Here is a 144,179-nt window from a genome sequence, read left to right on the forward strand (position 1 = left end):
TTCCAACAACCAGTGAAAAATCCCAAAAAAGCTAAAATAGTTGAAGAAAGCCAAAATCATTCCAGCTAAGTCCAAAGTCAAAAATTCAAAAAAATAAAGAAAAATAAAGCGTCCACTGGTGAAAACTTGGCAATTCAAGCACCTTGGACAAGTACCATGATGAAAACTTAGCAAACAAGCATCATGTGTAATCTCGCCATCCCTAGCTTAGCCTATCACCCTCATGCTTTTGGTCATCTCTTGACATCCAACTCCATCTTCCAATCTATCCACCTATCCTCCACCCTCCATCTTCCATCTCACACCATCCACTTATCTCCTGCAGCTTTAGCCAACCATCCCAGCTATCATCCATCTCCCTAGCCCCTTCAGCTTTTTCCATCCTAGCTTCAATCCTATCACATCCATCATAAGACCTCCTTTCTCATGTTATCTTCTGATTGGGGGCAATATATTCCTTGGAGATCTTGTCTTGTCCATCCTCCCTTGTCATTGGTATCTAGCTCTAGGCTATCCTCATGCAAACCCAATGTCATCTCTTTATATCCATCATAATCCTAGCTATCTACCATCTTATCCAGCCATCTCATCCTACTCCTCTAGCTATCCTTGGTCAAAAAATCTCTCATCATCATTGGATGCATCCTGCCAAATCCATATCTTTCGCTATCACCCCACCCTTAGATTTCACATCTTGCACAACATCGAACCATCCTGCCATCCTATCATCCTGAGCTTTTGCCTACTTGTAACTATCTTGGTCATCTTTAGCTTGTAAATATCTTAGTCCATCAGCTTGTACATCCTCTTTAGCTTAGTACCATATTATCTATCTAGCTTTTGTTTCAGTTCCTCCTTGATCTCCTGTCACCAAAGTGTTATCCTTCTTAGTTTAGCTTGCCAGATGCATCACTCATCCAGATCCACCAGCGTAGGTGCTCTCCAATAGATCCTTGTAGGATATAGCTTTCCTCATGTCTGATCTTGGTCTATTAATACCTCATCCTACCCATCTCGTTGGCAAACTATTCTCTTTTGGATTTTAACTTTCTTTTGATTTGGAATCTTCCCTTTTGGGTCTTGAAGTATCTTTTCCAAACAATCTTTTTGTTCCCTCCTCAAAGTTTCCATGATCTTCCATATCATGGTATACTGCGAATGGGGCAATTTGGGCATAAGGTCTTGATCAAGTCTTTTGTTTGTTTTTCTTTTTTTCTTGTGGGTTACCCAGTGTCAGTTCCACTCTGATTCTTTCGAGATTCATGTGTGATGTTGGGGCAATCCTTGTGTGTTTGTTTTGAGTCAGTTCATCAGTCCTCTGGACAGTTGGTGAAAAGGCCTTGATTTTCTCGGTAACCTTGGCAATTAACCAACAGTCCTATAGAAAATCTAGTGCTCAACTACATGGTGGTACTTCTCTTTGAAGTATCCCCCCGCTCAAAAAGCTTCAATGGTTTTCCTTCATCTCCATTATCCTCCATCCATATCCCACATCCGTCTCTCCTACCCTAGCTTATGCATCAGTATCTCTTTGAATCACTCCTCACCTTTAGCTTTAGGGATCCACAATCCTAGTCTTAGGGATCCACCAATCCAAATCAATCCACCAAGCCTCATCTTTCGAGATCCACAATCCTAGTCTTAGGGATCTTCGAAACCCATCTTTTGCCAATCTAACTCTTTGAAATCCTATTGCATCAGCTTTATAATCCTATCATCCATCTCCCTATCCTAGATTCCTTTTTATAGTGCTTCGCTCCTTCATCCTTTGCAATCCCTGAGAACTTAAGCTTGCTTCCTCTTGTGCTTCTAATTCTCCCTTTATCATTCTCCCGTAGTGAGAGTTTGAGCTAACTAAACCTCTTCTCTTAAGCCAATCTGAGTCTTCTTGCTCATCTCGGATTCTTGTACTTTTCAAGAAGTCATCGAGCCTTGCTTTCTCTCCCCGCTGCCTTCTTGAGGGGGCATCTTGCAGTCCATTCTCTCCTCTTCTGCTCTAGCCTTGGGCATCTTATTTTCTTATCTTTGATGCCATGCCACTTGCAGCATCACATCAAAGAGGGGCAAAATGTAGACACCTAAAAACCTTTAAAAAATAAAGTATTTTTATTTTTTGAAAAAATCTTGATGACATCATCATTTATTAATTAATTATTTAATTAATTAATTAATTAATTTTTAAGCCATTAAATACATTTATCTTAATTAAAAATATTTAATTAAGGAATCCCTCCCAAAAATGTTTAAATCTTATTTAAACATTATTTTCTTATTTATTAATTATTTAATTAATAAATTGACCAAAAAATCCAAAATAAATAAAAAATTTATTTTTTGCCCAAAACTTGGCCAATTTCCTTAAGACCACTAACCTCTTCCAAAATCTTCTAATCCTTCTTTAATTTTGATTAAAGGCTAATCCTATCATTTCCTACCCCTAATCCCGACTCAATATATTTAATTAAGATTAAATATTAATCCTCATGTTTATTAAAAAAGTTTTAATAAATATCTCCTCAACCCAAACCCTTGAAATAAATAAAACTTTATTTATTTCCTAAAAATCTAATTTATCCTCATCCTAAGAAGTTCTAGACTCTTCTAGAAAGTCTTCATCCTCATCCTAGGAAATTCTAGACTATTTTAGAAAGTCTTTATCCTCATCCAAAGTCTAGACTCTTCTAGAAGATGTATTTAAACCTAATCCTAATCCCCTCCTAACCTTGTCACATTCCCTAAACATGGGTTAAGACTTACTAACCCAAGCCAAAGTTAACAAATATCTCCTCCTTCACCGACCCTCATTAAATGCCATCCACTTGCATATCCCTAAGCTAACCCTAAACCATCCTAATCCATCCTCTAATCATTTGTACAATCCTAAGCAAGCTTAAAACCTTCCTAATCAAGCCCAAGTTGAAATTCCTCTCATCTCCTTCAAATATCCCAACCATAAAACTTTATGAAGCCCACTAGGCCACAAATGACTCTTCTAAAGCCCTTTTATTGCTCTTACAAGCCATTATGAGGGTCGTTATGAAGATTTTATCCCTTGAGCCTCCTTTGTTGACACATCCTTCCCCTTTCCTCCATCCTCTCACCCTGTGACATGTGTCACTCCCTGATTGGTTGTAAGAAAGCACAATCCATGTGCTCTCCTCTCATGCAATCTGAGCCCTCCATGAGCTTTTTCCCATCCTTGCATCTTAGCCCTCAATCCCTCAATCCTCTTGCCTATAAATTGGATCCTTCCCCTTTTAAAAACAACACAATCCATGAAGTAAAGTCATAATGCTATTTTAAGAAGCCATTTTACATCAAAACCATACACTCACACCCAAATTCCAATTCCATTTGAAGCCCTTTTTGAAGCATAAGCTTGAGCATACATCCTATCTATTTAGACAAAGCCACTCAACAAGAGAGCTTCTCATTGAGAGAGTCCGTTAATGGCTCATATTCTCAATTGAGAGTTCATCTTAGTCTATCTTGAAGTTTATGAATTTTGTTTAGTTTGTAGAAGCTTTATTTAAATTTGGTTTCTATTAGCATACTAACATTGTACAATCTTGCAGTCCATTCTCTCCTCTTCTGCTCTAGCCTTGGGCATCTTATTTTCATATCTTTGATGCCATGCCACTTGCAGCATCACATCAAAGAGGGGCAAAATGTAGACACCTAAAAACCTTTAGAAAATAAAGTATTTTTATTTTCTGAAAAAATTCTGATGACATCATCATTTATTAATTAATTAATTATTTAATTAATTTATTTATTTTTATGCCATTAAATCCCTTTATCTTAATTAAAAATATTTAATTAAGGAATCCCTCCTAAAAATGTTTAAATCTTATTTAAACATTATTTTCTTATTTATTAATTATTTAATTAATAAATTGACCAAAAAACCCAAAATAAATAAAAAATTTATTTTTTGCCCAAAACTTGGCCAATTTCCTTAAGACCACTAACCTCTTCCAAAATCTTCTAATCCTTCTTTAATTTTGATTAAAGGCTAATCTCGTCATTTCCTACCCCTAATCCCAACTCAAAATATTTAATTAAGATTAAATATTAATCCTCATGTTTATTAAAAAAGTTTTAATAAATATCTCCTCAACCCAAACTCTTGAAATAAATAAAACTTTACTGATTTCCTAAAAATCTAATCTATCCTCATCCTAAGAAGTTCTAGACTCTTCTAGAAAGTCTTCATCCTCATCCTAGGAAATTCTAGACTATTCTAGAAAGTCTTTATCCTCATCCAAAGTCTAGACTCTTCTAGAAGATGTCTTTAAACCTAATCCTAATCCCCTCCTAACCTTGTCACATTCTCTAAACATGGGTTAAGACTTACTAACCCAAGCCAAAGTTAACAAATATCTCCTCCTTCACCCACCCTCATTAAATGCCATCCACTTGCATATCCCTAAGCTAATCCTAAACCATCCTAATCCATCCTCTAATAATTTGCCAAATTCTAAGCAAGCTTAAAACCTTCCTAATCAAGCCCAAGTCGAAATTCCTCTCATCTCCTTCAAAATATCCCAACCATAAAACTTTATGAAGCCCACTAGGCCATAAATGACTCTTCCAAAGCCCTTTTATTGCTCTTACAAGCCATTATGAGGGTCTTTATGAAGATTTTATCTCTTGAGCCTCCTTTGTTGACTCATCCTTCCCCTTTCCTCCATCCTCTCACCCTGTGACATGTGTCACTCCTTGATTGGCTGTATGAAAGCACAATCCATGTGCTCTCCTCTCATGCAATCTAAGCCCTCCATGAGCTTTTTCCCATCCTTGCATCTTAGCCCTCAATCCCTCAAGCCTCTTGCCTATAAATTGGATCCTTCCCCTTTGCAAAATAACACAATCGATGAAGTAAAGTCATAATGCCATTTTAAGAAGCCATTTTACATCAAAACCATACACTCACACCCAAATTCCAGTTCTATTTGAAGCCCTTTTTGAAGCATAAGCTTGAGCATACATCCTATCTATTTAGACAAAGCCACTCAACAAGAGAGCTTCTCATTGAGAGAGTCCATTAATGGCTCATATTCTCAATTGATAGTTCATCTTAGTCTATCTTGAAGTTTATGAATTTTGTTTAGTTTGTAGAAGCTTTATTTAAATTTGGTTTCTATTAGCATACTAACATTGCTCGTATACACACCCAATCCTTAGGCTACATCCACCAAACAACAAGTCTAATATTATTATGATCTAGTGATTACAATCTATAATCCCTTACAACTCAATATCACTGCAAGGACCAATTTTTTGCATCACCACACTAAAAAAATCCCCTAACCCTAAGCCCTTTTATACAAGTATTTGTTCCACTTTAGGGTTTTAATTAATAATTACATGTTGGCCCAAAATCCTGATAAAATAGGGCCCAATTTTTTTATAAAGAATTTATGAAGTATGTATAGTACTTTCTTGATTCATCACCAAAAACTAACAAGAATATTTATAGTATTACATCATCTTGTGGGTACCATCCCCACTAGGGCTTTCCCTCTAATCAAGGGTTTCCCTAGTTAACATATCTAGTGTTATTGTGTATGAGTATCTTGTTGTGGTTTCTAATTTTATTGCTCATATTGTTAAGATTTAATAAGGTTTATAATTTTTATAATAGTTGGAAAATTAATTCACCCTAGCTGCCTCTTAGTTATATTGGTAGACAATATATTCTAACAATTGGTATTGGAGCATCAGGTCCTTGAAGATAAATATTAATAGCTTTGGGAGATCGATGGTGAGTCATTTCAGAAAGGATAGTCCTAAATTTGATGGATTCAACTATGAAAATTGGAAAGAGAAGATGAAGACTTGTCAACTATGTGTGGGTTCAAGTTACTTGCTTTTGACAAAAAGACAACAAGATGATTGTGAAAGAAGAGAAACTTGAAGAATGTAGTAAAGTAGAAAGAGATCTATTCATGTGAAATATCAGAGCCAAAGAAGCTCTACTAACACCCATTATTATAGAATGAATACAGTTAGCTAAATTCACTTCACATCCCATCTAAATAGGAAAACATTAGAATCTATTTTTGAAGGAGATACACATACAAAAAGGATAAGCTTGCATAAGTGGATATGTTCATTTCAAGATTCTAAGATGCTGGAAGATGAATTAGTAAGAGGCTACATTGGTAGGATATCTAATATTTGTGCAGGAATCAAATCATATGGTGGAACCAAAGAAGAAGATGAGGTTGTGTGGAAGATCTTGAAAACTTTGACACCACCATTCAAGAAAGTAGCATAGATGATTAAAATTTTGGTACCCTATATTGAGAAGTTCACTAGGAAAAAAATTCTTGGAAGATTAGAAGTGGAAAAAGCTGGTTTGAGATAGTCCAGAGATTTGATAAGAGTGGAGACAACATTCAGTGCCTTAAGTGTTTAGCCAAGTCTGTCTAGAAGTGCAAGTGCTCATGGAGATTATGCTTGCAGTAGTAGAACTAGATCTAATGAAGATTAAAATAGTCAAGAAGGTATAGCCCTTCTTGTGACAAGAGAATCAAATGGTAAGAATTTCTTTAAAAGTTGGACTTATAATGAATTTGGTAATTATGCATTTAAATGTCCTAAGAAAGAGAAAAAAGTATAAGGGGAAGTTTAAGCCTAGAAGACCTAGAAACTTCTTGTATGCAAATAAAGTTGATGAGTGTGATGAAAGAGCTCAAAGTGAAAGTGATTATGAGATAGGACTTGTAGCCATAAAAGAAGATGATCTTGACATAAAAATTAGAGAAGATAAATCTCTAGTTTCCCAAGTTGAAAAGAAATCTAATTGGATAATAGACTGTGGATGTTTGCATCACATGACTAGTGATATGAACAAGTTTGTTAAATTCAAGAATCACGATGGAGGTATTGTAAGAATTTGTAAAAATGAAGCATGTCACATTATAGTGATATGATCTATTAATCTTGATGGAAAGACTAACACTGATGATGTTTACTTTGTTGATGTTTTAAAGAATAACTTGTTGAGTGTTGGACAATTCATGGATAAAAGTTATCAGTTGTGATTCACAAACAATACTTTCATTATAATAGTTAAAGATGGTAAGATGATTGGAACATGTGCAAGATCTAGAGGTAATATATTTTAGTTGGATCCCACTAAGATGACATGTTTGGTTGTTAAAGTGGATAATAGTTGGTTATGGTATTGGAGGTTGTCATATATATTTTGACAAAATTATGAAGGTTAGTAGCACATTTGTAGTTGGAGATTTTCCTAAGATAATAAAACCTACTAATATTGTTTTTAAAGAATGTCTCTTGGCTAAGATAAAAAAAATAATTAGAAATTATTTAGAATAACTGAGAGGAGGGTGAATCAGTTATTCAAGGTCATAATGTCAAAATAAAACTTTTTCTAAGTATAGTGATCCCATTAAACTATTCATTCATCTAAACTTAAGCTTTCCTATTTAGTAAGTTACTATAAAATCAACATGTAAGAATAACACATGAAACATCAACACATAACACAATGCTTTACTTAGAAACTCAATTTGGGAAAAACCACCAGTAACATACTACTCCATTCTCACTCTTCTGAAGTGATGCCATGTAAAAGTTCTTCCCTATTAAAGGCTACAACACACTGTTAGATGTGACTTGGTTAAAGGATTTAACCACCTTGTTAGAAGTGGGCCTAGTTAGAGGAGTTTAGAACATTCACTTGGAATGCCACCTTGTTAAAGGATTTACAAATGGCTATTATACCAACCTAAGTCAATATGATTTTACCCTAGTTGACACAATTGTTAGAGAGTAACAACAAGGGCTTTTGACCTGATACAACTCATAACTTATCTTCTCTATTTAGTTCTTCACAATTTTCTTGACTTTCAGTCTCTATAACTCTAATAGCTTGTCTTCCTTCAAGCTTTGTCTCCTTGAGTCTCCATGCTCGATAGACTAGTGCAATCTCTTATATGACAACTTATTGAAGTAGAGTCTCTATGCTTTGTTCTTCCTTCTTCTCGATGCCTTCTCCTTGACACCCTTTTAACAACTCCAACTCAACAGTTCTTGCTTCTTGGCCTATGATTTCTTAAATAGAAGTCAAGAATTGTTTTTTCCTACTTGATTCTTCCCTCCTTTAATTTTAGTTTGAGTGGATTAGGTAGGATTCATTGAATCTAACCCATATCTTTTTCCTTCTAGAAAAATCATGAAGAATCCTCCTAAATTTGCCTAAAAATGGTTTATCTAAAATTTTGTCACTCTAGCTCATCATCCTTATCCTCCATCAAATTCATAAAATTCAAGGTAACAACCTTGTTGGCTCAGATTTCGTGAATCTTTGACTTTTCACATAATGTAGCAACTCAACACTATTAAAATTATGGTACTCGACACATAATATATTACTTGGCACCAACTACATTTTACTGATGCTCGATACCTACTATGGATTCACTTGGCATCCACTGAGTTTTTCTGATGCTCGAAACACACTAGATTTTTCATCTTCTTGGCACTAACTAAAAATCTGCTCGACTTGAACTAGCTTGCTCAACACTCACTACTGAACTTAGTTAAGCTTTGTAGACAACCTTATTACAACTTATAAAGTTTCTAAATGTGGCCAACATCTACATCTTCAAGTATATTGTCAATACATCATTTTACTAGTATCTTATCTAATCCTTGTGCTTCATTACAAAACCATAACTCAACATTTCCCTTAGGTGCTTTTGTTACATCTTATTGATTAAATCCTCTTCATCAATCAACTAAGTGATAGTACTTAGATTGTATAAGGATTTTCATTTCAACAAATAGAAGGTTTGACATCACTGACAAAACAATGATTGAAAACTTTCTTCATCAAAATTTTTCTTTCTTTTCAAAAATCTTCCTCTTTGATAGTACTCTTTTTCAATCAAATTTTCAACAATCTCCCTCTTTGGCATTCATGGAAAACCAAACCGATCAACCAAGTTATCAAAATACTAACTAGGTTAATATAATAAATCATATGCCAAAAATAAAACTTTAATAAAAACTATTCATTTTATCAACAACATAAACTAGCTTATGACTCCCTCTTAATTCTTTGCTGATAAACTGTCTTCTTCTTTTTGTTCTACTATTTATCTAATTGATTCTTGTCTGCACTATTTTCTCCATCTGAGCTACTATTTTCTTTTCTACTCATTTTATACTATTCTTCCTAAACATTCTTGTTCTCCCTCTTTTCTGTGGCTTACCACTATTCACTTTGATCTTGTACTGCTCCTGACTCCCTCTTACATTAATTTTCCTTCTGCATGCATTGATCATTTTTTGCTATTTTGGTATCAAGTACTTCTCCCTCTATCCATTTGATTCTGTAGATTTGATCAGTCCCCACTAGTATCAACTACTTCTCCCTTGTCAACAACAATGCCAAATACATACTATTTTACCATCTTGACATGCAAGTGTAGCATTTGCAGGTATTCCAATTTCTCCCCTTATCACTTTACTTGTGATAGATTTGGAATTTTAGTACTTTGATTACTTCAGGTAGAATCCTAAAGTAAGCATCCTCTACATCAACTTTGTAATATTTTATCAATCAATCTTCATTTGATATAGGGCATTTTTGCTATTGCTCAAACATCCTTGGATATGGGTATTACCCCTAACTTAACTCTAAGATACTCAAATGCATCTTTAGGTAGTGCTTTTGTGAAGATTTTAGCAATCTATTCCTTTGAGCTAATATATTCCATTCTTGCTTGTCTTCCACCAATTCTCTTACATAGTGATACTTAATTGCAATGTTCTTTGTTTTGGCATGCATCACAAGATTTTTTGATATGTTGATGGCACTTGTGTTATCACAATAATGTATCATAGGCTCAATTACCACTTCCTTCATACCTTGTAGTAGATGCTTGATCCATACAATAGTGTTGCAATTAATAGAAATTGCAACATACTCAGCTTCTACTATGGACTGTGAGGTACAACTTTTCTTTTTCTGGTCCAAGTAATCAATCTTTTACCTAAGAAAAGTGCTCCTCCACTAGTTCTCTTTTATTCATCAATATTACCTCCCCAATCTACACTAGTGTAAGCTTTCAACTCAAATGTTTCACTCCTCTTGTAATACAAGCCAAAGTCATCTATTCCTTTTAAGTACCTCAATATTCTTTTTACTACCATCAGCTAACTTTCTTTTGGGTTAGTAGAAAATATTGCAACTATTCCAATAGCTAATGCAATGTCTAGTCTACTATGTAAAACATACTACAATTTTCCAATCATTGATCTATACATTGTCTAAATTTACTTCAGCTCACTCATCATTCTTGGATAACTTATGTCCTGTTACCATTGGTTTACTAACTAGTTTTGAGTCTTCTAATCCAAATGTCTTGAGTATCTCCTTGATATATTTTGATTGGGTCAAAAATATGTCATGCTTTAGCTGATATACTTGTATTCCAACAAAGAATTTGATGTCTCCAAACATTGACATCTCAAACTCATGTTTCAATTGGTCAGCAAAATCTTTGCATAGTACATATTTTCCTCCAAATATTATATCATCAACAAAGATTTTAGATATCAAAATATCTTTACCTTTTTCTACCTTGATATACAGGTTAATATTGTCATATGTTCTGTCAAATTCTATCTTCACAAGATATTTGTACAGTCTCTCATACTATGCTCTAGGTGCTTGCCTTAAACCATAGAGTGCTTTATGCAATTTTCAAACCATATCCTTGTTTTTGTCATCAAAAAATTCATCTCATTATTCTATGTAGACTTCCTCTTCTAGTATACCATTTATAAAAGCAAACTTTACATTCATTTTATAGACTTTGAAATCTTTATAAGCAACATATGCAAGTAGTGTTCTCACTCCTTCCATTCTTGCAATAGGGGCAAATGTTTCCCCATAATCTAGTCCTTCTTGTGCATAACCTTTGTAGACTAGTCTAGCTTTATTTCTTATGATCTCAACATTCTCATCAAGCTTGTTTCTAAACACCCATTTGGTACCAATCACATTTTTATTAGTTGGTCTAGGAATTAGAGTCCAAGTTTTGTTCTTCTCAATCTGATCTATCTCCTCTTCCATAGCTTTATGCCAATTATCATTTTGTAGTGCATCTTTCACTATTTTGGGCTCAATTTTTCTTAGTAGGTACATGATTCATTCCTTATTCTATTCCTTTTCACCAATGATTTTTTCTAAAGGGTGATGTCTTCTCACATACTTCGATAGTTTTGGTTATGTCCTTCTTTCCATGTTTAGTCCTTCAACTTTAGAGTCACTGTACACATCTCTATCTAGTATTTCATCATCTCTTCCATGTGTATTGATTTTAGAGTTAGAATGTACATTTTCTTCATTTTGTAACTCAGCTTCTGAATGCAGCTCAACATTCACTAGCTATGACTCATCTGATACTAATTTTTTTTGCTAATTCCCAACTTGATTGGTAGATTCATCTTTAGCAGGAATTCCTTCATAGAAGGATACAAAAGATCTATAATCTTTTGGTTTATTAAGGTTCATCCAATTAGATTTGCTCATCAAAATTTACATTTTCATTCTCCACAATCTTGTTAGTGTTAGTATTCAAACATTTGTATGCTTTGCTTCTAGTGGAGTATCCAAGGAATATACCTTCATCACTCTTTGCATCAAACTCACCATTTCTAGTATCTTTAAGAATATAACATTTACAACCAAACACTTTGAAATGTTTTACATTAGGTGAGTGACCATACCATAATTCAAAAGGTGATGCATTTGTACCTTTCTTGACTTGTACTCAATTTAGGGTGTAGACCATAGTGCTTATAGCTTCTCTCCAGTACTTCAAAGAAACTTTTTTCTCTGTCATCAATGTTCTTGCATAGTCTATCATTGATCTATTCCTTCTCTCTACAATGTCATTCTATGTGGGAGTTCTTGGTGTTGATTTTTGTCTTTTAATTCCTTTGTCATTGAAAAATGTCTCAAATTTTTTTGATGTAAACTCTCCTCCTCAATCTGATCTCAGGCATTTTAGACTTTTTCCTATTTCCTTCTCAACCCTAGCCAAATTCCACTTAAACATTTGAAATGCACCATATTTTTTCTTTAAGAAGATGGAAATCATCATTCTAGTGTAGTCATCCACAAATAGTATTATGTATCTATCTCCTTGGTATCTTTGTACTTCTATTGAGACATATAAGTCAGTATGCACTAACTCTAGTACTTCTCTGGAAGTGTAGGTTTTGCTTTTGAAACTTGACTTGGTCATCTTTCCTAGTTGAAATTGTTTGCACATGGTATTTTTAGGCTTCTTTAACTTAGGAAAACCTCTAACTTTCTTCTTTTTGCTGATGCTAATCAGATTATCAAAGTTAACATGACATAACCTTTTATGCCATAACCAAACATCATCAAACCTAACAATAAGATAGGTTGCATCTTCCATATCTAGGTAGAACAAATTACTCCTAGTTTGTTCTCCTTTTCCTATTAGATTTCCATCAGTATCATAGATTTTGGTAGTTTTGTTTCCAAATTCTACTTTGCAACTTATATTGCCTAACTGTGATACACTTAATAGATTATAGTTCAAACCTTCAACATAGTATGCATTGTCACATGAAATTTTCTCTGTAAGTTTAATAGAACCTTTTCATTTGATTAGACATGGAGCATCATTTCCAAATCTAACACGATTTCCATAATACTAAGTAAAGGTAATAAACTTACTTTTATCTCTTGTCATGTGATGTGAGGATCCACTATCTATGATCCATCTATCATTTTTGTTCATACAAGTTACTAGTGTTGTTGCTTCATCTTCATTTGATTCATCCTTCATGGCTACATAGACTACTTCATCATCATTCTCATTAGAATCCTCTTCAACAATGTAGCATCTTTTTCCTTTGTCTTTGTAATCTCTGCTATCATCTTCTCTTTTTTTCTTGTACTTGTTTCCTTCTTTGTAGTTCTTCTTTTGTGTGCACCTTGCAGCAATATGACCTACTTCATTGCAATTAAAACAAATGATAGGAAGCTTACCTTTGAATTTACCTTTGCCTCTATGAAATCTTCTGGCCAAAAATGCTTCCAATTGTTGTACATCTTCTTCATCTATGATGCTATCACTAGATGCAAATTTTCTTTTTTCCTTTTTCCTTGATTTCACCTCCTCAATGTCTTTCAATGTTAGCTTGGCCTTGAAAGCAGATTCAAGATTCTTAGGTTTGTAGTTATCAAAGTTGGACAACTCAAATGCAGTGAGTCTTCCTACAATTCCTTCAAAAGTTAGCTAGTTTCTTGGTACACACCTTAACTCTTGGATGGCTAAAACTATAATAGCATAGATAGGGAGCAGGGTTCTTAAGTATTTCTATTGATAGTGTCATCTTCCAAATGAGCACCCAAAATTTTTATTGTACTTACTGCTTCTTTCATTCTAGAGGCATATTGAGTAGTATTCTCACCTTCCTCTACTTTCATGTCATCAAATTTTCCTTCGAGGCTTTCTCTTTTTTCTCTTTGAATATTTTGATCTCCTCCATAAATATCAAACAAGGCTTTCCACATCTTGAATACAGAATCACATCTCTTGATGTCATCAAATTCAACATAGTTGAGGGTAGAGGCAATCTCTAACATTGTCTAATTATGCTCCTTCCTTTTGTTTAAATCATATATAGTAAGGGCTCCAATTGGATCTATATGTTCCACTTCAATTGAGGTTTTTTCATAATCACCTATTGATCCAAGGTGCAATTTCATTAGGCTTTTTCATGCAACAAAGTTATCTCTATTGAGCTTGGGAACTTCTCTCTTGGACATCATGATCTTTTTGCTTCTAGTACCTTTAAACTAAATCAATAGATGGCTCTAATACAAATTGTTAGAAATGCTTTAGAATAATTGGGAGGGAGGTGAATCAATTATTCAAGGTCATAATGTCCAAATAATTTTTTTCTCTAAGTATATTGATCCCATTAAACTATTCATGCATCCAAGATTAAGCTTTCCTATTCAACAAGTTACTATAAAATCAACATGTAAGGATAACACATGAAAGATCAACACATAACCTAGTGATTTATGTGGAAACCCAATTTGGAAAAAACCACTAGTAACATGTTACTCCATTATCACTCTTCTAAAGTGATGCTCTATAAAAGGCCTACCCTATTAAAGGCTACAACACACTGCTAGATGTGACTTGGTTAAAGGATTTAACCACCTTGTTAGAAGTGAGCCTAGTTAGAGGATTTGATAACATTTACTTGGAATGCCACCCTATTAAAGGATTTACAAATGGCTATTAAACCAACCTAAGTCCATAGGATTTTACCTTAGCTGACAAAATTGTTAAAGAGTAACAATAAGGGCTTTTGACTTGATAAAACTCACAACTTATCTTATAGATTTTAGATCTCTATTCAGTTCTTCACAATTTTCCTGGCTTTAAATCTTAGCAACTTTGATAGCTTGTCCTCCATTAAGCTTTGTCTCCTTGAGTCTCCATGCTCAATACACTAGTGAAATCTCTTGTATGACCACTTATCGAAGTAGAGTCTTTGTGCTCTATTCTTCCTTCTTCTTGATGCCTTCTCCTTGACACCCTTTCACAACTTTGACTTAGTAGCTCTTGCTTCTTGGCCTATGACTTCTTAAATAGAAGTCTAGAATTGCTTTTTCCTGCTTGATTCTTCCCTCCTTTAATTTTAGTTTAAATGGATTAGGTACGATTCATTAAATCTAACCCATATCTTGTTCCTTCTAGAAACATCATGAAGAATCCTCCTAAATTCATCTAAAAATGGTTTATCTAAAATTTTGTATGTCCAGCTCATCATCCTTATCCTCCATCATATTCATAGAATTCAAGGTAACAACCTTATCGGCTCAAATTTGGAAAATGTTTGACTTTTCACATAATGCAACAACTCAACACTATTGAAGTTCTGGTGCTTGACACATATTGTATTGCTCAACACCAACTACATTTTATTGATTCTCAGCATGTACTATGGATTCACTTGGCATCCACTAATTTTTTTTTATGCTCAACACCTAAAATTTTCTTAGCTCCTTCTATATCACTTGGAACACAATAGATTTTTTCTTGCTCAACACTCAATACTAAACTTAGTTATGCTTTGCAAACAACCTTGTTACAACTTATACTTCTAAAGGTTTTAAGTGTGGCCAACACCTATATCTTCAAGTATATTGTCAATACATCATTTTACCAATGTCTTATCTCATCCTTTTACTTGATTACAAAACTATAACTCAACCTTTCCCTTAGGTGCTTTTGTTACATCTTATCAATTAAATCCTCTTCATCAATCAACTAAGTGATATTACTTGGATCGTATAAGAAATTGTCATTCTAGAAAATAGTATCTTTGACATCAATGGCAAAACAATGATTGAAAATATTCTTCATCAACAATATTCTTTTTTTGCAACAATCTCCCTCTTTGATAGTACTCTTTTTCAATTAGATTTCCAACAAAAAAGACATCATTTCCCAACAAGAAATTCACTACTATAGAGAAGTAGGAGATTGTTCAAATAGATTTGAGTTTCCCTACAAGGACAAGAGGATTCTATGGAGCAATGTAATGCATGCCCCTAGTTGACTCTTTGATTATATTGTCTGATTCTTTTAGGCCTATTTTATGTTTATGTTTATGTTTATGGTTATTGGTACTTCATTAAGAAATTAGATTAAATATATTTCATATTTAGTTGATATATGTGTTGAGTTACTTAGTTATTTCACGTGTTAATGATTATTTTGATGATGATACATGTATGTTCATTTAGTGATTTTTAGTTATCTCATGATGATAGTAGATCGATTATTTATATGCAGTTCTATGGTTACTTACCCCATACTTGCATGTGTATGGTGTACTTGTCTATTTTACTTTATGTATGACATTTCTAATGTGGTTGAGGGAGGGATTCATAGTCACCTACTAGTCAAGATATACTTGATGCACCACTCCTTGCTATTGCCTATTTAGTTTAGATTATATGGGTATGTACATGTGTGAATTTTATGTAGATTGCAAGTACCAGGCATTGACTTCCCTGAAATGCTAGGATGAACATTATTTATCATAGTAACTCAATGGCATTGTATATGAGCAATGTTAGTATGCTAATAGAAACCAAATTTAAATAAAGCTTCTACAAACTAAACAAAATTCATAAACTTCAAGATAGACTAAGATGAGCTCTTAATTGAGAATATGAGCCATTAATGGACTCTCTCAATAAGAAGCTCTCTTGTTGAGTAGCTTTATCTAAATGGATAGGATGTATGCTCAATATGCTTCCAAAGGCTTCAATGGATGATTGTGGATTTTTGGTGTGGATAGATGGCTTTAGAATGGATTTGGCTCTCAAAATAGCATTATAACTTTACTTCATGGATTGTGTTATTTTGCAAAGGGGAAGGATCCAATTTATAGGCAAGAGGCTTGAGGGATTGAGGGCTAAGATGCAAGGATGGGAAAAAGCTTATGGAAGGCTCAGATTGCATGAGAGGAGAGCACATGGATTGTGCTTCCTTATAGCCAATCAAGGAGTGACACATGTCACATGGTGAGAGGATGGAGGAAAGGGGAAGGATGAGTCAACAAAAGAGGCTCAAGGGATAAAATCTTCATAAAGACCCTCATAATGACTTGTAAGAGCAATAAAAGGGCTTGTAAGAGTCATTTATGACCTAGTGGACTTCATAAAGTTTTATGGTTGAGATATTTTGAGGGTGATGAGAGAAAATTCGACTTGGACTTGATTAGGAAGGTTTTAAGCTTGCTTAGGCTTGTGTAAATGATTAGAGGATGGATTAGGATGGTTTAGGATTAGCTTAGGGATAGGCAAGTGGATGGCATTTAATGAGGGTGGGTGAAGGAGGAGATATTTGTTAACTTTGGCTTGGGTTAGTAAGTCTTAACCCATGTTTAGGGAATGTGACAAGGTTAGGAGGGGATTAGGATGAGGTTTAAAGACATCTTCTAGAAGAGTCTAGATTTTGGAGGAGGATAAAGACTTTCTAGAATAGTCTAGAATTTCCTAGGATGAGGATAAAGACTTTCTAGAAGAGTCTAGAACTTCTTAGGATGAGGATAAATTAGATTTTTAGGAAATAAATAAAGTCTTATTTATTTCAAGGGTTTGGGTTGAGGAGATATTTATTAAAACTTTTTTAATAAACATGAGGATTAATATTTAACTTTAATTAAATATTTTGAGTTGGGATTAGGGGTAGGAAATGATGGGATTAGCCTTTAATCAAAATTAAAGAAGGATTAGAAGATTTTGGAAGAGGTTATTGGTCATAAGGAAATTGGCCAACTTTTGGGAAAAAAATAAATTTTTTATTTATTTTAGGATTTTTGGTCAATTTATTAATTAAATAATTAATAAATAAGGAAATAATGTTTAAATAAGATTTAAACATTTTTGGGAGGGATTCTTTAATTAAATATTTTTAATTAAGATAAAGGGATTTAATGGCATAAAAATTAATTAATTAATTAATTAATTAATTAATTAATAAATGATGATGTCATCAGGACTTTTTCAGAAAATAAAAATACTTTATTTTCTAAAGATTTTTAGGTGTCTACATTTTGCCCCTCTTTGATGTGATGCCGCAAGTGGCATGGCATCAAAGATAAGAAAATAAGATGCCCAAGGCTAGAGCAAAAGAGGAGAGAATGGACTGTGAGATGCCCCCTCAAGAAGGCAGCGGGGAGAGAAAGTGAGGCTCGATGGCTTCTTGAAATGTACAAGAATCTCGGATGAGCAAGGAGACTTAGATTGGTAAAGAGAAGGGGCTGAATTAGCTCAAACTCTCACTATGGGAGAATGATAAAGGAGAATCAGATGCACAAGAGGAAGCAAGCTTAAGACCTTAGGGAAGGTGGAGGATGAAGGAGCAGAGCGCTATAGAAAGGAATCTGGGATAGGGAGATGGATGAGGGGATTATAAAGCTGATGCAACAGGATTTCAAAGAGTTAGATTGGCGGAAGATGGGTTTCAGAGATCCCTAGGACTAGGATTGTGGATCTTGAAAGATGAGGCTTGGTGGGTTGATTTGGATTGGTGGATCCCTAAGACTAGGATTGTGGATCCCTAAAGCTAAGAGTGATGAGTGATTCAAAGAGATATTGATGCATCAGCTGGGGTAGGAGAGACGGATGCTAGATATGGATGGGGGATAATGGAGATGAAGGAAAACCATTGAAGCTTTTTGAGCGGGGGGATACTTCAAAGAGAAGTACCACCATGTAGTTGAGCACTAGATTTGCTATAGGACTATTGGTTAATTGCCAAGGTTACCAAGAACATCAAGGCCTTTTCACCAACCGTCCAAAGGACTGAAAAACTAACTCAAAACAAACACACAAGGATTGCCCCAGCATCACACATGAATCCTAGAGGAAGCAGCGTGGAAAAGACACTGGAGAACCCACAAGCAGAAAAGAAAAACAAATGAAAGACCTGATCAAGACCTTACGCTCTAATTGCCCCATTCGCAGCATACCATGATATGGAAGATCATGGCAACCTTGAGGAGGGAACAAGGAGATTGCTTGGAAAAGATACTTCAAGACCCAAAAGGGAAGATCCCAAATCAAAAGAAAGTGAAAATCCAAAAGAGAGTCGTTTGCCAACGAGATGGGTAGGACAAGGCACTAACGGACCAAGATCAGACATGAGGAAAGCTATATCCTGCAAGGACCTATCGGAGAGCACCTAAGCTGGTGGATTTGGATGAGTGATGCATCTGGAAAGCTGAGCTAAGAAAGATAACACTTTGGTGATAGGAAATCTAGCTAAAGGATGCATTGGAATATCTAACCAAAGTGTGCGATGTGTGCAAGATGTTTACCAAGGACGAACTGACACGAACGCTGGATAGATACAATGGTACTAAGCTAAAGAGGATGTACAAGCTGATGGACCAAGATATTTACAAGTGAGCTAATCAAGATATGGTACAAGCTAACGGACCAAGATAGTTACAAGCAGGCAAAAGCTCAGGATGATAGGATAGCGGGATGGTTCGATGTTGTGCAAGATGCGAAAGCTAAGGGTGGGGTGATAGCGAAAGATATGGATTTGGCAGGATGCATCCAATGATGATGAGAGATTTTGTGACCAAGGATAGCTAGAGGAGCAGGATGAGATGGCTGGATAGGATGGTAGATAGCTAGGATTATGATGGATATAAAGAGATGACATTGGGTTTGCATGAGGATAGCCTAGAGCTAGATACCAATGACAAGGGAGGATGGACAAGACAAGATCTCCAAGGAATATAGTGCCCCCAATCAGAAGATAACATGCGGAAGGAGGTCTTATGATGGATGTGATAGGATTGAAGCTAGGATGGAAAAAGCTGAAGGGGCTAGGGAGATGGATGATAGCTGAGATGATTGGCTGAAGCTGAATAAGATTAGTGGATGGTGTGAGATGGAAGCTGGAGGATGGAGGATAGGTGGATAGATTGGAAGATGGAGTTGGATGTCAAGAGATGACCAAAAGCATGAGGGTGATAGGCTAAGCTGGGGATGGCGGGATTACGCATGATGCTTGTTTGCCAAGTTTTCATCATGGTACTTGTCCAAGGCGCTTGAATTGCCAAGTTTTCACCAGTGGACGCTTTATTTTTCTTTTATTTTTTGACTTTTTGACTTTGGACTTAGCTGGAATGATTTTGGCTTTCTTCAGCTATTTTGGCTATTTTGGGATTTTTCACTAGTTGTTGGAATGTTCAATTTTGTTGCTAGCTGTTGGTACACCGGATGTGTGATTTATGCAATAGATCGGATTAGATGGGATTGATGGTAGGAGATGGAGGGATGAAAATGCTGGAAAGGAGCATGAGATGGGGATGCTTGCAAGAGAAACATTGGCACATGTTGGAATGGGTGTGAAAAGAGCATACGTGGGATAGATGGTAGATGCGGGCGTGAAGGAGGATTTTTGGAAGCGTGCTTGGGGATATAGGCACCCAAGATGGAGTTAGGAGATGGGGGACATGAGTCACTAGATGGGGGATTAGCAATGGTGGATGCCATTATGCATTGGGTTTCAACTTTTTTCTTGGGGATCCACATGGTTTTGGATTTTCTTTTCATAGGTTTTTGCATTGTTTTGCATTCTTTGATTGGATTTTGCCTTTTTGGAGTATGTCTTTTAGAATAGACATATGATTGCCTAGGATGTGGATTTTTAGCTTTATGCATTTTGAAGTTGGCATTCACATTGCTGTGGTAAGCTTTGGGAAGATGGTTAGGAGAAGCTTTGTGAGATGGAGAGGATATGAAAGAGCATGTAGGGGGATGATGATGGATGATGTGCCCTGATATGTGCCTTTGTTGATCTTGCATAGAAATGGATGGAATATGATTTTTATGATGGCTGATAGGAGGATGGAGGATGGTAGATTTTGGGACATAGGGACCCAAAATGGATTTAGCGGATGAAGGGGGGATATGGTAGGTTGTTTTGGGTTGCAAAGATGGTGGAGGGGGGATGACATAAGATTTCTTGAAGGAGTGATGGGAGGCTGGCATGGTGGGCTTGGAGATAGGCTTGGTTTGGGGGTGTGGTGTACCAACACCTTTAGATGGTGAGCCTTTGGATACATATCCAAGACCATGAAATCCTAGATTTTTTTGTGCAATAATAGGCTCTCTGATTCCTTGCTCTTGTGGTCCTAAACCTTGACCTTGATAATGCCATCGATTGAGCATTTGAACAAGCTGAGGAAACTTTTTGCTTGCAGAAAATGGTAGAAGTGATTTATTAGGTGTATTGCAATGGGGAGATATTGTTCTTAATTCTTCTGCTGAGAGAGGGCCATTGTGGATGAATGTAAGTGAACCAAGAGGGTAGATTATAGATGGTGGAATAGCTTGGATAGGTGGTAAGATGGAAGCATGGAGCGGGGGAGATGGAAGGATAGGATCTTGATGTAGCTGGTGGGATGACAAGATATCTTGTAGTGGAGGAGATATGGCTTGAGGTTTTGGAGATGGAGGAGATGGTGACTGCACTATGGATGGAAGACATGGTACGATGATATCTTCATTTATGCTTTGGGGCATGTCAACATGCTTTTGGGCAGGATCTTGATAGGATTGGTTTGGAGTGGATGGTGCGATAGGAGGTGAAGGGATGAATTCTTCAAAGGCAGCGGATGGATAGATGGGGGATTCAGTAGTGGAGATGGGTGAGTAGAAGATGGATGCATAAGGGTCATTACGAGAGATTTGGGAAATGCTTGGAGGCAATGTGGATAGGATTTGGAAGGATTTGATAGGTGGTGGGATTTTGATGCTTGCGGGAAGTGGAAGGATTTTAAGCAATTTGATGGATGGTATGGGGATGATAGCTATGGGAGATGGAGGTGATATTATAGATGGGGAAGCTTCATCACTGACTACTTCACATGGTTGGATTAGATGACATGGCTTATCGACTGTTGGAGGCAACTTTTCTTGTATTTCCTCTAGGAGATTCCTTGGAGACTTGTGTGTCGAAGGTGGAGGTGGATTGACAGGAATAGCTAGTGTGATGGGGGTGGAAGATTGGAAGCTTGGTTGATGGGGTGATGGAGAGGAAGCTGGAATATCGGATGGCATGACTAGATAGTTTGGAATAACTCTTGGATTTTGGGGGATGCTTGGGGGAATGTTTCTAAGGCTTTCAATATACCCGTCATAGTCAACAAGATTTTCATCATCATTGGAATAGGAGGTGGCGGGAGCAAGGACAATGCGACCAAACACATCATGATAGGATTGGTACTTCATGCTTTGATGATGAGTTTGATGGGGATGGGGTCTTGCGTATGGATGAACATGGAAGCTCATGGTTGGATTTGGGTTAAGCACAGATTTTGGATTGGCTGATGAAAGATTTCCTAGGGAGAGTCAAAGTTGCATGACAGACCTAAGGAGGATTGGCTAGAGATTTTTGGCTATCTTGTGGGTGGAAGACTTCAAGGGTATGCTATCAAAAAGTGAGAGTTTTGCTTTCCTATGTGCTGGATTTGGTGGTGGTTGTGTCAACTTGAGGATAGACTAATGATCCTATGGGCATGACACGAGATTGACCACTTGTGGATCCCAACCTTTAGCTCAAGGTGATGAGGGATGCAAGTGACAAAGCTAGATTACCCTAGACAATGCTCTGTCAGAGGGATAACCTTGGTGAGATTGGTTGATTGGTAGGATTGATTGGATAGTAAACTCCGGCAGAGTAACAACAACTCTTTAAAGGCTTGGGTGATTTTGGATTGGGTTGCTAGCTGGCTGGGGGGATGATTTGGATGGACTTTGGATTTGGGATTGTTCTAAGGCAAAGAACTAGATAGATTCAGTTGCATCGGGGGAGCTTGGATGATTTTTTGATAAGGCAGTGACTACGCTAAGTATGCCTTGAGTTGGGAGATTTTTGCTTTTCTGGGATTTCGACCAAAATTGGCAAACATTCATTCAAATGCTATGAACAAACAAGCAGAAAAAAGTTTTAAGCAAGCACGTCAAACACACCAACATCTTAGGAATCTTTCTACAAGGATGAAATTTGGTTTAGCTAGGGAGTCCTTGATATATGCAAGGTACACGAGGCCCAAATCCATAGATGAAACCAAAAAGATGTCACATAGCCGAGAGGAGCGGTAACCCACTTCTCCTCTTTCACTTCTCAAGGGTATAAAGTTCCTTGAGGCTTAGCCCGAGTGACAAAATCTTGATTCCAAGAGAGGTGTCTTTGGATTCACCTCCCAATCTTTATACTCCGTCGGAACGCTGGAGTTGAGGTCGTCCCAAGGGGTTATGAAATCCCCAAGCAGGCCTCCTAAAAAGCTAAGACAAGATTTTGGATCCTAATCTTATGCACCCAAGATGGCCTCGAAAGACGACAAGGGGAGAGAAGACTTGGATGATCTTGGGCTAAAAAACACGCTTGTTCTTTTACCAACTGACGCTTAAGTTTTCTGATCTAGACTTTGCAAGCACTCATGTTTAAGATACAATGTTTATTCCAACTTGACAGCGTCATTAGCATAATGAAAGTTGAGAGATCGTCAACATAAGAAATGCGAGCGCCATTGAAAATGCGTCAAAACCATGCGATGTTCATTGATTTTTAGGCATTCAAGATTGAGTGTGAGTTTATTTTAAGCCCAAAACAAAGATGTGTGAAACTCGATTGCCAAGCACGCGCCCGGAGGCCCTCCACGTCAATAGTTGTTCAATTTTAGTGCCCAAACTTGAAGTGTGATTGATTTAATCTAGAGTTTTGGTCATTTAAATTTTTTGATAAAGTTAAAGCAAACGTTCAAAGACCAAGTGAGTGAGTTAGATTGTGGAACATTTAACACCTTTTTCAAGTAGACCCATCCCCATAAATGGTGCTGAGATTGCAACCAATGGTTGAATTGATGGGTGATTAGAAAAGAGGTGAGTCCAAGGAACTACTCAAATTGATTTTTGCAAATTTGTATTTAACTTAACAAAGTCTCTTAAATATCCAAAAATCAAACTTTACCTAAATTGCATGTGGAAAAGAGATTTGTTTTGTTCAATTTTAGAAGATCCAAATGAAGTGTTTGATATTGCAATGGTTAATTGATCTTTGGCATTCAAGATTGGATTTTTTGTTTTAATCATGCATTCAAGAAAAAATTGATTTTAATCCATGGCATTCAAGAGTGATTTTAGCAACATGCATTCAAAGAAAAGTGGTTAAACATTCAAGTGTTTTCTTTTGAGCATTCAAGATTGAGATTTTGTGTGTTGTTTTAAGAACTTTGAAGTGCTTTGTTTTAACTTTAGATCATTCAAGATTGTTTTGGACTCAAAAGTGAAAATGACTCTTTGGACTTTGGTTTTCATTCAAGATTTTGTGTTCTAGTTTGCATATTTTAAGCCCAAAAATGATATTCTTAGATTGTTTTGATGCATGAAAATCCTAAAAAACATTCAAGATTTTGCAATAAGACATTTGTTTGGAACAAATAAAAAAGCTTTTAGGACAATTTTTGGCAACCATTTAGGACTCTTAGTTTTTATGAGATTTTTTAAAAGAACTTTAGTGTGCACTTAGTGTTGATTTTGAACCTTTTGAAATGGAAACTTGAAGTTCTTTTTAAATTCCCAAAAATGAAGTGTTCCTAATTTTGCATGAATGTATCTAAAACCTTGATGTTGCAAGGATGCAAATGATTAGATTGGTTTAGTTTCACTTGTTAAAAGATTTTTTCTTTTTTGCAAATTTTTAATTTTTCAATGGATTTAAGTATGATTTGGGGGTTCATTTTAAGCACTAAAAAGAAGTGTGTATGATTTTACTTTCATAAAAAAAAAATGGCCAAGATCTCCCACAAGAAGAAGAAGAAGAAGTAGATGGAATAAGAAGAATATAGACAAGAAGAAGAAGAAGAATTTCAAGTTCTTTGTCCACCTATAAGCTTGAAAAATCTGCAAACACTATGAGATAGATTATGAGTTCCTTTGTCTTCTTCATGCTCATGTGGACCTACAAAACCAATTTATACAATCCTACCAATCACAAAAACAAGAAAAATTAGCCAAAATCAGCAAATGACATACAAAACTTGACTAAAAAAGCTAATGAAGATGACCCATGCGGGGTCCCACCGGGCGTGCCAAAATGTATATGAGCAATGTTAGTATGCTAATAGAAACCAAATTTAAATAAAGCTTCTACAAACTAAACAAAATTCATAAACTTCAAGATAGACTAAGATGAGCTCTTAATTGAGAATATGAGCCATTAATGGACTCTCTCAATAAGAAGCTCTCTTGTTGAGTAGCTTTATCTAAATGGATAGGATGTATGCTCAATATGCTTCCAAAGGCTTCAATGGATGATTGTGGATTTTTGGTGTGGATAGATGGCTTTAGAATGGATTTGGCTCTCAAAATAGCATTATAACTTTACTTCATGGATTGTGTTATTTTGCAAAGGGGAAGGATCCAATTTATAGGCAAGAGGCTTGAGGGATTGAGGGCTAAGATGCAAGGATGGGAAAAAGCTTATGGAAGGCTCAGATTGCATGAGAGGAGAGCACATGGATTGTGCTTCCTTATAGCCAATCAAGGAGTGACACATGTCACATGGTGAGAGGATGGAGGAAAGGAGAAGGATGAGTCAACAAAAGAGGCTCAAGGGATAAAATCTTCATAAAGACCCTCATAATGACTTGTAAGAGCAATAAAAGGGCTTGTAAGAGTCATTTATGACCTAGTGGACTTCATAAAGTTTTATGGTTGAGATATTTTGAGGGTGATGAGAGCAAATTTGACTTGGACTTGATTAGGAAGGTTTTAAGCTTGCTTAGGCTTGTGTAAATGATTAGAGGATGGATTATGATGGTTTAGGATTAGCTTAGGGATAGGCAAGTGGATGGCATTTAATGAGGGTGGGTGAAGGAGGAGATATTTGTTAACTTTGGCTTGGGTTAGTAAGTCTTAACCCATGTTTAGGGAATGTGACAAGGTTAGGAGGCGATTAGGATGAGGTTTAAAGACATCTTCTAGAAGAGTCTAGATTTTGGAGGAGGATAAAGACTTTCTAGAATAGTCTAGAATTTCCTAGGATGAGGATAAAGACTTTCTAGAAGAGTCTAGAACTTCTTAGGATGAGGATAAATTAGATTTTTAGGAAATAAATAAAGTTTTATTTATTTCAAGGGTTTGGGTTGAGGAGATATTTATTAAAACTTTTTTAATAAACATGAGGATTAATATTTAACTTTAATTAAATATTTTGAGTTGGGATTAGGGGTAGGAAATGATGGGATTAGCCTTTAATCAAAATTAAAGAAGGATTAGAAGATTTTGGAAGAGGTTATTGGTCATAAGGAAATTGGCCAACTTTTGGGAAAAAAATAAATTTTTTATTTATTTTAGGATTTTTGGTCAATTTATTAATTAAATAATTAATAAATAAGGAAATAATGTTTAAATAAGATTTAAACATTTTTGGGAGGGATTCTTTAATTAAATATTTTTAATTAAGATAAAGGGATTTAATGGCATAAAAATTAATTAATTAATTAATAAATGATGATGTCATCAGGACTTTTTCAGAAAATAAAAATACTTTATTTTCTAAAGGTTTTTAGGTGTCTACAGGCATAAGTGGGGAGATAATTCTTGGGTCCAAACCCTTACCTAAGCCAATTGTCCTAGAATGTAGGACAAGTATCTGAATTATTTACCCATATGAATTCATCAAGTGACGTGAATTCATGATTTTGACCTTGGAGTTTGACTATGTTCTTCGTCTTTAGTTGTGTTGCCGTATTTAGTCTTGTGGATTTGTTGTGATTTTCAATTATAATTAAATCACATTAAAGATTATTTAATTTAATGAAAATTTTATAAAGAAAAATCAATATTTAAATATATTCAATTAATTGAGAAATTAATTAAATAACAGAATTCAATTTAAAGATATAGTTAATTTCTAATTATGGCATAATTATATTTATTTAATTTAAAATTAATTATTTAGGAGTTTTATTTTAACAACAAACTCTAAATAATGTTATTAGTTAAATTAATAAATATTTGATTAAAAGTGTCATGTGATTTAATAGAGAGAGAAATCATTAATTTAATAACGTTTATTTTAATTAAATTTTGAAATGTTTGTGCATGAAAATTAAAATATAATAAAGTAATTAAGAGTTTTTTTTTTTGCATGATTGCGCAATTGAAGCCCTAATTTGGGGAAACCTCTTTATTAGGAAATCAAAGCCCATTTCTCTAGACACAAGTTTTGGAGGAGCTAATTTTCAGGAAGAGGGTCTTTGAAAGAGAAGGAAAATTGTTGTGTGTTTTGTGTGTTCATTGTTTAACATCAGATTTGTGTAGGATCACATGAGTTTTGTGCAATAGTTGCCTTTGTGAAATTATTTTAGCTTCTTCATGTTTGTGGATCTATATTCAAAATTTAATTTGGGTTGAAACCCTTGTTTAAGAAAATTGATTTACCTTATTGAATTGTTTTTTATTTAATCTGACTACCTTGTTTGAGTATTTGATTGTACTTCATTCAGAAACATCTGTATATGAACTGAACAATTAGAAAACCTTATTTTGTTCTTTTTATGAATTGTAATTTAATTGGGTGGGGTTTGGTAAATTTTAGAGATCCATGATTCGATTGATTAAAATTAGGTAAGATTTGGAGAAGGAATCAAGATTTGAGTTGTAAAATTTGATTGATTATTCATAACTCTCCTATCAGATCTATCATGAAAACTTTATATATATATATATATATATATATATATATATATATGATAATATAATTATCATAGAAAATTGAAAATACTGTGATAATTATATTACCATAAAAAAAGGGATTTGCAAAAGTTTGGTTTTAAATGTTTTTGTTTAAAAAATAACATTAAAAATGAGGCCACCAAACCCCCACCCACCCTTAGCTCATGTAGGTTGCATGACAATTGTGTGGTGTTGTCATAGTAGCAATAACCACTATTGCAATAGTGTAAGGATGGTCGACAAGCCTTAAATGCATTTTTTTTATTACTTTAAAAAAAGTTAGATCAATAAATTATTAAAATAGTTTATGTTTAATTTAATTAATTTAAATTCAATTTTAAATTAATTAAATTTAAAGTTATGGTATTATTAATTTGTTAATATTATTTTATTTTTATAGTAATGATGATTATTAATAAATTAAAAGTATTAATTAATAGTTAATAATTACTATTTTAATAACTAATATTAATTGTTTAATTATGTTAATATGCATTTAAAATTATAATTTAGATAGTAAATTATATGTTGTTTGGAAAGAGGATTTTAGTGTTAAATTAGGTGGGTTTAATTAAACTATTAAGTTTGAATGTAATGATTGATATATCCAAATGAACATGATGAACTTCTAGGGTTACATTATTAAATGAAGTATGTAAACATGAACCCTAGATTGTAATCGAAAAACCCTATCAACCTATAATACTTCAAAATGAAATGGAAACTTGAAAACCTTTAGTGAAAATTGAATTTTTGTGTTCTCAAAACCTATTGAATCATGAAAGTTACTTTTGTATGTACTTTATGTGATGTATGGTTTACTATTATGGTTTTGGATTTTGACTTAGTTTTTTGACCAATCTGGATGTTTACCCAAGGCTTGGGGGTTTTTTCAATGATGATATTATGTATCCAATCTTTTATACTTGACCATTGTGACGTAGTTGCATGTCTTCTTTGATGAGTTTGATCTATTGGTTGTTGCTTTCCAGTTTCTCTCATGTAGAACTGAAGTGAATGGTTTGACTTTTCTGGTATAACCTTTGAGTCTTTGATAAAGGTATCTTTGGATTGCTTCTAGTTACTTCTTTAGAACCAAAGTGATTATTGTGATTTATTTTTTGGTGATGTCATGTGATGTCATGGGTTGGTATATGTGTACTTGATTTTTCATCAATCCTATTAGGATGATTGTATTGGTGAAATCTATGATTTCGATTAGTGATATTTTAGTACTTTCTAGTTGCTTGTTTAAGGACTAATGTTTGGTTTATGGTCGTATGAAACCTTCTTCTTTTGTTGAGCTTAGGGTAGGTTATCTATATGTCATGTTGGGAAGTGGCTTGCAATGGAGGTTAGAGCCTTAAGTGGCTACGTGGGTAACCCATTGTAGGTTATTTTAATAAGTGATAATACTTCATTAAATGGGTTTAAAATGAATTAATAAGATATTAGTTCCACATTAAGTCACTAGGGGGCAAGAGTCTTGAGAGACTGCCATGGTAACCTTAGAGTTGACTTGTTAGTATGCCTTGTCTGTAAAAAATGATACTGATGTCGTATAGAGAAACTATGGGGGTGGAATCCAGAGAGGCTGCCAACATAACCTTAGAGTTGGCTCATGCGATGATACTTTCCCACTTACATAATAGATCTCCTACTTTTCTTTTTAACCTCTAGGATTAGTCAATACTTGTGTCTTGGTACCTCTTTGAGATAGTTTTCTTTTAGGTGATTCCTTGAACCTAGATGTTGGTTATGACTTGTGTTTTGATATTCATATGGTACTTGACTTTATCTCCTCAGTGTGGTGGGAGTGGGCCATTTAGGTTCTATGAGGTTGGGTTGTAGTAATCTTTTATTATACCATTGAGATCCAACCATTGGATGTAGTTGCTGAATGTGCTTGTGCAAATGTTCCTTTCTATCTAGTCTTGTATTTATATTGAATGGTTATACCCTATTATTTTGTACTTATTTTTTAGTGATCTTATGAAATGATGTATTATATACATGATGTATATTATTTGAGATTTTCATATCCTATAACTCAAGTATAGTGGATGATTAAGCATTCTAATTTTTTTGAGTGGCGTCTTATATAATTGTATATTGTATAAATAGATTTGTATTTGTAATAATTCTATGATGTGGATTTTGGTTATGTGTTAGATGCAATATTATTAAACTTAAATGTGATTTTACATCATGGGACCCCTAGGAGATGTAATCTATTTTATGATGGTTTTTATGCATCTGAATTAATGCTTCCGCTATGTTTTATCTATTGTTGTTAAATTAGCTTTCAAAAAAAATGTTTAAAAAACTTAGTGAAACTTTAAGTTAATTTCTTTTGGGTTCCCTGGCAAGGCATTACAAAAAGGTATTTTGTGATTTTTGTTGATTCTTTCACTAGAATGATGTGGGTAGCATTCCTTAAGGATAAATCTAAAGCATTTGAATAGTTTAATATATTTGAGAATAGAGTTGAGAATGAATCTAGTGTTAAGATAATTTTTTAAGATTATATAGAGAAGGAGAGTTTACCTCTAGAGAATTTAACATGTTTTGTGAAGAGAATGGAATTAAGAGAGAATTATCTTCACCCAAGAACCTTGAGAAAAATGAGATTGCATAAAGGAGAAACAAATCAATATCAAATGCAATAAGAGCAATGACATTTGAGAATGATGTATCCAAGACATTTTGGAGAGAAGCAGTCAATACAATAGTGTACACCATGAGTAGAATACAGATTAGAAAAGGTATGAATAAGACCCCTTATGAATTAAGGTTTATTAATTTAACTTTATTAAAGTATTTTAGAATCTTTGGAAGCAAGTGTTACACAAAGAGAGATGATTGTGTTGGCAAGTCTGATCCAAGAAGTGATGAAGATATGTTTCTTGGTCATTCATTAAAAGAAAAATCTTATAGATGTTTTAATCATAGAACCAAGACACTAGTTGAATGTGAAAATGTAAAAGTTGATGAGAAGTTTGGAATCAAGGAAATGATGATGGATTAAAATTTTGATGATGAAGAAGAAAATACTAGAATTGCTAGACAATATGTAAAAAAAAAATTTGAGACTAACAATGATCTATAGAATAATGTGTAAATTATTGAGAAAAGAGGAAAAAGATCTAAACCAATAGAAGGAGTAGGAATTGAGTTAGAAACTCCTACCTCTAATAGGAATCTGATAAAGAATCACCCTCTTGAGCAGATAATTGGAAGCAAATACAAAGAATTGATGACAAGAAATAGAGCTAATGAGGAAATATGTTTGATTCTCAAGTTGAACTTAAGAGTACAACTGAAATAGGTAAAGATGATCATTGGATTCAAGAAATGAAGGAAGAATTGGGTTAGATTGTGAAGAATGACACATGAGAATTAGTTCCAAGACATAAAGACAAGAATTTTATTGGAACCAAATGGATATACAGAAACAAGATGAATGAACAAGGTGAAGTTTTAAGAAACAAGGCTACACTTGTATGCAAAGGATATTCCAAGCAAGAATGAATAGATTATGAGGAAACATATGCCTCTGTAGCTAAAATGGAAGCACTAAGAATTTTCCTAGCTTATGCAACAAATAAGAAATTCAAAGTGTATTAGATGGATGCTAAATTAGCCTTCTTGAATGGAGAACTTGAAGAAGAGGTTTATCTTGAGCAACTTGAAGGTTTTCCTCAAATAGAAGAAAATTATATGCTATGTAGATTGGACAAAGATCTATATGGTTGAAAGAAATCACCTAGATCCTGATATGCAAGGTTGTGTTGAGACTCAAAATTGAAGCCTTGATTTTGAGTATCATTATGAAAATCAAGTCAAATTGAGCCCCTATAAGAGCTTTTCATGTATGTCTACCCAACTATTATTTTGAGACCTATAAATTATTTTATGTTTCTGAAACCTTTCATTCAGTATATGCATGTTTCCAATAATGATAAATTTTCATTCAAATTCATTCTATTAAGTTTCAATTTGAGCATTGCTTAAATTTGCATTTTTTCCCAAGTTTCGAACAACAATAGGCAACCTAGTTTGTAATTGAATATCTTTTACTCGGTTAGGTTTCATGAATCACCATTTTGAAATTGTTTAGTATGCATATTAGAGAACATATCTTTCATATTTCAAGTCTTTTTGATATTTTTTAACTAGGTTTTGAATCCCTTAAAGGTGGTTGTTTACTATTGTCATGTTGACACATATTGTTCAGACTTTTGGGAAGTAATGTTTGACCAATTATAACTTTGACCTAGTTGACCAAAATAAGAAAATTCCTTCTATGTTTTATTCTAGGTGTCAAAAATATGCTCTATTCTAGATTTGAGCCTATGATAAATTCATATGACTAGTTTTCAAAGATGATTCCAAATGCAATTTATGAAATTCTACTAGTGTCTAAAAGTGTAGATTAATTGGTAGCCCTTTTCAAGATGTCATAGCTTTGAATCCATGATAGATGAGACCAAATGAATTGTACCACTATTTCTACTCTAAAAATACTTCAAGTGTGCTAGTTTTCAAGTCTTGATGAATTTGTTTGCACACTTTCCCAGGTACATTTCATTTGTGAAAATCATTATTTTATTAATGTTCCCAATTCTACAAATCCAAGTACCCCATTTTGACTGCTTACCAAATTTACCCAGTTATTCATCATGAGCTCAAATTAAGGATTTATACTCTACTCATGAAAGTAAACTAGTTCCCCTATTTTTTTACCCCCAAATATTCATTTTACTTGTTTCCAGAGCTAAAATTGATCGCACTTTATTGTTTTCTGACATGTTTGTTTGCATGAAATTTCAAGTGAGCAACTTTGACAGTCAATATCTTTTGACCCAGATGTCATCATGACATGAAATCTAACAAGGTACAAGAATGTGGAATAGACAATTAGTATCCTATTTTAAAGGTCAAATTGTTTGATCTAGTCAATTTTTTAAGCCATCTCAAAGGCTTTCCTAGTAGAGAATTGTAGTTTGCAAAAGATTGAAAAATGAATTTTCAAAAATTGAATCAATGGCCCAATTTGAACCTATTCAGTTCAAGGAGTTTGATCAATGGATCTTGAATGTTAGGTGTTTTAGTCCAATTTTTTTTTTAGTCAGACCCACTTTGGGACCTGACTAACTTCATCAAATGGATAAGACATGAGAGTTAACTATCATTTTCTTAGCATACATAGGTGACAATTTGTGCTAATTATGTTTAATATTAGTGATAGAAATAATTGCAGTTCAAAGTGATTTGCATCTATAATATACTAAAATCATAGAAATGAGGGGAAATGGTGTTAGCTTGTTTTGATCATTAAAAGGCATGGATAATCCATGAGACATCTTGAAGATAAATGGTTTCAAGTTACACACGATGAATAACAAAAGATGAAAGTGAGATTGTGGCTAGTAATGAAGAAGTCCAAGGTACAATTCTTCATGGGTACATTAAGTGCTAGTTGGAATCCTATAGTAACAAAGATTATGAAAATTGGAGCCCCATGGCTTTGAAGTTTTTATAATTGATAAAGTCACTCAAGCAGTGGAGCTAGTAAATCTAGTTCATTTTCTCCATGGATGCAAACAAGTAATTCTTGTTGGGGGTCTAGTTCAATTTCTAGCTACTGGCACTTTCTATCTTTATTTTTATGCTTGCATTGGTAGGTTTTTTCTATCTATATAAGAGGGGTAACCTCTATATTGCACTTGTTGTTATATGTGCTCTTACATCTAGTATTGTAGGATACACAATGGCCTCCTTCTATTGCCAACTTGAAGGAAAAAATTGGGTAAAAAATTTGTTATTGATGGGTTGTCTTTTTTGTGGGCCTTTATTCTTAACATTCTATTTCTTGAATATAGTTTCTATAGCCTACGATGCCACTACTGCATTACCATTTGGAATTATTCTTGTGATTCTTCTTATCTACACACTTATCACCTCTACTTTACTTGTCTTGAAGTGGGGGAGGTGGGGGGCATTGCTAGGAAGAATAGTAAGACTGAGTTTCAAACTCCTTGTCAAACCACAAAGTATCCCTATGAGATTCCCCCATTACCATGGTACTGAGGGCCAATTCCTCATATGGAAATGGTAGGATTCTTTCTATTCAATGCCATATACATTGAGCTTTACTATATTTTTGCAAGCTTATGAGGTCACCAGATTTATATAATCTAAATAATTAGCTTCATTATTTTCATTACTCTTATTATTGTAATAACATTTACCATAATTTCCCTTACATAATTTTAGCTTGTTGTTGAAGAACATTAGTGGTGGGAGAAATTGCAATTCTAAAAAGGATTTGCCAAACTATCTAATGTGTGCTAGTAGTGGAACAAAGACGAGACAATGCACTCACTCTTAACATGGTGTTGTAATACATTTATTATAATATAGGATACACTTGTGTAGGAAAGATAGACTGAGCAAGTTAATGAACTAGAAAATCACACTAAAACAAAGCCAAATTTGCATGGGATCTAGATCGAGAATGGGCAATTCATCATCATTTTTGAAGTTGGTAAAAGATTGTAGGTTGAAGGAACACTGGTTGAAATATGATGACTTTGCATTTCTTGTGAATGTGGAGCAGTTTGGATTTGATTAGCATCAATCCTTGATCATATGACTTCCTAATGCTTATGTATAAGAAAGAAATGCATATGTCAAAAAAAAAATTGGGGGCAAGGTGGAAAAATTAAACAATGTTTTTTATCAACATTGGCACATTCAGTCTTTGAAAGCATCATCGATTACTTGTGTGAAGAGTGATAGGTTTTCTAGCATATGGAGATGGTATAAATCTGGAGTCATAGTGATGATGGTGGTTGTTTGATGAAAGAACTTCCTTATCATGGATTTTCCTCTTGATAGCCACACATTTTTTGTGAAAAGCATTCAAACCTTTTATTCCACATTCATCCCATGCTAGACTTTTCTATTATTTATATACCCAAACACTCAACTCTAAGTTGTATTAAAGGCATGTGCCTTTTGAGACTAGAAACCCCTTGTGCATGGGAACCTCAACCAATTGGAGCATGACTAAATAAATTTTGATGGAGGTGGTTGATGACAAGATGATGGTGTGGAAATGGAAGACTAACTAGACATCAATACATGGCATCCAAGTAGTGAATAGAAGAGTGACACATGGAAACTATTTCTAGGTTTGGCACAGATTTTGAGGAGATGATGTAGCACCTCGCAGATTGATGCACTAGATTGTGCCACGAGGCAAGATCAACGATTGTCACACTATTGCAAAATAAAGATGCTCGATTGTTAGCCAAAGAGAGAAAGAAGCATGTGGTAGAGCTGATGATCTGGCAATGCATAGATGGATGCACCAAACCAAGCAATGTGGTGTAAAATGATTGTCATCACATTGTCACAAAATAAAGTCTCACTATTTAAGGAATGCAACAGTGTGAGAACAAATCAGATGGTGACATGTAACACTATGTCAGAGGTGAGGTGGTGATCAATGGACCATTTAGGTGATGCCACATGGTAATGACATCATTATTGCCTAATAAGGATGTTGACTAGACAAGTGATTGTGCAAGGATGGACCAATCATACCATGCCACATATAAAGCCCGAACAAATAGGTTTGACCTAGATTCAAAAGGAGAGGGAAATAATACAAAGACAAAAAAATAATTTATTATTATTATTTTCCTTTTCTGATGTGCAATCTTTTTTAAATTAAATGAGATAATAATGAAAAGTTTGAACCTTAGGTCAAGGGTAAATATTTGCAAAAATGTAGACCTAACAATTAGTCATGAACCTGATTTTCAAATGACTATCTAGGGCATTTCTATTAAGCAAGTATATGGCTATTATATATTGACAGAAAGCTATTGGAGTCTAGTTTCTAGCTTTTCAAATTTTTTAAAGCACAAGAATTAGTTATTAAAACTTATGTGGGGTTTTGGCCAAGGTTTTCCTTATGTAACTACATTCTAGTGTGGGTAGTTTCATTTTTAATTCTAATGAAATGGTGAAAGGGGTAGGTGTCAAATTTGGAAAGGGCCTTACCAAGGATATTATTTTGTCTCCAAAGTTTTGAAATGTGCAAGATTTTGGTTAATTGTGTCATAAATTTTGATAGTTTATCAGAAAGGGCTTTTCTCATCATTCAAGAAGATATTTTTAGTTTTTTGAAGGCAATGATGGGATCTGATCCATTTTTCAATTCTAGAGAGAAGAAAGATGTGTTGCAGCATCAATGATTGGAGATTCAAGTGGACAATTATTGATTCCATATTAGATCCAAGATTTCCCCTCCTCCTCTATATCTTACTTTCTTCTCTCATTCTCTAGGGTTGATGGTTGGTTATGTTTTAGACTATTAAGTAGAGCTCTAGCTATGATACCACCATTTTCCATCAACAGATTCTCTTGTATGAATATCATTTAATGAATTTTTATGTATAGTTTTGATTTATGTAGTTGTCTTATGAGTTATGTAAATGTATTTTCCATGTATTGTTTCAAAGAAATGAATACAAAGAACAAAAAACTCTTTAGTTTCATTCTAATTCTTGTATACTATCTCTATTGTTTGCAATGTTTTGTGGTTTATGAACAAAGACCTTAAACACATTTGCAACCTCTTAAAGATGTATGTCTTGGTAGGCTTTTCTATTGGAACAAAGAGCCAAGTAAATGCTTACTTATCTTGACAAGGTTACAGGTTTCATGAGAAAGATATTTAATGAGTATGAGGTTTTTATGAACATTGATGTCTAATTCACAAAGTGATAGGATAGATTTGATATCTTGATGTATGAGATATGTCATTGATATCATGAGTGTATGTTTTTGATTTGTGGAATCGCCTAATAGATAAGGCAATGATTAGTTACAAGATCAACATGTTCTTGTTGTTGCATATTTGGATTTTGCTAGTATCAATCCTTAATCAATTATCATTTTCCATTTTTGTTTAGGATTTGAAAGGATGCCCTCACTCAACTTGTCAATTTCATAGGTTTTTCAAATTTCTACTACATGCCTTTGTCATTACATAAGTATACAAGAAATAAGGGTTTTATCTACTTTGTATAGATTCAAATTTTATGCTTTGGAATTGGTACCATATGAACGAATCTAAAGGTCTACCTACCTAGGTTTTGTAGAGCCTGAAGTAGAAGGAGGAGTTTGCCTTATAGTTGGCCCCAACGTCTGAATAGATATTTTAAATGTATGGAAATTAGCTACCCCTAGATGTATTTGTTCCTATCATTGGGCTATTCAAAATTTGTTAATTCAAGAGCCAATAGGTTGGACAAGTATTTGTAAAAATTTTAGATTTGTCAAAGGTACGATAGATGGTAAGTTGTATTTGAAAGAAATAGAGAATGGTTTGATGATAATAGTAATATTTGTTAATGACATAATATTTGGAGATAATGATGAAGCAAGTAATAATTTTTTTGAAGAAATGAAGAATGAGTTAGAAATGAGTATGATAGGAGAAATGAATTCTTTCCTAGGTTTTCAAATTATGCAAAACAATGATGGCATTTTTATTTCACAAGCAAAGTATATTTGACTTGGAAAGTCGTAAGCTTGTTAGTTCACCAATTGTAATTGTTCATAAGTTATCTAGAAAAGATGAGACACCTATAGTTGAGGACAAGTAGTATAGATCAATGATTGGAGCTTTGTAATATCTTACTCACACTAGACCAAATATAGTGAATGTGGATGGGATTATAGCAATATTTCAAGCTAGTCCTAAAGAGTATCATTATGCAGTACTAAAGAGAATATTGATATATTTGAAGGGAGCATATGATTATGGGATATAATATGACAAATCACATGATTTCACTCTATTTTCTTATATTGATGTAGATTGGGTAGGCAATATGGATGAAAAAAAAAAAAGTAGTAATGGTGGAGCATTCTTTCTTAGAGGAAGATTGGTTTCTTGGATAAGAAAGAAACAAGATTTTATTTCACAAAGTACACCTCATGAAGAGTATGTAGTAGTAGCAAATAACTTTAATCAAGTTATGTGGATGAAGAAAATGCTAAAGGATATTGGGATAGAATTTTCAGATTCTATTATCATATATTATGATAACACAAGTAGAGTAAGTATGTCTAAGAGTCTTGTATTACACTCTAAGACTAAGCAATTATCTATTGAGTACCATGTGTTGAGAGAAAAGGTATCATAAAAGGAGATAAGATTGGAGTATGTGAGTGATAAAGAGTAGATTATAGATGTCTTTACAAAGCCCTTACCTAAAGATACATTTGAGAACTTGAGAGGTATGCTTGGGCTTGTGCCCCTACCTACTTCAGAGTCTAACAAATGATGCAAACATTGCATCAGTCCAGTGGTACATAGTACTATTGTTTGACTAGATTTAATGTTGATGCTTCATGTATGGGAGAGTATCTATGATGAGTAGAGTCATTAAGGACTCTTGGTAATTGGTCTTTAACAATGTCTTTGGACACTTGAGCTAGTTGAAGACTTGAAGCAATTGATTGACATAATGAGGTCTTTGTCATTGATGTCAATGGGGGAGAGAACGCATGAAAAAAATCACCTAAGTATGAATGGGGAAGATATGTACATGAAAAACATCCTCTATAAGAATGGGGGAGAGATAGTCATTAGGGACATTTAGAAAGATTCATGTAAGAAATAAGAAGGGATATTTTTATGAGGGAGATATATAGTATGAAGAGTTCTAATGCATGGGGGAGAAACTAAGAGTTGTTTAGGATGTGAAAAATTGATGACAATCCTAAGAAGATGTAGAATAGAGAACTTCTCAAGATGATTTCAAATTTGATTAATGAAGAGGATTTGAAAAGATAAGAGAAACAACATCAGTAGAGTACTATTTGGTATTCTTCAAACCTAGATAATTTTCATCTATATTTCCATCAATGCCAATAGGGAAGATTGTTAGAATTAATGTTGATGGTATTTGTTTGGGGAGTATATTAAGCATTGGACAACCTATGGTAGTATTGATATGGTCCATTCATGACTATGTTTGTCATTGATGTCAATATAGTAGCAATTCTATTAAGATTTCCAGAGTAGACAATAGAGATGGAGATCGTATAGATAGAGGTTTGACAATTAGATTACATGAAGTTAAGGGTGTGTTCCCCACAGTTTCCTAATAATGAGGTTAAGTGCACTTAACCTAAGTTGAAGAGATACAAAATTTATATGTGATTTATAGAGAGTAGTACAAAAATAGAACACCTAAGTAATTTCTAATGGTTGCATTATATCTTCTAACAAAGATAAAATCTAGATATGCAAAGTTATATAGTGGAAGAAGAAAATTCAATGATGACATTTGTAAGTGCACAAGACCAAAAGTTGCATGTGTAAAGTGTTTCATAGAATGTGAGCTGACAATGCTATCATGATTAAAATTAATTAATTATCTTATTATGGTCCTATTATAATTAATTGGGAAAACCTTAAGGCTAACTCAAGTAATTTTTTTGAGGACGTGGTATAAAGGAAAGTATTTTCCTTGATTGTAATGTGTGATTAATGAATATTAAATGAAATATGTTCAAGGAAGTGAGAAGAAGAGTAGAGTATTTGGTAAATCCAAGTAAGAGATACAAGGGGTTATTGGATGCAAAGTTTGTGATTTGGTATCAAGATTAGAAGGAGTAGAAGTCTAGTTGATAGGATAGAGAAAGAGGAAGGAGTAGTACAATTAAATTGTATTATTCTTCTAGGAATAATATAGAGATCATTTCTAAAGTAGGTTCATTGGTCTTGCCCTTGAAGTTGTTTGGATAGTGGGTCGATCTGCCTTCTACAACTCCTAATAGGGTTGGCACAACTCCTAATAGGGGAAGAATCTCTTAACAGGGATTCAAAGTCTCCTAACAGGGACTGATATTTACTGAATGTTGTTATATACTCCTAATATGGTCTATCCTCTAAAAAATAATATTTATTTTAGTACATCATATTGAGGGTAACATGGTCCACCAGGGTTTTTCCTCTGAGCAAGGGTTTCCCTAGTTAACATATTTGGTGTTATGGTTCATGATTATCTTGTTGTGATCTTAGTTATAGAAGTGGAAAATATATTCTAACAACCTATGGGAAGGAAATCAATGACACCCCCACATTGCCAACCCCACCTGAAGGTCCCACACTAGATAATAAAAGAGTTCTAAAGGATGAAATCATTAAGTAGATAGATAAGAGGGTAGAATGGATGAGAGATAGAAGGAAGTGGATGTGTGCTACAAGTTCATCTCTAGGCATGTATACTAGAGCACAAACTACATGAGTAGTCACTTCTACTACATCAACCACTACTTCATCCTCTTTGGTACATTGCATTCTATTAGCCAAGGATCAAATGATCCTCCATAAAAGATCATTCAAGTCCCTCCTACTTGTGGAGAAGGTTCTATTCCTGATACTGGTAAAGTTGGAGATAAAAAGGTAGAGATGTTAAGGAAAAGGAGAAAGAGAAAGATCATCTAATTGGAAAAGACTCCTCAACCATTTGGTAATCAATCTAGATGGAGATAAAAATAAACCAAATGGTAGATATGGTGGAGATGGAAAAGTGTAGGAGACGCCTCAACAAAAAATACCAAAAGGAGATACTAAGGTAATCCATCCACATTTTTTGTAACTAAGACTATAATTTTTCCTTTCTCTAGCAAGAATAAGGAGACGCCTCTAGCTACAAGGAAGTTTTTTGATCCTTCAACGCTCAAGTCTTTATTAAATGTCTTCACAACATAGTCATGGTTCAAGGAAACTATTGATGTAAATAAGAGAAGAATAGAATATAGTGCTCCACCAAATGAATAATTTGCACAAGTCATGCGACAACCTACTCCATGCCCTAAATTGAAGAAGAAAAAGACACTTGTGGCCTTGGGTACTAATGCAAATATTGGGCATATGGTCATGGAGATTGGTCAGCCATGAAAGTAGGGGAAGATTCAAGAATTAACTTCAAGTGATTTCTAAATGAAGATAATTTACATAGGGAAACTAGTGAATTATTCTATGTTTAATATATTAATATCATAAAATTAGAAAATTGAAGATAGATTAGAAGAATTGAAGTTGACAAAAGTAACATTGAAGGTTACCAACAAGGAATTAGTTGAATATATTAGAGGAGCACTTGGAAAACTTTCAATTGTGCTAAAGGATGGTGCTATTGGAAGTACCTTCAATTGAAAGACAGAGGAGACCAAGAATTTTCTTGTAAAACTATAGAAGGAGTGACATTTTGGTTGGCTTAGAAAAAAATGGATTGAAAATATGAAAATCCAAGGTCCTCCTTTAATTGAGAACCTTGGCAAGTTTTTCTTGAATAGTGATAGACTAAAGGAGGTAGCCAATAGTCATCAAGCCTCTATGCAAGCTAAAGCTCAACAATTGGTAGAGGACCTAAACATACTATAAGAGGAGCTAGATATGAGGAGTTTGTTGGAAATATTCAAGACTATGCTAGGTTACTAAGAGGGGAGGGGTGAATCAGTAACCAAAACTTTATCACTAACACATCTTAATTGCAATAATTGAATTACCATTTAGTTCATCATATAGAATGTAATTGCATGCATGACAAACTAGAAACATAAAACATTCATAACACTTGAACATAATGATTTTGTGACCCATAAACCTTCCAAATAGAAAGTAAAACTAGGGTGGGGATGATACCCATAAAACTTCAATACTGCAACATAAATTTGGCCTGTTAAAGCTCACATTGATCACTTCTGATGATCTACCCTGTTAGGAGCAATTAGGACTACTAGGTCCACCTTGTTAGAGGTTTTACAAACACACAATGAAATATGCACTCTATTAAGAGATTTAAGAAAGACTGTTAAGTCTACCTTGTGAAAGGATTTTGACTAGTTCACCTATTAGGATGAAACAATAGATCTCTAACTTACAACTAGATTGCTGATAGAGATTCCTTGATGATATTGATCACCTTTCTATAATAGATTTGTCACTGCTACTCCTTATTCTGATATGGCCTTCATAAATCTTTATCCACTACTTACATTCACATTCTTGCACTTGCATTACATACATATTACATTTCATACATCCTTGATATGATACAATACATCACACACACACACACACACACACACACACACACACACACACACACACACACACACACACACACACACACACACACATCAAATCAATGTAAAATTACAAATTTGGCCAAGACACAAGTTAACAAAAATGTAACAAAGTTAGCGCAAATGAAGACACTTAGTTTCTAAAGACTAACGTGGTGAAGTTTTGATACTTAGCACCCATGATCATTAGTTGGCATTGTCATGCTCTCGATAGACATAGACGATTAGTCCATACTAATCACTTCAAAGTAATCTTGAACTCAGTTTGCATAGGTGACTCAATAGATACTATGTAACTTGGCATAAATTGAATCACTCAGTAAACACATAAGCCCGGTTTACACTAGCTTCACATTACATGAACTATGAATTTAGTAGAAATTGCAATGCTTAGTAACCACTAAAATGCTCAGGTTGAACTACTAGACTGAATCTTCTCAATTTCAATTGCTAGGCTTCACACCAACTAAATACACTTGGTAACCGCTAAAATGCTCAGTAGCTACTGGAATTAGTCTAGAAAACTTGGTAGCAACTATAGAGCTCGATGGCTACTAAATTACATGGCAAACACTGTAAACTATTGAATGAGCTTGATAGCCATACAAAATTCAAATAAGTGTGTGTCACTAATAAAAAGCTTGACTGATATGTCAAAAATCTCCCCCTTTGGAATTAATGACAAAAACACTTATCATCCAAAATTTAATATACATTACCATGTGATACTAGCTGGGTAGAATATACTATTTTGATATTTTTCAAAATTTATCTTTGTAAGGTATACTATACATCATCTATTATATACATTCTCCTCATAGCCTGTACAATAATCTCCTCTATTATTTATCTTTGTAAAAGGGTATGTGCAGGATCATGGTGTGCCAAAAAGTGGCGATGTGAAAAAAAAAGAGTTTGAAGACGCCTAAAAGCGCTTCAAAATCTACTCTGACTTTTTTTTACCTATCCAGGAACCAAACCTGGAAGGTTAAGCCGAGCCTTATCAGATATCCGATATCATATCGGATATCCGATTTTAAATCCAATATCTGACTAATAATTAAAATCATATAATAGTATGATATATTATTTAATATTATTATTATTGATATAAAATAATAATAATAATATTAAATAATATATCATACTATTATATTATAATAATATTATTATTATTTAATATTATTATTATAATAATTATTATACTATAATAATAATATTATAATAACATATTATATTATAATAATATAATATAATATTTCATATATTATAATATATAGTAATGTAATATAATATATATATAATATAATATAATAATAAAAAGTAATATCTTATAATATAATATATAATAGAAAAGTATAATATATTATAAATTATAATAATATAGTATAATAATAATATTTTATATTATAATATATAGTAAATTAATATAATAAATATAAAATATAATATAAAAATATATAAAATGTAATATATATGTTATATTATATATTATAATATCGGATATTCGATACCTATGCATGGATTAAATACAAAATCACAGACCCGCGACCCTTATTTTCACGCAAATTTGGGCCAGTCAGATCGGATATCAGATAATAAATCGGATATCAGATAGCAAATCGGATATCAGATATCAGGTATGTTCCCCCCCCCCGACCCTTGACTCATTTTTAACCTAAATTTAATAGATTTTAACAAGATTTTGTTTTTTTTAGTTGAATCTAGGGTTTTTTTGACAAAAATGGTTAAAATTTAGATTTTTTTTTAATATATATTACGTTTTGCAATTCAATAGGAATGGCTGATCAAAATGATGACACTGAGGCAGGGAATAATATTCCTCGCAACCCACCACCAAACGATCCAATATCCCCACAAAATAGTCCACCAAATGATCATCTACCTCCTCAAAACCCTCCTCGAATCAAGGATTTGATAAATGAAAATCTCACTGAGTTGAGAGGTTTGCATAGAACATACAATAATGTACCTGCACTGGCTCCTATGTTATCTACATTAAACACCATAGTGGATAACATTGAAACTCTTACAAACCAACAAAATGCCGCTCTTCATTGGCATGATGAAATGCACCAGATGTTTGATGATGGTTTGGATTATGATGAGGTCACGGCCCTCAACATAACCAAAGACGATTTGGCAAGCCTTTTTGCTAACCCAAAAATGGGTATACCAGTTGACCCAAAAAAACCAAACTATCGATTAAATGGTGCACAAATGATGCCATACGTGCAAATTTTTGGGACTGTTGGTGGATGGTCTTTGATATCCCTCCACATGGAAATTTAGACATACCATTTTATTTCCTTAAAAAATTATATGCAGAATTTGTGTTGAAACTTAAAGTGAACTATTGGAGCATGAAGCCCAACATGGGCTTAGGACTAGGAGCTCCTCAGGATAGACCCTCTTCCCAGCGGAAGAAACTTGGCACTTTTGTCCCCCCCCTAATATCTCCCCCCCTCCTTGAGTGCAGCATCCAGATATTATGGCAGAGGCTAGCTCTTAGACCATCAGAGCCATTCATAGGCTGAGTAGCCTAATGATATCTCAGGCTAGGTCAGTCTTGCCTCCTCGTGTTGATGTGTTGGTGCCAATTCATCATCGGCTAGCTCATCACATGTTTGTGTGCCTCACACTTGCATTACATGCAAGAATATTTTCCTGGGTCCCATAGGTGATCTTCCTGAGTATCATTTTGTATTAGACGAGGATACACCAGATGCACGTGCAGAGGCTACAGACCCTGATGCGAGAGAGGAGGGGAATGTAGAGGCATGGACTCCTTCAGTGTCGGTACGTGTATACATTTTTTTGTTATGACATATGTGATTTAAAGTTAATTTTTATAATAGAGTAATTTTAATTTTTAAGCCATACTGACTTTTACATGTATGTGATCTTCATTCATGTTTAGTTGATGACCGAGGAGGAGCTCAGACAGATAGATAATGCTACACTCTCGGCCATTTCATTTGGCCTTGAGACATCTATGGTACATTATGTTGTGTTTGCATTTCTTTTTTCTATTTGATATTGTAGCATATATGGTTGCTAATCTTTCTTTTATCTTGCAGATACCACCTGCCCTAGGGGGACAAAGTGCGGGGGGTGAGCCAACATGCATTGACAAAGGAAAGGTAATTAGATGTTTTCTAATTGATTAAATATTGATGCATTCTTGTAAAATTTTTGTGGTAATCTCATTTAATTACATTATTTATTGTATATAGGGTGTGGCTACTGGCGATGAGCCTGTACAGACTCGGTGTCCTAGATCATTAGAGATTTTCATTCGCACAGAGAGCCCCATTGTATGTATAAGTATCATTTATTTTTTATTTTTTTAATTGATGCAGAAATCCTAAAATCCTAAAATCCTATCTCATGCCCAATTACAACTTTCTTCCACATATGAGTCCAACATTATAACTTTGTATGCTTCCATGAGCCATAATTGGTGCAAGGATTGCCCAATTGACTTCAAGAGATGTTCCATGACCTCTGTAATGCCTTGGATCTTCAATGTTCCCCTGATGAGCATGGGATGCTCTTGCATCACTTATCTTCATAAATAAATTCAAAACTAATTTTTGTGATATTAACAACTACTATTTTGTATCTCATAGGAGACTCCTAGTGCACATGAGGTTCGATAGGACAGTTATGTAGATTTGATGACGCGGCCACTCACTCCTGAGGAGGAGCCTACAATAGTAAGTTGTAGTTTGAATTCATGATTAAATATGTTATAAATTTAGCATGCTATGAATTATAATGTTATAGTTTAAATTGTAGATTCATCTAACAAAGGTATTTGAACATATACAACCCACAATCACAGAGGTACCAGCATTGCCGAGGGCATACGAGAGGACTCCTGAGCGGTGCAGGAGGTCGACGAGAGAGGTATTTATTATGAAATTTTGATATTATTAATCTCCAATACGAAAAATATCATTATGCATTTGAGTAATTCAATGTTAGATACGTAGAATCATATAAATTTAGTAGTCTAACTTTGGGTTTTCCTTTTTTGTTTATGTAGGAGGCATCCGATCCACCTAGTGCAGCAAAGAGGCTGCATTTTGATCATCCACCAGCACCCTAGGATAGTATAGTTTTCATAGGATGCATCATGAGACATTTTGAGATGGCATATGCCACATTGTATATAGAAACATTGATATTATACACATTCTGATGGCAGGATCAGCCACATTTTGTATATGGATCTATGTATTTTGATATATATATATTTGAGTACTTTGTCTATGGATACACGATCTTTGATATATATTTGTGTAAAATTTTGTCTATGGATACATGTATTTTGATATATATTTTTATCATTTACGTGCACAATGATATACATATTAATTTAGTATCTAGTATTGTTCAATTTATCGTGGATCATGTGTCATGCCCTAAATTTTACTAGTAAAAACACAACAAATTTTTTTTTTTTTTAAGCTTATGAACTCGCATAAGAAATTACATATTGTAAAACAAGGTTATCATTGAATAGGAGTTCAAGACTCATGTGAATAGTGTGAAGGTGTTAACATTTTAGTCACAGGTGGTTTTCAAATAGATTGGATGACAGTCTAGTTCAAGTTAGCGTCACGAGTCAAACGAGCAAGTTCAAGATACAACACTCATAAATTAGTGAGGTAATTCATATCCTAACAATACTTTGATACTAATATTCTATTAGGGTCTGTCATTTGTATCATATGGACTAGGTCGTGATTCTAGCATGTAAGGGAAGGGGATCAGAATTACTTATTATCCTCATTACCAATGTACACACATTCATTAATCATTACAATATATATTAATGTGACAATTAGTATATTACTATATCCTCATTATCTATCAACATTGCTTCCTCACCAAATTATTGAGTGCACAACAAGATTGTAAGCAATCTACTAAGTTTTAAATTTATACAATCAATGGTATCACATAACATCTATGGATTGTTATTATCAACTAGTCATTTACAATACCATAAGGAGAAAACTTTCTTTCACATTTTCAAATGATAACAATGATGTCAAAGAAAATCTATGACTCGTACCAATGCTTTCATAACAATATAAACTCCAAATGAAACATGCATATACAACCTTATCAATATTTTCTTCTACACGTACATTAGGTAACAATGATACAATCTCCTTCCATCACAATGGGGCAACATAAGGGACTTTTCAAAATCATAAGGAACATGGACATTGAAAGATATGGACAATGAGTAGCATGAACATTGTCCAACATGATCGTTGAGAACATGAACAACCTGGTGAATCCTCCTTCACAAATGAGGGCACAATGTCAAGTTTTCTCATCCAACATCAATCTGCAAGATGATCATTCCAAGCCATTTCCATTGCTCCCTTGGACACAAATCTGCATATGCAACACAAAAAAATAACAAGGACCATGGGTGCTTTCCACCCAACCATAGGCCTCAAAGAGACCACCCCCATGCTAGGGAACAAGGCTCAAACTGGGATACACATACAATCTTTCAATGCATAAACATTACATTTCAAACTTGAACAATTTCCCCCCAAGACTATTTCACAATGGCTTCACAGATGGAACCATAAACATAGGGTGAAGGTGTGTTCTAAAATGGAGACTTGCCATACCAAACCATATTTGCAATAAACAATTTTCATGCCCTCTCGGGGCTATCATAATTCACCAAATTTCATGCCCTCTCGGGGCTATCATAAATGAACCATTTAATGCCCTCTCGGGGCCTCCACATTTCCTCCTCTAAACCCACTACCATCAGCTGTAACTCCTCAAACTTCCTTTCTACACCATACTTTCCTTATCACCCCCAGCAAGATATGAAATGTTATGGCATACAATGGAGCCCATACTCCAAGGTTCTCAATACATTTTTTGAACCCAACTTAAGCCCTTCACCCTGGACTTCTCTTCCCTTCACACAAGGGTGAGTGTAATTCCCAATCCCATAACAATACTCAAGCACAAAACAAGAAAACAAAACCAAGTAGAAATAAAACAAGAAATTTTGGCAAACACCCCACTAGTTTGGCCAAGACCCTCTAATAAAGCCTTCCCACTAACTTATTTTAGCAAAAACACTAAGCCAATCCATCCTTACGAACTTGTCTCCTCTAACGGTTCATCGATAGCCCTCATGAGCTCTGAGTTATGACCCTCGAAGGATTGACCTCAAAATGCACTTAAAGCACCTTGAAGACTCCTCGGTACGGGGTGGCCGCAAATGATGGATGGTCTTCGTGGCCAAAAAAAAGGTGTGACTAGGGTTCACCTGCTCATCTAGAGCTAATGGGACTGACGATTCGATGCCAAGATCAGCGGTTTCAAAGTTACGCTGTGGTGCACCTATGAACTGAGGCACACTGTGAGTTTTGGCATCGAGCGAGATCGTTGTGCTGAATCCAAACAGAATGTGATCTCTCAAAAATGAGATAGGTTATTTTAGGCCTCAACATCACCGTCCTGTAGCATTTGACAGTTTGTCAATAGCCCTCACGAGCTTTGAGTTATGACCCTCGAAGGATCGACCTCAAAATGCACTTAGAGCACCTTGAAGACTCCTCGATACGGGGTGGCCGCAAATGATGGATGGTCTTCATGGCCAGAACAAGGGTGTGACTAGGATTCAATCGCCCATCCAGAGCTAATGGCACTAACGATTCAATGCAAAGATCAGTGGTTTCAAAGTTACGTTGTGGTGCACCTATGAAGTGAGGCACGCTGCGAGTTTTGGCATTGAGCGAGATCACTGTGCTGAATCCAAACGGAATGTGATCTCTCGAAAATGAGATAGGTTATTTTAGGCCTCAAGATCACCATCCTGTAGCATTTTAAATTTCATCGATAGCCCTCATGATCTCTGAGTTATGACCCTCGAAAGATCAACCTCAAAATGCACTTAGAGCACCTCGGAGACTTCTCGGTACAGGGTGGCCGCAAATGATGGATGGTCTTTGTGGCCAGAACAAGGGTGTGACTAGGGTTCACCCGCCCATCCAAAGCTAATGGGACTGACGATTCGATGCCAAGATCAGCAGTTTCAAAGTTACGCTGTGGTGCACCTATGAACTGAGGCACACTGCGAGTTTTGGCATCGAGCGAGATCGCTGTGCTGAATCCAAACGGAATGTGATCTCTCAAAAATGAGATAGGTTATTTTAGGCCTCAAGATCACTGTCCTGTAGCATTTGACAGTTCATTGATAGCCATCACGAGCTCTGAGTTATGACCCTCGAAAGATTGACCTCAAAATGCACTTAGAGCACCTTGGAGACCCCTCGGTACGGGGTGGCCGCAAATGATGGATGGTCTTCGTGGCCAGAAAAAGGGTGTGACTAGGGTTCACCCGCCCATCCGAAGCTAATGGCACTGACGATTCAATGCCAAGATCAGCGGTTTCAAAGTTACGCTGTGGTGCACCTACGAACTGAGGCACACTGCGAGTTTTGGCATCGAGCGAGATCACTGTGTTGAATCCAAACAGAATGTGATCTCTCAAAAATGAGATAGGTTATTTTAGGCCTTAGGATCACCGTCCTGTAGCATTTGATAGTTCATCAATAGCCCTCACGAGCTCTAAGTTATGACCCTCGAAAGATCGACCTCAAAATGCACTTAGAGCACCTTGGAGACTCCTCGGTACGGAGTGGCCGCAAATGATGGATGGTCTTTGTGGCTAGAAAAAGGGTGTGACTAGGGTTCACCTGCCCATCCGGAGCTAATGGCACTGACGATTCGATGCCAAGATCAGCGGTTTCAAAGCTACGTTGTGGTGCACCTATGAACTAAGGCACACTGCGAATTTTGGCATTGAGCGAGATCGCTGTGTTGAATCCAAACGGAATGTGATCTCTCAAAAATGAGATAGGTTATTTTAGGCCTCAGGATCACCGTCTTGTAGCATTTGACAGTTCATCGATAGCCCTCACAAGCTCTGAGTTATGACCCTCGAAAGATTGACCTCAAAATGCACTTAGAGCACCTTGGAGACTCCTCGGTACAGGGTGGCCGCAAATGATGGATGGTCTTCATGGCCAGAACAAGGGTGTGACTAGGGTTCACCCACCCATCCAGAGCTAATGGAATTGACAATTCGATGCCAAGATCAGCAGTTTCAAAGTTACGCTGTGGTGCACCTATGAACTGAGGCACACTGCGAGTTTTGGCATCGAGCGAGATCACTGTGCTGAATCCAAACGGAATGTGATCTCTCAAAAATGAGATAGTTTATTTTAGGCCTTAGGATCACCGTCCTGTAGCATTTGACAGTTCATCGATAGCCCTCACGAGCTCTGAGTTATGACCCTCGAAAGATCGACCTCAAAATGCACTTAGAGCACCTTGGAGACTCCTCAGTACGGGGTGGCCGCAAATGATGGATGATTGTTTGAAGACTACTCCATGTGTCACTATCTTTCTTGGAAAAAAAATTTCTTTTGAACATCAAGCTTGCAATATTATCAATTATTGTCAAACTTTTTCAACCAAGTCAAAATGTCAAATGCAAATATTTGTTTGCATTTTTTGCTAAGGGGAGTTTCATAAATTGACTTTGATTTTCTATGTCTCTAGTGCTTGAACATACTTAAAATGGCTCTTTGGTCTTAGAGCTATTGGTATTTTCTAACTTCATGGTCTATGATATGCATACTAAGAATTTCTTTCACTAAATGGTTTCCTTGATCTATTGACTACACTTAAATTTGTTCACTTGTCATCTCTCTTTCTATATGTTCAATACAAAGAGCTAGAAGAGACAAATAATCTTTCTTACCTTCATCTCTCTAAGCACATGATAGAAATCAATTCTAAACTTGAGAAAAGGTTAGAGGAGAATATTGCATTCTTAAATTAATCTCCCTTAAGACCTTTACATACACATGAGGCATTCTTAAATTAATATCCATGGAAGAAAATTTCATAAAACTAAAGATTCCATAGTGTTGAAACATAAAATCCAAGATCTCATTTATGATGGGATTGTTGATACCTCTAATGACTCATCCACTCATAGCCTTCATATCCAACTTCATATCATGTCAGTATGCATGTGCTATCTTGCTTATTGGCTTTAATTGCTTATCCTACATGTTATCTTCTTTCATGGATTTTACGGCTTATCCCAAATGTGCTTCATACAACTTTTCAATATGAAAGTCTTTCAAAACATTATACAATATTATGACTCTTTATGCTTTCAAATGCTATGATTGGTTGTAAAATGGAAGAAATCAAGTATTCTAATTGTTCATCCGTACTTTATGAATTTTTCTTATTTGATTAGTTTGATAAAAATAGTTTTAATAATCATAATGTCAGCTTTATGTCAAATAAAGAAAAAACCAAATTTGTAATAAGATATCCGCATGCAATTATCTTTCATATAGTTATAAATGCTCTTAAAATTGTCGTTATAGCCTTGTATCACATGCAAATATGATTTGGAAGAACTTGTTCAATATCTTCCTCTTATAATTCCTTACAAAGAACCTACCAAAATACAAAAACCATATACAAAAAACTACACATTTTACATCATAATACATCATAAATTTTAGAAATTCTACCCAATACAACGCCCCTCCAACTCTTCATGATGTACCTACATTCCAATATCATACAAAAATTAGTAACTTATTGTATTAAACAAGATAATCATCAATTCATTAAATCATTATGAAGAAAATAACATAAGAAGTATATATACCTAGTCAAGTATTCCAATTGGGTCCCCTCTCTGTTTTAGGGTCTCCAACAAGGCTTCATGATCAGCATTAGCAATAGTAAAAAGTTCTTTAACTTTTGGTCTTCCTTGATGCTTCAATAACTTAACATTTGTTGCTATAATAATATGCGAATATATGAGAATTACTTTGAGCTTCTGATAGTCTTCGAATGTAGGGATTAGGGTCAAAGGGGGTCATAGGTCACCCTATGACCCCCTTTGACCCATATTACCCATTCAAATATGTCCCTAGGGGTCCTAGGACCCCTAGGGACATATGTAATCGTTTAATGGGTCAAAGGGGGTCATAGGTCACCCTACGACCCCCTTTGACTCATATGAACGATTCAAATATGTCCCTAGGGGTCCTAGGACACCTAGGGACATATGTCATCGTTTAATGAGTCAAAGGGGGTCATAGGTCACCCTATCACCCCCTTTGACCCATATGAACGATTCGAATATGTCCCTAGGGTCCTAGGACCACTAAGGACATATGAGGTCGTTTAATAGGTCAAAGAGGATCATAGGTCACCCTATGACCCCATTTGACCCATATTACCCATTCGAATATGTCCCTTGGGGTTCGAGGACCCCTAGGGACATATGTCATCGTTTCATGGGTCAAAGAGGGTCATAGGTCACCCTATGACCCCCTTTGACCCATATTACCCATTTGAATATGTCCCTAGGGATCCTAGGACCCCTAGGGACATATGTCGTCGTTTAATGGGTCAAAAGGGGTCATAGGTCACCCTATGACCCCCTTTGACTCATATGAACGATTCAAATATGTCCCTAGGGGTCCTAGGACCCCTAAGGACATATGTTGTCATTTAATGGGTCAAAGGGGGTCATAGGTCACTCTATGACCCCCTTTGACCCATATTACCCATTCGAATATGTCCCTAGGGGTCCTAGGACCTCTAGAGACATATATCGTCGTTTAATGGGTTAAGAGGGTCATAGGTCACCCTATGACCCCCTTTGACCCATATGAACGATTGGAATATGTCCCTAGGGGTCCTAGGACCCCTAGGGACATATGTCGTCGTTTAATGAGTCAAAAAGGGTCATAGGTCACCCTATGACCCCCTTTGACCCATATTACCCATTCGAATATGTCTCTTGGGGTCCAAGGACCCCTAGAGACATATATTGTCGTTTAATGGGTCAAAGAGGGTCTTAGGTCACCCTATGACCCCCTTTGACCCATATGAACGATTGGAATATGTCCCTAGGGGTCCTAGGACCCCTAGGGACATATGTCATCGTTTAATTGGTCAAAGGGGCTCATAAGTCACCCTATGACCCCCTTTGACCCATATGAACGATTCGAATATGTCCCTAGGGGTCCTAGGACCCCTAGAGACATATGTCGTCATTTAATGGGTCAAAGAGGGTCATAGGTTACCCTATGACCCCATTTGACCCATATTACCCATTCGAATATGTCCCTAGGGGTCCTAGGACTCCTAGGGACATATGTCGTCGTTTAATGGGTCAAAGGGGGTCATAGGTCACCCTATGACCCCCTTTGACCCATATGAACAATTCGAATATGTCCCTAGGGTCTTAGGACCCCTAGGGACATATGTCGTCGTTTAATGGGTCAAAGGGGGTCATAGGTCACCCTATGACAGCCTTTGACCCATATTACCCATTCGAATATGTCTCTTGGATCCTAGGACCCCTAGGGACATATGTCTTATTTTAATGGGTCAAAAAGGTCATAGGTCACCCTATGACCCCCTTTGACCCATATTACCCATTTGAATATGTCCCTAGGGGTCCTAGGACCCCTAGGGACATATGTCGTTGTTTAATGGGTCAAAGGGGGTCATAGGTCACCCTATGACCCCCTTTGACCCATATTACCCATTCGAATATGTCCCTAGGGGTCCTAGGACCCCTAAAGACATATATCATCGTTTAATGGGTCAAGAGGGTCATAGGTCACCCTATGACCCCTTTTGACCCATATGAACGATTCGAATATGTCCCTAGGGGTCCTAGGAACCCTAGAGACATATGTCATCATTTAATGGGTCAAAGAGGGTCATAGGTTACCCTATGACCCCATTTGACCCATATTACGCATTCGAATATGTCCCTAGGGGTCCTAGGACCCCTAGGGACATATGTCGTCGTTTAATGGGTCAAAGGGGGTCCTAAGTCACCCTACGACCCCCTTTTACTCATATGAACGATTCAAATATGTGCCTAGGGGTCCTAGGACCCCTAGGGACATATGTCATCATTTAATGAGTCAAAGGGGGTCATAGGTCACCCTATGACCCCCTTTGACCCATATGAATGATTCGAATATGTCCCTAGGGTCATAGGATCCCTGGGGACATATGTCATCGTTTAATGGGTCAAAGAGGGTCATAGGTCACCCTATGACACCCTTTGACCCATATTACCTATTTGAATATGTCCCTTGGGGCCCGAGGACCCCTAGGGACATATGTTCTTGTTTAATGGGTCAAAGAGGGTCATAGGTCACCCTATGACCCCATTTGACCCATATTACCCATTCAAATATGTCCCTAAGGGTCCGAGGACCCCTAGAGACATATATAATCATTTAATGGGTCAAGAGGGTCCTAGGGTGCCCTATGACCCCCTTTGACCCATATGAACGATTCGAATATGTCCTTAGGGGTCCTAGGACCCCTAGAGACATATGTTGTCATTTAATGGGTCAAAGAGGGTCATAGGTTACCCTATGACCCCATTTGACCCATATTACCCATTCGAATATGTCCCTAGGGGTCCTAGGACCCGTAGGGACATATGTCGTCGTTTAATGGATCAAAGGGGGTCATAGGTCACCCTACGACCCCATTTGACTCATATGAACGATTCGAATATGTCCCTAGGGGTCCTAGGACCCCTAATGACATATGTCATTGTTTAATGAGTAAAAGGGGGTCACAGGTCACCCTACGACCCCCTTTGACCCATATGAACGATTCAAACTAAGACCCCTAGGGAAATATGTCGTCATTTAATGAGTCAAAGGGGGTCATAGGTTACCCTATGACCCCCTTTGACCCATATGAACGATTCGAATATGTCCCTAGGGGACCCCTAGAGACATATGTCGTCGTTTAATGGGTCAAAGAGGGTCATAGGTTATCCTATGACCCCATTTGACCCATATTACCCATTCGAATATGTTCCTTGGGTCCTAGGACCCCTAGGGACATATGTCGTCGTTTAATGGGTCAAAGGGGGTCATAGGTCACCCTATGACCCCCTTTGACTCATATGAACGATTCGAATATGTCCCTAGAGGTCCTAGGACACTTAGGGATATATGTCATCGTTTAATGGGTCAAAAGGGGTCAAAGGTCACCCTATGATCCCCTTTGACCCATATGAACCATTCGAATATGTCCCTAGGGTCTTAGGACCCATAGGGACATATGTCTTCGTTTAATGGGTCAAAGAGGGTCATAGGTCACCCTATGACCCCCTTTGACCCATATTACCCATTCGAATATGTCCGTAGGGGTCCTAAGACCCGTAGGGACATATGTCGTCATTTAATGGGTCAACCCTATGACCCCCTTTGACCCATATTACCCATTCGAATATGTCCCTAGGGGTCCTAGAACCCCTAGAGACATATATCGTCGTTTAATGGGTCAAGAGGGTCATAGGGTGACCTATGACTGCCTTTCACCCATATGAACGATTCAAATATGTCCCTAGGGGTCCTAGGACCCCTAGAGACATATGTCATCGTTTAATGGGTCAAAGGGGGTAATAGGTCACCCTATGACCCCCTTTGACCCATATTACCCATTCGAATATGTCCCTAGGGGTCCTAGGACCCATAGGGACATATATCGTCGTTTAATGAGTCAAAGGGGGTCATAGGTCACCCTACGACCCCCTTTGACTCATATGAACAATTCAAATATGTCCCTAGGGGTCCTAGGACCCCTAGAGACATATGTCATCGTTTAATGGGTCAAAGTGGGTAATAGGTCACCCTATGACCCCCTTTCACCCATATGAACGATTCAAATATGTCCCTCTGGTCCTAGGAACCCTAGGGACATATGTCGTCGTTTAATGGGTCAAATAGGGTCATAGGTCACCCTATGACCCCCTTTGACCCATATTACCCATTCGAATATGTCCCTTGGGGTCCGAGGACCCCTAGGGACATATGTCATCATTTAATGGGTCAAAGAGGGTCATAGGTCACCCTATGAACTCCTTTGACCCATATTACCCATTCGAATATGTCCCTAGGGGTCCTAGGACCCCTAGAGACATATATCGTCGTTTAATGGGTGAAGAGGGTCATAGGTCACCCTATGAACCCCTTTGACCCATATGAACGATTCGAATATGTCCCTAGGTGTCCTAAGACCCCTAGAGACATATGTCATCATTTAATGGGTCAAAGAGGGTCATAGGTTACCCTATGACTCCATTTGACCCATATTACCCATTCGAATATGTCCCTAGGGGTCCTAGGACCCCTAAGGACATATGTCATCATTTAATGGGTCAAAGGGGGTCATAGGTCACCCTATGACCCCCTTTGACCCATATGAACAATTCGAATATGTCCCTAGGGTCCTAGGACCCCTAGAGACATATGTCATCGTTTAATGGGTCAAAGAGGGTCATAGGTCACCCTATGACCCCCTTTGACCCATATTACCCATTCGAATATGTCTCTTGGGGTCCAAGGATCCTTAGGGACATATGTGATCGTTTAATGGGTCAAAGAGGGTGATAGGTCACCCTATGACCCCCTTTGACCCATATTACCCATTCGAATATGTCCCTAGGGGTCCTAGGACCCCTAGGGACATATGTCGTCGTTTAATGGGTCAAAGAGGGTCATAGGTCACCCTATGACCCCCTTTGACCCATATGAACGATTCGAATATGTCCCTAGGTGTCCAAGGACTCTTAGGGAGATGTGTCGTCGTTCAATGGGTCAAAGAATGTCATAAGTCACCCTATGACCCTCGTTGACCCATATGAACGATTCGAATATGTCCCTAGGGGTCTAAGGACCCCTAGGGACATATGTGGTCGTTTAATAGGTCAAAAAGGGTCATAGGTCACCCTATGACCCTCTTTGACCCATATGAACGATTCGAATATGTCCCTAGGGGTCTGAGGACCCCTATGGACATATATCATCGTTTAATGGGTCAAAGAGGGTCATAGGTTACCCTATGTCCCCATTTGACCCATATTACCCATTCGAATATGTCCTTAGGGGTCCTAGGACCCCTAGGGACATATGTCATCATTTAATAGGTCAAAGGGGGTCACAGGTCACCCTATGACCCCTTTTGACCCATATGAACAATTCGAATATGTCCCTAGGGGTCCTAGGACCCCTAGAGAAATATGTCATCGTTTAATGAGTCAGAGAGGGTCATAAGTCACCCTATGACCCCCTTTTACCCATATTACCCATTCGAATATGTCCCTAGGGGTCCTAGAGACATATATCGTCGTTTAATGGGTCAAAGAGGGTCATAGGTCACCCTATGACCCCCTTTGACCCATATGAATGATTGGAATATGTCCCTAGGGGTCCTAGGACCCCTAGGGACATATGTCATCATTTAATGGGTCAAAAAGGGTCATAGGTCACCCTATGACCCCCTTTGACCCATATTACCCATTCGAATATGTCTCTTGGGGTCTAAGAAACCCTAGAGACATATAACGTCATTTAGTGGGTCAAAAAGGGTCATAGGTCACCCTATGACCCCCTTTGACCCATATGAACGATTGAAATATGTCGCTAGGGGTCCTAGGACCCCTAGGGACATATGTCGTCGTTTAATGGGTCAAAGGGGCTCATAGGTTACCCTAGGACCCACTTTGACCCATATGAATGATTCGAATATGTCCCTAGGGGTCCTAGGACCCCTAGAGACATATGTCGTCATTTAATGGGTCAAAGAGGGTCATAGGTTACCCTATGACCCCATTTGACCCATATTACCATTTCAAATATGTGCCTAGGGGTCCTAGGACCCCTAGGGACATATGTCATCGTTTAATGGGTCAAAGGGGGTCATAGGTCACCCTATGACCCCCTTTGGCCCATATGAACGATTTGAATATGTCCCTAGGGCTCCTAGGATACCTAGGGACATATGTCATCGTTTAATGAGTCAAAGGGGGTCATAGGTCAGCCTATGACCCCCTTTGACCCATGTGAACGATTTGAATATGTCCTTAGGGTCATAGGAACCCTAGGGACATATGTTGTCGTTTAATGGGTCAAAGAGGGTCATAGGTCATCCTATGACCCCCTTTGACCCATATTACCCATTCGAATATGTCCCTTGGGGCCCGAGGACGCCTAGGGACATATGTTGTTGTTTAATGGGTTAAAGAGGGTCATAGGTCACCCTATGACCCCATTTGACCCATATTACCCATTCGAATATGTCCCTAGGGGTCTGAGGACCCCTAGAGACATATAGCATCGTTTAATGGGTCAAGAAGGTCATAGGTCACCCTATGACCCCCTTTGACCCATATGAACGATTCGAATATGTCCCTAGGGGTCATAGGACTCCTAGAGACATATGTTGTCATTTAATAGGTTAAAGAGGGTCATAGGTTACCCTATGACCCTATTTGAGCCATATTACCCATTCGAATATGTTCCTAGGACATATGTCATCGTTTAATGGGTCAAAGGGGGTCATAGGTCACCCTACGACCCCATTTGACTCATATTAACGATTCGAATATGTCCCTAGGGGTCCTAGGACCCCTAGGGACATATGTCGTCATTTAATGAGTAAAAGGGGGTCACAGGTCACCCTACGACCCCCTTTGACCCATATGAACGATTCAAATATTTCCATGGGGTCCTAAGACCCCTAGGGACATATGTCATCATTTAATGAGTCAAAGGGGGTCATAGGTTACCCTATGACCCCCTTTGACCCATATGAATGATTCGAATATGTCCCTAGGGGTCCTAGGACCCCTAGAGATATATGTCATCGTTTAATGGGTCAAAGAGGAACATAGGTTATCTTATGACCCCATTTGACCTATATTACCCATTCGAATATGTTCCTTGGGTCCTAGGACCCCTAGGGACATATGTCATCGTTTAATGGGTCAAAGGGGGTCATAGGTCACCCTATGACCCCCTTTGACTCATATGAACGATTTGAATATGTTCCTAGAGGTCCTAGGACACTTAGGGATATATGTCATTGTTTAATGGGTCAAAGGGGGTCATAGGTCACCCTATGATCCCCTTTGACCCATATGAACCTTTCGAATATGTCCCTAGGGTCTCAGGACCCCTAGGGACATATGTCTTCGTTTAATGGGTCAAAGAGGGTCATAGGTCACCCTATGACCCCATTGACCCATATTATCCATTCGAATATGTCCCTAAGGGTCCTAGGACCTGTAGGGACATATGTCGTCGTTTAATGGGTCAACCCTATGACCCCCTTTGACCCATATTACCCATTCGAATATGTCCTTAGGGTTCCTAGGACCCCTAGAGACATATATCATCGTTTAATGGGTCAAGAGGGTCATAGGTCACCCTATGACCCCCTTTGACCCATATGAATGATTCGAATATGTCCCTAGGGGTCCTAGGACCCCTAGAGACATATGTCATCATTTAATGGGTCAAAGAGGGTCATAGGTTACCCTATGATCCCATTTGACCCATATTACCCATTCGAATATGTCCCTAGGGGTCCTAGGACGCGTAGGGACATATGTCGTCGTTTAATGGGTCAAAGGGAGTCATAGGTCACCCTACGACCCCCTTTGACTCATATGAACGATTCAAATATGTCCCTAGGGGTCCTAGGACCCCTAGGGACATATGTCATCGTTTAATGAGTCAAAGGGGGTCATAGGTCACCCTATGACCCCCTTTGACCCATATGAACGATTCGAATATGTCCCTTGGGTCCTAGGAACCCTAGGGACATATGTCATCGTTTAATGGGTCAAAGAGGGTCATAGGTCACCCTATGAACTCCTTTGACCCATATTACCCATTCGAATATATCCCTTGGGGTCCGAGGACCCCTAGGGACATATGTCATCATTTAATGGGTCAAACAGGGTCAGAGGTCACCTATGACCCCCTTTGACCCATATTACCCATTCAAATATGTCCTTAGGGGTCCTAAGATCCCTAGAGACATATATCGTCATTTAATGGGTCAAGAGGGTCATAGGTCACCCTATGACCCCCTTTGACCCATATGAATGATTCGAATATGTTCCTAGGGGTCCTAGGACCCCTAGAGACATATGTCATCATTTAATGGGTCAAAGAGGGTCATAGGTTACCCTATGACCCCATTTGACCCATATTACCCATTCGAATATGTCCCTAGGGGTCCTAGGACCCGTAGGGACATATGTCGTCATTTAATGGGTCAAACGGGGTCGTAGGTCACCCTACGACCCCCTTTGACTCATATCAACGATTAAAATATGTCCCTAGGGGTCTTAGGACCCCTAGGGACATATGTCATCATTTAATGAGTCAAAGGGGGTCATAGGTCACCGTATGAACCCCTTTGACCCATATGAACGATTCGAATATGTCCCTAGGGTCCTAGGAACCCTAGGGACATATGTCGTCATTTAATGGGTCAAAGAGGTTCATAGGGTGACCTATGACCCCCTTTGACCCATATTACTCATTCGAATATGTCCCTTTGGGTCCGAGGACCCCTAGGGCCATATGTCATCATTTAATGGGTCAAAGAGGGTCATAGGTCACCCTATGACCCCCTTTGACTCATATTATCCATTCGAATATGTCCTTAGGGGTCCTAGGACCCATAGAGACATATATCGTCGTTTAATGGGTCAAGAGGGTCATAGGTCACCCTATGACCCCCTTTGACCCATATGAACGATTCGAATATGTCCCTAGGGGTCCTAGGACCCCTAGAGACATATGTCATCATTTAATGGGTCAAAGAGGGTCATAGGTTACCCTATGACCCCATTTGACCCATATTACCCATTCGAATATGTCCCTAGGGGTCCTAGGACCCCTAGGGACATATGTCGTCATTTAATGGGTCAAAAGGGGTCATAGGTCACCCTATGACCCCCTTTGACCCATATGAACAATTCGAATATGTCCTTAGGGTCCTAGGACCCATAGGGACATATGTCATCGTTTAATGGGTCAAAGAGGGTCATAGGTCACCCTATGACTCTCTTTAACCCATATTACCCATTCGAATATGTCTCTTGGGGTCCAAGGACCCCTAGGGACATATGTCATCGTTTAATGGGTCAAAGAGGGTCATAGGTCACCCTATGACCCCCTTTGACCCGTATTATCCATTCGAATATGTCCGTAGGGGTCCTAGGACCCCTAGGGACATATGTCGTCGTTTAATGGGTCAAAGAGGGTCATAGGTCACCCTATGACCCCCTTTGACTCATATGAACGGTTCGAATATGTCCGTAGGCATCCAAGGACTCCTAGGGACATGTGTCGTCGTTTAATGGGTCAAAGAGTGTCATAGGTCACCCTATGACCCTCTTTGACCCATATGAACGATTCAAATATGTCCCTAGGGGTCTGAGGACCCCTAGGGACATATGTGGTCATTTAATGGGTCAAAAAGGGTCATAGGTCACCCTATGACCCTCTTTGACCCATATGAACAATTCGAATATGTCCCTAGGGGTCTGAGGACCCCTAGGGACATATGTCATCGTTTAATGGGTCAAAGAGGGTCATAGGTTACCCTATGTCCCCATTTGACCCATATTACCCATTCGAATATGTCCCTAGGACCCCTAGGGACATATGTCATCATTTAATAGGTCAAAGGGGGTCATAGGTCACCCTATGACCCCCTTTGACCCATATGAACAATTCGAATATGTCCCTAGGGGTCCTAGGACCCTTAGAGAAATATGTCATCATTTAATGAGTCAGAGAGGGTCATAAGTCACACTATGACCCCCTTTTACCCATATTACCCATTCGAATATGTCCCTAGGGGTCCTAGGACCCCTAGAGACATATATTGTCGTTTAATGGGTCAAAGAGGGTCATAGGTCACCCTATGACCCCCTTTGACCCATATGAATGATTGGAGTATGTCCCTAGGGGTCCTAGGACCCCTAGGGACATATGTCATCGTTTAATGGGTCGAAGAGGGTCATAGGTCATCCTATGACCCCCTTTGACCCATATTACCCATTCGAATATGTACCTAGAGGTCTTAGGACCCTTAGGGACATATGTCGTCGTTTAATGGGTCAAAGGGGGTCATAGGTGACCCTATGACCCCCTTTGACCCATATGAATGATTCGACTATGTCCCTGGGGTTCCTAGGACCCCGAGGGACATATGTCGTCATTTAATGGGTCAAAGGGAGTCATAGGTCACCCATATGAATGATTCGACTATGTCTCTAGGGGTCTTAGGACCCCTAGGGACATATGTCATCGTTTAATGGGTCAAAGAGGGTCATAGGTCACCCTATAACCCCCTTTGACCCATAATACCCATTCGAATATGTCCCTAGGTGTCTTAGGACCCCTAGAGACATATGTCATCGTTTAATGGGTCAAAGGGGTTCATAGGTCACCCTATGACCCCCTTTGACCGATATGAACGATTCGGCCATGTCCCTGGGGGTCCTAGGGACATATGTCATCATTTAATGGGTCAAAGGGACCCCCTTTGACCCATTAAAGGACGACATATGTCCCTAGGGGTCCTAGGACCCCTAGAGACATATATCGTCGTTTAATGGGTCAAAGAGGGTTATAGGTCACCCTATGACCCCCTTTGACTCTTATATATTAATAATATACATATTAATAATATACATATATATTAATAATATACATATGAATATAATAATATATATATATACATATACATATACATATTACATTATTATATTTAATGAAAATATTACGTTATTATATAAATATATTAATAACATACATATTAATATAATAATATTTATAATATATATTATATTTAATAAAAATATTACGTTGTTATATAAATATTATATTATTATACATATTAATATAATAATATATAATACATATTACATTTAATTAAAATATTACGTTATTGTATATATTAATAACATACATATTAATCTAATAATATATAATACGTATTTTATATATATATAAATTACGTTATTATATTTAGTAAAAATAATAATAATATATATCATATTTATAGATTGTAATAAGATTAACATAAGATATTATTATATATTACTAGATATTATCTTGTATGTTTACATTACGTTATTATATATATATAATATATTAAAATATGCCTTTACATATTAATATAAGTGAAATAATTTAAAAATAAAAAACTAGAACGTTTAAATCGAATTTTTCTACAAAATTTGAAGATTTTTGGAATTTGACTACCGAGCCATATCGGATATCCGATGTCAAATCGGATATCCGATTTTGAATCGGATATCCGATCAGGCTTGGTATTTACCAAGCCTGCCCGGTCAACCCCAAAGACGTGTTTATAGAGAGTTTTAGTGATACTCAAACTTCGGGTAGCCGTCTGACAATGTTATTCTGATCGAAATTGAATGAAATGAAATGAGTTTTTTAATATCACTCTCTAGATTCCATCAATATAATTTCTATCAAATTTTGAGTTCGATAAGTATTTATTAGTTAATTATCAATGAAGATTATTGTAAAGTGTTGATTGACATATAGAAGGAAAAATAGCTATAACTTTCAAACGGTATAACATTTTTTAAATCTAAAAGTTGCGTCACATTCTATACTTAGCCTAGTATAAGAAAAAAATAAAAAAATAAAAATTTGATCAAATTTTTTTATTAGTTAGGGTGGTCAGACACAGGACTTTTTTTAATCCGAAAAAGGTTTGGTAGAAAATTTATATTTAATTATTTATTTGAAATAAAAATATCAAAAAATATGCGTCACATCTGGGCATGAGTCTAGTTTTCATATCTATAATTATATTAAAAAAATATTATGATTTGATTTTGATTAAGGTGGTCAGACATACACCTACTTTTTATTTTCGCCCTAAAATTTTTTTAGTACTGCATTAAAATTCAAACTTTTGACCAATCAATTATTTTTTTCTCCTGATAAGGCCTAGTAGTTTAGAAACTACATTCAATTTTCTACAAATTATTTTCTTACAACTTTTTGATATAAAGTCCATAACCACTTCAAAATTGTGTGTCAAGTTGACATAACCCTGATTTGCTGATTTTTCACTGCCACTTAAGGCCATAGTTTGGTACACCATGATCTTGCACATACCCAAGATATACTATACAATAATCTCCCCCTTTTTGACAATAATACCAAAGATTTATTCAAAACATATCTACATGGAGACACCAAAATGAGATAAAAAATTAAAATGTACCTTAAGAATAAGTGCCAAGGTTTTATCCCAATTATCTTGCAAAATCTTGCATGTATGTAGAGCAATTTGTACTTCTATGGAGAGTTCTATCATGTGATCTACAATAGAGAAGTTTTTGTCATGGATCAAGATTTTTGAGTAAACAAAATGTTTCTACATTATATCCATGATAGGAAGGATCATATTCTAAATACCAATCAGTGTTGATTGGATCCTTACTTCTTCTCTTAACAACTCTACCTACATATCTAACAAAAATTAGATCTTCATGTAATGTGTAGAGCTTGAACTATGGTCAAGTTGGAACTGCTAAGAACTATCTATTAGATCCTCATCAATTTTTGACAATTTGCCCTTTATTTCCTTTGTGAACTCAGAAACATCACACAACTTTCCAAAGAGTATTGTGACACTGGTGTAGGAGGTCTCAAGATTGATCAAAATTGATGATAGCTCAACTTGATGAATAGCAATGTGCTCCAGATCTTTACTATCAAATTTATTTTTAGCTTTATCATTTAGCTTCTCTTGTCCACTAGTTTCCTCATTGAACTTATGGACTACTTCTACTAATTGTAACAAAATAGGTTGAGAAGTATCAATCTCAATTCCTATAGCCTCAGACAAAATATTTTTAGCATCATCTATAATCTTATACTCTCTATCTCTTTCTTCTCTTAATTTTTTTTGCTTTGCCTTTTTCTAAAGAATTTCACCAAACTAATGCATTTTATCTATAGAAAGATTATGAATATCCCATTTGGGGATTTCTATTTCCTCATCTAATTCTATGTCATTCTCTATGTCCTTTCCTTTACTTAAAAATTTTGTACTCAATTGAGCCTTAGGTTCAACTGTCCTTGTACTTAATTCTTTTGTGTTTGGAATGGAAATAATAGATGATATACTAGGACTTGCACTAAAAATTGATATATTACTAACTAATGGAATACTAACAGGAATGTTTGTTGAATCCAAAACTAAAGAATTCATAACTGAAGTATGCAAAACTAAAGTAGACAAAACTGTAGTATCCAAAATTGAAGTACTTACTATTGAAGAACTCAAAACTGTAGAAGACAATGTATTTATGACTGATTACATTAACTTGGTATCTAAAGAGGAGAGAGGTTGCAGCTCAGTAGATGAAGTGGAAGTCACTTTTTTTAATGATATATTGAGTTGAGTGGGGGTGAAGAGTGATTGGACATTTGAAGTGTTTGTGGTTGTCACAGTCAAACTTGCTAAAGCTATCTCCATGCTTGATGTAGCTACTAGTTTGCTTGGAGAGTGAGTAAGTGAGGCAATGACTACAACTACTATCTTGATTGGGTCAGTCTCCTCATCATCTTCCTTTTCTTCCTCGATAGCTTCTTCCTGTTTATCTTCTTCATCTTCCTCATTGTCAAAATGTGTAGGCTCAATATAAGTTTCATCATTATCACTATCATCATCATCATCATTTACATCTACTAGGGAGTCACTTGATTTATGTAGATGATAAACATTCTTCCACATGTTTGTAGCATTCTTAACTACATGCTCTATATCTTTGATCAAAATTAAGCATGTATTAAACCTAAGAGTCATTTTATCTTCATTTTTCTTCAAAGACTCTTTTACCTAAGCATCTATCATGCTCGGTAGTAACTACCTCAAGGCTTGTGTATAAATTTCTTATTCTATTTTTATTGCAAAGTACCATCTTGGCTTTATTTTCTCTAAGAATTCATTAGAGATTTGAGAGGCAATTTGATCTAGTGAATACTTCCATTTGCCAATTTTGGTCAACATCAGTTCTTCCACCTATTTTCACTCTGCCTCTATCCTTGTTTCATACTTCAAAGATTTGAAGTTTTTTATACCTACACCTTCTTCCATTTGGTTCAACTTTTCTTTGAAGGTGGGAGGAGGTTTTCTAAGCACAATATCACTTCCTTTCTTCTTAGACCTCCTTATGAATACTATAGTGGATGTCTTAGGTGGCTTGATGATGTTCACCTTGCCTTTCTTCTTCATAGGTTCTTCTTCTTTTTCTAATTCCTCTTCATCCTCTACTTCTACATCTTCTCCTTTGCCTTTAGTTACCATGAGTGGTGTGCTAGATTTTAGTTTAACTATCCTCCTCTTTCCTTTGTTAACTACCTAATGGAGCTTTATCTCTAGTTCTATCCTTGCCTTAGCTTCATGATAGGTTCCAAAGTATGGTGACTTTGGATCAAAAAGTTCATTAACTAGAGCCTCACTAATATCCTTTGCTTCATCAATATTCACCTCATAAGGAAGAGGTTTTACTCACACAATTTTGGGCTTCACTACCTAGATGTAAACTCTATCACAATCTACCATAAAGCACACGTCATCTTTGTAATCCTCAACTAACTTCTTAGGTATCCTGAACATATTGTTCATTTTCTCTTTGAACAGTTCAAATTAGTTGTCCATAATGCTAACATAGCTCTCTCCCATTTATTCAATGTATTCATTTATCTAGTATAATACAAGCACATCTTTTCTCCATACTACCATGCTTTTGGAAGGGAAGAACTTCTGAACATAAAAGAACAAACAAGTCAGAAGTGAACCAAATTTATAGGGGTTGTTCTTGGATGTCCTGATACTTTCCATGTTTTTTTTGAGGTGCTTCAACAACAAATCTGTAAGTCATAAGATAAATTATTTTTCACCACTTTATAAGCTAAGTCCATTGCTTCACACGATACACTGTTAACGTGGCTCAAACTATATATCTTATGTACTATGACATGAATCCCAAATTTTAGCTTTGCATCTATCACACTACTAATTTTCATGCCTCTACCATCCCACTCTACTAGGGTTTTCTTTTCCAGCTTAGCTTGACCTAAGGTTTTGGTGTTTTTAGCTTTGGTGAACATGGGGAGCCTAGTGATGTGATGAATCATTTTCTTTGTAACCACAATAGGTTGCTCAAGCCATAGTTGACAATTATGCACCTGGCTTAGAATGTATCTAATCCATTTAATTAAAAAACCTCAGGGCATGTGGGGAATATGCATTAAACCTTTGTCTTCCAAATGATTATGCTTAGGTTTAAGAATTCCATTAAGACACAATTCACCTAGGGCATCATCCATTTCTAGGGTACTAATTTCTTGAATAAAGTAGTTGAAATGAGTATGAATATCGTTAATAAGGAGTACCTTGGGAGGGCTTTGTAATTGAGCTCTACTTGAGTCAAGGGTTTCTACAATTATGAGCAAAAGTTTGAAATTTGGCACTTTCCACTCGACTATTCGAACCAAAATCTTAGACCCTCTCTTCACTTTGTTGTTGCTATTGGATGCCATTTTACTCAATAAACTATGATAACCTTGATAACTTGCTGCAAATTCACTTAAAGTCCCTTGATCGCACTATAAATCACTTCATCACAACAACACTTAGTTTTTACGGTAAGAAATGAGTTTGATTTCATGTTTTTTGTTAAAGCTTTGGTATTAATTCTTAGTGTGAATGTAGCTGAGTTGACATCATGCTTGAGAACCTATCATCTACTATTCTCTTGATTACTCGGTGAAGGCTTTGTGACTTAGTAACCATGTGTGTCTTGTTATTCCTGACCTTGCTTGGTAGAGTTGTTGACCCAACCTTACTTGGTAGAGAAGGTAACTCGATGATAACTAATACTAATCTTCCTTAGTGATGCTTTTGTATCTTGAATACTGATTTGGATCTTTGTCACCTTTCAATTGGAACTATTTGAATGTGATCTTGATAACCTAGTTCTAGTTCTCCTTTGGAAACCTAGTTGGAAATGGTGGAGTCACCCACTTCTTGAGTGACATGACCATCATTACTTGGACTAACATCCTTGATAGATTGAGGAATCCATTGGTGCCTCATCTTCTTTCGAATGTTATCTACTTTTTCCTTCTTTTCATCTTCAATTTTAACTATATTCATGCAATTTTTTGCTAGATGACCAAGTTCGGTACAAATGAACATCTTATGGTGGTATCTCTTCTCCTTGTATGATGTTTAACACAATTCATGCCAATGTGTCCAAATCCTCCACAGTAATGACATCTACACCAAGTATTGTAATCCCAACCAAATATTGCTTTCAAAATTTTTTCTGCTAGATTGAATGACTTAGTTCTGCATTTTGATGCCTTGTGACTTTGTTTCTTGCACTTCTGACCCTTTCCATCAAATTTTGGTTTCTCTTCGCATTCATTAGCCCTGTGACCATGTTGACTACAATTGTAGCATTTTACATTAAATTTTTCCTTACCATTACTCCAACATTTTTTTGATGTACGACCTAACTTAACACAGTGACTACAAGTAGGAATTTGATTCCTTTGAGCACATTTTTTGAAGGATTCACCTTCTTCTTTATATCTAATTCTTGTTTTTCCTTTTTTTCTATAGAGGTTTTAATCATTTAGTTGAAACATATCTACTTGAGATTTCATCATTCTTTCATTGATTTTCTTTTCAGTGTTTACATCAGTTTTTAGTCTTTCTAAATTTAGATCATTCCTTAATCTTTCATTGATTTGTCTCTGGGTCATGATTTCCTCATTTGCATTGGAGATTTTATCCATGAGATCTACATGTTGGAGGGATTGGTTCTGGATCTCATTATTTCCTCCATCCATTTCTTGTTTTATTTTGTTCCTGTATTCCAAGAGTTCACACAACCTTACTAACTGAATTTCTTGTTCTCTTTTTAGCTTTCTTACTTCTTCTTGTAGGGAACCATTCTTCTTTAGGAGATCTTTGATTCCATCATTTTCTTCATCTAAACTGCTTGACAGGAAAAAAAATCTTCAATTCTCTCTTCAATGTATTGATGATCATTCATCTAATTTGCAATTTCCTTCCTTCTTTCTAGGGATTGTGAAAGTTTCTTCTTTGCTTTCTTGAGTTGTGCAATGGCCATTTCCAGATCCAAATTTTCATTGTCAATTTCCTTATCAATTCTAAATATCTCCATATCCTAGACCTTTTTCTCAAGCTATTAGACTTTCTCCTGAGAACCAAAAAGCTCTAATACCAATAGTTGGAAATATTCAAAACTATGCTAGGTTACTGAAGGGGGGGGGGGGGGGGGGGTGTGAATCAATAACCAAAACTTTATCAATAATAGATCTTAACTGCAGTAATTTAATTACCATTTAGTTCATCATATCTAATCTAATTACATGCATGAAAAATTGGAAACATAAAACATTCATAACACTTGAACACAATGATTTGGTGACCTAGAAACCTTCCAAATAGAAAGTAAAACTGGGGTCAGGATGATACCCACAAAACTTCAATACTACAACATAAAGTTGGCATGTTAAGGCTTACATTAGTCACTTTTGAGGATCTTCCCTATTAGGAGAAATAAGGATTGCTAGGTCCATCTTGTAAAGGTGATTAGTACCATCATGGAATCTCTATCAACAATCTATTTGTAAGTCAAAGATCTACTATTTTATTCTAATAGGTGAACCCGTCAAAATCCTTTCACAAGGTAGACTTAACAATATTCCTTAAATCTCTTAATATGAGTGCATATTAAGAGATTTAAGAAAGATTGTTAAGTCTACATTGTGAAAGGATTTTGACTAGTTCACCTATTAGGATAAAATAGTAGATCTTTGACTTACAACTAGATTGCTAATAGAGATTCCTTGATGGTACTGATCACCTTTCTATGATAGCTTTGTCATTGCTTCTCCTTATGCTAATATGGCCTTCATAAATCTTCATCTACTTATTACATTCACATTCTTGTACTTGCATTACATACACATTACATTCCATGCATCCACGATATGATACAATACATCACACACACACACACACACACACACACACACACACACACACACACACACACACACATCAAATCAATTTGAAAAATTACAAAGCTGACCAAGACACAAGATAACACAAATATAAAAAAGTCGGCCCAAATGAAGACACTCAATTTTTGAAGACTGACTTGGTGAAGTTCTGATACTTGGTGAGCACTTTCATTACTTGGCATCGTCATGCACTCGGTAGATGTAGAGGCTTGGTCCATACTAATCACTTAAAAGTAGTCTTGAACTCGGTCTGCATAGGTGACTCAGTAGATATTGTGTAACTTGACATAAACTAAATCACTTGATAAAAACATAAGCTCATCTTGCACTAGCTTTGCATTACATGAACTATGAATTTAGTAGAAACTACAATGCTTGGTAACCACTGAAATGCTCCAGTTGAACTGCTAGACTGAATCTACTTGGTTTGAATTATTGGGCTTCACACCAATTGAATACACTTGGTAACCACTAAAATTCTTGGTAGCTACTAAAATTAGTCCAAAAAACTTTGTAGCAACTGTAGAGCTTGATGGCTACTGAATTACATTGCAAACACTGTAGATTGTTCAATGAACTAGGTAGCCATACAAAATCTAAATAAGTGTGTGTCACTGATAAAAAACTTGACTGATATGTTAATATAATGATGTAGCCATCAATCATGGCATCCTAATAAGAATAGGGAAAGAGACATTATACCATTGGAGGTAATCAATGGAGTTCAAGAAAGAGAGGCTACATAAATATAAACAAGAATTGAAGAGTGTGTATGATGATATGAAGAAGAACATTGAGAAGGTTTGCATGTATCTAATATATCTACACATTGAATCCCAAGTGGCTTCTAATAAGAAATTGGTAGATATCCAACATATGAAGGTTGATTTACTTAAGTTCATTAAGGATACCACTGATCTAGCTAACTATCAGGATTCCAAGATCTTGAAGCTAACACTAGTTAATGACACTCTAATAAAAGAAACTAATAAAATCCAGCCTAAGTTTGCCATGCTTGAAGGATTGACAAATGATCATGAGTATTGGGTCACTGCGGCTGATAATTTCTACATACCAAGTGTCAAAGAGATGAAGATGGTGATTTATGCTATGAAGATGCATGAGAAAAAATCTATAACACCCAAGAAGAAGAACTAATATGAATAGAAGCATTACTTTTTTCTAACAAACCTCATTCAGTCTAAATTGTGACATATGTCTTTGTCTCCCTCTTTTCCTCTTTTTATTGTAGCTATATATGGAATTTCTCATCACATGATTGTGTTTTGTAATGATTGACTATTAGTCAAATTTTGTGCTATGCCTCTGTGAATGCTCTAATATGTAATGATGAAATTTAATTATCCAAAAATCTAAGAGGTCCTATAAATGTAACCTTTGAGAATAAATGTAGGATTGAAAAAGTGTTGGTTTGAATTGGCTTAGTAGCTATTTCTACCTAATTTATTGTGAATATTTCTTTTTCATTTCATGTTATGTTAGTCTTCTTTGGAATTAAAAGAAAATTATATGTGATGCCATTAATTTCTTACTGGTTTGATTATTAGTATAGTATTAACAATATTAACAAACTTGGTATTTCTTTATCATGTTGAATTTTGTTTCTTTTCTTGTGTTGCATTGCATTTCATATTAGTTTCATATTCATTCAATGGCTAGGATTAGGTTTATTTAATGATAATCTATTCAAGTTAGGGGCAATATTTGAGTTTCTATAACTTGACAGGGTGGGATTTGTGTCACTTCCTCATTAAATCTCTCTCCTCCTTGTTTCTATTGCATTACGATATTATGGCTAAGCATGGTGTATTGTGAGACTAGATTTGAAGTGAGCTAGGAAATTGTTGTTGAACAACTTTTTTTGGTTAGACAACCACCAAGGGCCATGAATGGTCTAATGTTGTTGTCAACTCCTTGAATCTAGTAGTAGTATAAGTAGATGTAGAGTAGAAGTTAGAAGTAGTATATAGGGGTTGAAAGATAGCTCATATCAACCACATCTATTGGTGTCATAGGTTTTCCTTGAATATTTCTATTTTTTCTAGGTTGCTTGTGTCTACAAGTAGTCTAGTTATTACCTCTATTTCTCTCTAGTTAAGATCATACCCCCAAACCCCTTGATCTACTAAAGATAGACCTTATTATAATATATAATACTTAAGGGAGTTGTACCTTTTAATTTTGAGAGGCAATAATATAATGCATACATTGACTCCTCTATCAGTTATGACCTTTGTTCCTCTACACATTAGACATGTAAAGAATTAAGGTATAAGCCAAACCTTGGAGGGAAATATTGTTAACAATAGCTTTTTGTGAATCTATTGGGGAATATTGTAACATAATCTCTAGTGTTTGTTTTTAAATGCATTAGTTATCATGTTGAGCCTTTAGCAATAGTTTTTGGCTTTATTAAGAAAACACAATAGATTTTGGTACTCATACCTTTTTTCAAGTTGCATGACTAGGCTATGATGGAAGATGGTACTTCCCCATGAAGGTCTAATCCTAGTTATTTGGTCCAATATTTGTTTCCAAGATGAACAATAAGACATTCTAAACTAGTTGAACACACTCACCTAGAGAATATAAAATACCTAAATAAATATAGGAGATTAAGATTTGTGCTAGAAAGAGAAGAAACCAAAGTTGAGTATCGGGAAGGAGTGCTTCAATAAAAAAGGTTAAGGCAAGCCTAAAGAAACTAATTGAGAAACAAGTTGATTCATCCTATATATGAAGTACATCAGAAGTGTGAATGGGTGTGGTGAAGTATATTTGGTCTATGAAGAGCTAAAAAAAGCTAACTTTCCTATGCTAGAGGACTCTTTATGAATTTGAAGGAGTCTTTCCATATATCTTATGTTGGAGGATATCCAAAGTGTAGACACCTAAAAACCTTTAGAAAATAAAGTATTTTTGTTTTCTGAAAAATTCTTGATGACATCATCATTTATTAATTAATTAATTATTTAATTATTTAATTTATTTTTATGCCATTAAACCCCTTTTACCTTAATTAAAAATATTTAATTAAGGAATCCCTCCCAAAAATGTTTAAATCTTATTTAAACATTATTTCCTTATTTATTAATTATTTAATTAATAAATTGACCAAAAAATACAAAATAAATAAAAAATTTATTTTTTGCCCAAAACTTGGCCAATTTCCTTAAGACCACTAACCTCTTCCAAAATATTCTAATCCTTGTTTAATTTTGATTAAACGCTAATCCCATCATTTCCTACCCCTAATCCCAACTCAAAATATTTAATTAAGATTAAATATTAATCCTCATGTTTATTAAAAAAGTTTTAATAAATATCTCATCAACCCAAACCCTTGAAATAAATAAAACTTTATTTATTTTCTAAAAATCTAATTTATCCCCATCCTAAGAAGTTCTAGACTCTTCTAGAAAGTCTTTATCCTCATCCTAGGAAATTCTAGACTATTATAGAAAGTCTTTATCCTCATCCAAAGTCTAGACTCTTCTAGAAGATGTCTTTAAAACTAATCCTAATCCCCTCCTAACCTTGTCACATTCCCTAAACATGAGTTAAAACTTCCGAACCCAAGCCAAAGTTAACAAATATCTCCTCCTTCACCCACCCTCATTAAATGCCATACACTTGCCTATCCCTAAGCTAATACTAAACCATCCTAATCCATCCTCTAATCATTTGCACAATCCTAAGAAAGCTTAAAACCCTCCTAATCAAGCCCAAGTCGAAATTGCTCTCATCTCCCTCAAAATATCTCAACCATAAAACTTTATGAAGCCCACTAGGCCATAAATGACTCTTCCAAGCCCTTTTATTGCTCTTACAAGTCATTATGAGGGTCTTTATGAAGATTTTATCCCTTGAGCCTCCTTTGTTGACTCATCCTTCCCCTTTCCTCCATCCTCTCACCATGTGACATGTGTCACTCCTTGATTGGCTGTAAGGAAGCACAATCCATGTGCTCTCCTCTCATGCAATCTGAGCCCTCCATGAGCTTTTTTCCATCCTTGCATCTTAGCCCTCAATCCCTCAAGCCTCTTGCCTATAAATTGGATCCTTCCCCTTTGAAAAATAACACAATCGATGAAGTAAAGTCATAATGCCATTTTAAGAATCCATTTTACATCAAAACCATACACTCACACCCAAATTCCAACTCCATTTGAAGCCCTTTTTGAAGCATATGCTTGAGCATACATCCTATCTATTTAGAGAAAGCTACTCAACAAGAGAGGTTCTCATTGAGAGAGCCCATTAATGGCTGATATTTTCAATTGAGATCTCATCTTAGTCTATCTTGAAGTTTATGAATTTTTTTTAGTTTGTAGAAGCTTTATTTAAATTTGGTTTCTATTATCATACTAACATTTCTCATATACATTTTTGCACGCCCGGTGGGACCCCGCATGGGTCATCTTCATTAGCTTTTTTAGTCAAGTTTTGTATGTCATTTGCTAATTTTGGCTAATTTTTCTTGTTTTTGTGATTGGTAGGATTGTATGAATTGGTTTTGTAGGTCCACATGAGCATGAAGAAGACAAAGGAACTCATAGTCAATCTCATAGTGTTTGCAGATTTTTCAAGCTTATAGGTGGACAAAGCACTTGGAATTCTTCTTCCTCTTCTTGTCTATATTCTTCTTATTCCATCTACTTCTTCTTCTTCCTCTTTTGGGAGATCTTGGCCATTTTTTTTTAAGGAAGAAAAATCATACACACTTCTTTTTAGTGCTTAAAATGAACCCCTAAATCATACTTAAATCCATTAAAAACTAAAAATTTGCTAAAAAAAAAAAAGCATTTTAACAAGTGAAACTAAACCAATCCAATCATTTGCATCCTTGCAACATCAAGGTTTTAGATGCACTCATGCAAAGTTAGGAACACTTCATTTTTGAGAATTTAAAAAGAACTTCAAGTTTCCATTTGAAAATGTTCAAAATCAACACTAAGTGGACACTAAAATCTAAGTCAAACTCAAAGCATCAATCAAGGATAAAATGAACCTCATTTGCAAATATTTTAAAGTTCTTTTAAAAAATCTCATGAAAACTAAGGATCCTAAATGGTTTCCAAAAATTGTCCTAAAAGCTTTGTTATTTGTTCCAAACAAATGTCTTGTTGCAAAATCTTGAATGTTTCTTAGGTTTTTCATGCATCAAAACAATCTAGGAATATCATTTTTGGGCTTAAAATATGCAAACTAGAACACAAAATCTTGAATAAAAACCAAAGTCCAAAGAGTCATTTTCACTTTTGAGTCCAAAACAATCTTGAATGATCTAAGGTTAAAACAAAGCACTTCAAAGTTCTTAAAACAACACACAAAATCTCACTCTTGAATGCCCAAAGGTAAAAAACTTGAATGTTTAATCACTTGTCTTTGAATGCATGTTGCTGAACACACTCTTGAATGCCATGGATTAAAATCAAAATTTCCTTGAATGCATGATTAAAAAAACAAATCCAATCTTGAATGCCAAGGATCAATTAACCATTGCAATATCAAACACTTCATTTGGAGCTTCTAAAATTGAACAAAACAAATCTCTTTTCCACATGCAATCTAGGTAAAGTTTGATTTTTGGACATTTAAGAAACTTTGTTAAGTTAAATAAAAATTTGCAAAAATCAATTTGAGTAGTTCCTTGGACTCACCTCTTTTTTAATCACCCATCAATTCAACCATTGGTTGCAATCTCAGCGCCATTTATGGGGATGGGTCTACTTAAAAAAGGTGTTAAATGTTCCACAATCTAACTCACTCACTTGGTCTTTGAACGTTTGCTTTAACTTTATCAAAATTCTTAAATGATCAAAACTCTAGATTAAATCAATCAAACTTCAAGTTTGGGCAATAAAATTGAACAACTATTGACATGGAGGGCCTCCGGGCGCATGCTTGACAAATTGAGTCTCACACATCTTTTCTTTGGGCTTTAGAACAAAATCACACCAACTCTTGAATGCTTTAAAATGAAATTAATCGATACTTGAGGTGGAGGGCCTCTGGGCGCGTGGGTTTACCATTTTGTTGACCCTAACTCTTCTTCTTATATTCATTCTTTGCTCTATTTTGTTTTGTTGGCACTTCAAGTTGGAATTGAACATTGTCTCTTAAACATGAGTGCTTGCAAAGTCTAGATCAGCACACATAAGAGTCAGTTGGTAAAAGAACAAGCATGTTTTTTAGCCCAAGGTCATCCAAGTCTTCTCTCCCCTTGTCGTCTTTCGAGGCCATCTTGGGTGCATAAGATTAGGATCCAAAACCTTGTTTCTTTTTAAGAGGCTTGCTTGGGGATTTTATCACCCCTTGGGACGACCTCAACTCTAGCGTTTCGGTGGAGTATAAAGATCAGGAGGTGAATCCAAAGACACCTCTCTTGGAATCAAGATTTTTGTCACTCGGGCTAAGTCTCAAGGAATTTTATACCCTTGAGAAGTGAAAGAGGAGAAGTGGGTTACCGCTCCTCTCGGATGTGTGACATATTTTTGGTTTCATCTATGGATTTGGGCCTCACATACCTTTGGGTATATCGAGGACTCCCTAGCTAAACCAACTGTCAGCCTTGTAGAAAACCATCTAGGATGTTAATGTGTTTGAAGTGACTAATCGAAACATTTGTAGAACACACACACTCCTTGGCACCAGTATCACATTCTGGGAATCAAAACTTCTATCTGGTTGTTTCTATCTATTTCTTGGTCTTTTACTTATTGAATGCATGTTTTCCAAACTTGGTCAATCCTACCTTAGGGCACACTTAGCGTAGTCACTGCCTATCCCAGAAGTTGAACAAGTTGAAGCAAAATAACTGAGGTCTCTCAAAGCCAAGCAAATTCAAGAATTGATGTTAGAGCAACCCAAACCCAAACAGAAGTTCCACAAAGTTAAACTCAAACCATCTCAGGCATACCAAGAACTTTCAGCCAAGAGAAGGGAACTAACACCAAGTCCTCAAATTGTCAAACTCCACAAAGTAGAGGACAAAGCTACTGACAAAGCACTTCAAGAGGCCTGGTTAGAGCGCACCATCAAATTTAGCCAAAATCCAAGAGTTAATCCTGCTTATGCCTTACCAACTAGGCATGATTTCTATGATTAGACCCCCTTATTTCTCCACATCGTCTTGGATAAGCTTCACTTTAAAGTCATCTTTGTAGAAAAGCCAGTCATTTTAGGTTATCCCCTTAAGCATTATTAGCTCATTCATTTCATTTAGAACCAAACCATCTAGCCAGAAATCAAAACCTCACATCCAAGCCTTCAAAATTGTTGTCACTTTTGCCAAAAGTTTGCCACTCCTAAAATCTTCCAAATCCATCAATCTCACCAAGGTTATCCCTTTGACAGAGCTTTGTCTAGGGTAATCTAGCTTTGTCACTTGTTATCCCTCATCACCTTGAGCTAAAGGTTGGGATCCACAAGCGGTCAATCTCGTGTTCTTCCTAAAGGATCATCAGTCTATCCTTAAGTTGACACAATCACCACCAAGCTTGCACATAGGAAAGCAGACCTTTCGTGCTTTGGCAACATATCTTTGAAGTTAGAATCTCCAACCCAATCCTCCTTAGGTTTTGTCATATAGCTTTTCCTTAACCTAGGAAATCATTTGCATAGAGAAGCCTTCCCCCTTTTGCATCCATCAGCATTATTGCATCTCATCTCTAGGAGCATTTTTCATGCCACCCATCACTCGCTTAGCCAAGAAGAAAGAAACAATGGAGCCCTATCTTTTGGATCAAACAACCTCACCCCCCTTGAGCACTCAGCCATCCTTCAGCCTAGAGAAAGCTATGCCATCATCTACTGACATTGAAGCTTTCATGAACCAACCAAGAAATGCAGTATTGGTAAATTCCATTATAGACAAGAACAAAGAGACAATCATGGCTAATTTTCGAAGGGAAAATGTAGGAACCTTTGACTTTGGAAGACCCCCTCCATTATCAGATCCATCTAACCTATTGTTTGGGCAGCTACCACCACCCATAGGCTCTGATGATCCAAATTATCCTCAATATATGCCAAAAGAAGAGCCTCCAGCCAATCCATATGATCCAACAGACCTAAACATACCATCATCCACCCAAGTTGAAATCTCCATGCCGCAAGCCAACCCAACCACCACCACTCCATCCTTGGTTCATACCTCTCTGCTCCAAACCCCCTTTACCCAAAACACCTCACCATTCACCCCCTTCACTATTGCTGCTACTACTCCCCAACCCAGCCTTCCAAATCCACCCATCTCCCAAATCAGTGCTAGCATCTTTGGCCAACCTCAGCAATATACAACAGGGATGCCACCCATGGTGCCAAGTAATCAACCTTTCATCACCCCCAGCTTGTTCACTATAGCCCAAAGCACAATTCCATCATTTCCATTAGGTCTTGGGAGCTTAGTGCCATCAACCACAAATCCACAAGCTACTACCCTCACTCCATAAAGCTATCAAACCCCACAAGCTACTACCAATTTTCTACCAAGCTCCCAAGTAACCCCAACTCCCGCCACCACTCTACAAAGCTTTCAAATCCAGCCACCAAGTTATCAAACCCCATCAGTTCCATTCCCAAGCTTTCAATTCCCACCACCTCCACCACCAACTAATCCATTACCTCTTATTACCAACTACTTTTCAATGCCACTTCTAGGAGGTAATCCACCAATCCATCCAACCACCAATTATTTGCAGATACCATACCAAATGGGGGCATAGCCCACATACCTTGGTCAAACCCCACAAGCCCCCCAATCCTTTCCCCAAGCTTCACAGCCATCTTATACCTTACCTCCACAAAGCCATTCATTTATCCCATAGCTAGCTTATGTTCCTCAATCCCAACCTCAAATCCCATATCAATAGCAAGCCTCGCAGCACATGCAGCAATATGCGCCACCTCCCCCTCAACAACTCGTCATCCACCATGCAGCTGCCCAAACAATGTACAATCCCTATCAGCAAATCCCTCATAGCCATCCATATTCAGTGGCCCCATCTAGCGCATACCTACCTCAAGGCACTCCTACATTGGGGGCACCCCAGCCATCACCTATCAGTTCAGAATGGGAGCAAATGAAGATAGCTCTGAAAGCCATCCAAGAAGGGAATGATCCGATGATATACAAGTTTGAGAATGTGTGTCCTTACCCATTTGATAGAGCCATTACCATGACACCATTTCCCAAACACTTTGAGGTACCCAAATTTGACAAATTCAAATGAAAAGGAGACCCTGTCACACATATCAAAGAATTTTACATGCATTGCCAGGACGTAGCATACAATGATGTCTTCCTCTTGCACCTTTTTCCCAAAATCTTGGCTGGACCAGCTCTTGAATGGTTTTATAGAATCCCCTATAGCACAATTAAAAACTTTGCTAAATTATCTGAGGCATTCATAGCCCAATATGCCCATCTTGTTGAAACAAAGCTATCAATAGTTGACCTTGTCCACACTAAGAAAAAAGGTGGAGAAAGCCTTGTTGAATACCTGCCAAGATGGCAAACCCTTACCACCCACATATCCTGCACCTTACCAGAGCGCCATGTGGTGAAAATGTTTATTGATAATGCCCATCCTAGCTTGGCTCACCACATGACCATGAACTGTTTGTAGACCTACAAAGATATCAAAGAGAAAGGAATGATCCTTGAGCAAGGACTCATTAAAGATGGTTTGGTCAAGATTTACAAGGAAGCCAACCAAAATCAATCACATTCCAATGACAAGTCTAGGTATTGGAACAAAAACAAGCACGTTGCAACAGATGGCGTCATGAACACCAGACATGTGAATATTGTTGGTCCTTCTCAAAACCTATCCAACCCACCATATCAACCAAACAATCAACAAGCTATCAATTACCAACAACATAATCACCAAATCTATCAAAACCACAATCCAAGACCCAACTTTCAAGGGTCTAGCAATCAAGCTAATGCCATCAATGTAGCTGCAGGACAAAAGCCCAGATTTTGACCTGCACCTAGAAATTATACACCCCTTGGTGAACCTTTGGATGTCATTTTTGAGAAATTAGTCAAGGAAAACCTCGTCAAATTTCCTCCTACCAAGCAAATTGACCCAAGCCAATCTAAAGCTGCATGGTACAAAGATAATGAGTACTGCAAATTTCATAGGGTAAAAGGTCACACTACCCTCAGATGCATGAAACTGAAAGATTAGGTGCAGGACCTCATTGATCGGAAGGAAATCACTGTTGGTGCCCAAACCTCTCCCAATGCAGGCTTACAGATCTATCAAAATGCTTTTCCTCCACACAACAACCAAAATCCTAGAAAAGCACCTATCCAAACCAACAACAACAACACCAACAACCTTTAGCCAAACCAACAGCATGGGAAGAACAATGACCACACTTCATCCTATATAGACTATGGTAGCCTTATAGGTTGTATATCCAAGAAAGAGCCTTCTATCAATGTTATCAATATCCAAGGACCAAATAATGAGTGTGCAGTCACCACTCGAAGAGCGCAATTTAACATTGCAGGCCCACCAGTTTCACTAGCACCATCAGCTCTGTCAAAAAGCCAGTATAATATCTTGGAACACCTTGGGAACATGCCAGCCCAAATCTCCATTTTAGACCTTCTTTGCACTAGTCCTATGTACAAGAACATCCTTGACAGTGCTCTCATAGAATCTCATGTCCCTTCTGATATCAATGCTACTGATTTTTGTAATCTTGTTGGAAACCTTTCATCCTCATGTGCCCTATCTTTCAAACCCACCGACATACTCATGGTCGAGCCAGATCAAACCCTTCTGCTTCGCATAGCCATCATGGTATCCAATTTTTCCATGAAAAGAGTAATGATAGATAATGGATCAGCCTTAATATTTGCACCCTAAAATTCATAAAACAAGCTGGGTATACTGAGGCAGATATCATCAGTGAGGTTATCACCATCAAAGCTTATGACAACTTGGAAAGAACCACATAAGGAACTATTTTGCTGCCAATCAAGGTTGGGCCAGTCATCCAAGAAACACTCTGCCATGTTATTGATCTAAACCTACCATTCAACATCCTCCTCGGTCACCCATGGATTCATGCCATGAAAGCCGTTCCATCCACTTACCATCAGTGCATCAAATTTTCACATCAAGGCACTGAGGTAACCATCCATGCCGATCCAGAACCCTTTGCTTGCTATAATGTGGTTGAAGCCTCATATAAAAACCATTGCCCTAGAATTGATATCGGCACAGCCATCGCCAACTCATCCCACACTTGTAATGACCCAGAAACCATCCTCGCCTCCACCCTATCTACCGTGAAGATCAATAACAAAGGCTGTGGAGAGTATAGTCTATCAGATGCCTTTGCTATCAGGGCACTCCCACTTGATCCACATGCCCATGGAAGATCAACATATCAAAAAGCTAAGGAGATTCCACCTCCTCGATACAAACAGTATGGCCCAACAACCTTTGTATCCTCGAAAATACCTCTTCATGAGGAGCTCACTCCAAATATCAACAATTGGTTACATAAGGATCCACCTCAAAGTAATCAAGCACGCCTTGATCACTTTAGCCAGAAGTATCCCCAAAAACATAAGCTCATCACTGACAAATGGAACTATCAAGGTGGTGGTCTAGGACTAGAAGAAAGAGGCATGCAGTGCCCCATCGATGCACACAAGTGGGAATCAAAGTCAGGTCTTGGCTTTAGCATACCCACAACTGAGGGCACCAATACGGACGGTCACACTTTTTTGAACATTCACTGTGACCTTGTCAAAATTGAAGACATTCTTGAGGAAGTTGAAAAGAGAGCCTACGACGATATCCTAGACCAAATCTCCCTTGGAGACTCTATTCTCCAAGAACTATCACAACTCATAGATTGGGACCAACCAAGCGTCATACACATTGATGAGTTCACATCAGAGGAAGCAATTCTGAGATTCATGGGAGCCGAAATAGCTCACAAGAAAAAAAAGCCAGATTCTGCCTATATCTACAAGCTAAATCCCAAGGGGTATTTTGGAGAAAATCCCCAACCTAGTTCCGATACACCCAAAACTAGAACTAAGGTGAATCTAGGACTAGCTAAGGCAGTGAAGAGAACCCCTTAGCAAGAAAATCTAGAGCCACAAGAACATGAGGATTTAGCATTGCCTCCTCAAGATAATCGACCAAAGGTGTCTTCTATTCTAATTGAGGATACTCGAGAAGTCAACATTGGTTCTTCAGATATCCCCAGACTTGTTCGCATTGTTGCATCCCTATCACAAGACCAAGTTGATCTCCTCTTTGAAGTCTTAAGAGAAAACATTGGTCAATTTGCATGGTCATATCAGGACATGCCAGGGCTTGATCCAAAGCTTGTAGTTCATCATCTTGTAGTCAATCCAAAGATCAAGCCCGTCAGACAAAAGCTTAGAAAAATGCACCCCAAGGTGGCATTATTGGTCAAAGCTGAATTAGAAAGAATGTTAGCTGCTAAGGTTATCTGACCTATCGACTATTCAGAGTGGATCTCCAACATGGTCCCTGTCACTAAGCCTTCTGGTGACATCAGAATCTGCACTGATTTCAGAGATCTTAACAAAGCTTGTCCAAAAGATGATTTTCCCTTGCCCAACATAGATATGATTGTAGATCTTACAGCTGGACATGAAATTTTGTCCCTCATGGATGGATTTTTTGGGTATAATCAAATCAAAATTGCAGAAGAGGATCAACATAAGACAACATTCACTACCCCTTGGGGAACCTTTTGCTACAACATGATGCCTTTTGGCCTAAAGAATGTTGGGGCTACCTATCAAAGAGCTATGACAACCATTTTTCATGATCTCATCCATAGCATTTTGGAGGATTATGTGGATGATATCTTGGTCAAGTCTCATACCTTCATGGATCATCTTGCTAACCTGGAAAAAGTCTTTGATAGGTTAGCCAAATATCATCTCATGTTGAATCCCAAGAAATGTGTCTTTGGGGTCACATCTAGCAAGCTTCTAGGCTTCATAGTTTCTAAATGAGGTATAGAGATCAACCCCAAGAAGGTCAAGGCTATCTTAGACATGCCTCCTCCCCAGACACTGTGACAGCTTCGTTCTCTTCAAGGAAAGCTCCAATCTATTCGGCGCTTCATCTCCCAGCTTGTAGATAAGTGTACACCATTTTCACATTTACTAAAGAAGGATGAGAAATTCAAGTGGGATCCTTTATGTCAGCACAGCGTCGACCATCTCAAGTAGTATCTCATCAATCCCCCTATCTTGGTTCCACCAGTTCCTAGTTGTCCCCTAATTTTGTACATATCAGCAACACCTACTGCTCTAGGGGCACTTCTAGCATAGCTTGATGAATATAGTAGAGAAAGAGTCATCTACTACATCAGTAGAACCCTAGTTGGTTATGAACTCAATTACACTCCTATGGAAAAAGCTTGTTTGGTAGTTGTTTTCTCAACTCAAAAGCTTTGCCATTACATGCTAAGTCATACCATCCAACTAGTCTCCAAGATTGACCCTCTCAAGTATATGCTCTCTAGAATAGCACTTACAGGCTGTTTGGCCAAATGGGTTATGTTCCTTAGTGAATTTGACATCCAGTATGTGGATAGAAAGGCAATCAAAGGGAAAGCTATAGTAGATCACTTAGCTGATGCACCTCTAATAGATGCTTATCTGTTGATCACAGAATTTCCAGATGAGCATATCTTTCTAATTGAAGAATAACCCCCATGGAAACTTTATTTTGATGGCTCATACACATCTCATGGATCAGGGGCAAGAATATTGTTGGTCACACCTCAAGGAGATTACATTCCAAAAGCCTTCAAGCTACAATTCCCTAGCACCAACAATATAGCTGAATATGAGGCCCTCATAGCAAGATTAAAGATAGCTGCAGAATGGAACATTGCTGAGCTACAAATCTTTGGAAATTCTCAACTCATCATCAAGCAAGCCCTAAATGAATATCAAACCAAAGATGAAGAGCTATTACCCTACAAAGAGCTAGTTGATCAGCTAACCCAGCATTTTACAAGGCTTCAGTTTACACAAGTGCCTCAAATACAGAACAAAACAGCAGATGCTATGGCTACTATAGGCTCGCTCTTGGAAATTCCCCAAGTAGCTACACAGTATGAGTTTTTAGTGGAGCAGCTCCTCACACCCACCTATTTGAATGAGGATTCAAACCGTGTTTGTATCTTGGTTGGTCCCTAATCCCCTTGGTACCATGAGATTCATGCTTACCTTAACGATGGTATCATATCCCCTCACCTCACATGTACCCAACGCCAAAACCTCATTTGAAAATTATCCCGCTATGTTATCATAGCCAATACCCTATATCGTCGGGGTTATCATGATACTCTCTCTCGATGTTTAGACCAAAATGAGGTTGCGATGGTGTTAAAGGAAGTACACTCTGGACTTTGTGGTGCCCACACAAGTGGTATTGTCCTAGCACGACAAATCCTTAGAGCAGGCTACTATTGGCCTACCATTGAAGAAGACTCTTGTGACTTTGTCAGAAAGTGTCTCCCATGTTAGTAGCATGCAAATCTTGTGCACGCTCCAGCACAGGATCTACAACCTATTGCACCACCTTGGCCTTTTTCTTGTTGGGGCCTTGATCTAGTTGGAACTATCAAACCCCTCTCATCTGATGGACATAAAGGGATAATAATAGCTACAGACTATTTCACTAAATGGGTGGAAGCAGTCCCCCTAGTCTTAGTTATAGGAGTTTAGGTCTTCAAGTTCATCTTGTACCACATTGTTTGCCGCTTCGGCATCCCATCCACCATCTTCACTGACCACGGAGGTAACTTTGAAAATCTCAACATGGAAGAATTATGCACTTCCCTCCGCATCCATCACTGCTTTTCTAGCCCATATTTCCCACAAGGTAACGGCCAGGCAGAGGCAACTAACAAAACCCTCCTCAAAATCCTAAAGAAAGTTGTCAATGATTCCGACCGTGATTGGCACCTACAAATAAATCCAGCCCTATGGGCCTATCGAACTTCCTTCCATACATCCACAAGCACAACTCCATACTCCCTAGTCTATGGTGCCAAAGCAGTACTACCTATAGAGGTTGAACTTCCCTCCTTGTGCATATCTTTACAAGGGCAAATATCAAATGAAGAATACAGAGTAGCTCAGCTCACCCAGCTAGATCTCTTAGATCAGAAGCAACAACAAGCCTATGATCATCTCACAGTCTATCAAACTTGTCTCAAAAGGAATTTTAACAAGAAGGTGCTTCCATGACACTTTCAGCCAGGTGAGATGGTCCTCAAAGAAAACATGAAAGTCCAAGCAGATTGAGAAAGGAAAGGCAAGTTTGAGCCTACATGGCTTGGTCCTTATGTTGTCACTGCTTCCTTTGGCTCCAAAGCCTATCAGCTATCTACACTGGAAGGAGAACTCTTGAATGATCCTACTAACATCATTCATCTCAAGAAGTTCTATGCTTGAAGATCCTTGGTATACCTAGCTTTTTGAAAAATACAAAAAAAAATAGTAAAGAGAAATAAGCGTCCAATGGTGAAAACTTGGCAATTCAAGCGCCTTGGATAGGTACCTTTGTGAAAACCTAGTAATTCAGGTGCCTTGTGTACTAAGACTATCCTATCCCTCATCCATTCACCCACCATCCCATAAAACACCTGCTTGTTCCCTTGGTGTTTCAACCAAATATCCAAAATCTAATGGAGCTTGTAAATACCTCCTATACAGCTTGTAAAATCTTGTACCTTAGCTTGTAAAATCTTGTACCAAAGCTTGTATTATACCTTGTAAATCTTGTACCATACCTTGTATATCCAAATCTTGTCCAAATTTTGTACCATATTTCAGCCTATAAATAATCTTGTATCCTAGCTTGTATAATATCACATGCACACACAAAACCCCATTTTCACATAAGCTTTTAGCAAACCATCTACCTATCCACCTATCACCTATTATAGACATCCCATCCTTCAAAAACATTTCCATCTCACAAAAAAAAAAACATGAACAAACTTGTACATTTGTAACATATCTTGGTCAGTCAACTTGTACATCCTCTTTAGCTTAGTACCATTGTATCTATCCAGCTTTCGTGTCAGTTTCTCCTTGATCAGCATCTTGCACACATCGCACAACCCTTGGTTAGCTATTCCAATGTATCCTTTAGCTAGATCTCTTGTCACCAAAGTGTTATCATTCTTAGTTCAGCTTGCCAGATGCATCACTCCTCCAGATCCATCAGCTTAGGTGCTCTTCGATAGGTCCTTGCAGGATATAGCTTTCCTCATGTCTGATCTTGGTTCGTTAGTACTTCGTCCTACCCATCTCGTTGGCAAACGACTCTCTTTTGGATTTTCACTTTCTTTTGATTTCGGATCTTCCCTTTTGGATCTTGAAGAATCTTTTCCAAGCAATCTCCTTGTTCCCTCCTCAAGGTTGCCACGATCTTCCATATCATGGTATGCTGCGAATGGGGCAATTAGAGTGTAAGGTCTTGATCAGGTCTTTCATTTTTATTTTTTTTCTGCTAGTGGGTTCTTTAGTGTCCTTTCCACGCTACTTCCTCTAGGATTCATGTGTGATGTTGGGGCAATCCTTGCGTGTTTGTTTTGAGTCAGTTCGTCAGTCCTCTGAAAGGTTGGTGAAAAGGCCTTGATGTTCTTGGTAACCTTGGCAATTAACCAATAGTCCTATAGAAAATCTAGTGCTCAACTACATGGTGGTACTTCTCTTTGAAGTATCCCCCTGCTCAAAAAGCTTCAATGAAATCCCTTTATCTCCATTATCCCCCATCCATCTCCAGCATCTGTCTCTCCTTCCCTAGCTTGTGCAACTGTATCTCTTTGAATCAATCATCACTCTTAGGTTTAGGGATCCACAATCCTAGTCTTAGGGATCCACCAATCCAAATCAATCCGCCAAGCCTCATCTTTTGCGATCCACAATCCTAGTCCTAAGGATCTCCGAAACCCATCTTCCGCCAATCTAACTCTTTGAAATCCTATTGCATCAGCTTTGTAATCCCCTCATCCATCTCCCTATCTTGGATTCCTTTTTATAGCACTCCGCTCCTTCATCCTCCACCTTCCCTAAAGTCTTAAGCTTGCTTCCTCTTGTGCATCTGATTCTCCTTTATCATTCTCCCATAGTGAGAGTTTGAGCTAATTCAGCCCCTTCTCTTTGCCAATCTGAGTTTCCTTGCTCATTCGAGATTCTTGTACTTTTCAAGAAGCCATCGAGCCTCGCTTTCTCTCCCTGCTGCTTTCTTGAGGGGGCATCTCACAGTCCATCCTCTCCTCTTCTGCTCTAGCCTTGGGCGTCTTATTTTCTTATCTTTGATGCCATACCACTTGCAAAATTACATCAAAGAGGGGAAAAATGTAGACACCTAAAAACCTCTAGAAAATAAAGTATTTTTATTTTCTGAAAAATTCTTGATGACATCATCATTTATAAATTAATTAATTTATTTATTTTTATGCCATTAAATCCCTTTACCTTAATTAAAAATATTTAATTAAGGAATCCCTCCCAAAAATGTTTAAATCTTATTTAAACATTATTTCCTTATTTATTAATTATTTAATTAATAAATTGACCAAAAAACCCAAAATAAATAAAAAATTTATTTTTTGCCCAAAACTTGGCCAATTTCCTTAAGACCACTAACCTCTTCCAAAATCTTCTAATCCTTCTTTAATTTTGATTAAAGGCTAATCCCATCATTTCCTACACCTAATCCCAACTCAAAATATTTAATTAAGATTAAATATTAATCCTCATGTTTATTAAAAAAGTTTTAATGAATATCTCCTCAACCCAAACCCTTGAAATAAATAAAACTTTATTTATTTCCTAAAAATCTAATTTATCCCCATCCTAAGAAGTTCTAGACTCTTCTAGAAAGTCTTTATCCTCATCCTAGGAAATTCTAGACTATTCTAGAAAGTCTTTATCCTCACCCAAAGTCTAGACTCTTCTAGAAGATGTCTTTAAAACTAATCCTAATCCCCTCCTAACCTTGTCACATTCCCTAAACATGAGTTAAAACTTCCTAACCCAAGCCAAAGTTAACAAATATCTCCTCCTTCACCCACCCTCATTAAATGCCATCCACTTGCCTATCCCTAAGCTAATCCTAAACCATCCTAAACCATCCTCTAATCATTTGTACAATCCTAAGCAAGCTTAAAACCCTCCTAATCAAGCCCAAGTCGAAATTGCTCTCATCTCCCTCAAAATATCTCAACCATAAAACTTTATGAATCCCACTAGGCCTTAAATGACTCTTCCAAGCCCTTTTATTGCTCTTACAAGTCATTATGAGGGTCTTTATGAAGATTTTATCCCTTGAGCCTCCTTTTTTGACTCATCCTTCCCCTTTCCTCCATCCTCTCACCATGTGACATGTGTCACTCCTTGATTGGCTGTAAGGAAGCACAATCCATGTGCTCTCCTCTCATGCAATCTGAGCCCTCCATGAGCTTTTTCCCATCCTTGCATCTTAGCCCTCAATCCCTCAAGCCTCTTGCCTATAATTGGATCCTTCCCCTTTGCAAAATAACACAATCCATGAAGTAAATTCATAATGCCATTTTAAGAAGCCATTTTACATCAAAACCATACACTCACACCCAAATTCCAACTCCAATTGAAGCCCTTTTTGAAGCATAAGCTTGAGCATACATCCTATCTATTTAGACAAAGCTACTCAACAAGAGAGGTTCTCATTGAGAGAGCCCATTAATGGCTCATAGTTTCAATTGAGAGCTCATCTTAGTCTATCTTGAAGTTTATGAATTTTGTTTAGTTTGTAGAAGCTTTATTTAAATTTGGTTTCTATTAGCATACTAACATTGCTCATATACACAAAGAGCTTTGGTTCCACCTATCAATCCTACTTGGAGGAGATGATGTAAGTCCTCTTCTCCTCTAGATACAACCTCTAATAGTTTTCAATACCCTAGATTTACATGGACTTTTCACTCCATCAAGTTTTACTTTTTGCCTAGTACTTTTTATTTGACCAATGGCCATGGTAGTACCTTAGGGTAATGTTATTGGACATCTTTTCCTAGTAGAAAATAATAATTTGCTATGGGCTTCAAGGAAGAATTTCTAAAAGTTTAATGGAGATGGGAAGGTATCTAAAAATGAACATATTTCCTCATTTTTGTAACTTGTAGTATTGTGGCACCACAACATGAAGATGTTGCAGTTTGTATGTTTATAGAAACATTAGTTGAAGGTGCAATTGATTAGTTTCAATATCTACTAGTTGGATTCATCATCATATGGGACAATATGAAGATAGCATTTGAAGCATAATTTAAAAGTGTAAAGAATGAGCATACTCTTCTATTGTAGTTAACACAAGTAAAAAAGGAAACTAGCTTTCTAGTGAGAGAATTCATTGCAAGATCTAACAAGTTAAAGAACCAGACTCCTATACAAAGTAGTCCAATGACTAGAAACTAGAAGACATTCTTCATAAGATCTATGCCTCTTGAAATAGGCTTTTACTTGAGCAAAGATAATGTAGCTAACTTACAAGTAGCCCTAACCACGATGATATAATTGGAAGATGACTTGATTGGTGCTAGGAAGTAGAAAAGACAAATCCAAATTGGAGCATCAACCAGTGGTACCAACACTACACTCCTAACAATACATAAGCCATTCTCCAAAAATTATTAAATTTGATGATTTCCTTGAAAAGGAAAGTTGGTAAACCTAGTCCTTCATTCCAATAGCTTTATCAAGACATACCAAGGAAGCCACATGAAGGAAAATTCTTGTAATTACTATCTCCTTAACAAAGAAAATAAGTTGAAGCCACTCCTAAGAAGCAAAACATGTTTTTATTTAATCTAATAGTAGATCATGATGGTGAGTCTTGCCCAGAAATTATATGATACAAGAAAATAAATATAAACAATGAGTTATTAATAGAGTATCCTAAAAATGAAGATGATTCTACTCCCAATGGCAACTTTGGAAATTTTATATGGAGTATGGGTCATATTTAGAGAAGGGAGGTGTCTATTTTTTCACCTTAGGTGGAGCACACATGATAGTCTTGACAAGATGATAGATGAACAAGAATAAAAATTCTACTTCAACCCTTTTTCTGAATAATCCATCAATGACTACTCCAACAAAGGCTAGTGAACCAATACTTTCAACTTCACAAAGAGAGAAAATACATAAGTCATCTCATTCATTTGAAATAGAGGATACTTACAAAGTATTTATGGTAAGTATTCAATACCCATTGTTCCCAATATTGCATACATACTTACCTATAATTAATGTTCAGAAGGATTAAGTACCAAAAAAAGAAGAGATTTAAATATTAAAGCCTTGAAATATATTATACATGATGATATTTTATACAAAAATGTTATCGATGACACCTTCTTGTAGATAAGGAACAACAATTGAAGCTGTTAAAAGCATTTCTAATGAGGCATGTCGAGAAACTTTCTCCTCTACTGTCACAATGGTTAAAATTCAAAGGAAATTTTACTATTGGCACGACATGTTTCATGATTCTTATAAGTGGGTATCTAACAATGAAAAATGTAAGATGTTTTCTAGTGAGGCCCAACTACCTACTCTACCCCTCATGCTAGTAATAATAGAAGCCCCATTTTAGTAGTGGGGATTGGATTTTATAGGACCCATCAATCTATCATGTAGCCAAGGACACACTCACATCTTGACAGTTACAGATTACTTCAGTAAGTGGGTTGAGGAAAAATCAATGAAGAAAAAAACTTTTGAAGTTGTGTGTGAATTTATAAATGACTATATATTTATCAAGTTTGGTCTACCATTGGAGTTAATTATGGACAATGCCTCTTATTTTTCATCTTCCAAGACAATTGATTTTTTCTATTATAATGGAATTCACTTGGGCCATTCTTCTTATTACTATTCCCAAGGAAATAGGTAGGCTAAGTAAAGTAATAAGAACTTGGTAAGCATTATGAAGAAGTTAGTTTCAGATAGCTAGAGAAGCTAGCACACGAAGCTTAATGCTGTATTATGGGTAGACTAAACCACACCCAAGTGAGATATTGTCATTTAACCATTTAAATTAGTTCATGGAGTTGAGACTAGTCTACCTTTGCCCCTGGAGATTTCTACCTAAAAATTAAAGGCTATTGTTGAAGACAGTACATTCGAAGGTGGGCTAGAAAGGAGAGTCCAATACATAACCTTCCTATAAGAGGAAAGAGAATCACTCATAGATCAAATATAAGTGAAAGATATGTTTGATGAGAGGGTAAGTCTAAGAACATTCATGGAAGGAGATATGGTCTTGTTGAGGGACAAGAGGTATGAACAAAAATGTATGTATCATAGTTTAAATTAGTCTCTCTAAATAAGGCCAATTAAAATTGTTCAAGTTAATCAAAATAATGCTTTCAATTTGGCATATCCCTCTGGAGAGATCCTACCAAATTCCTACAATGTCCAACACCTAAAATTATATCAGATTCTAAATTGAAGGCAGGTAATCCCAAGATTTTTAGTTAGTCTTGGTTTGTTTCCTATTGAGTTCTTTACTTTTCCTATTTTTGTCCCTTTCTTTCTTTCTTTCTTTCATTCTTAGCTTAGCTTACTTTTTGTTGTTTTCTTGGTCTAGTTTTCCTCTTATGTGTTTACTATTCTCATTGTGCAAAACTAGAGATGCTAGGTCCATACCTAGGCATTTGAATGCCTAAGTCCCCAGACAAAGCTAGCTATTGCAAAAATTTTAGTCATCTCCCTTTTTAAGATTTTATCTTGGAGTCAAGTGCAAGTGCATGTTAAATTCCAATTATAGGTTCCCATTAGATTAATTTTCTTCTCACATTTTCCTTTGATCTTTCTTTTCATACTTTTGAGATTGTGGTCTTTGGCTTCTCCCTAGCCCTTTATTGTTGTATTCATGCAATTTTGGTTTATGTTGGTCTTAGGTGATCTAGGACTAGAAAGGATTGTTGTAGAGAATATTACCCTAATAAGAAGAAGATAAAGAATTAGTTAGACCAATACAATATTTCCCAAGTAGGATATTTTGGAGTTTAACCTATTTGACCAATCCCTTGCCACAAGAGAAGCTTATCCACTTAGTTTCTAAAACAATAAAAAGGATATCCACAAGTCTTTCTCTTTAACCCTATCTTCTCTTAGGGTTTCCTTTAGGCCATCTCTCTAGCCTATCAGGGTTCTTCCACTAACCCTAGCTTAGGAGGATCCTATTCCCAATCCTTCCCTTATTTAACTTGTCCACACCAACAATGAAGTTCAATCAACCACCCAATACTCCATGGATTTCCTCTTTGATCATCAATACTAGTTGCTCAAAGTTGACCCAAACTACCTAACAATGGAGAGGGAGGTTTATCTCTAGGGCACTGGATCCAATCTAATGCTCATAAACTAAAAATGTTAAGAAATCTCTATCAATTTTAAGAACTTTCCCCAAACTAGGCCTAAAAGGGCTACAATAAATTAGGCCTCCAAACACACCTTTTGGCTCATGACTCAAACATTTCCATAACAAGGTGTTAAATAAACTCCATATTCCTATTCTCTTTTGGAAGACCTTTTAGATTTACCTGGTCTCACTTTCCCAACTTGTCTATACTTGTTCAAAGACCTATTGAAACCTAACATTAGGACTTCTCCTTGGGCATAGGGCTTCTTCACACTCATATCCTCCTCTCCAACCACTTGGATTGAATCAACCAATGCATTTGATCCCATCAAATGCTTCTGCAACCACTGTGATCCCTAACCATGCTCCTCTAGCTTGCCTAGGGCATCATGTAAAAACATCAAGATTTATTTCTAGGGCTCAATATCTTTGACACCTATAGTACAAGGAGTCATCTCACACATGTTATAATTGTTTAGAATAACTAAGAGGGGGGTGAATCAGTTATTCAAGGTCCAGTGCCATTTTTCTTTGTTTCTATCCTTAATAACACATAACTAACACTATTATGCATGTAATTTGAACATTTAAACAATTATGAAAAGTAAACATGCATCACACCATAACACTAAGAATTTGATAACCCAAAAACCCTCCAAGAATAAGAAGGTAAAATTGGGGTGGGGATGATACCCACAAAATAATAGCGCAATTAATTTCAACCACTTTTGATGGTCTGCCCTGTTAAAGGCTACAACACATTGTTAAATGTGACCTTGTTAGAGGATTTCACCATATTGTTAGGAATGGGCCTAGTTAAAAGACTTTGTAACATTCACTTGGAATGTCACCCTATTAAAGGATTTATAACATGGCTATTAAACCAACCTAAGTTCATAGGATTTATCTTAACTGTTACAATTTCTAGAGAGTAACAACAATGGCTTTTGATTTGATACAACTTACAACATATCTTACAGATTTTAGATCACACTTTAGTTCAATCCTTTGCTTGTCTTTAATCACTTCAGATCTATCAGCTTGTCATCTCAAGCTTTGTCATCTTGAGTCTTCTTACTCATCATACCAGTGCAATCATATCTATGGTCACCTATTGAAGTAGAGTATCTATACTTTCTTCCACCTTAGCACCTTCTTTAGCACTTCATGCTAGACCATATCTCCTTCTTTTCTTTGTGACCTTATGACTCCTTGAATAGAAATCTGGAATCTCTTTTCAACTCAATTCTCCCTCTCCAATTTTAGGGTTTTAATAGATTAGGTAAGATACAATGTATCTATCCCATATTTTGCTCTCATCTAGAAACTTCATCTAGAATCCAATTGTTATTGTCAGAAATGATTTACATAGTGTTCTGTGCTACTAGCTTATCATTCTTATCTCCTATCTAATTCACATAATTTGAGATAACAACCATGTCAGCTCAAATCTGGCAAATCTTCAATTTTCAAAATAATGCAGAAACTTAACATTATTGATTTACTGATGCTCGACATCCTCTGTATTACTCGGCTCTTATATTCTACTTGACATCTGATCTTTGCTTGACACTTGAAGATTACTCAGCACTTGATATTTACTTGGTACTTGAAGATCACTCAACACTTGATATTTACTCGGCACTTGAAGATCACTGGGCACTTGATATTTACTCGGCACTTGAAGATTACTCGGCACACTCTAAAAGGTGAACTTTCTCAGCTTCAACTAAGAATCTATTCAGCACTAACTAGCTTGCTCGGCACTCTCTTATGAACTTAGTTAGGCTATAGAAATGACTTGGCTAAAACCTTACATCTTTGATATGTCTTGGTGTGTCTATCCTCTGTGTCTTAGAGTATGTCATCAACACACTATTTTATCAATGGCTTAGTTGATCCTTATACTTCATTACAACATCATAACTTCAACCTTTTTCTAGGTACTCTAGTTACATCTTATTGATTGCCACCTCCTTGTCAATCAACCAACTTATAGTATTTAGACCATTAAATAAATTATCATTCCTGCAAGTAGCAAGTTTGACATCAATGAAAAAAAAATGATTGAAAATATTCTTTATCAGTTCTATTACTCCTTAATCATTTCCAACAATCTCCCTCTTTTTTCATTGATGGCAAACCAAACTGATCACATATTTCTCCATATCTTTACCTTTTAGTTTCTCATAAATCTCCCTCTTTCATATATATCTCCCTCATGAGTATCTCCCTCTTAATCTTGTATTGATGATTAATTTTCTGCATATATCTCCCTCTTTGACATAAATTCCAAAGATGTAGCATCTTTAACATGTGAAATATAAGCTTTGCATCTCATGTTTTCTCCCTTTGTCACCATGCTTGTGATTGATTTGGAATTCTTTCTCCTGCTATCATCCTCTACATCATTCTTCTGATATTTCAATCATTTGTTCCTATTGATGCAGGGAAACTTCTTTGTTTCTTTTAAACTAGTTAAGTTAGGGGTATTACCCCAACTTTCCTCTAAGATATTCATAAGCATCCTTGGGCAATGGTTTGGTGAAGATATTTGTAGTTTGTTCTTTTGTGTAAATGTACTCCATCTTCACTTGTTTGTCATCTACCAATTCTCTGACATAATGATACTTGATTGCAATATGCTTGGTTTTTGCATGCATTACTGGATTCTTGGATATGTTTATAGCACTTGTATTATCACAATACAATATCATAGGTTTAGTTACATCTTCTTTCATTCCTTTCAATAGATGTGTGAGCCACATAATATTTTCACAATTGACTGCTGCTGCCACATATTCTGATTCTGCAGTGGATTGAGATGTGCATGTTTGCTTCTTGCTAGTCCAAGTAACCATTCTTTTACCTAAAAATAATGCTCTTCCACTTTTTCTTTTTCTGTCATCAATGTTGCCTCCCCAATCTGCATCTGTGTATGCATTGAGCTCAAACTTTTCATTCTTTTTATAATATAAGCCAAAATCATCAGTTCCTTTGAGATACCTCATTATTCTTTTTACTGCTATGAGATGATTTTCTTCAGGATTAGTAGAGAATCTAGCCACTATTCTAACTGCTAATGCTATGTCTGGTTTGGTATGTACAACATATTGTAGTTTTCCAATCATGGATCTGTACATTTTTTGATTGACTTCAGTTGATACATCATTTTTGGATAGTTTGTGTCTTGTTGCCATAGGTGTGCTGACTGGTTTGGAGTCTTCTAATCCAAACATTTTAAGTATCTCTTTGATGTACTTTGATTGTGTCATAAATATACCATGTTTTAGTTGATGTACTTGCAAACCAACAAAAAATTTGATTTCTCCAAACATAGACATCTCAAACTCATGTTTCATTTTGTCTGCAAAAATTTTGCAAAGCACTTCCTTTCCTCCAAACACTATGTCATCCACAAAGATTTTAGATATAATAATATCCTTACCTTCTTATGATTTTATGTACATGTTGCTGTTATCATCAGTTCTTTCAAATCCTATTTGCACTAGATACTTGTAAAGTCTCTCATACCATGCTCTAGGTGCTTGGTTCAGACTATAGAGTGCTTTATGTCGCTTACAAACCATATCCTTGTTGTTCTCATCAACAAATCCCTCTAAATTTTCAATATAGACTTCCTCTTTCAATATACCATTTAGAAAAGCAAACTTTACATCCATCTGATAGACTTTGAAACCTTTATATGTAGCATATGCAAGTAAAGTTCTTACTCCTTCCATTCTTGCAACAGGGGAAAATGTTTCCCCATAGTCTAATCCTTCTTCTTGAGCACAACCCTTACATACTAGTTTGGATTTGTTTCTAATAATCTCTCCATTCTCATCTAGCTTGTTTCTGAATATCCACTTGGTGCCAATCACATTCTTGTCAACTGGTCTAGGAACCAAACTCCAGGTTTTGTTCTTTTTTATTTGATCAATCTCTTCTTCCATAGCTTTGTACCAATCATCATCTTGTAATGCATCATGCACTATCTTAGGTTCAAATTTTCTTAACAAACATAATTCATTTCTTAGTCTATTACTTGTCATTGGTCTTGCATCTTTGTCACCAATTATTTGTTCAGCAGGGTGATGTCTCTTCACATATTTGGAAAACCTTGGTTTTGTCCTTGTTTCCATGTTTTATCTTTCAGATTCAGGGTCACTATGTACTTCTTTGTTAGATAGTTTTACATCTCTATCATGTGTATTGACTTTAGAGTCAGAATGAGCATTTTCTTCATTTTGTAACTCAGCTTTTGAATGCATCTGAACATTCACTAGCTATGACTCGGTTGAGACTGAAATTTGCTATCGAATCCCAATTTTATTGTTAGTATCCTCATCAATAGGCATTCCTTCATAAGAATATACAAAGGTTCAGTATTCATCCATTTTCTTTGGTTTTTCAACTTGGACATCTACATGCTCATCAAAATTTACATTTACACTTTCCACAATTTTGTCGGTGTTAGTATTTAAAAACTTGTATGCTTTACTTCTAGTAGAGTAACCAAAGAATATTCCTTCATCACTTTTTGCATCAAATTTTCCATTTCTAGCATCTTTAAGGATACAAAATTTGCAACCAAATACTTTCAAATGCTTTACATTGGGGGAGTGACCATACCATAGTTCAAAAGGTGTTGCATTAGTACCTTTCTTGACTTGTACTCGATTTAGTGTATGAACAACCACACTTACAACTTCTCTCCAATATTTTAGAGCAATAGTCTTTTCCATCATTAAAGTTCTGGCATAGTCAATCATAGATCTATTTCTTCTTTTAGCAATTCCATTTTGTGGGGGAGTTCTAGGAGCTTATGTTTGTCTCTTGATTCCTTTGTCTTTGCAAAATATCTCAAATTTGTTTGATGTGAATTCACCACCTCTGTTTGATCTCAGGAATTTCAAACTCTTGCCTATTTCTTTTTCAACTCTAGCCACATACTACTTAAACATTTGAAAAGCATCAAATTTTTGTTTTAAGAACATAATAGTCATCATCCTAGAATAGTCATCAACAAACAACATTATATATTTATCTCCTTTGTAGCTTTGTACTTCTATTGGACCACATAATTCAATATGGACTAACTCAAGTACTTCTTTAGATGTATAGTTTTTACTCTTGAAACTTGATTTGGTCATCTTTCCTAGCTAACATTGTTTGCACATGATATTGTCAAGCTTCTTTAGTTTAGGTAAACCTCTGACTTTCTTCATTTTGCTGATATTGACCATATTATCAAAGTTGACATGACATAGCCTTCTATGCCATAACCATACATCATCAAATTTTTCAACAAGACAAGAAGCATTTTCCATATCAAGATAAAACAAATTAGTTCTTGTTTGATCACCTTTTTCTATCAATTTACCATCAGTATTATAGATTTTTGCAATTTTATTTCCAAATTCTACTTTGCAACCTACATTGCCTAACTGTGAGACACTTAGCAAATTGTAGTTTAGTCCTTCAACATAGTATGCATTATCACATGAAATCTTCTCTATAAGCTTAATGGAACCTTTTCCTTTGATTTGACATGGAGCATCATTACCAAATCTGACACTATTTCCATCATATTGAGTAAATTTAACAAACTTACTTTTGTCTCTTGTCATGTGATGTGAACATCCACTATCTATGATCCATCTATCATTCTTGCTCATACATGTTACTAGTGCTATAGGCTCTTATTCATCATATTGGTCCTTCATGACCACATAAATGATTTCATCATCATTATCATCAAAATATTCTTCAACAATATAGCACTTCTTCCCTTTGTCTTTGTAATCTCTCTTATCATCTTCTCTTCTATTTTTGTACTTGTTTCCTTGTATTCCTTTTTCTATGTACACCTTGCAACAATATGTCCTACTTCATTGCAATTGAAACAAATGATAGGCATCTTACCCTTGAATTTTCCTTTACCTCTGTGGAATCTTCTAGCTAGCAATGTTTTCAATTGTTCCACATCTTCCTCATTAGTGCTATTGTCATTGGATACATATTTCATCTTTCTTCCCTTCTTTGATTTCATCTGATCAGCATCTTTCAATGATAGCTTGGCCTTGAAAGTAGATTCAATATTCTCAAGTCTATAGTTGTCAAAGTTAGATAACTCAAATGCAGTGAGTCTACCCACTATTCCTTCAAAACTTAGATTGTTTCCTGGCACACATCTTAGCTCTTGTATAGATAATACTCTGATAGCATAGATAGGGAGCAAGGTTATCAAAAACTTACTATTAATAGTATCATCATCTAATTGACCACTCAAACATCTTATTGCACTTACAACTTCCTTTACTCTAGCGGCATATTGAACAACATTCTCACCTTCTTCCATTTTCATATCATCGAACTTTAATCTGAGGCTTTCTCTTTTTTCTCTTTGGACATTCTGATCTCCTCCATAAATGTCTAATAGGGTTTTCCACATTTTGAATGTAGTATCACATCCTTTGATGTCATCGAATTCAGCATAATTGAGTGCAGAAGCAATTTTCAGCATTGTCTAATTGTGTTCCTATTTGTTGTTCAAGTCTTCTACAGTGAGAGTACCAATTGGATCAACATGTTTAGTAACAATTGAATTATGGACATAATCTCCTATGGATCCAAGATGTAACTTCATCAAGATTTTCCATGTAACAAAGTTGTCTTTGTTGAGCTTGGGAACTTCTCTCTTAGGCATTGTGATCTTTTCTACTTCTAGTCCTTCTAAACTAATTCAGCAGCAAAGCTCTGATACCAATTGTTATAATTCTTTAGAATAACTGAGAGGGGGGTGAATTAGTTATTCAAGGTCTAGTGCCATTTTTCTTTGTTTCTATCCTCAATAGAACATAACTGACACTATTATGCATGTAATTTGAACATTTAAACAATTATGATAAGTAAACATGCATCACACCATAACACTGAGAATTTGATAACCCAGAAACCCTCCAAGAATAAGAAGGTAAAATTGGGGTGGGGATGATACCCACAAAATAACTGCACAATTAATTTCAACCACTTCTGATGGTTTGTCCTGTTAAAGACCTGCCCTATTAAAGGCTACAACACATTGTTAAATGTGACCTTGTTAGAGGATTTCACCATATTGTTAGGAATGGGCTTGGTTAAAGGACTTTGGAACATTCACTTGGAATGTCACCCTAATAAAGGATTTATAACATGGCTATTAAACCAACCTAAGTTCATAGGATTTATCTTAACAGTTATAATTGCTAGAGAGTAACAACAATGGCTTTTGAATTGATACAACTTACAACATATCTTGCAAATTTTAGATTACACTTTAGTTCAATCCTTTTCTTTGGCTTTAATCACTTTAGATCTATCAGCTTGTCATCTCAAGCTTTTTCATCTTGAGTCTTCTTACTCATCATACCAATGCAATCATATCTATGGTCACCTATCGAAGTAAAGTATCTGCACTTTCTTCCACCTTAGCACCTTCTTCAACACTTCATGCTAGACCATTTCTCCTTATTTTCTTTATGACTTTATGACTCCTTAAATAGAAATTTGGAATCTCTTTTTAGCTTGATTCTCCCTCTCCAATTTTAGGGTTTCAATAGATTAGGTAAGATACAATGTATCTATCCCATATTTTACTCTCATCTAGAAACTTCATCTAGAATCCAATTGTTATTGTTAGAAATGATTTACATAGTGTTATGTGCCACCAGCTTATTATTCTTATCTCCTATCTAATTCACAAAATTCTAGATAACAACCATGTCGGCTCAAATCTGGTGAATCTTTGATTTTCAAAATAATGCAGCAACTCGGCATTATTGATTTACTGATGCTTGACATCTTCTGTATTACTCGGTTCCTGTATTCTACTCGGCATTTGATCTTCGCTTGACACTTGAAGATTACTCAACACTTGATATTTACTCGGTACTTGAAGATCACTCGGCACTTGAATATTAATTGGCACACTCTAAAAGGTGAACTTTCTCGGCTTCAACTAAGAATCTATTTGACACTAACTAGCTTGCTCAGCACTGTCTTATGAACTTAGTTAGGCTATAAAAATGACTTGGCTGAAACCTTACATCTTTCATATGTCTTGCTGTGTCTATCCTCTGTGTCTTAGAGTATGTCATTAATACATGATTTTATCAATGGCTTAGCTGATCATTATACTTCATTACAACATCATAACTTCAACCTTTTTCTAGGTACTCTAGTTACGTCTTATTGATTGCCACCTCCTTGTCAATCAACCAACTTATAGTATTTGGACCACTAAAGAAATTGTCATTCCTACAAGTAGCAAGTTTGACATCAATGACAAAATAATGATTGAAAACATTCTTTACCAGTTCTATTACTCCTCAATCATTTCCAACAACACATTCCAAGGAACTGTACAAATGCCACAATAGAAAGGTGAGTTATGACTCCATAACCAAAAAATACTTGGTGCAAGCCAACAATAGTGTTGAAAATAAAAGATTTTACAAATGCAATGAAATGAAACCAAACAACCTACCTAATCACACACAAGATCTATTCATTACATCCACCAACTCATGCATAGATTGTAGAGAAAAGTTCAATCCATTAAGTGACCCAATGAAACAAAAATGCATTTACTATGATAAAATTGCTCAAAAAATTACTTGTTCATTAATCATCTTTACTTCAAAACATCATCCAATCCCTATCACATGTAGAGGGAGGCCTTATACATGTACCAACCACTTTTAGGTGGTTATTGCACCCCTTTCTCAAAGTTGCACTGAAAGCAACAAAAGTTGTCATGACTACTTTTGTAATTTTACAAAATTATCGTGCAACTTGACAATATTTTTCATAGCCAGACCAAACTTGGTCAAATCCCCATGAAACCATATCAAATGGTTAAATATGAGCCTTAGGACATGAAATCATCATTCCACCCTTTATTTGTCCAATCAAGCCCTTTAAACACCCAAATGTCATATTTGCCAATAATTTCAACAATTACACAATACCTAGCAACTTTGGACAAATAAGTGACATTGAATACTTCCAATGACCTAATTAGACCTCCTAATGACTAAGTCTCCCTCTAGGACTCACTGGCCCCTTTATTTCACTAGTATCTTGGCTAAGGCCACTACAAGCCAAAACTTGACTAGGAACCCTAGGTTACCATGTAGCCTTACTTAGGTAGTCTTGCACCACCATTACACATACTTTGTAGAATATTTTTGTAGGTTTCATATTTTTAAGAAAGTCTCTAACTAAAAATGTAGTATTAACCTTCACAATGTTATCAAATTTGATATGAAAAATTCACTAATATCATAGCCTAGTGTCATCCACCTTAGAAACTAAACATTTCATTTCAATAGGATTCAACTAAAATACATTACTTCTTGTTCTTGTATCAGTAACAATAATTTTTTGGAATCACAATAAGAAAGATAACCTTCTGTGGGGGGGTGAATCAGTGGTTTAAACTTGGTCCAATAAAACTTCCATAAAACTTTCACCACACATCCATCTCATACATTCAATGAGTAAACAAAAATAACATGTAAAGAATGTGCATATAAATCATGTAAACATATAAGGAATCACACACATATGACACCATATATGATTACATAGAAACCCTCCAATGAGAAGATAAAACCAGGGTGGGGATGACATCACAAATCTTCACTACTATAGTAATAAAGTATATCCAATGAAGGTTACAATGTTTTGACCATAAGACATGATCTACCTTGTGAAAGGTTTGCCTTATTAAAGGCTTGCAAAGACTGCTAGGTCTCACCCTGTTAAATGATTTCAACACCCTATTAGATGTGTTCCTTAGTAAAGGACTTTAACTCACAATTAAGGAAGCACCTTGTTAGAGGATTTCAATATAGCCTATTAGAACTACACTATTAAGAGATTTTGACTAAAATCACCTATTAGAATGTCCCACCATTGATCCTGTGGTTAGCACTTGATTTCTTGATGATATATCACCTCTAAATTGATATCTCTTTGATCCTTCTTGATCAAATCTCTTTTTTGTATACTCTTCTCTTTCCTCTAATCTGTTCTAATTGATTCTACAATATAGTCTTAGATCATAACTTCTTAGTCACCATGAATGCTCTATTTATGCATGCAAACTTCTCTATTCACTCCTTAAACATTCATACACACTCACTAGAGAGTTTAGGGTTTGTCCTCCTTAAGAAGACTTGGGTGACTTAGGGTTAGGTATGAATAATGACTATGATTCATCCATTTTGCCACATAATGCTTCTCATTTTCTGATTGGCTACATGTAATTTCATAGGGAATCCAACTTAATCAATGTCTTTATTAGCAAAATATCATAATTCAATCATTAGTTAGCTCAAAAATGGTTTACATGGTTGTTTGTTCCATTACAAACTAATATGTTAAAATTGTGTCACTCAGCATATGAAGTCTTTGTTGCTCAGCATATACTATTCTTTTTGTTGTGACTTGACATTTATTATACTCAAAATCCACTATTTACTCGACTCTAGTGTTATTTGGCATATAAAATTTTCTTGGTCCTTGAGTGACTCATCACACAAGTGGCTCAATACTCACTGTTGACTAGGAAAGCTCTATAATATACATGTTGTTCTTGGTATGTGCTACTTGTTTGGCAAGAACTAAGTAAATAACTTAAGAGTGTTGACACTCACTTATTAAAATCAATCAAAGATCAACAATCTCCCCTTTGGCATGAGTGTCAAAAATGGTTGAGTATGCAATAATATTCTTAACAATTTGAGCATAACATATCTTAACTCATCTTATATACAAAGCTTCAAAATTTCAAAACTTTGCAATAGCTTGTAAACCTAAAATGTGATAACTCTTCCTGAGTTGATATGTTTATTTTGTATCCAAAATTATGTACTCTTACTAAGTAAATATGCTACAACTAATACTCTTTGACTTCATACTATCTTGCTGATAATCTTTTATCTGATACTTCTTGTACTTTGGTGCTTCTCCTCCTTTTCTTACTCTCCCCCATTCCTCACTCTCCTTATATCTCCCCAAAATTCTTTCTTTATTACTCCCAAAAGTAATATCTCCCTCATTTTCTCATTCTCCCCCATTCTATAACTCCCACTTTTTGACACTTATGTCAATGGGTTATACACTCATAATGTGTTTGTCTAGAAAAAAATTATGGACATCTAGTATTATCTTGAGAGTTGCATCCCAGTGCTCACATGCTACATCCAAAGACATTATTTGGATAACTAGCTCAGCAACAAGGTGGACTAGACCATCTAGTGTAGAAAGATTTGGGTCTTTATTTAATAGGGTTTTGGCATAGCCTAGTTCCTTGTGCAAAATTTCCATGTGTGCGGTGAAAGTGGTCTATATGATGACCAGTTTGGCTCTTATATTGGCCTCATGTACTAATAATGCAGATAACTGACTCTGGGTTTAAAGCAATATCCTGAAGTGCTTCTCACTTTGAGTTGGTGTCATTGGTAGTTTAGCACCTAATGAACTTATCTAACTTTCCAAGCTCAAGATGTAACTTCTAGTCTCTTGGCTGAAGAGTGTTAGTTTACACAATATAGTGTACAATGAGAAAGTATTCTCAAGTACCTTCTTCACATCCTCAACCTTAGTTTCCAATGCAACTTGTGTCAATGCTATGTCACCTGATATGTTTTCATTCACTTTACTCTAGAATTTCTTTTCTAAACATTATAAATTTTTTGCATTTGTATCTAGGCCATTATTGCTAATCTTTTTCACTATGTTTGTCAACTATTAAATTAGTGGCTTGGTCTCATCTGGAGTTGGTAGACTGAATGCATCTAAAAAGATGTCTTTTATGTCCTACAATGCCTACTTCTACCTGTGACCCCTTCTAAGAATTTCTTGATGCTTCTTCCTTGCTAGGGCTTGTTGGAGTATGTTCATTGTATCATAATCATACTTGGGAAAAAATAATTTCTTCATTAAATTTCACATCTCCATATTATATGACCTCTCCTACCTTTGATCAACTTAGGCTTAGCACTAAGAACTACAATGGCATTACATCTATGCTTGGCTTCTAAAGCGTATGACTTGATGGAGTGCCATATACTAGGAAGGTTACCAGGGTGTGGATAGTTGTTTTTACTTTAGTTGTGGTGTCATCTCAATCTCTTTAGGCTTTCCCTATTCTATGATAATGACTTGACTTGCACCTTGATCTTGTGTTGTAGGTATAGATACAATTACCTATCACATTTCACTCTGTGTTTCTATAGTGTTTTGTACTTCCACTACATCCTCTTCAATAGTATCAACCTTGTATGATGTAGCTTTAGATTCTTTGACCAAAGCTTGTACATTAATGACTTGAGGGATGATAGAAGGTAGTTCTTGTGGATTCACCTTTTCCCTTTCAGTAGTAGTCACTATCTTCTATAGTTTATCCACACTGACCAGTACAAGATTATCACAAATTTTTTCCTATAGTGTGGATTGATCTAATATCTTCTTGAGATATTCATCTATAAGGGGATTAATTTCTAAGCTATGACATCAGAAACATCCTTAACAATTACTATTTTAGTATTCTCATTTGTCACATTTTGAGGGCTGACACTCAACAATTGTGTGTCTTGCACACTCTATTCTTCATGTTGCTCTTCCTCAGCTATTGCATTATCATCTATTTGCATTTATTTTCCTCCCTCAATAGTGTCATCTTCATCATCCTTGACCTCTATGGGTTCCTATTCACCTTTCTTTACTATAGTCAGCCCATAAGTAAGTTTCCACATCTGTGTGGACTTCTTGACAACATCTTCAAGATTGTTTTGCAAAATGTTAAAAGCTCTATATTTAGGTGTAAACCTAACTGCATATTTCTTCATAGCCTTAGCAATTTGTGCCTTAGTTAGTTCAAGCATCACTTGTGCTAGAGATGTTTCTCTAATTTATCTCTCCAAGTTCAGACAATAGTGTCATTTCTACTCAACTCGGTCATATAAACTCATAGGCATTGAGTTGGAATGTTCATGTGGGGTAGTCTTGAATTTTTCCATCATGGAATATATGGCTTCCTCTACTTGATTTTTCTCCACTTCACCAAGATTGTAAAAATTTACATGAGAGAATCCTGATAGATCTGCACTATTCTTAACATTTTCACATAAACTTTCTAAGTCTGAAAGAGGATTATGACTCACCAATTTAAATTGGCTATTTTCATCTTACTCTATTTTTCTCTTTATAAAACTTGGCTTGTGCCACATATTTCCTTCTTGGCCTTTTTTGCACTTGACCTCCTTACTCTGCTAGTTTGGTCTTTTCCTTAGCCTTTCGTGTAGTTGCACGTGTGCTATTAGAAACAATAGTCCACCAATATAAATGAGAGGGGTAGTGAATCAGTTATGTAACAATTAAAACAATTATCCTCTTTAAACAATCTTGATCAATCAACCAATGTAAAAAATAACCATAATGAGATGATCATACACAATTACACTAGATATGTTGACTAGGGAAAGCCTTGATCAGAGGGAAAACCCTGGTGGGAATGATGCCCACAAAATGATATACTAATATGAATATTCCTTTTTAGAGGATGGACCCTGTTAGGGGTCTATTAAAACATTTAGTACAAAGAGTCCCTATTAGGAGACTTTGAATCCCTATTAGGAGATTCAAACCCTATTAGGAGTTATTCCAACCCTGTTAGGAGTTGTCAAAGGTAGTTGAACCCACTATCCAAATAGTTTCAGGATCAAATCAAAAAACCCACTATCCAATTGACCTTAGTACTATTCCTTTTAGAACAATAGATATGTAACAGGCTTTTACTTCTTCCTATGTCTAGTATGTCAAACTTCTTCACCTTTAGATCATGTAATCAGATCTAGAACTCTATGATCAATAACAATAACCCATAAGGTCACTTACATGCATTAGTATGTCACTCTGCTCTATTGCTTAGTAATTCACAAGTCTTCTTTTCTTATCACTTTCTAAAACATGGAAAACATCTTTCCTTTTTACCACAATCAATAAATCATTGACTCAACTTCATACTTCATTATCATATGTTAATTAAATGAAATACACATTTAATTAATTTTGTCATCTCACAGTTATACACAAACTTTCACACATGCAACTTCTATACATGCAGACTCTTTGATGTCATCAATGGTCAATAAACTATCTCTAGTTCACTATGCAACCCTTCACTACAACTGTAACAAGCTATAGCAATCATGCAATAGGAATTGCTTTCCTGATACTTTGTTTCTATACAGTTCTCTATAAATCAATCATATCTTCCATAGACTATAGATTCAAGTTATGTGCACTTGGCCATGTAGTAAATACACAATGTAGTATGTGTTGGTAATTGCGCATAAGTAGATAAGTGATATAATGTTCTCAATACAGAAATCATAGGTTGTTTCTCTATTAGTCTTTTACAAACTTATTACTATGTTTTTATCAATGACAAACACAAACATAAATACATCATAACAATGTTTTGCAATGCTGCCCCATGGCATCAAAATTCATGCTAACAATCTCCCCCTTTGGCATTGATGGCAACATAGATGAAAAACATCTAGTTCCAAGAATACCAACAAGTCTTTTCAAATCTTCTTTACCAATCAAATCTTACTTCATGTAAATCCTTCATTGGAACACTTTTCCCCCATAGTACAATTTTTTTCATGCCATACTTCTCCCCCATGGCATCAACATTCATGCTAACAATCTCTAGCAACATAGATGAAAAGCATCTAATTCCAAGAATACCAACAAGTCTTTTCAAATCCTCTTTACCAATCAAATCTTACTTCATGTAAACCCTTCATTGGAACACTTTTCCCCCATAGTACAATGTTTTTCATGCCATACTTCTCCCCCATTGACATCAATGTCAAAGATAATACACAAATGTTTCAATTTTCTTGAACGTCTAATCAACAAGACCACAAGCTAGTCTATTGCTTTACAATTTTGTATATAAATCCATAAATAACTCAAGTGTCTAAAGAAATTTTTGTATACCAATTACCAATTACCAAGAGTCCTTTGCTGATTTTGTTCACCATAAACACTCCCCCATTGAGGAAGCATCAACATTCAATCCAGTCCAACAATGATGCTATGTGCCCTGGACTGATGCACTTTTGCATCTTTTATTCTAAAATAGGTAGAGGCATAACCCCAAGCATACCTATTAGGTACTCAAACATATCCTTTGGTTAGGCCTTTGTGAAAATGTCTACAGTTCCTTAGTGTTAATGTACTCTAGTCTAATTTCTTTCTCTATAACTTTCTCTTTCAACACATGATACTTTATAGAGATGTGCTTAGTCTTAGAATGCAAAATAGGATTCTTAGAAATGTTAACTGTGCTTGTATTATTACAGTAAATAATAATAGGTTATTTGAATGTAATTCCAATATCATTCATCATCTGCTTCATCCATATAACTTCATTACAATTGTTTTCTGCAGCAACATATTCTACCTTTGCAATTTTTTGTGCAATGCAATCTTGTTTCTTGCTTAGCCAAGAAACCAATCTTCCACCAAGAAAGAATTCTTCTCCATTGGTGCTTTTTGTATCATCTGTATTTCTAGCCCAATTAGCATTAGTATAAGTGCAAAGGGTAAAATCACTTCTTCTATCATACCAAATTCCATAATTAGATGTCCCTTTCAAATATCTAAATATCCTTTTTACTACTGTGTAGTGATATTCTTTAGGATCAGCTTGAAATATTTCCACAATTCCAACCACATTTTCTATATAAGGTCTATTGTGAAATAGATACTACAATCCTTGAATCATAGATCTGTACCTTCTTTTATTAAACAGTAGGTGTCTCATCCTTTCTTGATAACTTGTGACCAATTACCATAGGAGTTCCACTAGGTTTACAATTTTCTAGTCCAAATCTTTTCAGCAAATCTTTCAAATACTTGGTCTGAGAAATAAAGATTCCTTCTTTGTTTTGAACAATTTGCAATCCTAAAAAGAATTTCATTTCTCCTATCATGCTCATCTCAAATTCATTCTTCATATCTTTTGAGAATTTTTTACTAGCTTCATAATTTCCTCCAAAAATGATGTCATCAACAAATACAATGATTATCAACAAACCATTTTCTATTTCTTTCAAGTAGAAGTTGCTATCTTTCATTCCTTTAGCATATCCAAGCTTTGCTAAATATCTATCTAACCTTAAATACTAGGTTCTACATTCTTGCTTCAATCCATACAAGGCTTCTAAAAACCATATCCTTTTTTTCTGTCAAAGGAAAAGCTTTTGGTTACTCAATGTAAAATTCTTCTTCAAGTTCTCCATTCAAGAATGTTGATTTAACATCCATCTAATATACCTTGATACTTTTATTTGTTACATATGCCAAGAACAATCTAACTAATTCCATTCTTGCTACAGGTGCATATGTTTGCTCATAGTCAATTCCTTCTTGTTGAGAGTAGCCTTTGTATACCAATCTTGCTTTGTTTCTTATTAGTTCTCCTTGTTCATTCATTTTATTTCTGAATACCCATTTTGTGCCAATCACATTTTTGTCCTTAGATCTAGCGACTAGTTCCCATGTGTCATTCTTTATTATCTATTGAAGTTCTTATTACATTGCTTTCATCCAATGATCATCCTTGATTGCTTCATCTACACTTTTTGGTTCTACTTGAGATATTAGGTACAATTCTTCATTGATTCTAATTCTTGTCATTACCCCTTTTTATTTACTTCCTATTATTTGATCAACAGGATGATTTCTTATAACATTCTTATTTGGGGTAGGAATCATTGCTTCATTTCTTATTTTAGGTACTCTGCTTAGTTCTTCTCCTACCTCTTCAGTTTGCACATTATTTTGCAAGTCATTGTTAGTCTTGAGAAATTATTCATTACATCTATTGGTCATCACAGAATAATCATCTCCATTAAAGTTATAATCCATTATTTTCTCTTTTGTGACAAACTTGTCATCTATTCTCACATTTTTGCACTCTACTATAGTTTTTTTTCTATAGTTGAAACATATGTAAGCTTTACATTTTAATGAATGGCCAAGAAACATACCTTCATCACTCCTTGGATCAAACTTACCAACATCATTATCTCTTTTGATGTAACATTTTCTTCTAAATATTCGAAAATATTTGATTGATGTGAGTATCTAAACAATAACTCATAAGGTGTTTTCTCCATAACTTTTCTAATCTGTACTCTATCCAGAGTGTATACAGTTGTATTAACTGCTTCTTTCCAAAAAGTCTTTGGTACATCATTTTTGAATAACATAGCTCTTTTTGCTTTAGCAATGATCTATTTCTTCTTTCAACAATCCCATTTTTCTTAGGTGTATGGGGTGAAGATAGCTATCTCCTAATTCCATGCTTTTCATATTAGATATTGAATTCTCTAGAAGTGAATTCTCCTCCTCTATCAGATCTTAAGCTCTTGATTTTAACTCTAGATACATTCTCTACTTTGTTCTTGAATATCTCAAATTTCTCAAATGCCTCCAATTTTTCTTTAAGAAAAGCTACCCACATCATTTTGGTAAAATCATCAACAAAAGTCATAAAATACCTTTCTCAATAGAATCCTCTTGTTCTTGCAAGACCACTCAAATCTTTATGAACCAATTATAGCTTTTGTGTAGTACCAAACTATTTGCGAGGAAATGAAACTTTCTTCTACTTAGCCAAGATACATTCCTTACAAATAATGTTAGCTGGCTTAGTGATCTTAGGTAAATCTCTCATAGCAAGTGTATTACTAGATTTCACAATTTTATCAAATTTTATGTAGCGAAATCTTTTGTCCCATAACCAACTGTTGTCAACTTTAGCTTCTAAACATGTAATTTCAATGGTGTTTAACTAGAATACATTACCTATAGCTTTTGCGCTAGTGCAAAGCAATTTTCCTTCCTTGTCCTTGATGATCCATGTGTCATTACCAAACTATAATTGGTAACCTTTGTCCATAAGTTGTCCAACACTTAACAAATTATGATTTAGTCCATCAATGAAATAAACATCATCAGTATTTATTTTACCATCAAGTGTGATAGATCCAATTCTTGTAATGTGATAGGCTACATTGTTCCCTACTCCAACAATTCCTCCATCATGGCTTTTGAATTTGACAAATTTGTTCATATTGCAGTCATGTGGTGTGAACATCCACTATTAATGATCCAATCTTTCCTTTCAACTTGTGAAATCTATGTACTTTCTTCTCTAATTTCTCTATCAAGGTCATCCTCTTTTATAGCTATGAATCATAATTCATCTTCACTTTTTTTTTTATCAAATTCTTTTTTCTCTTCTTCTTCATTAGCATATAAACAATTTCTAGGTCTTCTAGATTTGACTCTTCCCTTATACTTTCTTTCTCTTTTGGGACACTTAGATTCATAATAACCATATTCATTACATGTCCAACATTTAAAGATATTCTTACCATGTTTTTCTCTTTCCACAATAAGAGCCACTCCTTCCTAGATCTTTTCCTCAATAGACTTGCTACTGCTAGCAATGTCTCCTTGTGCTTTTATGTTCCTTACTAGACTAGGTTTAATGTTAAATACACTAAATTTTGTCTCAAGAAATGTTTCTTTGGTGAAATTAGTGGTACAAGGTAACATTACCAAAATCATTTGTGTTATTCTCTTGAAAGGTGGTGACCGACTTTTCAAGATCTTCCATATTAATTCATCATTGAATTTCTTTTAACCAAGAGATGTGATTCCTGCAACAATCTCAAATATTCTACCACTATAGCTTCTTACAGATTCATCTTCCATCATTTTAACATCTTGGAGTGCAAAATATAAATTTTGTAATCTTACTCTTTTTGCATGTGTATCACCCTCATAATTAGCTTCTAAGATTCTCCAAATTTCATGAGATGTTTTGAGTTGTTTTACTTGGCTATACTCACTTTTAGGTAGATATGACAATATTGCTTCTCTTGCCCTTATGTTGCACATGAATACTTCTCTTTCTTCTTTAGTGCAACTTTCAAGATTTTCTTCTTCTGCAATGTTTTTAGATGCCTTGGTTACAAGCTAATATCATGGACCCATGCACAAAAGATGAGTCTTTATTTTATCCTTCCAACTGTCATAATTTCTGCCATTAAATCTCAGACTTTCTTTTCTAAACATGTTCACCATGGATCTCCCAAAGTTGTTAGACTTTTTCTTCAAGGATTTGATGCTCTAATACCAATTTTTAGAAACAATAGTCCACCAATATAACTGACAGGGGGGGGTGAGGTGTTGTCTAGTGTGGAGTTTGATCAGTCCCGCCAAGTGGGAGATTGTTAGTTTGTGATGACTAATCAGGAAAGTACTGTACATACTTTGTAAATTCCTTGGGGTAAATTTTTTTAGCTCATGGCCGATGTTGTGGCTGACATATGGCCAACATATGGCTGACATGTTGTAACCCTAAAGCGGCATAAAAATACTATGATAAAAGGGCTTAGGGTTAGCGATTTTTTCATTGTTGTGATGCAAAAATTGGTTCTTGAGGTGGTATTGAGTTGTAAGGGATTACTAGGTTGTAATCAATGGATCATAATAATATTTAACTTGTTGTTTGGTTGACATAGCCCAAGGATTGGGTGAACCATGTTAAATCTTGGTGCCTTGTGTTCTTTTCTCTGTGATCTAATATTTTTTGTTATCAGTTATATTTACATGTAATTGTTATTTCTATTTGTGGTTTAATCCTAATAGGGGGTGTATCAGTTATGTAACAATTAAAACAATTATCCTCTTTAAACAATCTTGATCAATCAACCAATGTAAACAATAACCATAAAGACAATAACCATAAAGAAATGATCATACACAATTACACCAGATATGTTGACTAGGGAAACCCTTGATCAGAGGGAAAACACTGGTGGGAATGATGCCCATAAAATGATGTACTAATATGAATATTCCTTGTTAGAGGATGGATCCTGTTAGGGATCTATTACAATATTTAGTACAAAGAGTCCTTGTTAGGAGGCTTTGAATCCCTATTAGGAGATTCCAACCCTATTAAGAGTTGTGGAAGGCATCTAAACCCATTGTCCAAACAACTTGAGGATCAAATCAATGAACTGGCCACACTCCAATTGACCTCAATACTATTCCTTTTAGAATAATAGATATGTAATAGGCTTTTACTTCTTCCTCTATCTAGTATGTTGGACTTCTTCACCTTCAGATCATGCAATCAGATCTGGAACTCTGTGATCAGTAATAGTAACTCTTAAGGTCACTTACACAAATTAGTATGTCACTTTGCTTTGCTACTTAGTAATTTGTAAGTTTTTTTTCCTTATCACTTTCTAAAACATGGAAAACATCTTTCTTTTATACCATACTTAATTAATAAATCCTTGAGTCAACTTCATACTTCATTATCACATGTTAGTTAAAGGAAATACACATTTAATTAATGTTGTTGGCTCACAGTTATACACAAAATTTCACACGTGTGACTTCCATACATGTGCACTTTCTAACATCATCAATGGTTAGTAAACTATCTCTAGTTCACTATGCAACCCTTCACTGCAATTGTAATGAGTTGTAGCAATCATGCAATAGGAACTACTTTCTTGATACTTTGTTTATATATGGTTCTCTATACATCAATGATATCTTCTATACATTGTTGATTTAGGTTTTGTGCACTTTCCCATGTAGCAAATACAAAATGTGGTATGTGTTGGTAACTGTGCATAAGCATAAGTGATGTAATGTTCTCAATATAGAAATCACAGTTTGTTGCTCTATCAATCTTTTACAAACTCATTACTATGTTGTCATCAATGACAAACACAGTTATAAATACATCATAATAATGTTTTTCAATGCTCCCCCATAGCATCAACATTCATGCTAACATGTGCTAGCTCTTTTAGTAGGTGTTGTAGGCTTGGATTGGCTTGGTTTTATAGTTTTCTTAGCCCTTACCAAAAGTTGTGTCTTCGCTCTTCTCTTCTTTGTATCAGTGGGTGTAGGTGCTTTCTCAGCTTCTTCTTCCTCAGAACCTTCAACTACTTTAGTCTCCTCCTCTTTTCTTTGATCTTCACCCATACCCTAAGTTAGTGCAAGAGGTGCTTGTGTTTGAGAATCTTCTACCTCATCATCATCATCATCATCATCATCTTCTTCTTCTTCTTCCTCCTCCTCGTCATTCTCTCCAAACTTGGCTTTTGACTTCTTTACCAACTTATCTTTCTTCTTTATAATAGAAGTTGTCTTTAATTCCATTGAGATTTTGGACTTAGCCAACTCTTAATTTCCAAATTCCTTAGCATTTTTATCTACCTCTTTTGCAAGTAAGGTTGTTATAGCTACATAGGCTTCATCTACATTTATTTCATAACCTAAGGGTCTCAACCATCTCACCCTTGGTGTAGTAGCTTGTACAAAAGTATAGTTGGCATCCACTAGGAAACAAATGTCATCATAGTGTTTCTCTACTAGTGACACTAGTATTCTCAACCTCTTCTTCATTGATTGTTTAAAATCTTCATAGTAGCTTGTCATCATAGATTCAAAATTGTCACCTAATTACTCAATTTATTCTCCAATCTATATTGGTACTAATCTATTGGTTTTCCATGCAACTATTCCAAATTTTGGAAAGGTGTTTTGCACATAAAAGAATATGCATATCAGAATTGAACCAATTAGCATTGTGCACTCTTTGTCTTTCTAACAGCTCCAAGGTTCTCAACTAGCTACTGTAATTGAATTTATGCTAGATCATATGTATGATCTTTCTTAACAATTTCGTATCCCACATCCACAGCTATACAAGGAACATTGTTTAATATAATAGATTGGTAAAACTTGTGTGATATAACCCCAACAACAAAATATATTAAAGGATCAATAATTATATCAATAGTCATGCCACTTTTGTTCCATACAACTCCAATATATTTCTTAATCACTTCCTTTGAGTCACTTCTTAGTGTCTTAGGCTGATCTAAGGTTGGATAACCAGTAACCCTATCAATTATTCTCTTAGTTATCTTGATAGGTTCATTGTCTAGCCATAATGAACTATCATGAATTTGGCTAAGCACTATCCTTATCCATTCTATTTTAAATGCATTTGGGAAATCTTGGGCTTGTGTCAATCCCTTCTACTCTACAATTTTATACTCTTCCTTTAGTACACCACTCTCTCAAAGTATGTTGTATGCCTCCCTAATCTCCATGTCCCCAATGTTGCCAATTTTATAGTTATAGAATCTTCGTACATCTTGTACCATTAAAATTTTTGGTGGTATCATGGATAACACACCAAAATGGTCTTGGTTGTAAGAAATATCAGGAATAGCTTTGAATATGGGTTGCTTGACCTCATCACTCACTAATTGAACATTCAAAACTTCCTTTCCCTCTACATTCTTCAAACTTGATGCCATAATGTGAAACTAGGGTTTCAGAAAATATAAACTGTGTAGCTCAGCTCTTGATAAATACCTTATGAAATCTAACAAACTGGTGTAGAAATGCTCCATAGATCTTCTATAATCACTTTGAATGAATTTCTAGATGGCCTTCTACTCTTATCTCTCTTTCTCAAATTTGAAATTATGTGAAATGACCTAAAATCAATCAAATACCCTTTGAAAACCTTGTAATAAATGTTGAGTGCTTACACAATTGTAAGCTTGACATCAACCAATTTTGGGCTCACTCAGCATCCATTTATATTTCAATCAATCAAAAACCACTACAAGCTTGAAATCAACTAGCCAATATGATAGATCAGCATCTTCTAGCATTCCACTCAGCACACATAGGAAACTTTTCATACTCAACAACAACATGAAAAACTTACAGATTTATCATGGATTCCTAACAAAATTTTGCATCTTTTTTATGCTAATGTAATATTTTCAATACTAAATCCTTTGGAATTGATGTATCATATAGCCTTTACATATCAATCCCACATACCTCTTGATTACTTAGTTTAATGAGCTGTGATCACCTAACCCATTGGTTGAAGTGATCCCTTCTCCATTTAATGTGTTGCAATCATCCTTTTTCTTCCATGTCTTATTCATTTCATTTCTAACATTTTCAACATCTACCTTGCCTTTGCCTTTGCCTTTGTCAAACTCACAACTTGGTGCCTTTGACTTTGTTGGACAATATCTACTGATGTGACAAGTCTTCAAACAGTTAAAACATGTGGTTTGACTCAACCACTTTCTATAGTTACCTCTAAAGTGTGTCCTAATACAATTCTTAGGAACATGTCAATATTCTTGACAATAATGATAGCTATACCTTGTGTTATAGCCCTAGTCATTAGAGTTTTCATTGTTCCTTACCTTTGTTTGTCTATTTGATAAACACATGGGTTTGGATCTACATTCAAAAGATCTATGTCCATACTTCTAATAGTTGTAACAATATCCTTCAAATCTCTGTGTGTTCATGGTCTTGGTTCTACATTCATGTTCTCGATGATCTTGTTTGTTGAACTTATTATAGTGAATCATGTCCTTATGGTTGACATTATGATTTACAATCTTTCTCTTGTACACATTAGTAGTATGTCCTTTCTTACCACAATTATGACAAGTGGTTTTGGAGTTCTTACCTTTGTCGTTCCTTTCTTCTACACTTTTGGATGATTCTCCTTCTTTAGTGCTTGTGTATCCCAGTCCAAATTGTCATTATTGGATCTAGGGGATCTCAATCATTGCTCAAAATATTTGATGGCTTCATTTGGTTTGTTGAAACTTTTAGAAAATTCCTTTTCCATCTTTAGGTCATTCTATAATTGCTCATTTTTCAATTTTAATATTTTTTATCTCAATATTCTTGACATTGAATTCATAGTTAGCATTCATCATTGGACTTAGAGTATCCAATTGCATGTTGAAAATATTGGTTAGTTTTGTTGACTTCTCTTCCAATTTGTTGGCCAAAATTATTTTGTCTTCTTCAATCATGACTTTTTCTTCCATAGATTTCTTCTTTTGTTTAGTCACCTCATGTAGTAGTATAGCTTCTCATTCTTGCTCTAACTTAGATTTCTAATTTCCTTGACTTGGACTCTATTCTTTTCCATTATGTTTGCAATGTTGCGTCAAATTCATTAGAGTTTCCATTTGCAAATAGCATAGTAGTGTCTATCTCTTTGTATTGTGTGTCATTCTCCTAATAGAAAATTCCTTCCCTCTCTTCAAAGATTTCTTTAGGTCTTCTCTCGCTTGATACAATTGATGTAGAATGAGATGTATTTCAGTCTTATGGTTTTTAATAGTCTTTCCCAACTTATAGAGTTCCATTTCAAAAAATTTCCTCAAAGATGCAAAGCTTCTTTTTCAAAAAACAAGTCTCTAATACCAATTTTTGGAATTACAATAGGAAAGGTAAACTTCTGGTGGGGGTGTGTGAATCATTAGTTTAAACTGGGACCCATAAAAGTTCCATAAAACTTTCACCACACATCCATCTCATACATTCAATGAGTAAACTAAAATAACATGTAAAGCATGTACATCTAAATCATGTAAACATATAAGTAGTCACACACATATGGCACTAGATATGATTACCCAGAAACCCTCCAATGAGAAGGTAAAACTGGGGTGAGGATGACACCCACAAATCTTCACTACTCTAGTAATAAAGTGTATCCATGAAGGTTACAATGTTTTGACCATGAGACATGATCTACCTTGTGAAAGGTCTACCCTATTAAAGGCTTACAAAGACTGTTAGGTCTCACCCTGTTAAAGGATTTCAACACCCTATTAGAAGTGTGCCTTGCTAAAGGACTTTAACTCACAATTAAGTAAGCACCTTGTTTGAGGATTTCAATACAACCTATTAGGACTACTCTGTTAAGAGATTTTGATTGAAATCACCTACTAGAATGTCTCAGCATTGATCATACAATTATCACTTGATTGCTTGATGATAGATCACCTCTAAATTGATACCTCTTCGATCCTTCTTGATCAGATGTCTCTTTGTTGTATACTCTTCTCTTTCCTCTATTCTTCTCTAACTAATTCTACAATATAGTCTTAGATCATAACTTCTTAGTCACCATGAATGCTCTATTTGTGCATGCAAAATTCTCTATTTGCTCCTTTAGCATTCATACACACTCACTAGATATTTTAGGGTTTGTCCTCCTTAAGAAGACTTGGGTGACTTAGGGTTAGGTATGAATGAATGGCTATGATTCATCCATTTTGTCACTTAATCCTTCCCATTTTATGATTAGTTACATGTAATTACATAGTGAATCCAACTTAATATTCGTCCTTATCTCCAAAATATCATAATTCAATCTTTAGTCAGCTTAAAAGTGGTTTACATAGTTCTTTGTGCCATTACAAACAAATATGTCAAAAATATTTCACTTGGCATATGAAGTCATTGATGGTCAACATAAACTGTTCTTTTTGCTGTGACTTTGCATCTATAATACTTGACATCCACTATTTACTCAACTCCTATTTTACTGGGTATACACTATTTTCTCGACACTTGAGTGACTCGGCACATGAGTGGCTCAACACTCACTGCTAACTCAAAAAGCTCTATAATATACATGTTCTTAGCATGTTCTACTTTTTTGACATGAACTATGTAAATAACTTAAGTATGTTGACACTCACTTGTCAAAAAAAATCTGAGATCAACATAATTGTGACATTCTTATCCTTGATAGTACAAGTCTTCTCTATGAAATGCAACTGAAATACCTTATCAAAAATTTGTCTTGTAGTTAAAATATTATGTTTCAAACCATCCACAAGGTAAACATCTTCAATGTTAGTCTTTTCATCAAGTGTAATAAATCTTTTTCCTTTTATGCAACATGTTGCATTATTTCTAGCTATAACTATTCCACCATCATAACTATTTAATTCAACAAATTTGTTCATATCTCATGTTATATAATGGGAACAACCATTATCTATAATCCAATCACACTTTTTATTTTCAACTTGTGATACTAATGCTCTTTTTTCTATTTCTTTTTTCTTTTTTAGGGCTCTCTTCTTCAATAAATAAAAAAATCCAATTTCACCATCCTCATCATCACTAGCATTCAAGAAGTTTTCCATTTTAAAATCAAATTTTCCCTCCTCATTAACATAAAAGTGATCCTTCAATACTCTTGATTTATAGAGATTTATAATATTATACTTATTGTGTCTTTTAGGATATTTAGAAGAATAAGGACCAAATTCTTAACATGTCAAGTAAACAAGAATTTTGTTACCTTTAGGTTCACTCTTTATAATTAGGGAAATTCCTTCTTCAATCTTCTTGTCTTTTTGTCTTTTGTTCTACTGGTACTTTCACTTCTTGTCAACATAGGTCTATCTCTTTGTACACTGCAAGCAGTCTCCATTCTAGGCAATTCCCCACTTTGTTCCATCCTCATTTCAAATGTCTACAATCTCACAAGAAAAGTATCTCTTGTAAAGTTAGGTATGCAAGGAATAACATGTTCAATCATCTGTGTTGTCTTTTTATAAGAAGGTGTCAAGGCTTTCAATATTTTCCATACAACTTCATCTTCCAATTTCTCTCCTCCGTGATTATTTATTCCTATAACAACCTTTGATATTCGAGGAAAATAATAGTGCTTCTCTAGCAAGCATCTTTTTGTGTTTCCTCACATCCTTTAACCTTGTCTTCTTCAATCACACTTTTAGGATTTGTAGTAATTGACCAAAATTATGTACCCATGTGCATAGTAGGGGTGTCTTTATCTTTTCTTTTATATTTTTCATATTTAACAAGATCAAGCTTCAGACTATCTTTCTAAAAAACTGCCATAGATCTCCTTAAGTTGTTAACATTTTCCTTTAAGGATTTGATGCTCTCATATCAGTTATTACAAAATAAATTCTACCAAGATAACTAAGGTGGGGGGAGGGGGGGCCATCACTTATGTACTTAAAATATCTCTCAATATCTTTATTAATTCTTAAACATGTAAATAATAGATGCCAAAACCATAGAAATATAACCATGCACAATAACACGAGATATTTTAACTAGGGAAAACCTTTATCAAAGGGAAACCCTTGGTGGGGATGGTACCCACAAAATGATGTACTAATATTAAAGTTATTTGTTAGAGGATAGAACATATTAGGTTTCAATTAAATTTAATTAGAACATATGAGTCCTTATTAGGATACTTTGAATCTTGTTAGGAGATCATAACACTATTAGAAGTTTTGCCAATTGTGTTAGGATTTGAAAGGAGAAAAGTTGAACTCACTATCCAAATAGCCTCACTACTACTCCTTCCAAATAATATAATGTGAAACAACAACTATCCAACCATAAACTTGTTTTTCCAAGTATAGTTCCTTGTAATCTCATCATGTCTCAATCATACCAAACTCTACTCTCATCTTTTCAAGTTTTTATATCAAGTTCGCAAAGTACATATTACCAAGATATGACCACATATATTACATTACATTCAAGGAAAACATATTTATTTTATATCTTGTCCTGAAATAAGTTATTGAGTCAATCTTGAGGCTTTCTAATCTACAATAATAATATAGAATGATCTTAAGATATTACAATGCATGTTATATTATAATATTATACTTTAACTAAGATTATAAATAAACCGTCGGCTCATAATCTTCATAACTTTCCATGTGATGATATTTTGATTATGCCTTATAAACCAAAGACTGTCTAACATGTCTTCAACCTTTGTCTTTTTCCTCTTAAGCCAATCCAAACTTAGTGACAAGATAGAATCAAAATAACAATACCCACTTTCAAGAAATGTTGTCTAAAAGATGCCTTTATCCAAGTCTTCTTAACTTTTTCCTATCTTCATATTTCCATACATGCTCCTAGTTATAGAATCCAACATAATTTAGAACATAACCCCAAGTGTGCATAAGCTAATCTTCAACCCAAAAACCATGCCAAATGCTTCTTCATGTCTAACTCTACCAGTCTTTGCAGAATAACAAGTATGTTAACATCAATGGAAAATGTAGTCATGAATGCAATGCATAAGCTCTGAATCATGTCTCTAGAAATTATTATATACTCCCTCATAGGAATATCATTAGAATTCATGTGAAAAAATCACTAGAATTGGGACTAAAAAGTTATAGACCCTTTTTCAACTTATTTTACAAACTCTAAAAATTAGATGTCTTTAAGTTTAGCATTAGGGTAAATTGCTCCTATACTTCTCCCATACATGAAAACACTCAAACTAGTACTATAATTTTAATAAATGTCTACCAAAATAAAATATAATTCTTCATCTCATTCTTTAAATTTTACACATTTTCCTATAATTGTATATATTTATAATAGTTTACGATATGAGATTTTAAGCATAGAAATTAAGCCAAAATCCTTCAAAAAAATATTTCCAACTGTCCTTATCATTTCCATATTGGGAGAATCATCATGTGGTACTTAAACTAATGGAAAATTAGGTATATTTTAGAAAGAAAATAATCACCCTTTGAATTTCTTAACTCTCTTTCTATCCTAAAAAAACTAAAATAAATAAGTTGTCATAATATTCCTCAAGCCCTCCTCTATAGAAAGAATTAGCATTTTTTGTATTTCAATGCATGTGTTTCATAAAAATTGTCTTAACATTCCATTATGCTTAATTTTAGAGTACTATAGTGAAACCTATTAGTGATATTTTTAACGCTAATATCACTCTATCTAACTTCATCCTTCTATCACTAGTATAATCCATTATTAGTGGATGATGATTACCTATTTTACTTTTAGTTTAAATAGTACATGATTGTTTGTAGGCACCACAATGAGACTGGGGATGATTATAGTTTGATTTGCATTAATTATGGATTCATCTATTCATGCAATAAGTATAACTTAGATAGATACTCTTAGTTTTATGTTATTCACCTAATTTCTTTTTTTAATCTATGGTTTCAGCATTTTATAAGAAAAGCATAATTATGCATATTGTAATCAATTTTTATTATCTTGAATAAGAGATCTTTTTTTATTTGCATCTCTGTTAATTTTTTAATCCTTACAAAGATGGATTTTTTTGTTTTACTAGCTAGATCTCACAACTATAGAAAAGTTGGCATGGTATTAGAGTAGGAGCTAGGAAAGAAAGTATTTTTTTTGTAGGTATGATAGATAAGATCTTGAAAGAATAGAGTTTTCAAAATTTTCTCTTCTTATGTCATACAATTATTTCAAACTTAAGTCACCAATTCTTATTAGACGCATGAGTAGAGGCTTCGATCAAAAAGTTATAGTGTTAGTGGTTGGAGCTGATTCTACATCAAAGAAAGGTCAAGCTCATTCTCTTTTGGCATGTGTATTGCCTTCATTTTCTATTTAGTGAAGCCTATTTTATTGGCCATGTCATGTCTCTTTGTGCAAATGTTTGTTTAGTTCTATAGTTGATCATATTTGTAGACATCTGATTGTTGTATTTCTAGTTAGCAATTTATTCTTGCATGGTTGAGTAGTGTCATTAGGGTCACTCATATAGATTGATATGTCATTTATATCTATGAATGATAGATATTTTGCATTTTTTTGTCATCTATTCATTGTTTGGGAGAAAAAATGCAATTATTGTTGAGCATGTATATTTGATTGGTAGATGTTTTTCTATTGTTTTTCATCTACTCATTATTTGGGTAGTGTCATTGGGGGAGCTCATGCAAATTGATCTTGATCTTCATCTTGGTCTTTGAGGAGTCTTTTCATTCAACAACATGGGGGTTATGATTTCACAGTTGTTGACCATATTTCATGTCACAAAATTTTGTCTTACTATAGATTTTAGGGGAGGTTTGTTCCTAATAGGTTTTCCATTTTTTGTCCTTTCTTCATTAGCTTTATCTCCTTAGTTAGAGTTGCCTCATATCCTGATATAGCTACTTAAGTACAATTTTTAATTATATTTCAGCAGCCAGAGTTTCTTGTACTATTTTTTAACTGTGTGAAAAGGATAATTTGGAATCTATGCCTACTTTTGTGAAGTCACTGCTTAAACTATTAAATTAAGCATTGAAAAAAGAGGGGACTGGAATAAATAGCCATTGCTTATTGAGAAAAATGACATATGGTTCCACATGTTATTTTCCCTCTCATTTTTTACTTCCTATTTATTCTCAAAATATTTATCTACAATATTGATTATTAAAATTTCAATTTAACATTATGTTTTGGATGGTTGCTAAGAAATAAGCAACCAAAATCAACAATTATGGGGCCATCAGCTCCACAAATTGCTACTAAAAATGTTGATTGGCAACTGCTAACCAAAATAAACTTAGCAGCTGCATGGGTACTTGTTTAAATGGGGTGGGGGGTGTTATGAGTGTATATTTTAAGACTACTCACACTCTTGCTAACTTTGTCCTTCTATCTCTATTTTGATCCATGATTAGTAGATGATGATCACCTATTTTACTTTCAATTTGAATAGTGCAAGATTGTTTGTGGACACTACATTGAGACTAAGGATGATTACAACTTGATTTGTGTTAATAGTGAATTCATGCATTCATGCAATAAGTCCAACTTAAATAGCTACTCTTAGTTTGTTGTTATTCACCCAATTGCTTATTTTAATCTGTGGTTTCAACATTGTATAGAAAAAGCATGATTATGCATGTTGTAATCTATTTTACCATGGAATGAGAGATCTGTGTCTATTCCCATATATATATTTTAATGAATCCTTGCAAAGATGGATTTTTTGTTTTCCTAGCTATATCTGATAGTTGTCGAAAATTTTACAAAAATGTCATAAAAAATATAAAAAATAATTTGAAAGTCTATGAGCATGTATACAATCACATAAAGAAAAATTTAAAAGTGGGGAATGCAAGCTATCTTATGTTTGAGCTCTTCACTGAAGTCATTTCCAAATATCCAATTTCCTCTATACTATGCAATGATGTCTCCTAGTATAGTGTGAGAGAATCTGTATTTGTGACTTCCTTGAGAGGAAATCTCCATATTTTTTCCTAAATTTGCATTGCCAAATTTTGTAAAACAAATACAACATTAGTAGTAACAACACACATATTTCATTCAAAAATAATTACAAACATTGTACTACAAGTCATAATTTTCTAGATTTCAATATAAAAATTGTTTGAAGACTATTAGTAAGTATATGCTGCTATTGAAAAGCATATTAGAAATTTTTCATAAAAGAGAAAGTACAATGTTCAAGAAGCAAACTAATATGAAAAAAATCTATAGAAAACATTAATTTTTGTCTTAAACAAAGAGACTAATAAAAGTATTAATAAAGTAATTAACAATCTTCTTCTCTTAAAAAAAATTCAACATATTTTTTTAAAATGTCATTTAAAATACTTTAAAATATACATTGTACAAGTCCAAAAATACTAAAAGACCCATCATCATCTATCATCAGTCCAAACTAGATTTCAAAAATATCATGATAAGATTTCTCATTTCAATCCATTATCTCTATTAGAAAATATTCTCATAACATATTAAAAGCATTAATATAGGAATCAACACTCTTCTTCCCAAAAGAGAATTCCACATAATTTTCTTATAATATTCAATATATACTTTAAAATATTAAAGGACCCATCATTGGTCCAAGTAAGATCCCAAATATACCATAACGAGATTCTCATTTAGCCCCATTGTCTCTATTAGGAAATACTCTTTTTAAATTATTTTCATATTGTCACCTTAACTTTTTATACTCACACCTTTAACTCTTTGTTTCAAAATAATGGTAAAATAAAAATACTTTTAGGGCCTGCCATAACATGTGTTGAATGACTTAATAGTTTGCCTCTTCACGTTTTTTCACTCATTTTTTGTCATGAGCATGTTTGCCTCTCCACGTTTTCACTCATTTTTTGTCATGAGCATGTTAACATCGTTCTTTTCTTCAAAATTCAACATGTTAACAAATGAATAGGGGGGGCTCCCACAAGTGGATTGCACGATAATATTAATATATCAGTCATGGGTCTAATAATTTATGTACTCCAGTTTGTCCGTTTTCATTATTGATTTCACTATTACGAACTGTGAGGAAGTATTCCTCTCATTGGGTATCTCACATTGATAACTTAACAGAGATATTTTCTATAAAAGGAAGTAAATTGTTAAGAGAGATATTCAGATCTCTTCGCTTCACATATAAAAATAAAAATGGAAGCCCATCTCCAACTTTATGAGATGATGCTTTGCGCTGCAAAGCCCATGGCTTTAAGAGTTGCTGTCTTGCTCAACATTCCCCAAATTATCAGAGGAAAGCCTCTCTCTGTTGATGAAATTGCTGAACATATTTCTGCCTCCACAGAAACTAAGGTTGTTCCCCACAAGGAGTACTTGTTTAGGATTCTGAGACTGCTGGCTTCTTGTAGTATATCTAGAATCTTATAGAAATACTTATAGAAATATCTAAATCTTAGAGTATTTAAAGGATACTATAATATTATATTCTTATTTAAATAATCCTTGAAATATCCCTCGTAAGACAGTGTTTTATCTAAATCTCTAATAATTATTCTAAAATATCATTTTCTTTTGTAATAATGTTAAATTGTAAAGAAAATGATATCAAACTATAAAAATACATCCCTATATGAAGGATTTGATAAATTAGATTGAATGTTAATTTATTCTCCTTTATGTTCTTTTATAAATATAATGGTGAATATTGTAAAGTCCTTATATGATAAATGATTAATATTAAATAGCACTTTTATGATTTATGTTATCCTTTCTTACAAAATTCAATTGTAGTCTAAACAATTAATCCAACTTCACAAATAAAGTCTTCATTTAAGTATGGATCTGAAAAAAATCTTTAGCACTCATTTGAAATTGTTGGATTTTGAAGTAGAAAATCATGTTTTTACATAAAACATTTTGTGTTTTCTTAAATAAAATATATTTATCCAATATTGATAGGAAATAATTGCCATTTATCATTCAACTAGATAGTTACATTTAATGCTTCAATATTATATTTCAGCCTAATTCTCATATCTAAGATTTGGAAGCTCAAAAGCATTAAAATAGTGTTCAAAAATGCTAAAATGATAGAAAGATCTAGATTTGGTATTTGGGAGTTCAGAAGCATCATTTGTTATGAGTTATCCCAACCGCTCCTAAGCCTGTAATAAGTTGAATCTACACAAGAAAAGAGAGTAACATATAAATCTACAAAGAAAGTTAAAGATTAGCTTGAAAAGTTAAATGAGAATGAGGTTTTAAAATGAAAGCCCCATGGTGGGCATCATTTTGTACACTAGAGAACACATATTCATGTGACCATATTGTGAAGTTATGTGAGAATAATAGTGAGATAAGCTAGAACCAAGAAACAACTATCAAATAAGCAATCCACAAGCATCTCATGTTTCCCTAACTACAACTACTAAAATCACTCTTAGATCAACATCTTAGTGATAGTTCTATAATGCGATTATGCTATTTGTGTTGATCTATGAAAGACTATATGAGATCTATGTGAATACAAGATATATCAAGATGAGAACATGAAAATGCTATTGATATGTGTATTTATGAGACTAAATAATGCTCACTGATGATTAAATAATGTTAAAATGATGCTAAAAACCTCTATAGTAATGACGTTGAATGGATTATCAATTTCTAGCTCTAGTATGCCTATAGTAAGGATGCATAAAAAACTTGGGTCCTTGTTCTTGATTTTCACTCCCATTTTTAGGATTTTAGGAAGGGATCAGGTTAAGATATAGGAATTACTTTTTTATCATAATTAATGGGAAATTTGAAAATATCTCGTAAACCCCTTAAAGGAAAAGTCCAACAGACTTAGTTTGTGAGGATAAAAGGACTTTTTCTTTTCTTTTCTTTTTAAATCCAAAAAGGTGGATATGTACTTTTTGAGGAAATAATGACTTTATTTACTTTATTTAATTTTGCATTTTCTTCAATTTATATATTTTTAGTTTTATTTCCCCTGTTGAAAAAAATTACCCTTTTGAAATGATTTTGGAAATTTGAATTGTAAAATTCTTAGGAAATTAGGTAATTAATTGACTAAATCAATTGCATAAATAACTTGATATTGTGATTAATCCAAAAGTTGGTTATTTTGCCTTATTTTCTCTAATTTTATCTTAAATCTTTACTCATTTGATTAAAATTATGCTTCCAAAGTCCTAACAATTTTAGGGTGTCTACAAATGCTCCTCTTTGAGCTAATATGAAGAGCATATTAGTTCAAAGAGTGGCCTGATTCTCCTTATTTTTTATTCAACTTTGATGATCACATACTTGATTACTAATGATTTATTGGTTTGATACATTGTCATAATCATCAGTGTTGATGTTTTGATGTCTTGACAAAGATATGATGCATGGTTTGTTGATGATTTGTTGTCTGATATGGATATGATGTCTAGATGCCCCTATTTGATTGATTGTTTGATGTTTGGATATGGTAGGATATTTTAGATGTTTGAAAATTTTATTATTGATATGGATATGATGCCCCCTCAGAAATGAAATTGGAATTGATGATTTTCAAGATATCGATGATCTAATTTTATTTTAGAAAAATTTCACAAAGAAGTAAAAATTTGGAAAATAACTAGTATTGTTAGTTAGGGCTGATGAGAAACATGATAGAAAATAAGTTGGCGAGTGGTACTAAGATGAAATGGTTAAAAATAGTGCAAACATGCCTCTTGGTAGGCCTAAATAGGTCAAAATACCCTTTTACCTAGTCATTTGTACACTCACCTTTCATTTTCACTTGGTTGGTGCTCTAGATTAGCGAGGATGGTGGTCCCATTACGAGAGCATCAATTCAAGAGGGGTCATTGATATCAACATCCGACTGACTATGGTCCACCCATATGTATTTAGAAACCTTATTGGAGTTTGAATTTTTGGATTTGTTGTCAAAATTTGCTAATATAGCATGATTTTAGATGACAAATGCATGTGTAGGATGAAATAGCACATATGTGTCATGTGCTTTTAAATGCTTGTAGTGCATCCATACAATGAAATAGTGCATTTGTAGGCCGATGTAGCACACATAAGGATGCTCTAATTTTGTATTGTAGTGCCTACAACTTTGTTTGAGCACATTTATTATGAGTTGTAGCACATAAAGATATTGTAGTGCATTCACAGATGCTTATAGCTAATATGTTTGTTAAACTAAAGTATCTAGAATAAAAATAAATGGCATTGAGTAAAGATTGTGGTGAATTTATCCTATAATGTATCCATAGAGTTATAAGAGAATTTTTGCATATAGTTTTAGCACCTATGTGTGTGATAACACATTTGTCACCTAAACTATCATATTTGTTCATTAAAAGAGCACATAAGTATAAGTAGTACATACGTGGTTTGTAGCTACACATTTGAGTGACAAAATAGTGCATTCATGTCTAATACAATTGTCAAAATTCATGGACCATATGAAGGATATGTTTGATTCAAAATGTCCAAAAATCACAATGGCTTAATGTGAAAATAAATAAATGGTAATCTCTTATAGGATAATTTAGGAACCACAATGGATTGGATAGTTAGAAAAACTTGTTCATGCCACTATAAAAAAAATATGAATGGAATCCAAAATTGATATCTAGGAGCAATCTAATTGGCTAGATAGGCACATGTTCTAGCCTCACGATACAGAGATCAAGAAAACATTGTGTCCAACTCAAGATGTATAGACAAATGAAGAATTGGTTCCTATTCAAACCATTAGCTAATTTTATATAGTGTTTACCTAGATTGATGTAATTTGTTTGATATTTGTGTAAATAGGTGCATGAGAGAAAGCTCATTGTGTGCAATTTTTATCCTTGGCCATTGGATTTGATCAAGAGATTATCAATCAATGATCGATAAGTGATAGATAGATGTGGGTTCTCATAGTTTCTTCAAATGCCATGGTTCTAGGTGAACCAAGGATTATTGATAGTTGTGGCAGAGTAGTGGTACTTGGACCACAACATCTTCCATTTACCACTTGGGGAGATGTTGATTACCCCAAAGGATGTGTACATGATTCTAAAGATCCCCACAATAGGGAATTTGGTATATTGTGATCAGATAGATGATGGTACAGCCTATAGAGATTTTTTTGCAGATGATGATATCATGTACAATAGTGTTTCATGGTTTTAGATGCTTCATTATGATCTATTAGCAATTTTTCTAGTAGGGTTCATAGAAGGATTTCTCTTGCCAGATAGGTAAGGGTGTGGATGTCTAATTGGATGGGGTCACATCAATTAGGATATGATTGACTGACCATAGAGATTTTTGTGGGCTAGTTGTATTCTATCCAATTTGTATCATGATTTACATGAAGTGGTGTATTCAGAGGTTGCATCAATATCTTCTAGCTTGGTGCTTTTACAAATATGGACATGGGAGAATCTTCCTATCACCTAGCCTATATGTGTTTGAAAAAACCACATAAAATGCCCTTCATAGATATATGTATTCAAATATTATTGTCTAGCCACATTTAGAAAAGAAAAAGTATTGGAGATGTACGTTGGATAACATGGATGACATTGTGTGGATGCCCTATAGGTATATAGAGCCATGGGTGGAGGAGGATGATGAGAAAGTTTATTTCTTTTGTCCACATTATTTTCTTGGCTGGATCCCTTTAGTGAATGAGAAATTTTTCTTCATGAGGGTAGTCAAGTAGTTTGGTCAATGATAGAGGATGCTATAGGGAGGAGCACATTATGTCCATGTATATGCAGAGAGACTAGTATGGGGTCCCACATTAGACTATGAGGCATGTCAAGAGGCTTTTATTTGGATGATAGGAATTCCATAGAGATGGTCATCAAGGGATGTGGTCAATGTCAGGATGGATGGGGACTATGCGCAGTGGTTCAAAGAGAACCTGTTTCCTAGATATATAGATCCATCTGAGCTGATTCCATCCAGTGAGGAGCAGTCAAGCGGGGGTAAGGATGATGATGGTGGAGGAGGGAAGAAGAGAGATAGGGATAGATGTAGAGGTTAAGGTAGGTAGGGAGGAAGAGGTAGGGCCATGATGATGCCCTAGCAGAGAGTGATACCATTAGTTCTAGTACAAAGATAGATGTCAGTTTAGAGGCTAGGGGATGTAGGAAGAGATAGACTTAGAGTGTTCTATGGGCTTGGGGGTATTATGATGCGAGATTGCACAAGAGCCAATATGGGTAGTTTCAAAGCTTGTGGGATTGGTGGGAGAGGTTTGGATAGTAGTGTAGGGCCCAACAAGAGGGTTGATGATATTTATTAGGGCAGGAAAAAACATTATAGGGAAAGGCTACCATAGGATGTACAGTTTATGAGGAAGGAGAGGAATTGAGTATAGGATCCATCCATCAGGGTATAGAGCTCTCATCCATAGCCATGGCCACAAGTGTTGATGGCCCTAGTGTAACTGATATCTAAACTGGGTGGGTCTTCAAATATGTGCACCCGTGTGAGTGTCATAGAGGCACATATTGGAATGATTTATTTCTAGATTAGTTAATTGGCAAGCATGGTTCAGACATTCACCTCTACCTCCGCCATCAATGATCCGGTGGATAATTTTAGTGAAAATTGAAGTGTCTCTGAATCTCCAAATTTTTGCACCATCAAAAGATCTCGATGTCCTAATTCCAACGCAACTTGAACGGAGCGAAAAGGAGTCCGTTCATGCAAGTTATGACTAGTCAAAAGTTGGTCCAACTCAGATACAAAAGTCATCAAAAAGGCAAGAAATTGAACACCCCAAAAATGGTCAAAGTTGGCACCAGGTTGAAGGTTTTTTCAAAAGCTTTCCAATGGTGTTCGTTTCGTTAAAAACAAAGATCGTATGTGAAAATGGTGCCCAGTTGAAGTTCAAGGTGGTGTGGCATTCAAATAAATTTTAAAAAAATTAAAAATATAAATAAATGTCACACAAAATATTAGTTATGGTGGTCGGTGGGGTTGAACCCGTGACCACCCGACCCCAAACCTCAAGCGGTGGCCGGTGCATTATGATTCGGCGCAAATGCGATTTAAAGTTTGATTGCCGAAAATCGGGGATTGAAAAGGGCCGCCGGCGGGGTTTGAACCGCCGACCGGTGCCCTCGTAAAATGGATAAGAACCAGTGCAACATTTTCGCATTTGCTTATTTATATGGTGTATTTGCTATATATTGTTAAAACCGCCACCTAACCTTATTTTATAAAAAGGTAATTAGTTATGTGGGTGTTATTTCTAGCCCCATATGTGTAAGGTGCCGAATCTCCTAAACTTGTAAAAGGAGTATTTCGAAGATAAATTTTGTTAAAGACCCTATATTTACATTAATTGGTTTTAGCCTAATTTTGGCTAAAATTATGTATAAAAGGGGGGTATTAGGCCTTTTGGAAGGCATTCAGGTGGTGAGAATAGGAGAATGTTTAAGAGATTTTTGAAGACTATTCTGCACATCGAGGGCATGCTATGCTGATGTGTTTAAGTGAATAAGTCTTGGTGCATTTGTAATTTATTTTGGAGATTAATCTGATCAGTCATACTCTATTGGAGCCGACCTGGAGACGTAATCACGTTTGTGGCGAACTCTGAAATCAAACTCTGTTTGCATCTTCTTATCTTCTCTCTCAATTTTGTTTCTCATCTTAAGTTTTGATCTCATTGATAGTAAATGAATTAAGACTTCCGCTAAGTTGTGATTTATTTAAATTTATTTTATTAAGCATTCATTACTACAAATAGTCTAGATCCGTTCATCAGATCAAGTGGTATCAGAGCCTAGTTGACTATTATTGCATTTGTTTTATTGAATGCTAATAAAGATCCAGGATTCAAAAGGGCGAAGGCAAGCTTGAAGAATTTAACCCTGAGATCGAGAAGTGAGAACATTTCCAAAGATGTCTATTTCTGGAATGGAGGTTCCTGATGAGATCAGTGAGTAGGAATTTCGAAGAGCATTCCTCGAGATGAAGGCTAAGGTGGACATTCTTTTTCAGGAGAGGCAAGAGCGGAAAGAATGTGAAGACAAGAAAGGGAAACATCATGGAGATGGTGACAAGAAACCACATCCACCCTCTTCTTCTTCTCCTCCCTCTTCTCCTTCTTCTCCATCTTCTCCTCATTCTACTTCTTCTAATCCTTTCAAGAGTGGGTATAAGCCTAAGATCAAACTGGATGTAAAATTTGACTTGCCTAAGTATTGAAGTGAACTTAATGCTGAAAAATTGGATGATTGGATTCAGCAAGTAGAAGTCTACTATAGAGTCCAGAACCTATTAGATGATGTTGATAGGATTCAATCAGCTACTCTTAGGTTAGGGGGTATAGCTTTAACCTAGTGGGAGAGTAAGACTAAGGCAGAAGTTTCACGGCACGGTAGAGTTAGTTTAACTTGGGCAGAGTTTGTTAATGCCCTTAAGAAGAAATTTTATCCCCTAGGACATATGCAATTGTTAATGATGGACTGGCAAATGTTTAGGCAAGGGAAAGGTCAAACTATCCAAGAGTATAGCCATGAATTTAGAAAAAGGGCTATTGCTTTGAATGTTCCTTTGTACACCCAGGATACTTTGTTGAAGTACATAGGAGGCCTACATTCCTACCTTAGACATTCTATTTTGGTATTAAACCCTTGTAATTTGGATGAAGTGTCAGTTCAAGCTGCGCACTTAGAGTCAAGGGGTAAAGGATCTTTTATTGATAAGTTTGATGATGATAACTCTGTAAAGAAATCTTCTAAGAATGCAGAGATAGAGAAAGGAAAGAAGGCAGCTATAGTTAAGAAGGATGAGAAACTTTCTTGCACTCATTGTGATAGGAAGGGTCATGATGAAGAACATTGTTGGAAGTTGCATCCCGAATTGAAGCCTAAGTGGGCTCAAAGACAGAATCAAAAACAAAAAGGTAAGGAGAAAGCTGTGAATGTTGTTATGAATCTTGGTTCGGATTCAGATGACGAGACTAAGATAATAGCCATGGGTTTGAAAGGTAAAGCTCCTATTTCTGGTGTTTCTGTTCATAGTTGCACTTCTTCATCTAAAGTTAATGATTTCCCTGAAGATAAAAAAAGGAATGAGTTGTTTCATTTAAGGGTTGTTTCTAAGAACACTAAAATTAATGCACTCATAGATAGTGGTTCTCAAGTGAACTTGATTTCCGAAAGTGTTGTAAGAAACTTGGGATTGAAAACTACATTACATAAGAAACCTTATCCACTAGGCTGGATTTGTGAAAATGATAAGTTGCAAGTAACAAGACAATGCACCTTAAGATTCACAATCACTAGTAAATTTGTGGATGAAGTACAATTTGATGTGGTTCCACTAGATATCTGTGGGATAGTGCTCGGTAGCCCTTATCTTTATGATAGAAAAGCAATTTTCTATAGGGAAAAGAATCATTATCACTTGTTTAAAGATGGCATTCAGTATATTGTACATTCTCACAGGATTAAGACTGATCATTCTTTTGCAAACACAGGGCAGTTAAAGAGGGTAATTAATGCGAGTAAAGAGTTAACTCTTATGTCTGTCAGTACAGGTGGTTCTACACTTGAACTTGGAGTAGCTAACCAGGGTCAGATGTTGCAAGATGCACCCACAGTACAGGATGAGGGAATGATAATTGAAAGCATTGATGGTTCCTTGGGTAAAAATGTTCCTGTTGTGAAGGATCGATATGTTGTTGACTTATTCTCTTTCATTTCTGCATTATTGTCCAGTTTGATGCTAGTCAATGTTTGTTGGTTAGTGGCTACGACAATTGATGTAGATGCTTATGGAAGTGATAGAATAATGTTTATGATCAACAATGTTGTTGCAGTCTTCATTGTGCTGGTGAGTCAGGTATTCAGATGTATAGATGATACAGGACAAGTGCGGAGGCCAAGTCCTCACTTTATGTTAGAGTAAATATCACTTTTGGAGGTCCAAAAGGTCTTTAGTGGGGAGGCCTAATCCGATGGATAATTTCAGTGAAAATTGAAGTGTCTCTGAATCTCCAAATTTTTGCACCATCAAAAGATCTTGACGTCCTAATTCCAACGCAACTTGAACGGAGTGAAAAGGAGTCCGTTCATGCAAGTTATGACCAGTCAAAAGTTGGTCCAACTTAGATACAAAAGTCGTCAAAAAGGCAAGAAATTGAACACCCCCAAAATGGTCAAAGTTGGCACCAAGTTGAAGGTTTTGTCAAAAGCTTTCCAACGGTGTTCATTTCGTTAAAAACAAAGATCATATGTGAAAATGGTGCCCAGTTGAAGTTCAAGGTGGTGTGGCATTCAAATAAATTTTAAAAAAATTTTAAAAATAAATAAATGTCACACAAAATATTAGTTATGGTGGTCGGTGGGGTTGAACCCGTGACCACCCGACCCCAAACCTCAAGCAGCGGCCGGTGCGTTATGATTCGGCGCAAATGCGATTTAAAGTTTGATTGCTAAAAATCGAGGATTGAAAAGGGCCACCGGCGGGGTTTGAACCACCGACCGGCGCCCTCGTAAAATGGATAAGAACTGGTACAACATTTTTGCATTTGCTTATTTATATGGCGTATTTGCTATATATTGTTAAAACCGCCACCTAACCTTATTTTATAAAAAGGTAATTAGTTATGTGGGTGTTATTTCTAGCCCCATACGTGTAAGGTGCCGAATCTCCTAAACTTGTAAAAGGAGTATTTCGAAGATAAATTTTGTTAAAGACCCTATATTTACATTAATTGGTTTTAGCCTAATTTTGGCTAAAATTATGTATAAAAGGGGCGTATTAGGCCTTTTGGAAGGCATTCAGGTGGTGAGAATAGGAGAATGTTTAAGAGATTTTTGAAGACTATTCTGCACGTCAAGGGCATGCTATGCTGATGTGTTTAAGGGAATAAGTCTTGGTGCATTTGTAATTTATTTTGGAGATTAATCGGATCGGTCATACTCTATTGGAGCCGACCCGGAGATGTAGTCATGTTTGTGGCGAACTCCGAAATCAAACTTTGTTTGCATCTTCTTATCTTCTCTCTCAATTCTGTTTCTCATCTTAAGTTTTGATCTCATTGATAGTAAATGAATTAAGACTTCCGCTAAGTTGTGATTTATTTAAATTTATTTTATTAAGCATTCATTACTACAAATAGTCTAGATTCGTTCATCAAATCAATCAGGCATAGAGGAAGCAACCATGAGTTAGGTTTCTCCATCCATACTAGGTACACAAGGTATAGGTGTATCAAATCATGCTCAAAGAGAAGGGATGGGTGCTCCTAGTGATTAGGCACCACCAGATATGACTCAAATAGATGGTGCAAGTGGCCCAGGTGGTGAGACACTAGGATGAGCCTTTGTAGCATGTTTTTGTATCTATTGATTATCAGATTATCATAGATGGATTTAGAGTGATTTTTTGGTATATGAGCATTCAAATCAGATGTTTTATCATTTGTGTTATTTTGGACTCATGCATTTTTATTGTGGACTTTATATGCTTTATGGTTGTATGCAGCTACGTGATGGATGTTTTATGTCATATGCATATGTTGTTTTCTAGTTACGGTTTTCTTGTATGTGGATATTTTATGTGCTTAATGTGTAGATGAAGAAATTCCTAGTGTAGACATATAATATATAGTACATGAATGAATAAAACCAAAATAAAATGATGCAGTATGATGAAATGAAAATGATAACATGGATGAATAAAATGTGATAATGGAATAAATGAAACTATAATAGTAATGTAAGGAAATGAAATGAAATGGTGAAATGATTGGATGAAAATGGGAATGAATGAATAAATGAATGGAATGAAATGATTCAATATGATGATATGAAAATCAAATGATGAAATGAAATGAAATGGATGTCGATTAATAAAACATAAATGTGATGAGATGGAATGATCTAATGAAATGATGTGATAAAATAAAAATAATGTGATGAAATGAAATGAAATTGATGTCATGTGATGAAGTGAAAAATGATTCAATGACACCAAATGAAATGGTTTAATATGATGAAATGAATTAATGGATTCAAATAGAAATGGATGTAGATTAACAAAAAACAAGTGTGATGAAATGAAATGATTTAAGGTGAGTTGAGTTAATGAAATGATTTAATTTGAGTCAATATGATTGGAGATGATGAAATGAAAATGAATGTAATGGAAATGATGAAATGAGATGGATGAAAATGATGTAGGATGAATGAAATGAAATTGATTTAATGAAATTATAAATGAATGTAATGAAAATGAAAATGGATATGGAATGAAAATGATGCAAAAATGATTTAAGGAAATGAATAGATGTAATGGAAATGAAAATGAAAATGGATATGGAACAAAAATGATGTAGGATGAATGAAATGAAAATGATTTAATAAAATGAAATGGATGTAATGAAAATGAAATCGGATATGGAATGTATGAAATGAAAATGATTTAGTTAAATGAAATGGATGTAATTAAAATGAAGTGAAAATTTTTAAATATGATTAAATGAAAATGAATTGATGAAATAAAAATGAATTGATGAAATGAAATGGATGTAATGGAAGTGAAATAACATATTAAATATGAAAAAATGAAATGGAAATGAAATGAAATATTTAAATATGATAAAAGAAAATGGACAGATGAAATGTAGCTAAATGTGATAATGTGCTGGTGAAAAATAAAGTCTACAATGCTTAAGAAATGAAAACTTTGTTGTGATGGTGTTGTTTGTGATTGAATTATTTTTCATTTTTTTTGTTGTATTTTTTGGTTTTTCTTTGGTGGTTTTGTCATTTATTTGCCACTCATTTTTTGTTTTGGCTACCAATCCTTTGGATGAGTCTGAGTAATATTCCCCATATATTCCATGTTTGTGTGCTAACCTTTGTTTTAAGTGACCCCATATGAAATGCAATCTACGTGGATGCAACTAACTATCACATTTTGAAAAGAGATGCATATTAAATATCATCATTGAACACCTAGAAAAAGAGGATATAGTACAATTACCACTAGCTCAACTATGGTAATATGAATACTCCATCATTCTGGTCATTGCAAAAAAAATTTTAAAAAATACATGTAAAATATGGTAACCATTATCATAAGCATTCCATGGATTAAAAAAAGATAGAGATATTCTTGGTGTACACACAGGTATGCAAATTTCAGATAAGAGACTTCACCCAAGATTTTATAAAATCGGTCTAGGTACACATAGCTTTCCAACTATGAGGAGGCACTTATAAGTGGGCACCAATATTACATAAAATCAAAGGATCACTAGGTCAAAAAATCAAAAGTAGAAGGAAAATAAAATAAAAAATTCCATCCTAGTTCCTCTAGTCAATCACATCATTGAGCTACTAGAAACACATGACAATGAAAAAACCAATATTTGTGGAATATTATGTTAGTATTTATGCGCAATATTATGAAGCTTGTTTCATTTCTATAGATTAAATTTGTTGTATGATTCTCGCAATGGATCATGGAGTGTAACAATGTCAAATTTATAGCATATGGCTAGTGCTAGATGCATTGGAATAAGTGTGGGTGTAGGTGGTGGGTGAGTAGATGCACTATGGCACACTAATGTTAGAGTTCAGTGGTGACTGTATTTGGTACTAGTGTGGTGAGATGCATAGAGTGAATGCATGGAAATGTGGAAAAAGAACAATGCACATTAAGTTATAGCCATAAATAGATGAGCATGAGTGTGGGAAGTGAAGCATAAGGAAAGAAGAATTATTGTAGATGTGTGAAATTAAAACATTGGTGAGGCAAAGTGAATGTAAGTATGTTAGCATGGTGGGCTCACTAGACCAGTCACAAAAAGAGGCAAAGATGTGGGATGCGGTTCATCGAGGATAAGTGAGGCAAGGGTAGAGAGAAAAATATACACATTGTATGTTGAGTGAATTGGTGAATTAATTGGAGCTCTAGACACTAGACTATGAGCTAAAGGTAGCCCACAAGGGGTGAAAAAAACCACCCAAGAATTATCCATGGGTGTAGCAAACATGGAATCATGAAGGAAGGTTTTAAGAAAAGTGCAATAGAAGAGAAATGATGTTAGTATGGGTGAGGTGACTAGCATAGCTTGAGTTAGTTGATTAGCCTCAAGATCCCAATACAAGGGTTGATAAATGAGGAGATGTGATTCTTGAGTGTAGCTAAGAAAACTTTGAAGCTTGAGGATGTAGCACAATTAGAACACGAGGTGGAGGAGCTACAAAGAGCGTTGGTTGAAAAGATAGTATAGGTAAAGAATGCAGAATAGGAATTCACATTTTTCATGGGCTTGATGGATAAAGTTCATTGGGATGTAGTGAAAATAGAAACTAGACTTCTCAAAGTGGTGTTGAATAAAGAACAGGCTTAGGTGCAAGATTTGGAAGCTGAGTTGTTGATGGAAAGATCACGAGTAGACGGAAATGAGGTTGAGGTTCAAGTAGGGAAAGAAAAAGTGCAAAGATTGTAGGATACTTTGAGGACAATACAAGTGGGTTTGGAGAGCATGTAGAATTATTTGGTGCTACTACAATTACAATTAGACTCTTTTAAGTATGTAGTGTTAAAAATGAACACAATGTCATTGTAGTTGCAAGAGTGTTTGGTAGTGAGTGAGGAAAAGGTGAGGTGATATCAATAGCATCTTGGTGTGGCTAAAGCTAATGTAGAGCACTAGAAGATGATGGCTGAAAAGATGAAATAGGAACATGATGTGGCCCAATAAGCAATCACTTCACTGGGTATAAATAAACTGGTGGACAATGTGTTTGCAGATATGCAAAGGACTATAAAAATGCATCAGGAAGTCGCATATTAAATGGGGCTATAATATCAACCAATCCCAAAGGAGCTACGACGAGAGACCTAGTTAGTGGACAAGAAATTTATTCAATTTTCAAATGCTTAGTTGCATAGTGTGAAGTTTCTGATACCAATAGATTTTTTTTGGGTGCAACAAGGATCGACACCATGGGCTTCATCTTTTGAGATGGCATTCAAGGGAATACCCCTAGCCAAGAATTCCACCATGTCACCTCCACAAGGAAGGTGGCAATGAGCATCTCAATAGGTTTGTCTATGTTTTAATTATACAGTTGCCCCCATAATAAATAAATAAAAGATTCTTTTATTGAAAACAAAAGGGTATCTTCTGTGTTTTGTGTGTCTATGTACATTGTTTGGAACCCTGTGAAAGTAGAATTGTGGGTAGCTTTTTTTGGATATTTTATTGAACATTTCTGATATTTTGGTATGGGATGTTTTTGATATTTTTGAGAGTTTTTTATTTTTTGATATTTTTGGGATTTTTTTTTTGGTATTTTTGTGAGTTTTTGGATGTTTTTGGCCTGTTTTCAAGATAAATGAATAAGAACTAGATGGAAAGCTATAAAAACTATTAAATATGCTTGAACAAGTGACATCAAGAGTAAGGTTGACCTTCACTTATGTGTTATAACCTATTGTTTACAAGATTTGTATTGAATACCGAACAAAAAAGAGAGTCTGAAGTGAGCTTTGAATAAAAGATGTGTATGAACTTGTACCACATTTAGAAGTCTAAAGTCCACTAGGTTGTAAAAATAGGAAGTGGTAACTCATGAATTGTAGGCAGAAGTTGACTGATAGATTGTTTATATGTTGATAGACTTTGTAAACAAGTTAGAGACAAGATCAAGATGAATAGTCATCCTTTATCAAGTAGGGAAATAGTGTGTATTATCTAGGTGTGGACTAAGACAAACATTTTGGGGCTAGTAAAGAATGTTTTTTTTTTTTCGTAAATGGCATCTACGAGCTCAAAAAGGTAATTGAGGACCTAAATAGGAAAATGGGTCTTGCAAAAGAAAATGTTTGGACTCGAAAGGGGTTGTGGGGGCTAGAAAAGATGTTTTGGGCTTGAAAGGTGTTATAGGGACCCAGGAAGGTTGTGTGGGCCTGAAAAAGCTTTGTAGCCTTGAAAAAAGGCACTCTGGGCCTAAAAAGGCACTATAAGGACCTAGAAAGGGTGTTGTGGCTTTGAAAAAGGTGTTAGAGGGCCTAAAATGGCACTTGAGGACCCAAAAGGGGCATTGTTCCCTTGAAAAAGGCATTGGAGAGCCTAAAAAGGCACTTGAGGGCTCAAAAAGGGCATTGTGGCCTTGAAAAAGGTATTGAAGGGGACTAAAAAGGCAATATGGCCTTGAAAAAGGAACTGGAGGGCTGAAGAAGGCATGTGGGCCCAAATTTATGATTAATGAAGCCTCTCAAACTCAACATTTACTTATTCTAAGGCCCTGTTGGCTCCGAGGATCAAGGGTTTGACTCTTGTGACATTCAACCTCTAGCTTTTCTTCCTGCAATTGGGAAGTAGGTCAGTCTTGAAGGTTACTAGCAGTGATGTTGTTGTGTAGGAAAAATTGTGGCCTATTTGGATGGTGATGAAAGAGTGTGATGTATCTCTATCACAATCTGAGTGATGCCCAATTTTTGGAACCTATAATTATGTTCCAAACCGAAGAAATGGAGTGTGGAGTCATAAGATTTTTTTAGCATAGCATTGATATGTTTTTTAGAGTATTGGTCAATCATGGTATCTACAACATAAATAAGTCTCAAAATCCTTCTTAATTTATACTAATGAATAGAAGGGTGTGATGACAAACATAGGCAACGTTTCTTCTTAATCTCTTGAGAAAAATGGATGGTATTGACATCTTTGTTAAGAGATAATAAGACAAGGATTTTTCCATAAAATATTTAAATCTTTTCAATGTAGGGCCTCACCCATTGATTTCATATAAAACCAACTAAGGTATGCAAACCTATCCTAAAGGAGTAGTAATTATAGATGGAGAGTAGCTTGAAATGAAATCAATGGATCACCAGATTGAAATATATATATATATATATATATATATATATATATATATATATATATATATATATATATATATATTATGAAAATAATAGGGGTGTTTAATTTTGCTTATTTTTGGTGGTTTTAACAAAAATAAATTGTTTTTTGTTTTTTTCAATAATTTTTTTATTTTTGATGTTTCTGATATATATATTTTTAATCTTTTTGATATTAAATTGGTGTTGGAATGTCTTAATGGGAAGAGTTCTTCTGAGAGGGGGGGGGTTGGGGTTGGGGGGTGGGTGTGGGGTGGGGGGGTGAATCAAAAGTGCTAGCCTTTTTTCTTTTTTTAAATCCTTAATAAGATATAACTGAAATTAACATGCATGCATATAAACATTAAACAATCATGAGAAACAAACATTCATCACCACATAACACTTGAGATTTTGGTGACCCAAAAACCCTCCAAGAATAAGAAGGTAAAATTGGAGTGGGGATGATACCCACAAAATTACTACAGCAATTGATTTCAACCACTTCTGATGGTTTTCCCTGTTAAAGGCTACAACACACTATTAAATGTGACCCTGTTAAAGGATTTCTATACCCTGTTAGGAGTGTGCCCTTTTAGAGGACTTAAGAACATTCAACTTAGAATGCCACCCTGTTAAAGGATTTATATAGAGCTATTAAACCCACCTAACTCAATAGGATTTCCAAATTCCTAATACAATTGTGAGAGAGTATTAGAATAATACACGCGATTTAATGCAATCTTTGATGTTGATCTCGGGCTCTTGATCTGCTCTTCTATAACTGATCTCTGCTAGATTCAATCTATTGATTGTGTTCCTTGTTCTATTCTGATCAACTAAATGTGTAAATGCCATCCTTTCCACTGGATCTTTGACACCAATGTTCTGCAACGACCTTAATAATAGGCTCTACTTTTCTTTCTTCTTTCAACTCCTCTTCTCGACTCCTCTATATATTTTTTAATGGCATCAAGACTCCCTTATAAATATTAGTGGTTTTTTATCCATCCTTGATTCAAGTGTTCCCGCTCAAATCCTAAAAATTCACCCATTGGTTGCATTTAGTCTCCAATTTGCTGATTGGCTACATGCATAATGCATGGGGGTGAACCCACAATAGTGGGTTACACTTTTTCGGAGGAAGAAATTCCTCCAAAATTGTGAAAGATGATTTTTCTGCCTAAAAACTTTTGATAGAAAGTACCCATATAGTTTCTATCAAAACTAATTTGCACCCTAGTTTCGATCGAAACTAAGTAAATGGAAGAAAAGGGTCCTTAAAAGTTTTGATAGAAACTAAATACTTTCGATCGAAACTATTTAGGACAAAAAATCAACCTAAATAGTTTTGATAGAAACTATTTAGTTTCTATCGAAACTATGTAAAAACTTTTGATAGAAAGTTAGTTTCTATCCAAACTAGAAAACTAAATGTCTTTAGAAAATTCTATAAAAGTTTCAATTACTTTCATGGCTTCTAGGCTCAATTACTAGGTCCAGATGGAGCACTGAAATCATGTCATTTTTCATGATAGAAGTACTCTAAACAAGCTTTCTAATGACTATGAATTTGATACATTTTGAATTTGTTAGGTATATGTTTTTGCATGTGAATTGAACAGAGGTTCATTCTAAAAAATAAATCTCTATATTGAACGCTCATTGAAAAATAGTAACTAAGAGAAAAATTTTTTTGAAAAATAACTACGGTCTTTGTATTCAAGTCCTCTATCAATCAAAAAAAGAAATTTTGAAATTCGGTAAATATATAATAAGTTACATGTGTCAAAAGCCATGTATGTCCAGATTCATGTTAGGTCAACTTTAAACGCTAATAAAAAAAATGAAATACTAAGGATAAAAAAATCAGATCACCTCTATGGTTTTGGTATGGATGTTAAGAAACTAAATTTGAAAGAATCACATTGATATCTATTGTAGAAAAAAAATTTTGTGTGTCAAAAACAATGTCACTTTTTAAAAATTAGGTTTTTGATAACATACCAGTTTTCATGGGAGAAAAAATAATTCAATCAAATCAAGCCAATTTTTTTTTAAAAATATATATTTAGATTCTACACAAAAAATCCTAAAAGACTCTAGTTTAGTTCATCTTCAAATTCCTAACCGTTAAATGGCAATTTGCATCTGAAAGTGAAAGTTTTCTTGAAAATTCATAGTTCATTGTCAGTTTAGGAAAAAAAGTGTAACCCACTATTGTGGGTTCACCCATGGATAAAAGAAAGGATTTGATCTTATCTCCTTATCCTGATATGATTCATGCATAACCATTTTATATCTTTATTTGCGATTGCACAAAATTTCATGTTGATCCTGTATTTCTCAGCACATGAAGTAATATTGATGCTCGACACCATCTATTATGGATTTCTCAGCATCCACTGTGTTTCCTAGTTACTCGGCTCCAATAGAATTACTATGTTACTCAGCACCTATTAACTTCCTATGTTACTCAACACCTATTAACTTCTTGTGTTACTTAGCATCTATTAACTTCCTATGTTACTTGGCACCTAACTTGTTGTGTTAATCAACACCTATTGGACTTCTGCTTTTCTCGACACATAATGTCTTCTGATCTACTCGTTACTATCTATAACTTTGCATGTGTTAGAGTTCTAGCTTAGCTTCCATTGTATACTCAGCATGTATAGTGAAGATGGTTAAGTGTGTTGAGACTCATTTGATCAACAATCTCCCCCTTTGACATGAGTGTCAAAAACACTTAACTGATCATTCATGATCCAATCCTTATGTGTACATTTTTCACTTGCTTAACTTAAAAAAAAATTGTAAAGAATCAATATACCTTATGATTCCCCCTAAGTTGTTTATACCTTGTCATGTCATGAAAATTGTGCCAATGTGCCTGATCTACTTTGTTCTTTGACCTGTTTCTGACCTATTCCTGCATTCTAGACTTGTTTGTTGTATTAGATCTATTTGATGACCCTGTCTCCATGTGATTACCAAAATTTGCATGTCCCTTCACTCCCTTATTTCTATTTACAATCATTCAACTATATTTATGATCAAAATGTGGATCATCTCATTATCTTCTTTCTATATGCATTTCTCCTCCTTTAAGATATCACCCTCTTAGAATATTATCTCCTACATTATCTCCCCCTTTTTGAAACTGATGTCAAAGGGTTCTAAATGGTAATGCCATGCTTGGCCAAAAATGTCTTATTTACCTCAAAGAGTATTTTGAGAGTTGCATCCCAGTTATTTAATGCAATATCCAAGGACTTGTGTTGGATTGCAAGCTCTGCTACTAGATCTACTAGTCCTTCATGTGTAGAAATATTTGGATCTTTCTTGAGGATTGTTTCTACATACATTTTCTCCTTGTGTAAGACTTCCAAATGGGGAGTGATAGAGGCTTCTATTTACATCAACTTTTCTTTAATAGTGGCCTCGTCTACTGATAATGTAGCTAATTCCCTCTGAGTGTGAAGCGTTTGAGAAAAATGCTTCTCACTTTGTGCAAGATTTGAGGGTAGTTGCATATTGGAGAGCTTGAGTTTTCTCTCAAGGTTCAAAATTTTTGGATTTATTTCTTGTGTGAACCTAGAAAAATTACACAATTTGCTATAAAGGCAAAAGATATTCCCTAATACAATCTTTACCTTATCCAATTTCTTGGCTAGGTCAACCTATCCCAAAATAATACATTACTAGCTATCTTTTAGTTGACCTTGTCTAGAAACTTCTTCTTTGACCATTCCATGAGTTTTACATTTGTATCATGGCCTTCATTATTTACTTGGTCAACTATATCAGATAGTTGCCCAAGGATTGGCCTGCTTGCATCTAGAGGTTGTAGGCTAAAGGCATCCATGAATATATCTTTGATCTCATTCATTGCCTACTTGTATTTGAAGTCTTTCCTCATTGCCTCTTGCCTCCTTCTTTTATCCAATGCACTCTATATTTCATTCATCCTTTCTTTAGTTAGAGTGCTTGAATCATAATTAGGTATTTGGATTTCTTCATCAAGCTCAAGAATACCATAATGAATAGTCT

This window comes from Cupressus sempervirens, chromosome 3 (genome assembly GCF_028749045.1).
Source record: "Cupressus sempervirens isolate cs-2001-9-10 chromosome 3, ASM2874904v1, whole genome shotgun sequence".
NCBI lineage: Eukaryota > Viridiplantae > Streptophyta > Pinopsida > Cupressales > Cupressaceae > Cupressus > Cupressus sempervirens.